Raw genomic sequence first — 144,179 nt, forward strand, 5'->3', positions numbered from 1 at the left:
CTCTACCAAGACAGGGTCACCTGGAGCAAGAGACACAGGAACATGTCCAGGTGAGTTTTGAATGTCTCTGGAGAGCGACACACCTTGACCTCCCTGGGCAGCCTGTGCCAATGCTCTGCTGCCCTCAATGTAGAGAAGGTTCTTCCTTTATGTTGAGATGAAACATCTTGTAGTTTAGTTGTGGCTAATATACAAAGCTAGGCAGCTGACTGGAATCCATGAGATGCGTTCTGTACTATCAATACACTCAAAATTACCCTAAAGTGCAATAGTAAAATATATCACATCTCACACCAATTTGTGTTTTGCTCCTAACTGAGGGAGCCTTATGTGATAGCTTGAGATCATTTTCTCCTACTATAAATGACAATACAGAGCCAACTTGTGGATTAATCCTGGTCAGCAGCTAAGGCCCACACAGCCTTCTGCTCAGTGGGATGGGAGAGAGAGAAAAGGAGCAAAACTTGTGGGCTGAGTTAAAGACAGTATAATATAAGTGAAGCAAAGCAGTATATGCAAGCAAACCAAAATAAGGAATACATCTACTGCTTCCCATCAACAGGCAGATCTTTAGCCATTTCCAGGAAAGCAGGGAACAGGCACTTGGGAAGACAAATTGTATAACTCAAATGTCCCTGCTTCTTCCTTCTCTCCCTGAGTTTTTACCACTGGACACAATGCCATATGGTATGGTTCCTTTGATCAGCTGGAATCAGTTGTCCTGGATGTGTCCCCTAACAGCTTCGGGCACATCCCCAGTGCTTTAACATCTTTGCATCAAGATTTTTTCCCAATATCTGTCATTGGTTGCAGCTTTTAGCAATTGTTCCTTGCCTGTTTGCTCTGCACTCCTCAGAAAACCTCTTCTTCTATCCTCCCATTGGCTAATTGAAGGCAGTAAGATTTTCCCTTAGTCTATTTTTCTTACAGAGAGGCTTTAAGAATTCAAGACTTACCACAGTGTACTTCCTGATAAACTTATTGAGCTTTCAAAGGCAGCTGATGATATTTAAATTATTATTTTTTATTCTTTTGAAGTGTTCTAGAACCTTTTTACATTTTCTACTTTGATAAGACAGCAGTGGAAGATAAACTATATTTGAAACAAAGCAACAATTTTTAAGGAAGTCCGTTTACTTGAGGACTAAAACTTAGTAATATTAAAACCTAAGGCTTGGTACAGCAAATAAGTGTGATTTAATCTTAAATCTTTTTCAAGTATAAAAATAAAAACTTGCAGTTTCTGGGGAAAAGGTGAAGAGAGAAGATACTTCTGTTTTTGATATATGTAGAAAAGTTCTCGTGGTTGGTTTTTTTGTTTGTTTGTTTGTTTGTTTTTTTGAGGTTTTTTTTTTTTTTTTTTTTTTTTTTTTTTTGTTAAATATTAGTAATTATCCAGTATGTTTATCATCAGTTCAAGAACAAACCTGGCAGCTGAAATTGCTCATCTGCAGAGATTAAATCTACTTCTGCCTTAGCTTGAATTTAATTGAAAGTTTACTCAATCTGCACAAATCTCTTAACAGAAGCTACAGAAACAACAGGCCTTAAAAAAAACTCTGAGAAGAGAAGGAAACCTGAAGACAGGCTTTTTATTTCTGAGAGGCAACAAGTAACACATGCAGCATTTCCCTTTGATAGTTTGAATGAAAAAGTAAAGAACAAGAGCTTTTTTCAATCTTGTACTAGTAAAGCCCCTTAAAATTAATTTTAAAAGTATTATTCTTTCTTCCAATGTAGAAAGGATATCCTCCTTCAGATTTACCTGTGCCGCTACTTCTTTGTTTTGTTTCTGGAGCAGAGAGGAAGAGAGGCAGAAACAAAATGATGAACTATCTTATAGTGAATTTGAATGCTAATATGCTTGGGGAAGAAAAACACTCAAGCAAAGAAGAAGCTTTACTTTAGAGAAGGCAGAACAGTTTACTTACCATTTCATATCAAGTTCAATGAAGATAAAGATTAGGTCAAATTTACTCAGTTACATGTTGAGTGAGGTGAGACTACAGCATATCAAGTAATACATTATGATCTTGGAAGTTTTGGTAAGTGGTAATACTTGAATCAATTTATGAGATATCTTCTGATGAAAAAAAGTTTATATGCTACTACATTTGAAAAAATAGCCATCTATATGGTAATCTACTTTTCAAACTTCTTATGTCAACATAATTCCTCTTCATGTAACACAATTGTGCTGGACACACTTCTAGTTTGACAGGAACTGTCAGAAATAGCTTCATATCTACAAGGGATATTCTCCAAAGAAACCATAATCCAATGGGGATTTGCATGTCAGTAAACAGAATTTTTTATGTTTCATTAACAGAAATGGGTAGGTTGGAGTTTAACAGAAACATTTAGGAGTATTATGTACATAACTGAGTAGAAAGAAGAGTTGTGCCAAAATTTATTTCACCATTCACCCTCATTGCAAACAAATAAAGTTTGTAAATCAAACAAAATTATCCTCTTAGGCTGAAAGGGAACTTCCTCCCATAAAGGAAGCAAATCAAATTAATCCATACCATTTCACATCTCCCCAACTAACCAGCCAAATCTACTCCTTCACAGCCACAAACCGCAGTTAGTTTACTGCTAGGCTTTCTTCTGCAGTGCTTTGTCTTCCTGTCTTCCAGTGACATGAACGTCATGCAATTCTGCGTCTTGATGCCGAGGCAAAGCCCTATAGCCAGAGTTCTTCCAACCTCAGTTCAGAGCTGGGCCAGCTGCAGTTTGGTGGCAAAGTGTATTCCCACTTCATTCCCGTATTGCCACAAGCATGGCCTGTAAAGCTGATATATTTCATAAAGCATTGTCCAGCACTGCAACAGACTGCCCAGCGAGGTGATGGAGTCATGTCCTGGAGGAGTTCAAGAAATGATGTGGCACTTAGCGGCATCTAGTTGACATAGTGGTGCTCAGTGAAAGGTCCGACTCGACGATCTCAGGGTTTTTTCCAACCTTGTGATTCTGTGATCCTAACGAACGACTGACAGCATTTCAAACTCTAAAAGCTACGACCAGGGAAGTTCTCACATTCTAGGCGGCAACGGGCTAAGAAGGGACAGAACTGAAAACAATTAAAGGAAGACCACGACTTTACAGGCGCTGGGAGAGCCGCAGGGCCCCCTCGGGGCTCCGACCGAGCGCCGCCCCCGCGGCCGCCTCAGGCGCGGCTCCCCCCGGGCGGCGCGCGCCGCTGGGGTGCGCCCGCCGTGCCCCGGGAGCGCCGCCAGGCGGCGCCGGCGCCGCGCCCCCCGCGCGCTGATTGGCTGGCGGCGCCGGCGCTCTGCGGCGCTGTGGCCGCCCCGGCTGCCGGGAGCGGGGGGGCCGAGCCGCCCCCGCCGCGGGGACCCCGCGCATCCCCGGCCGACCCGCCGCTGCCTCGGGCGCGCCGGGACCGGGCAGCGGGAGGAGGAGCGGGAAAAGCACAGGGGCCTCCTCATCCGCTTCCTTCTCGTCCGCGTGCGGCGGCGGCAGGCGCAGCATCCTGGAGAGCGGGAGGCCGGGAACAAAGGCTCCGAGCCAGCCCCGGCGGCTCCACCTGCCCTGCCCAGCGGAGATGGCGTCCCTCGGCTTAGGGGGGCTCAACGTCTCGGCCCGGAGGAAGAGCGTCCCGTCCCGCAACGCCGCGGTGGAGAGGCGGAACTTGATCACGGTGTGCAGGTGAGCCCCGGGCCGGGGCCCTGCCCTGCCCTGCCCGAGGGGACCGTCCCCCCTCGCTCCCGCCGCAGCCCGCGGGCCCGTCCCACCCCCGTTCCGCACAGGTGGGTCGGGGGCAGGAGCGCGGGTGTCGGCCCCGCCGCAGCCCTGTCCGGGGCAGGGAGGCCGGTGCCGGCCCCCGCGAGGGTAGAGCAGCCTCCTCCATCCATCCTGACTCAGCTCCTGGGAGCGTTCGCGGGAGGGTGTCCGGGCGGCAGAGGGGGGGCAGGGGCTCTCCGGGCAGTGCCGCTGCTGCGGGGCGTCGGATGGCCTCTTCTGAAGCGGGGGACTGACAGGTTTGTTCTCGGCACCATGCTTGCATTCTCGGGCGAAAGGCGGTGCGGGAGCCAGGCGGGGCAGGATGAGCGCCCAGCGGCGCTGGACTCGTGCGGGCACAGCTGCTGTAGCTGCCCTTGCATTGCCGCGGTCCTGCCGCGGGTCCGGTTCGGAGTTAGTGTGATGAGGTTTAGAGTGAATGGGATGGATCCGGGGGGAAGAGGTTCAGGCCGCTGACCGTGTGCTCCTCCTGCGAGCGCGCCAGTGCCGCAGGACCATCCCGAAGAGGCTGCGCTCCGGGATATTTTTATCTACGAAATCTAGATCAGGAAATCTGCAGTACTAAAGCTACTGTATTCAAATTTCTTTCTTTCTTTTCTTTCTTTTTTTAAGGATCTTATTGCTGAGCTTATGCAAGCTTAATAGCAGATCTATGACGTTCCATTTAAGCGTTTCCACTGCTGTCAGTGTGGAATTCATGCAGCATTTCCAGGTGTGCAGCAGTGACCTGTAACGTCATGGCAAACTTTTAAATACGTGGATATGCTGGTAGCAATGGCTCTATTCGGTCGTTTGTTTCAATTGCTCAATTTTGAAGTTATTAAAGTAATTTGAATATTATCTCAACAGATTCATGAGGGTTATGATATACTTTTAGTTCCCACAAATCTTACTAAAGTGCCAGGACAACTATTAGATAATTTTGTACCATCATCATTTAATGCTGCAGCAGGATTTTTAAAAACCCATACAATATCATATTTTGTACTTTTTTTTCTTTTATGGTATATTGTTAGCAGGTTTTACAAAGTATGACTCTATCATTCATATCATGAATTTGTTTCAGCATTTCTTCAAATCATAGTATTTGTGTTTGGGTAACATCAGTACTATTCTATCTTTTCCTGGGCTTGTATGCTTATCTCTGTTCCTACCTGTGAAGAAGATATACAACAAAAAAAAAATTAAACAAAGTTTTTTATCAAACCTGCTGAAGTAGCTTAAATAATAGAAATAGAAGTTTTCAGTTTCACTGTTGTTACAAAGATGCAGATATTGCCAATCCATGTGCTCTGGAAAACACTGGTTTTATCAAGTAATCACACAATTGTACAGGATGTAAACAGTTCTTTTTAAAGGAATATATTGTATTCTACAGAACTTGGGGGTCTTTTCCTGCCTACCACTTGAGAAGAACTCTTCTGTACTATGTGCTGTTACATTGGTTTTTTGGTTTATTTGATGTCCTTGTCCTGAAGTTGAAGTGATGGTGTAATATATTGAAAAATGCTTAGAAATCTGAGGGAATTCACTTAAACACATATAAAACAAAGTACTGCTGCAGAAACTGCTTGAGATTGGTGTATTTTTATTATTTTCAGTAAAGCAACTTAATTTTGCTTTTCTTCACAAAACCTAAAGTTCTCAGTTTGTGAATACACATTAAAATTTGGAAAGAATGTTGAGGAGGAAGGATTTACATTATTATGATGTACATTTATTTATATTTTTATTTTGCCAGTGTAAGAGTAAGCATTTAAAATATCTCTGTGCTTTACTGTAGTTAGTGCACATTTTCTATTATAAAAAAGTGTTACTTGTTAGGAATAGCCAAGTTAGTATTGAAAAGAGTAAAATAATAGTCCTTTCCAATCAGAATTCTATGAAAATAAGAAATTGTTCTGGTAAAAAAATTGCTCCAGTCAATTGATTCAATCAAATGTGGATGGTATGGGCTGTTCCTCAGTGAAGGGGAAAGATCACAAGAAAGATAATCATCCGAGTTACCATCTGTTAACAGTCTCTGATAATTTAATGAATTATTTTTGTCAAAGCTTCAATTTAGCATATTTTTACTTAATAGCTTTACCAGACTTTAAGGTTTTAATCTCTTCTTACAGTGATGATATCTAACTCTTCCTGCAGATGTGGGTAGTTTCTTATATTTACAGTTTAGGAAGGAACAGGTTTGTTTTTTTTTCCACTGAAGTGTTGAGTGTCACTGTAGCCATGGAAAGTGACATAGATAAGTGCCATAAACCAATTGCATGTGAAAATGCATGGCTGTGTTTTTGTAGCTGCACAGCCATGATTTAAATTGGAATAATTCTCAGGACTTTTTTGAGTATGTAATGCATGTTCTAAGCTTTGTCTCTCTCCTTACCTGTTTTCCCTTGAGTTTGATCTCTTTCATTTTTCAGTAAGTGGCACTGAGATTTTTTACTAGTTATAGATTGTTCAACTTGTTTTAATCTAGTCTTTGATAAAATGCATAGATTAAAGATCCATATAGATATAGAACAACTGAGACGGGCCTCAGAAGTGTCGTTCATAGCTGAAACTCAGAATTTCTGTTAACACAGACTTGAACAACTGTTAGGAAATATGCTTTTAAAACAGTGACTTTGCTAATACATGTAAGATCTGTTGCAGTGAAATTGACTCTTAGCTTAACTGTCTGGTTTCATGATTGCCATGTTTAGCATAAGGCATATTGTTTTATAATCTTAGGGATTATTCTGTAGTAATAGCTTGAATTTTTTAAAATAGTGTTTTAATGACACTTCCCAAATTGCAAGCCAAATAATCGTGACAAAATCCTTTCAGTCACTTGAAAACTTAAAAGGAGACGCAAAATTGGACAAGGAAAAGGAACAGATTCATACATCAGTCTGATTTCCCACTTTTTTGCTTTTTGGTTAGAGACTTGTTGCTGTTTTGGAAATAAGCCTATGGATGTGGGATGTATCCACAAAATGTTTGGCTTTGGTTTGGAGTTAATCAAGTAACTTGGGAGACTTCTTGAGCATCTTGCAAAACAGTGGAACAACCTACCCTAAAAAGATTGGTTTAAGTCTTTCTTATTCAAGAATGTCTCCATCTTACATAATTCATAAGGTCTTTTTAAGGTTGGGAGAATGCTACTGTTTCTACATCATCTTTTTGGCTCAAGCAAGAGTAGATTTGTGACAGAGAAAGATGTGTAATAATCCAAATCATCAGAGTATATTAAGGTAATTTAGAAACATTGATAGTGGAATCTCTCCAATGGCAGTTATTGTATTAAAAAAAAAACAAATAACAGAAGTCAGGGAGTAAAAGTTGTTGCAGTAACACAATGGGAAATGTTGGATAAATTTTTTTTTTTTGAAAAAAGTCTTGAAGCAACTGGTATTATAGCCACAGAAGCTACATTACTCATCTGCCCTTACAGTCCACTTAGAAGTTAACCTCTGATATGTAAGCAGACTGCTGCTCTGGAGTGCAGTGCTGCTGTGGCAGCCCAGTGGAGAAAAGATGGAGTGAGGTGGTGCTTGGGCTCTTTTCCCAGGTAGCAAGTGACAGGATGAGAGGAAAAAGCCTCACGTTGCAGGAGGGAGGTTTAGATTGGGTATTCAGTGAAATTTCTTTGCGGAAGGAGTGGTCAGCCATTGGAACAGAGTGCCCAGGGAAGTGGTAGGATCACCATTCCTGGAAGCATTTTCCAAAAAAGTGTGGATGTGGCACTTGGGGACATGGTTTAGCATAGACTTAGCACTATTAACGATTGGACTCCATGATCATAAAGGTATTTTCCAACCTTAGAGATTCTGTGAAGATGAGAGCAATACAGGGAGCCAAGGAAACAGCTCTAGCTATTTGGACCTTTTTTCTTCATAGCTCTTGTGTACTTTAGACCTGACCTTTTGTTTCTTGACTTTCAGTCTCCATGTGGCTCCACATAACTGTTCAAGAGCATGGAATTTCTGGTGTGGGGCCCCATACACTGGAAACAACTTCAACGACTGAGGAGAATTGCTTACTTAGTGCTTACAGTGTAACCTTTTTTCAAAGGCATAACTTCTATATACCCTTAATCCTTTTTCCAATATACATGGTAAACATGGTGAAGTGTGAATATCCAATACGCAAAACGCACTCATGACTTTTAACTTAACTTAAACTTAAATACATGTATTTAAACTTAAATACATGTTTGCCTCTTTGTAGTATTTGGAGAAAAAAAGATAACACACAAGTATTTGCCTAAGAGTATTTTTTTAAATATCAAAAAAATATTTCTAGTGAAACAAATTTTGCTTGGTAGTGCTGTTATCTTCCTGGTTTATAGAAGTAAGTACATACTTGCACTTCCTGTAAGTTCTCCTAAAAGCAAATCTAACCCAAGGTTTAGGTTTTTGGTGAAAGGGATGTATGAAAATTAACATTATGAAACTTATGAAAGTAGATGTATGAAAATTAACATTTCTGACGTTATGGCAGTAATATGAGCACTTAAAAAGAATGTTATTTTGATGATGAGCTCTTAGACTGTATTTTATAATCAGACCCTAGGTATATAAAAATTTTTTGTTTCCTTAAATACTAGATATTTTTTTCTTCAGTTGTGTTGCAGAATGCTTTAAAAATAAAAAGAAAATAAAGCTTATCTCTGATTTTTAAAAGTGCTATGAAATTCCTCTTAAGTGTTTCTTCTTGAATATGTCTCTATTTCTGAATAGGTACTCTATACAATATTAAGTAGTGAACTTTCAAGTATGACATTGAATACAGGAAAAATAGACATAGCTTTTTATTGTACTCTACTTGATTTTGCAGTTTATGGATGATCCTATCTCTGAGTTTTATGATGATATTCATGTACACAGGGCAGTACATCACACTGCTAACTCACTGTCTATCTTGTGTATGGATCTGTGAGTGATATGCTGCACTGTATCTTTTTCAGACCTGCATGGTGTGGGAGGACTCATCCCATTACAGTTAATATTACCTTAGTCATGGCATTGCTATAGGCATTTGTTTTTCAAAATGAAGGTTTTCTTTTTAATCAAAAATTTCTCAACTCTGATACAGCTTTGAGGAAGTGATAAGTTCTGCCATTAGAAGAGTCAATAGTAGTTAACTGGTGGGCATGCATGTCTCTCACTTACTCAAAATTGGTTAAAAATATGGAGGAGTTCAAAACTGAGTCATAATTTGGCGCTGCAGGAGAAGTTTCCTCCTCCACCCTAATTCACTCCTAATTCTTGTTCTGCAAAAAACACTACAACAATAGACGCCTGCAGGAAAGGTAAAATAGGGAGTCTTTATTCAGAAGTTTACTGAGTAAAACATAATTGAGTGGAAACTCTTGAGCTATGTGCCAGTTCAGTTTGAGCACATTAGTTTTGTGCATCAGAAAGCTGTGCTGACTCCACTAAGGAGGTAGTTACTTCTGTAGTACAGAGCATTTCAAAATAGTACCCAAGCTTCATTCCTGCCCATGCCTGTAATGCTGTGCTGCTTCTGCAGCTGTGCCATAGAAGTGCTTGTGTTGAGATGCTGTGAAGGATATTTTTTATGAATGTATCCATATTTAAGTCACTTCTCCCCTTCTTTCCAGTACTGAAAATCTAGAACCATAGTGAGCACCACAAAAAGTAGAACTGGCAAAACTGAGGAAGCCAGCGCTCGCTCAGGTATAGGATCTGGGAGGAGCAGGCAGAGTGAGAACATCCTGAGTTGGTACTGTTGACATTTGGGTGTTGTGAAAACTATCTCCTCAGGCTGCAGTATGGCTCTATTAATACAAATAAGATTATTGCAGAAAAACATAATATATCTGAAGCATTTACTACTTTCAAGTTTGAGAAATTTGTCTTGAAACTGGAAGAACAAATTGAAGAAAGGAAAATAATGGATAATGATAAAAATTATGAAGGTAGAAGAAAAATATTTTTTTGTCACATTTGTTGAGGTTTAAACTATCCTCTGAATAAGAATAAAAGTTTGTACAAATGTAGGAGTAACTAAATGCAGCAAGCTGGCCAGCTGACTAATTACATCTTGTCTGCATTTTAGTGACTTGATTCAGCCCTTCCAGTTTTAAGTGTTGGATCATTGAAATTGAAAGCTTTTCGAGCGTAATAATGAAGTAATATAGTGCTGAATAAGGATTACCCCCATTCACAGAGAAATCATCCTAAGTAAAAGCAGAGTTAACAATGCATAAAAATTCATTGTTTTATAATATGTCTAGATTAATTTTGCATTAGGATGAAATTAAAGTGTTCTCATAATAGGATAAAGATTATATTTCTGATTATTGGACATGGATTTTGTGAATAAAAGGAGCACTGACAAAATGTCAAGCAAAAAATGTTTACGTTTAGGATTGCAAAGAGAAACTGATGTTGGATGCTTTTGAGTGCTTGTTTTTCTCCAACTGCATTAAAATAGTTTAGAAAAGAGAAAAATAATTGACTCATTCCTGTGTGGAAAGGGTGGAGGTTTTTGTTTTCTTTCTGTTTTTAAGGCTTTATGCCTAAGACCAACAATGCCAATTGCACTTATATGCTATATCTGGACATTTTGTGTGTTCCTCTTGCTATGACTGAACTTGATATCATCAAGGTGGATTCTGGTTCCTTGCTCTTTTGGTTTATACAAACTACAGCCCTGCTATAGAGGACCACTAATTATTCATATAATTTATGACTGCTCCATATTTTTTGCTCTAGGTTTTCAGTCAAGACTCTGATTGACCGTTCCTGTTTTGAAACTATTGATGATACTTCCCCTGAATTTAATAATTTTGCAGCCATTCTGGAACAGATTCTAAGTCATCGACTGAAAGGTATGTTAATTAATTTCCTTATTGGTAATGATTTTGCCATGAGAATTTGTTTATACAAAACCAATATGCATTTGTACAAACTCCCTTTATGCTGAATGAAAGCAATGGCTTTCTCTGTGTGTCTGTCCTATTGCTGTTACCTTCCTTATTTTCTGCATTACTATGGAAAAGTGAAAGCAACTATTTCTGTGAAACATGTTTCCAATGATCTTGTTGGAAGCCTTCTGGGCTGGTAATTAAGCAAGTGAATGTTGCCATGGTGCTGAGCTCTGTCTGCTTTTCAGCTTTATGATAAGGCTGTGTCCTAAGAGTCTAAAAGACAATTATATTATCTGCTTCAGTAGGAGCTACAGAGCATATCTGGTGCTGCTCCCTTTTCTTCCTCCCTTCCTTGCTTTTGTTGCCTTCTTTTCCAGATACTGTTTTTAGGTCCTTTCATTCTGTTGCCCCACCCCTTTAGTGAAGCTGTTTTTTCTGCTGGAATGTCCTGAAACAGATTGCTTATGAGAAAGGTCAGTTGTTGATTTTCTTCTTGTATCAAGTCAGATGTTCTAGTTCCAGATAATGTCTGTTAGCATTTTCCAGTTGTTCTAGAGGAAGCTGCTTTGCTCAGAGAACAGAGTGTGCTTTAGCAGTAGCAGTCACTAGAAGAGGAGCTTGGAAGAGTCTTCTCTTTTCTCAGTTCTGTGTACAGTTTCTGAAATGATTTCAGGATTATGAAGAACATCATAATCATCTAAATATAGATGTGTAATATGACAATCTACTCATTTTCATACTTTTTAATTTTCATAACCAAGCGTTGTGAACAATACTGTGTGTAGGCTGACATTTGAATAGCACAATTACTACCTGCTGTGGTTCTGTCAGAGGAGGAAAAAAATGGTGCACAGTATGGTAGAAACATAGGGTTTGTCACATTGTGACAAAGATTTTTGGAGTGATTATGGGTACTTAGCAGCTTGAGTCTGCAGGGAAATTGCTCTCCTTTCTCCTTCTCCTCCTCCTCCAGCTTCAGCAATATTTGTGCAAAAGAAATAGTAATTTTTTTTTTTGTCAACATTCTTTTGCTTCACAGTGTTTTATTCAGGACAGGCAGTACAGAGAAGAAGCCTTGACAAGTTGGCAAATGGAATTTGCAAGTAAAAAATCATTTCAAGTAAGAAACTGAGAAATTCAAATAGCTAAGTTTTTGTTTCAGTCTTCCCCTTGTAATTACTAGTATAGTTTTCTAAGTTTGCAGAGTTAAAATTACAAAAAAAAGGTGGGAACTTGTGGATTGTGTTGCAAACGGAGAATGTTTTGGTAATAAGCTAGTTGACTGCTTGTCATTTTTAAAGATTTTAAAATAATAAAACAAAAATTGAAATAAGAAATGTACTATGGCACTTCAAATTTTAAGAAGGTATGTATTCTACAACTCAGGACTTGAAAGAAATTGTATTTTATTGATGGAATTGATGAATATATTCTGAATGTATACTTAATGTCAGTAGGAAGAGACTAAATGCAGACTGGTGATCGCAGTGAGTTGTATAAAGTGTTTTGAAACTGGCAGAACATACTTGATCTGTTTGTCCATGGTAAGATAAATAGCTTCATTGTACTGAAGTTGTCAGGATAATCTCATGGCAGAGTAGTTAAACAGATGATCCAGATTTGAGAGTTTAAGTATATTACTTTGAGGCCATGACAAACCACAGTTCTTAATCTTTAGTTTCCTTTGGACGTACTGGGTGGGGAAGGAAGAAAAAAAGAAAAAAAACACTTACTTTATGTTATAAAGTATGAAGTTTGCTTTTATTAGAAAACTTTTACTGGTAACTCTTCTGACATTAAATTTAATGGGTTTTTAAGAAGCAAGCATAGTCTTGATGGAATATAGTGACTATTTCTGTTTATTGGTTTCATACTTAATTAGGATCCAGACAAAAAAAAACCCAAACCCAAAATGGCAGGAAGAAGGATGGTTATTTTAAAAGGAAAAGAGTTCAGCTACAGGGATTAGAATTTTGCACTTTTTCTAAAACCATTGCAATTAAAAATTCTGTAATAGTACTTGTCCAAGCCTTATCATCTTAGGTGTTCTGGAAAAAATGGTTGTTGTAGAAACACCAGGACCATGTAAAATGGATTTTTGATAGGTACCCCATCTGATGCTCCCGGTAACAAAAGGGTAATGAAATAGCATTTTTTTATTTAACCACCATGAGTGGCTTTGTTGATTTGATTTTTTTATATTCACTCTCATTAAATAATTAAGTTTTGGAAAGTTTTTAGAATATCATCCAGTCCAATCTCTTGCTCAAAGTAGGGCTGTCACAAATTACTCATGACATGGTCCAGTTGTAGTGAAAATGTCCATGATGTTTCTTAAACTCAGTGCAGTTTGCTACAGATTTTTATTTTCCCCCTTACTGCCCAACTTTGACTTTGCACTTACCTTTCACGGCTGTGGTGTTCACGGGGTAGTGAGCCAGACCAAGAAGTCACACAGGCAGAAAACTGATGGCTTTCCCCATGGATGCGCTTTTTTAGCCCAGCTGCTCATGTTTTTAAGAATATTTTACATATGGGTATTTGCTTAGTAATAAAATGAGATTGGCAGAAGCAAACCAGCTCACACAACAGAGGTCTGTAAATGCTGCTTGAGTATATGTATCTGTTCATGTGATACAGAAGACTTGGCACATCTGCCACAAAATAGTTCCAAGAAAGGTAACATAATAAGCAATGGCACTACCTTACAGCTACATGTACTGCCAATAAGTATCAGTCAGGAATAGGCCACTGTTGACAGTAAAAACAATCTGAATTGCCCTAAGGACGGGAGTTTGAGCAAGCTGTATTAACTGTTTTTTAAGGGACTGCCTTGAGCTGTAGAAAGTGGAGAGCTATTTCCCTTTACTGTGTAACACTACATGTGCAGTGTACCTGGTACTTCCTACAAGTGTTGGATGTGTTGAGAATGTGGAGTCGACCAAAGATTGTAACAAGGAGGTTATAAGGCATGTGATCTTCTTGTCGTTGAAGTAAATTGTGCAGCATCCCTGCTGGCAAGATATGATACCACTGGACAGGGCAGTTGAAAATCTTGAACAGGAAGGAGAGAAGAAGTAACAGAAAAAAAGATGAGTGACTAATTGCTTTTTTATTTCTTCTTAGGAATAAGCTTTTGCATGATTTTACAATAGAGCAGAGATGAAGTGTTACTCTGGGGGGATACAGGGACGATGTATTTGCAGGTCCAAATAAGACCTATAGTCCTGAAAGGGATTTTACAAATTTGTGTATTTTACAAATGTATATGTTTGATAATCTTTAAAGCAAGGTGAATCATTTCAGGATTTTTTTTTTTTTTTTTTACACAGTTGTTTGGAATATTTTTTATTCTTGACCATTCTGTACTGTGGAGATGAAGCAGTATCTTGTAGTCATTTGTGTTGTTTCTTGTTTTCATTTCTGGTCACAGATTTTTCAGGCATATTTCCTGTAAGTGTCTTTTTTTTTCAGCTAAGTATATATGGGTAGTGCAGAAATAGTAGGACATCAAAAGTGTTCAGCAACAGTGCTTGGGATTTGGTCTCAGATCTATCCAAGCTGATTTAAAACTTGAAGTAATTTCAAAGTGATGTGTGTTTTGTCTTTACTATATAACTAAGTTGTATTACTTTCTGCCTTTTCTTATCACTTTAAGTTAGTGTTAAGTGAATTACTACTGAAAAACATAAATAACTGTTGTAGATTTCTATGGCCATAATCTCAAACATATCTCTGAAAACTATTCTCCTGGATGTATTTACTACCTTGCTATGTTTTCAGTAATATCCTTTGTGCAGCAAAAATGTTTGCTATCCAAACTGCTAGCCAGTATGTGTGTTTAGAAGTAGTGTCAGGTGTCAATGTGTAAATGTATCTAGTACATCTTGCTTGTGACTTGTGTAATTTTTGCACATCATGGTTACTGTGAGCACACTTGTCATCTGTACGCTTACTTGCATTTACCCCCATAAGGACACAAAAAGTATGCTGTACTGTGCTATTTTGTCACTTTCACAACTTTGTGTGCCTATTTTCCTGTAGGTTTAGGAGGCACTATAAACATGTCAAAAGCTTCTGCTACGATTGTCCCTGGAAGCTGATTTTATCTATCCAATCTATGTAACTCCTAAATTTCAGGAGTTCTTTGAGTCAGTAAAATGCAGCTTGTAATGCTCTTTGTTCTGAGAGAAACAAGTCTGCTGGATTAAATAATTAAGATAATGGTGATATAATGGCAGTGAAAAAGGTAGGTTAAGGATATAAGAACTAAAGGCACTACTATCATGAAAAAGACAAACATGCAGCTGTGGTAGCCCTTTATTTGGTGCAATAATGTTGTTAGCAGAATAGCTTTTATTACTAGATTTAGTATCTATACACACATACTGAGTTATTCTTTTCATCTAATAAGAGGCAGGAGAGATCTGGTGTAATTTGTGGTTTAGTTCATTCTTCTTGTACGGAGAAAAATGGTAAATGAATTTATAATTGTGTTGGAGGACTGAGTTTATGAACTGCTCTAAGTATTTAATGACCAATTATGTAGGCTCAAAATAAGGGTAGGTATCTCAGAAATTCTTCAAAGATCACGCTAGTTTGTTAGCAAGAAGTTGTACTGAAATTCAGTTTTTATTGGATAGAAAAAAATGCTGCTACCTAAATAACATAGGGAAATCTGGAGAAAACCTGTCTGTACCTTGGAACATCCTAGTCATTACTTCTTTGCAACTGTGGAACTTTGTAAATTAAATTTGGCTGTAATTGAATTGGGATCAGATTGTTTAATCTTATTTGTGAAGAATCTATTGGGCATGAAAAAGAACTGTGATAACTGTGGATATTTGTATCTAGTTGTCGGGACAGAAATGGGTTGATACAAGTAGGTGTGCAACAGTTTGCAAAGATGTGAAAAAAAAATCACTGTTTGTTTATATTTGCTTTGCAGTTCTGTAGACAGGAATGGAATTTATTTGAACAATGTTTAATATTACACATGCAGCTTCCATGTTTACCTAATAATTTTGTTTGGCTGACAAAACTAGCATCACTTCTGTTGGAATAGCTGTCAGCTTCTACATCTTCAGATGACATATGAACTTCACAGCAAAGACCACATACTCATTGTCCTGTGCACCTCCTGAGAAACTTTCTTTTTCCTTATGACGTACTTTGACAGAATGTAAGTTCTCTATTAAAACTAGCTTTCAATTTTATTAAGATCTTTAAAAATTTAGGTATGATTTTGAAATCATAGAACAGACCCAGGTTAGAAGGATCCTTGAAGAATCATCTGGCCCAATCATTTGGGGATGGGAGTCTCGATGAGAATATCTGGCACCCTGTCCAATCATGTCTTGAAAATGTCCAGTGATGGAAACTCTACCACATCACTGGGGATGTTGTCATAGTGAATTTTGGTTCTTACTGTAAAAAAATTTCTTTCTTGGGATGCAACTTCTCCCAGTACAACTTGTATATGTTGCCTTTTGTCTTCTGTGTGCCTCCTTGTGAAGAGGGAGCCTTTACCGTCTTTAAGTACTGGAAAACTGTGATGAGTTCCCCCATTGAGCCTTCTCTTCCCTGGAGAGAAAAAACCTAATACCTTCAGTATTTCCTCATGGGACAAGTTTAACAGCCCTTTGAACATCTTTGTGACCTTCCTTTGGACCCTCTCCAATCTGATCCTGCACTTGAATTGTAGAGACCAGAACTGGACACAGTACTGCAGGCAAAGCCTGACAGGTGCTGAGTAGTGGGAGATATTTCATTTCTCATTCTTGAGACTTCTCATGGCTGTGTGCATTGAGTGCTTTAAGGGCCAAATAAATTTCACATGCTGAAAGCTTTTAAAATTTTAGTAAATCTATGGTTTAAAGTCTTATTTGATATTTCTTAAAATACATTCTAACTATTCTCAGTCAGTCTTTTCCAGCATTTTTCTGTGTATAGATAGGTTGAGAAAGTTTTTTTTCAGATTATATTAATTATGGGAATATGGGCAAGGTTTAAACTTGTAGGAACAGAATAGTGAAATATAGGAGACCTTGGTTCACTTACAGCTGTGCTGGCTGTGAGTTTCGAGCAAAGGAAATTCCTGCTGAAGTCTGAAACCAGTTGCAACCTCTTACAGAGCTGGAATGAGATGGGAGCCCACTGTAATGTCAGAGTATGTTGAGTTATGGCCAGCTGGCTTTCTTGATCAGTGTAAGCCAAGTAAGTGCTGTATATGGATTTCTATTGTAAAGTTATCTCTTGTTTTAATGAACATGTCTTTTTCAGGTGTTCAGTTGTAAAAGGAATTGTCTTGCATTAGGAGCTTCAGAAAACTGGAGTGAAACTGTTTTTTGCTAAATATATTCTGCCCTTAAGATAGTTCAAAAAAACCCACAAAAGTTAATATATCACATGCTTGCCTTTATTAGTTGGAACTGGAATTGATGATATGAAGTCTTCTTTACACCTTAGCTGCATTTAATTTTGTAGGTACAATTCCTAGGGCAGAAATGTTTTTGATTTGGTGAAGAATATGAAAAATATCTGTAGCTTTTTGTGTTCTTAAAATGCTATTGAATTTTTGTTGCTGTCCACTAAACTTGGCATTTCAACAAAAATAGTAAGTTTTTTGTAAAAACACATACCTTGTGGAATTTCTTTTATTTTAGTCCTTAGAGCTGAGCAGATCTAAAACTATAGTAACTGTGCCAACTAACTGTGGAATTCTATTTTTTCTTTGTCATATTGGATATTATATATTAATTCTTCCTGCTTGTGCCTTTTTTGTATTTTTTAAAGTCTTTTATCATGCTTTGAATTTAACAAATTTATCTTTGGTGAAGGAAGCAGATGGACCACAAAATTGTGCACCCTCTAGGGAGAAGAACCTACCACTTGAATTTCTTCAGCTCATAGGGGACAGATCTTTGACACTACTTTGGCTATGCTTGAAGCTAAGTCTAGTCATGTCAGATAAAAATGTATATTTTGAATTTTATTTTCAGTATGTATGATTTGCAGTATCACTCTAATATAGTCTTTCTTGAAATCTGAGCTTTCTACAGAAAAAGAGTTAGAAGTCTTTCACATACATTAGTAAAGCTTCATAAGTGCAATTCAATACTTGAAATAAGATAAAATTAGCTTAAAAAGAGCTCATTTTGTGTGGGGACAAGGTTTTTTGCACACAGCAGTGCTGGCAGTCACCAGGGGCCAATATTAACCTTATTTGTTCCATACCTGTTTGCAGATACGTCCAAAGTGAGAACAGTGTGCTTGCTGCTCACTCTGAAAAATGGGTTAAGCTGTTGTGCTGCTGCTGAAGTTTATGTGGAGATGTTGCAAGTGCTATGTAGTTTTGCCTTTCATTTTCTAAGTGCAATATGTTGCAAACTGGAACAAATGTGAAGGATTTTGGTTGTAGTTCCAGAAGAGGTAAAGGTCTCTTCTATTATTTTCTCTCAGCTTCTGAGGGAATGTTCTGTGTATACTCAAAAGAAATTGTGATTGCAAAACTTGTTTGCTTATGCATCAGCTTCTCTTCAAATAAAAATACGTTTTGAAAAAATACAATCTGTTCCTAAAATAAAGATAACATTACCACAGCATTTTTATTTTTTATTATTTTTTTATTATTTTTATTTATATAATATTTTTAAGAATAAAAATCTCTCTACTTGACTGTATTAGTGAAATATATATGTTGCCTATAGAAATAGCATAAATACTTCTTGTCTCATATTTTTAAGTTACAAGTTTGTGTTCTGTTGTGATTGAAGAGTTCTGTGAAGGACTCTTGAGTATTATTTTAGCATAATAACAAGAAAAAGCCGAAGAAAGTACACATATATACACAAAACCTGCCCTAAACTTCTCTTTGTGCACCACTTTCAAACCAGGGAGAGCTGCATAATGCAACTTTTTTTACATCTGTGAGTCAGTTTTCAGTAGGAATTAATGGACTTGTTTGTATAAAATCCTTTCAGTAAAGGCAGCATATCGGGGAGTATTTAATTACATTTATCTCCAATAAGCAGAGAGGGAGGTTCATAAATCTTGATGTATCTTGTATTTTGATTTAAGGTCAGATCACCTGGTTCGGCTATGAAAGTCCTCGTAGTTTCTGGGACTACATTCGCGTAGCTTGCCGAAAAGTCTCTCACAATTGCATCTGCAGTATTGAGAACATGGAGAATGTCGGTTCTTCTAGAGCTAAGGTAGGGAAGAGAAAGGCTAAAGTGACTCTTTTATTACATTGCTGTGACATTTCTGTACCTGTGAAAAAACCATTGTACTTAGCTTGCTCTACACATTTTTTCATTGTTCAAAATATTTTTTTTTAATGTGCCTGGTAAATACTTGCTTTTAAAAGGCCCCACTTTTAAATTGGAATATGTTTCCTTTGAGATTCCTTACTCAGTATGAAAAACTCTCAATTCAGTGATTGTGTTATATTATGAAAGAATTGTCCTCAGATTTTTTACTTTACATAAGTTTTTGAAAACACAATTTTTAAGGGAAATTAAATTCTTGTGGACATGCCTGAGAAATATTAAAATTGTAGAAATGGGGTGATTTTTTTTCTTTCGCCTTCTAGCAATTTTACTTCAAGTTGAATTTATGCACTGATAGAATAGGTGTGATCAGCTCTTAAGATTTATTTTATAGGTCCTTCTGAAGTCTGAGATTTTAATAGATAAGAATATTTAAATCCAGTAGATAAGTTGATGCAAGTCTATTTTCTGAAATATTCTTATAAATAAATAAAAACTTCCTATCACTCTGTGGAATACTTCATGCCAGACCAGTAGACAGAGAACCTAATTTGTGCAGTGAGTGTGGAGAACAGTGTTCAGTTTTTTAGGGGAATATTTTGAATGTCTAGATATGAAAAGACAGTGAGCATGTTGATACAAATACCCATCATGTGGGTCCAAGTAAGTGTCCTCCTCAGCCTGGAATCTGTCAGCAAGGGTTTGCCAGTGCTAGTTGGCTCTGCTTTCACTGGAGGTGCATAGGCTTTAGTCCTTAGCTAAGCAGCATCATCAATTCCAAGGTTTCAGTCACATTCTAAATAAATGCAACATAAAGGCAGGTAAATGTCCTTTTAATTTCGGTGGGATTTAATTTAGTTTCTATGTTAAATGTTTTGCTATGCTGTTGGTATTTATGAAAGCAATTTTATTTAGCATTTCATAGAATTTTAGAATGGTTTGGGTTGGAAGAGATCTTGAAGACCATCTAGTTCCAATCCCACTGCGGTGGGCAGAGACATCTTCCTACTCTCTTTTAGCTTGAAGCTACTCCCCCTTGTCCTGTCACTACACACTCTTGTAAAAAGCCTCTTGGATTTGATTTCATGTCTGTATTTTATGTGCATGTCCTATAATTATGGTGTTACTGAAACAATATTGCGCAACTCATTTTTAGTGTAAATCCCTCAAAGATTTGAATGAACACAGAGAATCACTTTGAGGACAAGTTTCTGCCACTTTACTGGGGAAACAACTGGATGCTTCCAATACCATTGATTTTAAAATATAAAGCTTTCTGCTCTGATCTGCTGCCTCCTACATACGTAAGGTTTTCAAAAGGCTGGAGCATATAATTAAGGAAAAAAACCTCCACCCTCTCCTTAAAATTTTGGCTAACTTTACTTCACAATAAACTTTGTGTCCTTGTAAGAAGGCATTTTTTATTTTCATTATTGCTGTAATGAAGTACATCCTAGCAACTGTTTCTGTTTCATGGTAGTTTTGTTAATCAGTCATTTACTCAGGTAAACCAGTGGTATTAGTTTTCAGATTGTAAAACTGTTTCTTTCTGTAATGCCTAAATATTTGATACCTGTTTTGTCTTGCAGGGTCGAGCATGGATAAGAGTAGCACTTATGGAAAAACATTTGTCTGAATACATTTCCACAGCTCTGAGAGACTTCAAAACAACCAGGTCTACAAGAATTTCATTTTTGCAATATTTTAGTAAATATTGTTTTAAGTGAGGGACTTGAAAGTGAATGGTGCACTTGATTTGTATAGTAAAGGATGTCATTAATGAAAGACCTGTAACCTAGTGAAAGGCATCTAGAGCTGGCATGGATGTGGTTTTAGTATGGGTAAAACTGCAAAATTGAAAATCTTTTTGTGATTTAAAAAATGTGGAAATAAGCCTGGAATTCTTGAAAAGTCAGAAGCAAAGAAAACCTCTCTGAAGTAGGAACTAAATCTGAAATTGTGGTGTAGTAAGGATAGATGTACTATTCATTTCAAAATTGATAGAAAGCATAAGAACTCAATGAAAAATAATTTTTATAGAACTTCTGAAGAAAAAGAGAAGATAATTCCAGGAACCTCTTGAGAGCTGTAGAGTAGCAGAATTAGTAATCAGGCATAGCTGGGATTCTTGATATAATAAGAAAAATATATAACAGATTCTTGTTTTAACTTCTAATGATAAAATCAGGGATGAGAATATGCTTTGCGATAGCGGATACTCTGGCAGTTTGGGACTGGTTTTAGATAATGTGATTATTAGATGCTATTTTATCTCCTAATGAGTATGTCTTAGAGATTCTTTATGAAGTCATCTGAATGCAAGTGGATCTGTAACATGTATTTTGTGTTGAACTCTGAAAGTTCAGACATAATGAATGGACTATTAAAACAGAAAGAATTTTCTCTGTAAGGACTTCCGTTCATTTAGCATATTATTTGTTTGTCCAGAGATTTCCATATAGTTTGCCAGTATTAAGCCAATTTTGAAACACAACTAGTTAAACATCCCATTTCATTGCAGTTTCAAAACCTGTTGTCTTACCTAGATTTGCTTGCATTTACAGTAGACAAGAAGCACATAAACCAAAGAAAATTTGGAATAGATTTACTAATGTTGCTTCAAACTGAAAAGTCACATGGGTTTCTGAGGAGATGAGGAAAAGTAGTGTCACAAATTATGTAGTTAAGTAGTACATTCTTTGTCCCTGTTTTGATAGTGTAGTTTGTTAGTGGATAACAATGGTCTTATTTGATTAGCAATTTCAAATTCATTTTTTTGAACATGTTAATGTTTAATATATTTGAATGTTCTTTCAGTGGTATATCTTTTCGAAACAACTTCTCTTGCATTCCAAACATAGTAAGTGCAAAGTTTCTTTTGAAGTAATATTTTAAAATACATCTAATGGAAATAAAAATTACATTTTCAGGTTTTGGTTGTATGGATTTCAAAACCACTAGCAACGATGGACATATTTTCTTTTCCCATGTGGAATTTCAGATACCTAATAACTGACCTGATTTTTGGGTGATGCTTTGCATCATTTATTGAGCATTTTAAATAATATATTTTACTATATGCATATTTAATAATTATTAGTATAAACTATAAATTTCTTGTGTTACATGTGTGTGTAGAATACAAGATTATCTATCATGCCGATAACTCTTTTTAAACCTCACTGTTGTGCTTAGGGGCCTGAAGGTGGTACTTGAATGAAGTGGCACATTCTTAATGCTGGATGTGTATATTACATTTGGAAGAGGGGACATGGACACAGAATTATTTTTCTAACTAATTGGTCAGACTCTTAAATTATAGCAGACTGTTGTGTTGTGAGATGTCAAGTGTATAGCACTGAATGAAGATTTGTGGGTTTTCCAAGGGGACTGTTGGTTTGGCTGGCTTGCTGCAGCTGTCTTTAACCCTGGCACTGCCAGTCTAACTTCTGCATCTCACCATTGAAGGTGTGCCTTGTCCTTTTTGTGTGATTTCTCCCTAGGCACTATTTTAAAAGAACTCAGTGCAGATTGGTACCTGGCAGTGATTTTACAAATGCCAGTGAAATAGCTGGTAATCTGCATGCCCTGGGGGCACTGCTGTTTGTTCTCAAATAAGAGTCACTGTGCTGAATCAGACTGGAATCCCTCTAGCTCAGCCAGCTTAGCCTCCTAGTGCCCTTCCTGAAGTCAAAGAGTACAGAGCTGAGTTTGTACTTCCTAGCTTCACTATCAGGACTATAATGGCTGTCTTCTGAGAGGAAGTTTTACAGATTTCTTCCTTCTACTGAGAACATCTGAGGTCTTGGATGACTCATTTCTCTATAGTGAATGGATGTCTGTTAACAAAGCTGCAAAAGTGGGACTTCTCACAGCATGCATTATAACACAGTTCGATTTCTGCAGTTGGGCCTCAAAACATGTCTTTTCTGGATGTTCACCATGCAGCCAACTGGAGCTCTCTCTGAACTATCTAGAAGCTTTCATGCAATTCTTAAAACAGATGGAGTTTTGCTAGGGCAGTATTGCTGGTACTTGTCTGGTTGTAGTCAGTAATCTGGCACATTCTTGCACTAATCTGCTCCTAGGACATAAAGGTGAACCGTGCATCTCAGTTCTTACTAAGTGACATTTCAGCCTTGGCTTTGGTACTGAGCCCCTTGGTTTCCATCTTACCACATGTAATTCTCAGGTGAATTCTGATGACCTTCCAGCATGCATCTTCCCAGCATGCAATATTTTAAGAAAAGGTAAACTACCTGAAAAATAGATGATTTGTGAAAATATTTTTTAAGAAAAAATCAGCTACTAGGAATGAAAATTGAACGTTGAACTTTAAAAGAACCTGCAAATACAATTGTGAGAGAGAACTTCTCTTCATGTGATGGAATCATTATTTCTTTATGTACATAACACAAATTCTTCCTTTTAGAGGTAAAGAATAACATATCTTCTTTTTTTTTTTTTTTTTAATTTTAGCCATCCTGTTCTACTAGTTCATTGGACTAATACTGAAAATTCTTTGCTTACGTCTAAATTCTTCTGTGTTTTAAGATTGTGAGATTGTGGTGTTTTGTGCTATGTAGTCTATTAGTTTGCTTTATTTGAAATTAAATATGAATGCCTCTGGGGTTCATGAATTGTTTTAATTTAAACTGGATTTCTTCAGTTTTCTGCTAAATATGAAAAATAGCTGAATTAATTTCTTTTTTGTTGAAGGAGGTTTTATGAAGATGGAGCAATTGTTCTTGGTGAAGAAGCAAATATGCTTGCTGGTATGCTGTTGGGACTTAATGCAATTGATTTCAGGTACTGTATTTGTGTGCTTCATAACAAAATGCTCAGGAAGAGTACTTACAAATCAATGTATTATGGAAAACATTCTTAAATTCCCATGGTAGTTTGAGAGAAAAAACTTAGCTTGGGGCAAAGAAGAGGGCAAGAGAGAGATCTTGAATGCTTCTTCTAGATAAGAACCAAGTTATGCTTTTATGTAACTACATGATTATGGGGTAGTTCCTTCAGGTATCGAAATCCTAAAAGGAAAGAAGTATAATTGCAGAAGATATTTCAAACCTATTAAATGAAGCTTATAGACATGATAACTTTTAAAGTTATTTTTAAACTGTAAGGAAAGCTGTGTGCTTAAGTACTTGGTTATGTCCTGCTACTCGAGTACAGCATTGTAACTGCATATGTAGAAGGTAATCTTTAACTTTATCACTTCTAAATTTGAAAAATGTACCCTACAAATAACCATTTCGTAAAAGTTTGTGTTAAAATTACCTGCAGCTGAGCTGCTTACATTAATTGACCTTTGCAATTTCTAGCCAGGCTTTTGTGGGCTTTCCTATATGATTAATACTGTGGTTTTGAGGTAACAAAAGTGCAAGCACACCCTAGATAATAAAAAAACCAACACGGCACGTCTGTATATGTACATGTATTAAAAAACCCATCAGCAATATATAAAGATTACAGTGCCTGTAAAAAGATAGAACCTGGCTGGTGCAAGACCTTGATAATATGCCTGGCTGGGCCAATTTAGCCTTGGGCAGAGCCACTGGCAGAGAGTTTCATAATCCAGCATAAGAGAAAGGAGACTGATAATGCTGTTTTTCATTCTTCTGTCAGTTCCCTGTTAGTATTTACCTTGCAGTAGCATTAATGCTTGTCACAAACTAATATAGGAGGTAAACTGCCAGAAAACAGAATGGATGCGTTGTGTGATTGACCATTGCCGAAAGGCCCTTCACAGATTTACTGCTGTTTATGTACTTCCGTGCCGAGCTTGTTGGACCCTTCTATGAGCCAGCCAAATTGTTGAAAAATGAAAAAAACATCCCCAGTAATAGGACTAGATACTTCTTTTTTTGTTAGCTAGTTTGATTCACAGAAGCCTCCTATTGGTGGCAGAGATCATGGGAGAATAATGCTTAGAGAAGAAAAGGAACAAATAAGGAATGAGCAGTGTTTTCCCTTTCTGGTGGTAAAGAGTATTTAGTTCAGCTGGCTGTGGGACTGCAACTGGGTGGGGAAAGGAAAAAACATGGAAACAACCTAAAAATGCAGTCTTGATGGCTGCTGAACTATCATGGAGTCAGATAAGTGCCAATACCAGTGTAAGGAGGGGAATGTCATGCTTGCATTTAAAAAAAGGGGAAAAAATAGGGAAGGAGAGGGTGAAAACACAGGATAGCTTCTTTTTCCAGCATTGTGTCATTAGATTGGCTTAACTAGATCCTCAACATATGTTCTGGAAGAACAGAAGTGTGCTGCAGGATGATAAGAGTGCTAGCCTTGTCTACAGCAAAATTCAAATCTTACCAGATTTTATTAGTTTAAGCTTTACATAATCTGAAATTAAACTGCTTCTGTATTAGCCCTGTACTTGGAATGACTACAACTATACATGAATAAGCATTGCAAGATTAGGTCTGCATTATGTAAATCCTCTCATAAATAATCATCAATTGTGTTTGACTCTCAAAAGCCTTGGTGGTACATACTAGAGTATGATGGCTTACTTGCATGACTACTTGCTTTTTCTCTGTCCTCTGATTTCTAATATAAAGGAACCTGTTAATGATATTCAAACTGCTGATTGGCTCTTGAAGACATTTACATTTTGTCAATGCAACTTTTAAGAGTCTATGAATTTTCTGTGCAAAATGGGAGCTTAGTACTACAGGAGCGTTTTTATTGTGCCACATATCACAGAATGGTTTGGGTTGGGAGGGACCACAGTGGGTTGTCTGATCCAACCTCTCTGCTCAGGCAGGGCTATCCTAGAGCACATGGCACAGGATTGTGTCCAGATGGTTCTTGAATATCTCCAGTGAGGGACTCCACAACCTCTCTGGACAGTCTGTTCCAGTGTGTGGTCAGCTGCAAAGTAAAGAAGCTCTTCCTCATGTCAGTTTCTGCTCTTTGCCTCTTGTCCTATTGCTTGGAACCACTGAGCAGAGCCTTCATAGTATTGTGATTTGAATGGCTGAGAAGCTGTATCCATTCTTTGTATGTTATATATGAAATTTGTTTTCAGTTCAGTGTCTCTTATAAATGTTGACTAGCTTATCTATGTGGAACTGTAAGTAAGAGTTCGGGCTGGAGATGAGCGAGCTTGCATGAGAACATTATCTGATTTTTTTTTTTTTCTTCTTTGCAATGTGGAATTAGGTAATTGTGGTCTTGGGAGGGGGTGCTTTTTCACTTTCTTTGTTTTTCTTTTTATTTTGGGGAAAAAAAAACAGCAACCCTTTACATGTACTTCCCAAATAGCACATAAATTACTGCATTGTCAAAAATGGCACTTTGCAATTCAGTTAGCAATAGCTGTGACTTACTAGAGTCTGTTTATCAATAACAGAGATAGGAGGAGTGAGGAATATGAGCCTTGTGAAAGCATCATCCTTTTGTCACTTCTGTGATAATTAAACATAGTTGAAATGCAATAATTTATTTCCAGTAAAATACAGTGTAAATGAAAGCTTTATAAAGCTACAGCCATTTAAGAATATTTTCCAAAAGTTAGGTTCATTTATGTTCTTCAGCTTTGTGCACCTCAGCACCTGTAAGTGTCTGAAAGGAGAAAGAGCCTGAAATATTTTTGAGAAAATTACTTTTTAGTTAGTAGAATGGTTATATAAGCACTCTGCAAACCCTTTAAATGATGTTAAATGTGGAAAATTCCAAGCTTGTCCATAATTGTTCTGTTTCTGCTGCTTCAGTTAGCTTTCTTGTTATTCTCTTGCCATCTCCCTGTATTATTAAGAATAAAAGTGAATGTTTAAAAATTCGGGTTTATAGCACAAAAAAATTAGAAAAAATGAAGTTTCAGGTTGGTAATATTCAACTGTCACTGTAATTTAATTTTCTTGTAATAAACTTACTGTTGTTGCTCTGTTTTACCAGCTTTTGTCTGAAGGGTGAGGGATTGGATGGAAGCTACCCAGCTGTCATAGATTATACACCGTACTTGAAATTCACCCAAAGGTACTTTTTAGCTTTACTCTGCTTTTTAAAATTATATTTCATTATAAAACTTACTTTTTATTGGGCCTTTTAGTTTTCATTTTGTATGCAAAATTATATTTATCTCTAAGTACAAACCTGTACACTCAGCTACCTCACTCTTTCACATTGTTGGAATTGTTACATGATTCATGAAATGTGAGTCATGCTAATTTTGTTTCCTTGATTCACAATAGAAGTTCAGTGGAAAACAAATTCTGCATGATCACTTCGATGATCACCAGACTACCTGTCTTTTCTCTTAGGCCTTTTCTGCATAGCCAATAACTAGCAAAAAGTAGTTTTTTGTAAATAAAAATAATACATACCCTGATAAATATAAGAAATGACATAGGTAATATAATAACAGAAAGTCATGACCAGTGGCTATGTAAACTGACTTCTTAGCTGCATTCTGCTCCTCTGATCAGCCTTATGATTAATAATAAAAAGAATTCTCACTACCTAATAAATCAAGTAGTAATTTGACATCACCAAAAAGCATGGAAATTAATGTCATGTTTTCTGTTATTAGGTTTACCAAAAGGAGAGAAGCAGTTAGGAATAGTCTTGAGGATGTACTACTCTTACTAGCTTAAGAGACATGATGTTAGTGACAAATTGTGATTCAGTTTGTATCATGGCAGGATCATGGGGTTATGGAAATCACGACTTAAAAAAACCTAGCAAATTCTGTTAATGTAGGGGGAAATATAGTTGTAAGGAACAGTTTTCAAATGGGCACTGGGATAAATCAGAATCACAGAATTGTTAGTTTTGGAAGGCACCTTTGGAAATCACCCAGTCCAAGCCCCTGCCAAGACAGTGTCACCTGTAGCAGGTGACACCTGGAGCAGAGAGAGACACTCCACAACTTCCCTGGGCGGCCTGCGCCAGTGCTCTGCCACCCTCCACGTAAAGAAGTTCTGCTTCATGTTGAGGTGGAACTTCTTGTGTTTTAGTTTATTGCCGTTGCTCTTCCTCCTGTCACTGAGTACCCACTGAGTACCATTGAAAAGAGCTTGGCAGCATCCTCTTGACACCTGCCTTTGAGATATTTATATGCATTGATGACATCCCCTCTGTCTTCTCTAGAATAAATAAATTCTTGTCTTTGAGACAGATGTCTGCATTCTCTAGCATGCATTGATTCTGGAAGATATGAAGATATTTTAACAATGAGTCTACTTACTATGTAGGGAGATACATTCTGTGAAGTAACAGGCACAGGATCTTTGCTATAAACATAGATATACATTCTGATTTATCTTGATTTGACGTAATGACAACCACTTTTTTGGGTTTCTGCTTTTTTTTTTTTTTTTGAGAAACAAAATCTATATTGTAATGCATTTACCCTTTGTACTAAGGAAAGTAGCCCACATAGAGTTGTCTAACTTGGCAAAGACCACAAGCAAATTTCTGTCCATTTTTTAGGTGGCTATAGAAACAAAAGCTTGAAATACAAGTTGTGTTTAGTAATCCATCATATCCCAACATTTCAATTTTTTTTTTTGTTTGCAGAGCTTTTAAAGAATTACAATGTTTCGATTTCAACCAGAATTTGCATTTTTATAAGCACAGCTTTTGACTTGGCTAATAAATATGATTCTTCAGTTCTGACAGTATCAGCAGTGATGAAGAAGAGCTAAGAACGCTGGGCAGTAGTGGCAGTGAAGGCAGTACTCCAGAGAACATTGGTCCTCCTTTCATCACAGATGAAAACAGTTGGTACAACAAATGCAAAAGGGTAGAACAGAAGTACCGGCTTGCACTGGAACAGAAGGTAAAAGATTAGTTTTGTATGGGGACTATGGGACCAAAGCTCATCACCAGCCAAATGGTGATATATCCACCTAAGTAAAGGCAGGAAAATATATTAACTCCAGTCTTGGCATTACAGACACTGTATCTCTAATGCTGTTAGTTTGTGAGCTTGAAGTTCACATAGATTTTCTCTTCTTAGGAGTCACAGATTTTTATTGTAGGTAGACTGATAGTTGAAGGCTTTTATGATGACAGTGATGTTAAACTTTAACACTTAGTCTTAAACTAAACAAAAAGGATCAGTAAAGGAATCCATTTAGATGAAAGGTACACCTTCTCAGTGATACTGAGTTTTTAGAAAATAGGTAGTTTATCAGCTTGATTGAAGCAGAATGGGAAAAGAAAACATGAAAAGATGTGTTTGCATTGGATTTTAATTTAGGTAGCATATTGAATGTAACTACAGAAACCAAAGGTGGGTTTTCCATCTACCACCAAACATACCTTAAGTTAAAGGTGAAGTGAAATATATGTCCAAACCTTTTAGTAATTTAGCATTTTCAAAGCAAAGTACTTGTCAGTTTTTCATCACAGCATTATTACATCTACAGTAATTACAATGCATATTAGCTAGTAGAGAGAGGAGGGCAGACTGTTCATACACAGCAAAGAGCTAGTGGACAAAGAAAGAAGGAAGGGGTCAGGAAAAATTACAGGAAAAAAAAATACACCTGGTTAAATTTTTTAAAATAACTTCTAGTAGTATTTTTGGTGTTCTGTTTTCCTAGCATAAGAATTTGATTTTTTTGAAACTCTGTATAGAGTAAACCATATGAAGGGCTGGAACCACACAAGGGTGCTTGGAGGTGTAATTATTTCCCTGAATACGGAATAGGTAGAATCAAAATTGGTTTATTTTAATGCACTTGAAAGAACAGAGCTAGAGTTTTTCTAAGTAACAGTGAAAAAGTCAGATTTACTATGGGATAATAGATATTTAATATTTATTTATATATATATTTAAATTATGCATACAGTTATTTCTTTTGTGGTTTGGGGTCTCTTAGACTTTGTTTTTGAAATATGACCTGAAATGTTGCATCCAGATTTCTGGTCCAATCTTCTCAGCTGGTATGGTATCACTTTCCATAAGGAAAAAACTTTTGTTCCTGGGGTCCTCTCTGGTACAGAGGGCATTTTCCCTGCTTATATAAAGCAAAGCATGCTGGTCAAAAGGAATCTCTTCAAATACATAAAAGAAAACCTTCCTCTTGAACCTCCAGAAAGAATTCCCATTCTTGCCAGACAAAACCATAGGATCAGTTTGAATGCACACTTTTCCCCACGATGAGGAGAGTGTTGTCAGTCTGGAGAAGCATTGGAGAGAACAAAATAGGTGGATGTTTATTTTTCTTGGTATATCCAGTTAGTTCATTTCCAAAGATACTCCATCAAAGTTGTGACATACATGTGTAGAAAAAGTACTGAAACATGTAACCTACAGCCACAATCAGAATCACTGGGAACCTTTATTTCCATAAGCACAGGGGTTGTCAATGGCTGTGACAGCAAATGGTGATTTTGGTTTATTCATGCGTCCAAGATCTAGAACCATTCCCATTCCATGGAAGTTATTTCTGGTAACATTCTCTTAATGAATTGCTAACTTCTATAGGTAACTAATATAGGGGTGAATTTAATTCAGTTGTAGGATAACTCTTTGGAAATTTTGGTACATTTAAGCAATTTTCAAAATGGTGGCTACTCTGACAGCTGTTGACACTTTCCTAGTTGTCCTCCTTTGGAATGCCTATTTGCAATTGCAGCAGCAAAATAACTTATTTTTCCTACAGTCAGAATATTTTCTGTTCTCTAATTTTCATTTGGGATGTGCCTGTCAAGTTTTTATATGATTCACTTCAACTATACTGCATCTGTCCTATTACAGCTTGAACATTTATTACAGCTTGAACAAATGACCATTAACATGGACTGTGTAATAGAACTCCTTTCCCAAGTGTTTCTCTCCCTTCCCTTTTTTCATGCCAGTAAATTGGACCGACTGAGTTGCACTCAGTGCAGTACGTACCAGTTAATCAGAGACTTTTTAGTTGAACAAAAGGGCTTTCTGACATTTGTGTGTTGGAAAGCTGAGTGTTTGCAACAAGAAGACCAAGTTGAAAATAATGTCTTCAGTAGCTGATACAGTAGGTCGGATAGATCCTTCTTTTGCTCTATTGTAATTAATTTTGCCCAAACAGTGGTAAATTCATTTTGTGCCTCCCAAGTAAGTATGTGTGCTGCAGCCATTAGTAGCACCAGGTCACAATGTGACAGGCAATTGGATTGCAGCTAAGAAAAAGGTCTCTCTTCTGAGCCATTTGAGTGGTAGGATAGGGTCAGGTGTTACTTTAGCAAGCTAAATACTAGCATTGCTTTATTGGATCAGCTACACTCTGCTGGTTTAGATCAAGACTCCTTGGTTATGCTACTATCCCATCTTGGGTACTTGACCAAAGCATATGTGGAGGAAAGAATAAACACAAAGCACATGATTATGCACCACTTTTCTTCTAATGTAATATTAGCCAATGAGGGGCTGCCTGAAGCTAAAAGATTTGTCTGTGTAGTAACCTGTGATAGATATCTCTGCCAAATACTTGTCAAATAGCCCCTTGATTCCATGTAAAATTTCACCATCCAAACTTTTTTTTTGGCAAAGCATTCTGTGAATCTACCATCTGTTGTGTGAAAAACTATTCTGTCTTTTGAATCTGGCTCCTAAGAGCTTGATTTCATTGTGCCTAGCTCTTGTTTTTTAATAACTCAGGAACTGTCTCTTCCTTTCTGCCCTGCCCAGGCCACTCTGGAAATATAACGACTTTGTCTTTTCCGAGTTGTCTCTTGTCCAGATCAATGAGTCATACTTTACACATTTGTTTTTTATGTGGAAGTTATCCCTTCCCTGTTCTGTAATGGTTTAAACTGTTCACTTTTGAATAGTAAACTCCTGAATTATTTGTGTACTGTTTATACTGGAAGATTATATACCTGTACTGGTGGGATGTGCATCTCTGTGTCTTTATAGATGGAGGTATTTACTGTACATAGGATTATGTTTCTGATACTGGTGCTTCAGGTCTAAAATGTTTCTGTAAAATGGTTTGATTTTTTTTTGTTTTGTTTTGTTTTGGGATCTTTTATGTTTCTGAGAGGCTGGGAATTTGTTATGTTGTAACGCATCATTTCGTACTTTTGAAGTGCTACTTAACTCCAAGGAATATCTTAGAAGTCAAGATAACAGTAATACTTGATGAGGCAGAACTAGGCATACTGAAAAGCTCTCAAGATTCCTTGGAACTGGTACTGAAACTAAAAAGTTCCTGTCAAATATAAATATATTTAATGGACAGAATTATATTTAACTATAAGATAACAGAATAGTTGTGGTCATGTGGCACCTCTGGAGATTGTCTTGTCCATCTCCCCTGCTCAGAAAAAGGTAGACTAGGGCAGGTTTCTGAAGGCCTTTTCCAGTCAGGCTGTGAATATCTTGGAGATACACATTCTCCAGCCTGTTTGGACAACCCATCCCAGTGTTTATTTAATGGGGAAAAAAGGAAAGAGGAAAGAAAAGTTTTCCTGTATTGAAATAGTTTCCTATATGCATGTATTTCAGATTGTGCCCATTGCCTCTTTTCACTGACTGTCAGAAAGGAGTCTGATTCCATCATTCATACACCCTCCCATTAAACACTGATGCACATTGATATGATTCTTTTTCCTTACCCTCTTTCCTTCAGCCCTGACCTAAGCAGTCCCAGCTCCTTCTGTTTCTTCTCATACCGGAGATGCTTCAAACCCTTAACAGTCTTTGTGGTGATGAATTACACTTTGTTACCAGCTAATGCAAAACTGTTTTCTTAACTCAACAGGAGTTAAAAACAGATACACCCATTCTGTGTCTCTGAGAACTTCATTTTTTAATACCTCTTATAAAATGTGGGCACATATAAAATAGTTGCACATTTTTCCACAGGTTTGAAGGAATGTGCAGAATTTTATGTAGTGTAGACTTAGTGTATTTGGTTTTAATTGACAATTTCTAAGAAGTTACTAACATCTGACATGCTAGAACCTTCTTTGTCATTATAATGTGTGAGTCAAAAGTTCAAAGAAACTTTAAAATAACATTGGATATTTTATTCATAGTAATTCTGGATCCCTTTCATTAACTATAAAGGTCTACATAGATGTATTCTACTCTTGCCCTTGTGTATTGTCTAACATCCTGTACCTGTTCAGTTGTAGAATTCTGATTTTCTTTCTTGTACTTGTGACAGTTGTTTTTGAAAGATAAATTAGTCTTTCATGCTGGTGGCTTTCCTGTCTTGTTTTTTCATCCATTTTTTTACTGCTCTGGAAGAATATAAATAAATCTATTATTTTCCTGTTACCTATTAGGAAACCTCAAACTAATTTAAAGTCAATTTAAACTAGTCTGTTTAAAAATAAATAATTAAAAAAACCTACAACAAACCCAAAAGAAAATTGTGTACATCATAAACCAACAAATATGAACATGCATGATCAAAAGTGGTTTTGAAAGTGTGTTCTTTAAAGCTTTCTAATAACTTACATTTTCAGGGTTATCTTGAAGAATTGGTACGACTCAGAGAAAACCAGCTGTCTGAATCTGTCTCACAGAATAAACTGCTGTTACAAAGAATTGAAGATATGGATCTAGCCCATAAAATGGAGAAGGAGCAGCTGGAATATATCATTGTGGAACTGCAAGACCAGTTGTAAGTTAGCATAATGGAGAAGCAATGCTAGAGCAGCATTACTTAAATTATTTAAGTTATATAACTATACAATATGTTCCTAATCCTGTGGCAATGAGTCAACTTCTTAAAGAAATTGATGTATTTTAGCTTTTTTTTTTATCTGACAAGTCTTAGATTTGGGAATGGTTTCCTGGAAACTGTAGTAGTGTAAAACAGAATAATTCTGAGATTGAATATTTAAATTTTTTAAAATCTGAAATAAATTACATTTATTTGCTTAAATTTTTTACACATTTTAATAAAATGTTCTTTATATTTTATTACTTCCAGTTTTAAGGCTACCCCTAAAAGTATTGAAACCAGCTACCTTTTGAAGACCATTTTTTAAAAGTTAGGCAAGAGGGGTATAAAAATGTTTATTTTCTTTGACTAGATTTTAATTTATTTGTGATGGCTCAGAGACTGTAGAAGTTCATCTGGTAGTCCTAAAACTATTCAAACTGGCAAAACAGTTCACTATCACCCTTTCTTCAATGCAAGGCAAAATGCTAAAACAGTAGAATGCTTATTTTTTATTAATAGCATTTGTGATTTCTAGTGTGATAAATATTTGAGTGTCTTATGATCATGATACAGTTTATCCTCTCAGCCCTGTCTGTTGGGTGGGGAGATACTCTCCTTTTGCAGAGACATTCCCACGTTGGATGGGTCTCTGGGCAGCCTGGTGTAGTGGAAGGTGTCCCTGCCCATGGCAGGGTGTTGGATTGAGATGATCTGTAAGGTCCCTCCCAGCCCAAGCCATTCTGTAATTCTGTGTGTGAAGTACCAGGCAGATGGAAGACTCAGTGATAGGTTGCCATGAAGCTGCCATAGGGTGCACCTGCAGCAGTTGAATGTTCTGTTCATAACAAATACAAAACAAGTTATTTTGCCTTAAATCTGGATTAATTTGTAAATGTCTGAGCCCTGGAGTAAAATGGCAGCCATCTGAGATCTTTGAAACAATTCATGATAAAGAGAAGATATGAAGACACCATCCAAAAGGGTCTTTACTACAAAGTAAAATATTTCAAGCTCGTAAGCAAAGCTTTTTTCTTTCCTGCTGTTCTCTCTCTCATGATAGATAATTTTATTGCCAGTGCTTGAAATGGATTTTATGAAAATGTTCAGGAATACGGGATTGGCATTTTATTTCAGCCAAAAGCAGAGCTGAGTCAGAAAAAAAGATGTTTTTCCAAGCTTCTTTTTTTTCCCTCTGATTTACTGTAAGGTTTTGAGACATACCTGTTCTTGAATTCTTATCTGAATTTACTGATATGCTTAATGATTTGTGTTATACTGCTTTGGCATCCCTGGTTATTTGGGGGAGGTGGGGGAAGGTGTAAACTTATTTAAACCTCTACACTGATAGTGGAAATTTTGAATGTTCATACCTCCTGTTAAATTTTAACTGAGTTGTATGCAGTCAGACTGTTCTGAAGATCTCGGTCTTTCAGGTTTTTGTTTGATGGCTTTTTTGTGTAAAGGCTCAAATTGTGGAATAACCTCTGTTGTATCTTGACAGTGTTCTTGTATATCTGTTTGTGAGACACTGCAGTCAGGAGTCTGAACTACTCTACATATTTGGAGTGGCATAACTTTACATTTTTATTGCTGTGAGTGTAGTGTGCCTGTCAGGTGAGGGAGGGGAAGAAATATTCCTAGCAGGTTTCTAATGGTCAACATCAGTCATAATTAACTTATTTTAATCATATTTTGTATTTATGTTGGGTTTTTTATTACAACCAAAGGTGGCCTGTCAGAAGAATTTGTCTTATCAGTAATGTGTCTGTAATAAGGCATGAGTTTTGGCCAATTCTTTTCATGGTCCAGCCATTTTAGAATGATGTTAAAGTAATACCAAAACTTAGTGTTTTGCTCCCCTACCATTACTAGCATTTTGAAGCATTTAATGTATGCTGTAATCTGAGTTCTTCATCAGCAGATAAGAGCAAGTTTGGGATTGTAATTCTGCCCAAGGCGTACTGCATTGCTGTTTGTAAAACACTTTGAGATCTGGTTTAGGATTGTTTGCTGTGTAATTGAAACTATTATAAATAAACATTCTATACTTTCTTTTTGATAATGCTCTTCTATTCTGCTGGCTGTTCTTAAGGTAGCAAGGTCTATGACTTTAAACTTTTGCTGAGTAAAGTTTTGTTGAGGTTTCCAAAATGCTATTTCACAGGCATGCAAAGCAAAATGTTTTATGTATCTTGTCAGTGGACTTGACAGAATCTGAGTCTATATCTATTTCTGCCTTCCCCCACCAAAAAAAAAAAAACAGTAAGGCAAGGAATAGAGGTCTGACTTTGTTGATGGTATAGGCTGTTGCTGTTACTGAAACTTGGAAATCAGTTAATCCAGGATCAACAGATCAACAAGACCTTCAGGTTAAACATTAGATTTCCTACAGAGAAACTTTTCTTTATGTACGTTTACTAAGGGGGTTTGCTGCAAAGCATGAAATAAATATGGGGATAGGACTTCATAAAAATTTGGAAGGAATTTTATAGCCGCTATGCTTCATGTTCTACAATTTTCAGTATTCTTAACTTTGTCTCACAAAGTTAACTTTATCTCACTTGGATATTCAAACTACAATGAACAACATAGTTTCCAGTGTAGTTCAAAGCCATTTTACAGATCTCATGAATACCAGTATCTGGAAAATGGTGAAGCTGAAAATTTATCAATTAGTTATTCACAAAAGAGTAACTTTTTTTTTGTGTCTCTCAGCTTAATTGCATTTCTTAGCAATATGCCCACCCATCTGGGGATTGGACCTCTCACTTTGTTGGCAGGTGTCTGATGGCAAATCAAGTTGGAGAAGTGAATCTGCAATAGACAACCGGATTACCAGTTCAGCACATTTAAGCTAATACACATTCAGACTGGACATTGGGAAACATCTCTTTTCCCAGAGGGAGGTCAAACACTGGAACAAGCTTCCTGGAGAGGTGTTTGATGCCCCCAGTCCCTCAGTGTTCAGGAGGCATTTCAGTTGTGTGAACTGTAATAATGATGAGCCACTCAGGGCCTTCAGTTTTTTTCTTCAGATGTCATAGATGTCATCACTGTGATGTGTTTTTCCTAGGGCTTGAATTGAACACTACAGAACAGTGCTTTTAGCTCTACTCTTCTCTAAGAATAGTGTATTTTTACAGTGAGAGTGAGGCAGTTCTAAAGGCCTTAAAGTATGTAAAATTAACAGCTCTTAAGTGCTTCAAAATAACAGCTCACAGGAGGACAGCCAGAAGAAGCCGGTGATCTGTGGAATGTCTAGATGAGGAAAATAGTTTGAATTCTGTAACATTCAAATTACAGAATTTTAATTTGATGGGATAGGGATCCCAAATCATCAAGGAACTGCATCTTGGAGTATTCAAAATATACAGAGGCAGACATTCCTTCATCCTCTATGTTTCTGTAAAGAAATGTTGAATGTCTCTTGAAGCACAGAGACATTTGATTGCACACCCCATCAATAAAAAAAATTCTAAGAACCCCCACAATATGTGTATAATTATTTATAAATGACATAAATATAGTATTGTGCCAATGTATTATTTGCATTCTTAAACATACAAAAATAGAAATTGAAGAGTATAAGATAAAGATGAAATAAACAAAATGTTACATTTAAAAAAAATTATTAGCAGTACAAGAAGGGCTTTTTTCCAGTACTCCAAAGGATTATCTTCTGCATCTCACTTTGAGACTACTGCCTTGAAGGACTAGTTAGCTCAGTCAAAGATGTGACTGGGCAAAATCTGGAACATTGGCCCACAATATCCTTGCATTAAATCTCTTTAGTTCAGCTTAAACAGACTCTTTTCCCCCTCTTAGGGCAATTCTTAGTCTTTCTTTTGACTAACACACTTACCTGTGTTATGACAAACGCTGCTTTTATTATTTTAAGTTCAGATTCTGCATCTGAAATTGATATTTATATATGTTAAATATTGATGAGAGAGATTCCATCAATTTTGTGATTGGCTCATTTCCTGCATATTGATTCACTGATGTTATAAAAATTGATCTCACTGATGTTATAAAAGTTGATTACTTTAACATAGAACATCTTTTTAAACAAAGTAAAAGGAAAAAGGAAAGCATTGTATACAAAGCAGAAAAACTCTGAAAATGCTTTAAAAGCTTTTTTTTTTCTTTTGCTTTGATTTTTGGTGAAATGAAAACAGTGATTTGTGTAAGGTTTACCACCATAGGTTTCCTCCTAATGAATTTCTTCAGCTTTTCAGGTTGGTGTACCTGGAGTAAGATGGTACAGCCTCTTTGTCCCCACTAGTGTAATTTTTTTATCAATTTATCGATTTATCACATTTATGTGAATGTATTTTGTACATTCAATGACTATTCTATATTTTATACCACTCTGGTTTTTTATCTCCCTCTACTGTTTCTTCCTAGATCACCATTTTGATATGGTGTTCTGTGGAGGGAAGAAAAGTTAGGGGGGAAAAAAAGTCAGTCTTCCATGTTTGGAATTCTATTACTGGTTAATGCATAGATAAGCATCAAATTAAATTATAGAGACACTTACATATTATACTGAATTAAGCTTGACTGTGTAATTAAGATTTTTTTTTCATGTGTTGTCAAATCCTAAAGATAGGTTTAATTTGTCTGGCTGTTCCTTCAGAATTAGCCTTTCCAAGGTCTACACTATGCTTTTCCTCCATTCTTAATGTCTTAATATAGCTTAGCATTTTATTGTATTAATAATAATATTTTAATATCCAGCAATACTACATTTTCTGTCTGAATAATACAGCTGTATTTGTAAAGAGAGTAAATTTGGACGTGATTAACTCCAGGCAAAATTAGCTTCTCTGTTTCAAACACACCATGAGCTACCAGGTCTATTATGGACTGTGTAAAAGAAGACACACTATATTCTCTGTAGCAAAGATGATTTCTTTTCAATGAATGTCCATGCCCCATTTGGTTAAAAAACTTGCTTATGAAAATAGTATCTCTGCTTGTCCTCACTTTGTCAGGATGCTGTTTGCAAATGCTCTGGAGTCTGCAGCGTGCTGCCACAATGTGCAGGTAGGGGAGGGTCAGAGAGGAAGGCACAAGGCTGCAGAGGATGCAGGCTGTGGCTGGGCTGTCAGGGACAAAGCAGAGGAAAGCTTCTCCAAGGAAATGGAAGCAGGAGGGTCTGAGCAAAGGCTTTGAAATTTAGTTTGTGTTTTGTATCTCCTTGTGAGTAAAACTAATGTGGGTTGCCTGGCTTTCTAATCCTAGCTCAAAACCTAAATCATCTGGAGAAATAGGAAATCTGGATCGATTTTTTTAGCCCCCTTGCCTTCATTTTAGATAGTCCGTCCCTCTTTTAAGACTTTTTTTCAAAGAAACTGAATTCCTCAACTGCTTAAGTACAGTAAATCCAATTTGTTGCAGCTGCTTTATTTCCTCCCTGAAAGGAAGTGAAAGATTAAAATTTAATCTTTGATCTTGGCAAGTTTCTTTCCTAGAATGTGAAAACTGAGAATGATAATCCTTTCCTCTTAAAGCTTTAATGGGTCCTGCTATCAAACCTTAATTCACATTAGCCATGCTTTTTTTGTAATGCTTCCTGTCTATCCTCTGCTTCTCCCTCAAGTTTGAGCAGCAGTTTGAAATCCTTAGTATTGCAGTTTGGTTGATTTTCAGGTCCTTTTTTTTTTCAATTTGTCTGTGTATGGTTTTGTTGGAATTTTTTTGGGGTTTTTTTGGGTTTTTTTGGGTGTTTTTTTTTTTTTTTTTTTTTTTGTTGGTTTTTTGTTGTTGTTGTTTTTACAGCACAGAAAAAAATATTACATATTCTAAGAGATGTTAAAAACTTGTCTGTATGTGGTGGTTTTTTTTTTGTTTGTTTGTTTTTTTTACAGCATAGAAAAAAATTACATATTCTGAGACATGTTTAAACTTTTGTTTAGGCAGTGTTTTGAATTTTTTTTTGTGTAATTTTTTCTTTTCAACTTTGCTGCAATATTGTAATCGCATTCTGTTTTACAAGGGCGTGAGTTGACAGCAAGAAAGGAAGTTCTGTTTTTAGTGAGGTGGAAACCCAGGAAGACATGGGTGTTTCCTTTTTTGCAAATATAACTAGGAAAAGTTCAGTTGGGTGTAGGACATAGACAGAGAGACTCCTGCAATTCAGAGAGGAACATAGAGGGGAGGGGGCAGAACTATGTACAATTAAACAATTTGCAATCAAGCCTCCAACATGATTATTCTGTTCTTAGAATCCACCTGGGTTTCTTGTGCAAGTGGAAGCCAAAAGTTTCTGGGTTGATAGCAGCCTGAAGGAAAGGGCTTACTCTGCAAGATGCAGTAGATAGGGAGGCATTTATTTTTAACCCCTCATATTTTAATACCTTATTCCAAACTATTAAAAAGGGGAGTTAAAAGGTTTATTTTAAAATAAACCTTAACATTCTAAAAAAAGTTCAAAGCTTTTGAAGCTATTGGTGTCTTCGAGAATGTATTGGAATATTTAGAGGAAAATGTTTTCTGACTCCAGAATGAAAAGTACTTTTGTAAGGAGTCTGCCCTCTGTTCCCTTCTGCCCTGCACTTCCCTTGGTGGGTTAGAGACCCACATGGACTTTTCTTTCACCATTTTGCATACTTAATGACATTAGCATGGTGGTGTGTCCCCTTCTAGGAGTCTAATGGGTAATGCTAAAATCTGGTTTTATAGTGGGATCTTTTCTCTCTTCTCACATAGCTTCACTTCTATGGGTAAAGGCATTACATAGAACTACCAAACAAGAAAGCTTTAAGTCAGTTACTTGGACATTAGCACCTATGCATTCCAAATTCCAGAATATTTGTCCAATGTAGAATTAAAAGATTGGGAACAGGGAAAAATAAGGCCATTCAAAATAATAATAATGACAAGTATTGAGCGTCTGAAGGCCTCAGTACAATGCAGTTGCAAATGATGTGCACTCATGGTAGGAAAGCAGATTGTGTGGATTAGGAGTTTCTTCCTCTGTCACTATACCTGAGCTATACCTGAACTGTGGCAGAAGAAGAATACTTGCTTTGGCATAGCAATACAACAGACATCAGTGTCTTCCTCTTCTCATTTCACAAAGAGAATTTTCTCGTGTCTGGAACCTCAGGTGACCTTGAGGCTTTGTTGTCATAAAAGAGTTTGAATAACTTGATGCTGCAAATGGAGAGATTAGAAAGAAACAGGTAAAAATTATGGTAAGTTAATCATGGTGCATAATCATTAACTGCTGGATTGCAATCACAGAGCCTGAATTTGATTTCTTTGTGCTTTATCTGTTTAGATAAATAACCTTGCATTACCATTTGCTTCTGAGAGTCACAGGGTTTTGTTCTTCATTTCTTAATCTTCATACTCACCTACTGTACATATGCTTCTGTATTCCAGAAAATACTGGTGGGAAAAGCAAATATTTCGTATTGCTTATACATAAATGAGAAAAGTTGAGCAGAACTTAATTTTTTCTAATATTTTTAATGCAAGTTACATGAAGTTCAATACCAAACAAAATGGACTTGAAATGACAAATAGTGGAAAAAATAATTTTTTAAGGGTTGAAGAACAGTACCAAGTTAGAATGGGGAGGAGAGGCTAGGTCTGTATTTGCAGACATTACTTTATCATTGCTATACTGAAGGAGTATCTCAACAATTCATCAGACAAAATAAATTGATACTTAAATTATCCTAAACTTCGGATTTATTTTACTAGATTTTTTAGTTTAAATAAATCAGATCAGGAATTAAGTTTCATCCAGTAGGAAAAGATTAGCCAATTCTTTTTATACTTTCACAACAGAATTATAAGTTTCTCTAAAATACAAATAGTTTGCTCAAAACAAAAGGTGAATTACAGATCAGTGTGCATACAGGATTGCAAAAATGTTGGATATTTTTAAAATTATGGATGTTTGTAAATTTAGGTTACAACTTGATTTTCCAGTTCTCAGTTTGTGTCTTGTGTTTCTTCAGTATTTCGTTAAAATAAAGCACAGTCAAAATGAGTTCCGGAAAGGCTTTAAATAGATAAAGTGAAATGCCTGAAGTTATAACCAAGAAAATACAATCAGTGTGCTCCCTGATTCCTGGGCAAGAAGCTTGTATTAGCTGCTGTCTTGTTTTGGCTAGCAACTGGTTGAGATATAGATGGGTATTTTTTCTGTTGGCCATTGAGATGTTCTTATGCAGCCACTTAACATTGTAATTTTTCATTATGTTGTTATCCAAATTATAACTCAAATTACATTGGCAAAGATTCTGTTTCTGGTGTTAATCTTTGATTGTGGATTTTTGTTTGGGTTTTTTTTCACCCCTTTGCCCTTGGATCAGACTTTTGCCCTCCTCTTTTTTTATTCTGCAATTTCTAAGATTTTGCAGCTCTGCCTTACTGTTTGCATAGTTTGGCAGTTCTATTAATTCTCGTTCAACTGCCAAGAAGGACTTATATTACTCAAGGCTTGCTGCTAATAATTTAATTTCTTGTTTGTAATTAAAACTTTTACATTCTGAAAGAGCTTATATATCCTAGTTTTGGTAAATACTTGCCTATGTATGTAGAAGATTAATCTTCCAATTACCCCATTGGATATCTCTCATGAAACTCTTGCTGTCTGAATATGATAGTGGAATTTTAAAGACAAAGTGGTCATTCAGTCAACCCAGAGTTACTTAACCATTTTGCACTTGTTTCTCCTGTTTTTACTGAATTCAAAGGAAATCAAGTTAAAATGATAAAAGAATTCTTGAGAATACCAGTTTTCCTGATCTGTTAAGAAGAAAGATCTTTATTTATTTTTTTCCCACACCCTTGTAGAAATGTTTTTTTAAAAGGAATTCAGCTATAAACAGATATGTAGTATTTGCATCACTGACATAAGGGAAAAAGACTCCTTAAATGACAAACTGAGCTTGAGAGGATATTTACAGAAGGCAGATTAGACAATCTGTCAAAAAAAAGCTTCTTTGCTAAGAGTCCTTCCTTTCCCAGCAGAGATGATCTGATAGCTGAAGAACTGAAATTTGCTCTTTACTTTTTCAGTAGTTTGGTTGCTGATCAAATTCAGCATTCTTGTTTTCTGTCAAGACCTACTATCTGGGAAAACTGGCTGTGTTGTGCCTGTTATCCTCCTCCAGAGAGTCAGGCCTAGTTATTTGTCCATGGACATGAAGAGTGTCAGTCACATGCTGCAGTGTTATTTTAGTGAGCATATGCAAAGCTAATATATTATGGTATGTTTTGATCCATTCTGGGTGTCTGTGTTCAGAAACAAAGTCTCCACTGCAGTCAGACTAGAACTCAGGAGTCCAGCTGTTGGTATTTCTGACAGTATAAACTTCCTCAAGTTATCCAAAGGTCAAGAAAATCGAAGCCTGTATAAAATTGATAACTAATTTTGTTAGGATATAGTTCAAGATCTCTCTAAGAGACAATAAAGGAGGATTAAAAAATGCTGAAGAAGCTTCAAGGTTATCTGTTCTGTGGCACAAGTAGTGCCATGGCTGTGGCACTGTTGGTCAGTCAGAATAAGAAAATGTGTTGCAGTAGGACATTCCTGTTTTGTTTTTTTTTCACTGCAGCAACTGCCTTTAGAAAGTCTGCTGGCATCTAACTGCTCTGGCATCTAGTTTGGGGAATAGTGTGTCAGTGTACAGGGCACAAATCTGAGAGAGATGCTATATTGCAGCATCAAAATCTACTGGTAAGTAACTCGTTTTCATACCTGCTGATCTAATTTCTCAAAGTCCAATGACATACCAGTCCAGACAGCTCACTGCTGTGCTAGAATACTGACAGCTTGGAAGTTCCCTTTTTATTTGGAGTTGCTTTTACAGATTTTAGTTATATTCATGTATGCTATCAATTTGAGTTTGCATTCCATATTCCTTGTTCTAAATAAAAGTTTTTAAAGCTTGTTCTTATGCAAATGTTTTTATTTTTTTTAAGCTTTTATTTTCACTTTTACTTTTCACTACTCAGGTAGTTCTTGAACTGGAACACTCATCTGATGTAATTCCCTTTCTTAGGGAATTAGTCTGTTTGGTTTATTTCCTGTCTTCATCTGCTGGTAGGAGGGCAAATTGCCAACTGGACTGGCATTTTCTGGATTTGGAGAAATTAAACTTGCAGGTAAGAAATTACTGGTTTTTCATAGGTATAATTGGAAACAGAACTGACAAACAGAACTTTGTTTTGTTGAACAAAAAAAAAAAAAACCCTATGTAAATGGAACTTTTGGAATAGGCTTCCAATGAATCTGCATTTGATGCAAGGGAAATTGGAAATCTGGTGTAGCTGAAATGACACCAGAAATTCTATGTGGTTATGCAGGAAAGGCTTTTCTATATTAGCTTGGGCTAAATTTGGATTAAATTTTATTTACTTGTTTATTTTTAAATTCCCAGGGGTAATATAGTTACAATATAGTAAGTAACTAGCTATAATCACTTCTATAATTTCTGTTGTGCATGCAGGAGCCCAACATACAGGTTGTCTTTTGTCCCTCTGTCTCACTATTAATTCAGGTCACACTTTCAAGATACAGAAGTCTTAGATGTGTTAATTCAAAGCAGTAATTTCTTAATCTCTTGGGAGGCAGCTGAACTGCCAAAAACAGTGCTAGTGCAAACAGAAGTGTTTGTGGGTTTTAAAAATTAAATTTTAAAAACATAAACACAAACAAAACAAGAAAAAAAGCCGCTTAGTAAAAAAAATTAAAATAGCTATTTTTGATGCTTCATTTACACAGTGGCCCCTAACATGATTGTGCCAGAACTGAAAGGCAGCATGGGTGGAAATGGGCAGTAATCTGTCAGTTGCATTTTATTTTTCTGTGTGTACTGTACAAAAATATATCCTGCGTGTGCTTAATACTCTCAAAATATTAAATCATTATATAAATATCTCAAAATAATAAAAGCTGAGGAAATCTGCATGTAAATATTCTGGAGCGTACCTGACAAACATAGGGCAAGTGAACAGTGGAGGAGGAGGAGGATGTTTATTGGAAGACTTCACTAATCTCACATTTCCCAGCTTCTTAAATACACAAAGAACTGGAAGTCAAGAGCATGCAGAGATATTTCTGGGAATAGCTGTGTAAACCTGATGAATGCTTTGGCTGCTTCTGTTACTCTTGAATAAACGTAAGTAAACTTACAGGCCTGGAGAGAGCATGTGTCTGCAGACACTTATTTTCACCCTGGGAGTATGTTAGTATTGATTAGTCTCATCAGTGATCTTTTGTAATAGGCAGGAACTCTTTAGCAAGATGCTTTTACTGAACAGGTTTTTTTTTTTGTTTTTGAACAGGAGCCTAATTTTAATAGTAGTTCTTCGTATAGAGAAAAAAAATACAAATGTAAGGCAAATATTTGTTAGTTTTTAATCATATAATTTAGTATTAAGATGTTCTCATCTCATTTGCTGATTGTTTTGCCAAGGAAATTATTACTTGCAGTAGTATTTTCAATTTGTGTGGAGTTTTTTCTTTTTTTCAGATATTAAAAAAAAATCCCACAATTCAAGTGGCCTAAATGTTATCCTGGGACAACATGGCAAGACTTTGTATATTATACACATATATATATATATATAAATAAATAAATAAATATATATATATATATATATATATATATATATATATATATGCATTATGGAAAAATCTATGCTGTGAAGTAGTACAAAGGGTATTTGGTAATTTTAAAAGAAATACCCTGGTTTCAGCTGGGATAGAGTTAATTTTCTTCCTAGGAGCTGATACAGTGCTGTTTTTTGGATTCAGTTTGAGATTAATGTTGGTAGTAGACTGATGTTTTGGTTGTTGTTGAATGTTCTTTCTCTGCCTATCTCTTCGCTATTTCTTTATTTTATAATGTTTGTAGAACTTGAAACCCTATATAAAGTTATCTTACAAAAGTGTTTTTTGGGGTAAGGATTGCTAAGGGTACATTTATTAACTTTCTGCAGATTATGGAACAGCTACTGCTACTTTTTTGCCAACATGATTGTAAAAAGATGGAAATAATTGTAGACACAGAGGATACCATTTCGTTGGATGAGAGAGGGGAAGTTCACAGGCTCTCAGACAATCAAGAATTTTTTCATGCCTAGATTAGAGAATGTACCATAAATGGGTTTAACCCCCCTGCTCTCACAATAAGTTTTTACATAATCTTCCTGCACTGCACTAAACCTCTGCACTCTGCAGTTCCACTGTGTTAGTTCAGGATACCCTGTTCAGCCGTATCTCACACGCTGCTTGTCTTTCATCCAAAACACAGCCTTACAATCTCTTACTAAGATCCACTGTATTCTCCATGTACTAGCTGCCTTCCTGAGATTACTGCTTTTAGCCAGTTTTTATCTTCTTTTCCAGACTGAAGAAAAGGAGTTAACAGCTTGGTGTATATGCTTGTTTTCACTCAGGTTTAATTGTATTTCCTTGTTTTTTAACTTCCTCCTTTAGTAAATCCTACTGTCTCTCTTACTTACCTTCTTTTCTTTTTGGTGTGTCTTTACTTTTATTCCTATATTAAATGGCTTAACATACTGTCTACAAACCTTACCTTGCATCATTCTTAAATCCTCACAGCTACAAAACCAATAGAACCATATTTTATTGAAGTTTATTGAAAAATAGAACTGCATATTCGTTGCAGTCCTGGTGCGAGGAAAAGTCCTGCCTGAAACCCTGCAGCACCTCTGCACAAAGCTGGCCAGCCTGGTTACTGTGTTTGCATTCTGGAGAACAAGAGCACTACTGTAGAAATTCAATATGCCTTGGATAAAATAAGTTGTTGTCCTTGGAGAGCTCTTAACCTCTAGAAAGTGTTTTTCTTGTCTGAACAAGAGCAGGACAGCACTAGATAGTCTGGCACAGCTTTTTTTCATATTGAATTTTGAAATTTGTATTTGCTTTTTCCATTAGAACTTGACCATATTTTCTTCCTTTTTAACCTTTTCTGTAGTAAATGCTTTTGTATCCACCTCTTTTCCTGTTTCTGAATACTTGTAGCAGGATCATCTTTCCTCATGGTGATTAGGAGTGTGGGGATTCTGTATGCTGTTGACATGGCACTTAGGGACATGGTTTAGTGATGGACTTGGCAGTGGTGGGCTTATGGTTGGACTCAGTGATCTTAAAGGTCTTTTCCAACCTAAATGGTTCTATATTTCGGAGCAGTTTAATACTTTGACTCTTCAAATAAGTTTGGTTAAACAAAAGCAGTGCCAGTTTTTGCATATCAAGAGAATTTCTGCCTGCAGGCAATGCCTTTATAATGACTCTGCTGCAGTGGAAACTTAAGATACTTGAAAAATGTCTGCAAAAGAGCTAAGAGCTAAATTATCTACAAAGCTGATAAAATAGGTGGTAACTAATAGCATCAGGCATGAATATTTTGTCTAACTTTTATTGTCTATACTACTATTTTTTACTTTTTACTATTTTATTTACTGCTATATATTTGATACTGTGCTTGGACTGATTTTATCATTTCTAATCTATTTTTTACATATTTTTAAAGATTCAAAATAAAAGCTTTTAAGAGGAGAGTAAATATTTAGTTCTGTATCATACTTGATGCCTGGTTTTCTTCCTGAGCATGGTGGAGTGGTTTAAGAAGTGATTAACTGAAACTATCTTTAAATTTTATGTTAAAATTCCTCAAAAAGTTTGTGTTTGCTTCAGAATTTCTTTGTTCACACTGTAGGGTGTAAAGAGTTGTGGAATATAGAATATAGAAATATTAGATATATTCAATATAGAAATCTATGTCAAATGCAAAAATTCCACTATTAGCAGCTTGTCTGTAGATGTGTATCTGTGATAATGTGTCTATGATAGCTTACAGGGGTTGTCCAAATGGAAATTTGTGTGTACCTGTTACATGTGTGAATTTATATTTAGGCACTGTGGGCATAGTTGCTTATATAAACTGTGTCCTGTTTGGAAACTTCTGTGAAAACACTCAAGATGTCCTTCTGAATAAGGGGGTGATGTAATGTACCTGGAAAACCTCATAAAAGCTTGCTATCTTAGTGTTTCAGTTTGCTCAAATCAACAAACCTGTGACAGCTCTGTGTAATGCTTGATGTTCCAGGGGATTAGGGTTATTATATGGGGAAGTGAATGCCATGCAAGATATTTGAAATTATTGAGAGCTTTGGGTCAGCAAAGTGGTTATTCCTGTAGACCTCTTAGGGGGGGTGAGGGTGTGGATCCCTGGGTAGAAAAGTTGATTCTTTACCTGTATGAATGCTGACGGAATTCGTCATTTTGAGAGAAGTTTCTTGAAACTAGTTTTAATCACAGTTGTGCTTCATCCCCTTTTCATGCAATAAAACTCTGAATCTGTCTCCTCTGTGAAACTCAGCTGCTAAAAGTTTCTTACTGAGCTTACTGCTGTCTTACTTTGTTTTGTGGGAAATTTTGGCTCTTTGGGCACTGTTATTTGCCCTTACAGAAGTTCCTGTCTAAACAGCTCAAATACCACCAGAATAAAAACTGTATTGTAAAAATAGACCTGTTGACAACGTTACTGGAAAATTCAAGTAAATGTATGTGTGCTATGAATAGTAATTTAATTTGCTGTGCAGTTTGGTATTTTGGATAGCAACATGGCATTTGGCTTTGAACTTCTGAGTACATTTGGTATGGATATGAGTAAATTAGCATTTTGCTTCAGGCCAGAGATAGTCAAACTCCTTGTAGTATTTTGTGGATTGGAGGACTTAAAAATCCAATTACAAAGTGCTATTGCTTTTATTTCTAGTTATTCTACAGCAGTAGAAGGGCAGATCAAAGGTTGCCTTGTGCTATTGGAAAAAGGCTGGTCTTGTCTTGGAGCCCAAAAAACTATGTACTTTCCTTATTTCAGTATGACTTTTGGCAGGTGATTTCCAATACTGGCACATTAGCTTCTTCATTTCTAGAAGTTTAGAGAACTGGTTTACTTCATTGGGAATATGAGGCAAAACTAATTTGAGCATTTAAGGTATTCAGTTTACACTTCTTAATATCAGTTATAGACATAGTTACTAGAAATTGTAAGGTGATAGAAAACAGAATAACTGTGTGCTGTATTTTGCCTGAAAGCATACAGTGGAATTAACGTGACTGGTTTTTAGTTCATTCCGGAGAAGTTTTGAAGGGGGGATGCAAGGGTGTTCAAGCTGCAAAAAAAAAAAAAAAAAAAATGGTGTCAAGGGGAAGCACATCACATTCCCATAGTGGGCTAGCAAAATAGGTGGCCTGTTAATTACCATTATGCTGGCAGAAAGAACTTTCTAAATGCAGTTGCCTTTCTTTATTGCTTTTGTAGAAGCATTCAAATGTCAACTTTTTTTTTTTTTTCCTAAATACATCTCAGTATGTTTCTAAGTTGCTTCCCTTAGGAAAAGTTAACAGTTTTAGATGCTTTATGAAAATTGCAGTCTGTTGGTCACTTGAAATAGGACATCTGGATGGTCACTAGTTGTGTTCCCCTAGGCTTGGGTTTGGGGTCAGTCCTGTTTAACATCTTTATTGAGGATCTGATTGTGGAAATTGAGATCACCCGCAGTAAATTTGCAGATGATACTAAGTTGGGTGGGAGTGTTGATCTGCTCGAGGGTAGGAAGGCTCTGCAGAGAGATATGGACAGACTTGACCAAAGGGCTGAAGACGACTTCATGAGGTTCAGGAAGGTGAAGTGCTAGGTCCTGCTCTTAGGTCACAACAACCCCCTGCAGTGCTACAGGCTGGGGAAGGAGAGCCTTGAGGGCTGTTTGGCAGAAAGGGGCTTGACAGGTGGCTAAACATGAGCCAACAGTGTGCCCAGGTGGCCAATGGCATCTTGGCCTGTATGAAGAATAGTGTTGATTGCCCTGTACTCAGTGCTGGTGAAGCTGCAACTCAAGTACTGCATTCAATTTTGGGCCCCTCACTCCAAAAAGGACATTGAAATGTTGGAATGTGTACAGAGAAGGGCAGCAAGGCTTGTGAAGGGTCTAGAAACCACATCCTGTGAGGAACATCTGGAGGAGCTGAGAGTGTTTAGTCTAGTGGAAGCTCAGCAGGGACCTCATCACTCTCTACAGGTTCCTGAAAAGAGTTTGTAGTGAGTGGGGGTCGGTCTCTTCTGCTGTGGCTGCAGTGACAGAACCCAAAGAAATGGCTTTAAAATGAGACTTAAGAGGGGAGATTCAGATTAGATATTAGAAAATTTTTTTCACTGTTCAGGTAGTCAGGCTGGAATAGGTTGCTCAGGGAGATGGTGGAGTCATCATTCCTGGAAGTGTTTAAGAGACATCTGGGTCTGGCACTGGGTTATATGGTTTAGGGGTTACAGTGGCAGTGCTGGGTGATGGATGGTTGGACTGGGTGATCTTTGAAGGTCTTTCCAACCACAATGATTCTATGATCATCTATGTCCTGGTTTTCCTTTATCTTAAGGAATTGCATTTAATAGACTCTTTTTTGGTTTTGGTTTTTTTTTTTTGTTGTTTTTTTTTTTTTTTTTTTTTTTGTTTTTTTTTTTGGTTTTTTTTTTGGGGTTTTTTTTTGTTTTTTTGTTTTTGTTTTTGTTTTTGTTTTTTTTTTTTTTTTTTTGTATTCACAGAACTGTGCTAAAGAATAATGACTTGAGATCAAGACAAGAATTAACTACTCACCTCACCAATCAGTGGCCTTCCCCAGGAGCTCTGGATGTCAATGCTGTTGCCTTGGACACTCTACTCTATAGAAAGCACAATCAACAATGGGATGAGTAAGTTTCATATTTATTTTGATTCCCCCTTAGAGGAATAGGGAAACTGAAAATTAGTATTTCCCTCAGCATACTTTGGAGCATATCCTATTGGAGTCACTTGTAGAGTGACTCCAGTAAAAGATCACTGGTAACTAAAATCAGTTTCTCTTGTTTTCCATAAAGATTTTCTTCCTTTGGATTAATTTTTTTTAAAAGGGCAGAAAAATAAATAATTGCTTTAAGAAAGAACTGGCTTTGGAAAGAAATAAAAATAGTGTTTAAGAGAAGAAAGATTAACTGCGTAGGGGTTTTTTTAGAAAACTTTTTAAGGAGAGTTGAAGATACCTAGTTAGATCTTTACAAGTGTTGCTATCAAATATTACTTGCTTTGCAGGAAAAGTTTTCAAAGTCTGGACCAACTTTCAGCAGAAGTTAGTCTTTCTCAATCCTCTCTGGATCCAGGTCACTCACAGGATGGGAAGCAAGATGGAATTAACTTGTTAAATGAAGGTACAGAGCCAGTCTAATATCTTCCTTTAATTTTGTTCTTCATATCTCTGAACGTCAGTCCCTGTGAGACAAACATATTTTTCATTGTTATATGAAGTGTTTCGGTTTCCATAAGGACTCTGCTTCAAATAAGTTTGGATATATGAAAATACCCACCCCTCTTCTCTGTATTTAAAGCTAAGCTTCAAATGCCTTGTACATCTCTTCCTTCTCCATCACAGAACCAGTTGGCTTCACTACAAGGAGGATCTGCTGACATCTTTCTGCTATAACAAATTCCTTATGTTTCCTCTTTTTAGTTTTAAAAGAATGATTAAATGCACTGGATTTGCAACTACCACTGTCATTCTTACATCTTGCATTTAACATTTATTTGGAGATGCAGTGTTTCCATTAAAATAGAGAGAGGAACATGATATGAACTGTCTATATAAGTGTAATATATGCACACACCCCTTTCAAACCTGGATGCTTATTAAAGCTTAGCTGCTCCATCTTGTGGGCAATTCTGAAAAAGCAGGAAAATGTTGGAAGAATTGTGAAATAATAGTATTTTGGGTATAGAATATAAATTGTTAGAAAAGAATCCTTTTTGTATCTCATCGATTCTAAGTTTTAAATAGACTTGCCAATACAAAACCTTAGTGTTATGTAACCACTAAACTTTCTTTTTTAATATATGTCAAGGATAAAAAAAATTATTTTTTTTTTAAATTGTAAGCAATATTAAAATCTAATTTAATTCAAGACTGATTTCAGCCCACCCTGTAAGGCATGGGTAGGGATCTCTGTACCACCTGGATAGGGAAGGTGTGGTGTAAGTTGTCTTCCCAATTGCATTTATGGAACATGCCTGTGCTGAAGCATACTATGGAATTCACAGGCAGTGTAGATTAAACAGCTTTTTCTGTTCTCTCATTTTTTATGGTCAACTACTCTTGTGCTGCAAAACTGATTAGCTTAATTCTTATTTTTCTTCACAGGAAAGGAAGACACTCCATCATTGCTTGGTCTTTGTGGCTCTCTTACATCAGTAGCAAGCTACAAGTCTCTCACAAGTCTGAAATCAAGTGAATACCTTGCAAGTCCCACAACAGAGATGACAAGTCCAGGTTTAACACCATCTTGAGATGCACACAAGAAGGAAGAGCTTTCTGTTGTATGCATTAGGTTTATGTTCCATAAGATGACTTGCAGTGAAGACTGCTAGTTCTGAGTTAAAAAATAAGCTGCTTTATTTTTTCTTGTCATGGATACCTTTATAATTCACAAATTTGGTCAGTTTTCATCTGCTTTTTCTTCCCCCCAGAGGACTTTTCAGATATTCTATTTTAGTCTGGAATTATTTAAATCTCTTGGTCAGGTAAAGAATGTATAATCTGTTCATGACTGGTTTTTAAAAAGAAACAGTTGGAAATGAGACCCATACTTAAATACCATCAGCTTTGTTTCACCTTGCACTAGCCTGAACCGGCTCTAGCCATTGTACTCTGCAGTGCTTGAAATATTTATCAACTCCTGCAGAAGAGACAGGGAATCCTGAACACCAGTCTTTGTAGGCAAATAAATACCTAAAAATACAGCTTTTCATCTGTGTATGTTGTGTAGAACCTCAAATAGCATATTTAACCTATCAACAGCTTCTCTCAAGTTGACTCAGTGTTAGGTTTTGCATTCCTGTTAATATCATGGCACTTAGGAGATGTCCCAGTCGCACTGAAACACAAACACTTGAAATTGCATGTGAATAACAAATGTAACTTGATCATATAAATCAAGCATACATAGAGATTTGTAAATGGTGAGCAAACTCACTAAATGCTTTTAAGTGGCCTGGGTTACAGATAATCTAATATTATGCAAAAAGTTTCTTGCTGAAAAGATGGATGATGAGGGTAAGCATCATGCAAAGTTTGGATTCTGTGTTTATTGGCAAGATCCCAAGGAGAGTGAAAAAGGGGAAACAATGTAATGACTGTATTTGTGTGTTAAAATACATTTCTCATCCCTGTAAGTAGTGCAGTAGGTATTTTTCTTGCTTAGGTAATACAGCAGAAATTCTTTAAGTCAGTTTTCTCAAATTATTTGCCATTGATTTAAATTACTGATAGGAAAAAAAAAAAAAAAGGAGACATTTTTTTAAATGTAACTAACTTTCCAGATTACCCTACAGTTTCAAAGTTTGCAAAATAATTTTTGAATTGCAAACTATATTCTTAATTCTTTGTAAGATACAATGGGTCCTTTATCTATGAATTTTGCTAATCAAGGTAATGCTTATCAGTATGATTAGTAACTTTTTAAACAGAAGTGAAATGCATGTAAGTATGTTGTATTTATAAGTGCTAGGGAAAATGCTTTTTTGTGCCAAAGAAGTTTCATAAATTGTTTACATGAGTAGCTGCAATACAAGACAGATTTTTAATTATTGCTTACTCCTAGGTGTTTATAGTATGTTACTACACTCTGTACAGGTTTAGTTGATTTGCCTCTTGTGATGATACCTTGGCACTACTGCTTTAAATTGCATCATAGGGTGGGCTTGAAAGAAAGATTCATTCTTACTTTAACTGAAATATTTAGTCTTGTTAAGTAGGAGGCTATGCATTTCTAGAACTCGAGGCAGTGTTGGATTTAGCTAGAGGATAAGAATCCATCTCCTCAGCTCTCTAGTCCATGCTGCTGGAGGACACTACATCTGTGGCAGGGTACACAACCACTGATGCTATTTTAATGCAGAATTTTAAAGCAGTTTAACAAAACCACCAGGTCTTTCAAGCCCTTGTGTACCCACACAGATAATTTTTCTGTAATAAACTCCAACCATTAAAGCCTCTCATACACCTTCAGAATGTCCATTACTTCATGAAACTTTTTTTGTTATCAGATTAAGCATATGTTCCTTGAGTAACATTACTAAATATAAATTTGTAAATTAGAGATGCATTTTTACTACAAATAAAATGAGGGAATCCAGATTCCACAGGTTAACATTCTGCATCAATGTACAGTGATTTAATCGGTCTTGTTTGCTGTTAAACACTTCTCATGTCCCATCAGTGTTTTGGAGGGGGCAGTAATCATGATCTTCAGTCATGTTCACTGATGGCTCTTTTCTTAGAGCTAAATGTGTTGTTTAGCTGAAGTCTTTTATGTAGTCTGACGTGTTTCTGGGCATCATTTTGTGCATGGGCAATCAGTTACATGCATCTTTCTCAGTTCTAAACATTAACCATTTTTTAAAAAAGAATTTTAAACTACCAAAACTGTATGTTTTGTTGCCTTGGTGTTCCATAAATGTTGCATGTAAATTAAAAATTTTGTATCATCACTAGTTACAAGTTGTTGTCTCTCTTTTAATCACACAGGATAAGACCATTCTGTAAATTACAGCATTACCGAGTTTATAGCAAATACTTTTCTTGCACAAGGGGAAGACTGGTTTTCTTGCTCTATATCATTCAGTGTCATCCAATATCTGCTGCTACTATGTCTTCTTGGGCCTTATTTTGAATGTAAATTTACATTCAAAAGTCACAGTGGAAGAACAGTGTTAAGCATCTCCTCTGGCAGCATCTCTTGCCTAATGTGGTACCTAATGTCTTTACAAGTAGAGCATTTTTCAGTGTGTGAGGAATTTTTACCATGGACTGAACTCCATTTCTTGGGTAAAGCACACCCAAATGTCAGTGTCTTAATGATCTGACTACTGAGTTGCTTCTGTATCAGCACCCCCTGCTCAGTAAAATACACAAAAAAAATAGAATTCAACAACTGCATTGAAAATGCATTAAAAGAGGGAAGTAGTGAAAGTAGTTAAAAAATTATTTAAATCATACAGAGGCAGCTCTGATTTATTAATTTGAGTGCCTACAGGTGAGTGCAGTGCTGCAGCTCTTCCTACCAGGAGTGCAGCACAGTGGGGCAGAGGGTGGCTGTGCCTATGGCAGCAACCTGAACACGCTCTTCCCTTCAGAGGGGCGCAGGGCTGAGTCAAGCTGGCATGAATCACCTCTCCTTATGCCAGCAACCTTGGCCTTCCAAGAGAGGTGACCCCACACCAAATGTGCATGGCCTGGCCCTGCCTTGGAGCAGTGTGACAGTGACAACTTCTACCTCCCAGAAACACATGAAGGAGTGTTCCTGCAGAGCACCCAAACAGGCCTTTGGCTTCAATGTATAGGTGTGCTTTAATTTCTTTGAGTATTACATTAAACAAAAAGCCCCTGCTGTCCCACCAGTGTATACACTCTCAGTGTCTAATGAACATATGTATTTTTCCAGTTTTACAGAATTTTTCATATAAAATAAACCCGAGAAGCTTTTATAATATGCACTTATACAAAATACAGAGCGGCAAATAACAAACCTACAGAATGAAACACATAACAAGCAGCAAGAATAAATATTTATTGAATTCACTCTGTATCAACCTCCTTGCTGAGAAATAAATATATCTTACGATTAGAAAGCCAAAACATTTTTAAACATAATTTTAAAACTCAGCTAAAATGTATAATCATGAATGTTTAAAATTTAACACAGGTGGAAGTCATTATTCTTCATTGCTATGTCCAGCCTCAATTTTTCTTCTCTTTCTCCTTTCTTGTTTTCTTTTGTTCTTCCTTCCTTTTTTTTTTTCTCTCCAGCTGCAAGAGAAATCATAACATCTTCAATGATAGTTTAAGAGTGATGTGCATTTTCTTATTCTTAATAAAAAGAGTGAATTAATCCTTTGTGAAAGTTAAAAATGAAGCTTTATTTAGTTACCAAATGTAACGGTAGAAATTCACTGGGAATTCTAAAACACATCTTGACAGATTTAACTTTGGCACAACTTCCATCATATACTTTGCCTTCATACAATTGGACGAATAAGAATTATGGATGTTGATTCTTTTTTTCATTTAAATGAGAAAAGAAAGACTTTCCATATTCGTACGTGCTGATCATTATGGCACAAGCAGGAGCAACTTTAAACAGCCGTGGAGTAATACCTGCCCAGAAGAGAAAGGGATGTATTCACTATTATTTGTTTTCAGACCCAAGTGCTGCAGTACAATGTGTTGATCACAATATATCGATACCACAGTATATCAGTTTAGAGCTGGGATTCTACCTGCTCACATGCCTCAAAATACTGAATTTACTGGTTGTAGGTATTACCACTGTAATAAGCTTATGCGCTCACCTCTGCTGTCTTGTGTGGTCTGCCTGCCTCAAGTCCATTGTGTCTCTGCCCCTTCTGATTCTATGCAACTGGAGCACCTGGACCTGCAGGGCTCCTGTGCTCCAGCACACAAGAGGTGGCCTCTACTAAAATGAAGAATCCTGGTCACATGAATAAATGATGGAATTTACGTGTTAAGTGTTTCCCATTATAGTCAACTGTGATCTTACCAGTGGAGGTTAGAGTGATTCAGTTTAGAGGAGGGGAAATAAGGCTGAATCCCCTTGTCCACACACAGCCAGTCCTCTAATTCCACTTGAAATGCAAAAACGTCTGCAGAGAGCCAGCACAGATGACACATGACCCATAGAGAATTTTGTGTGGCTTTGGAACAGCAGCAAGGAGCCAGGCAGACTAACCCCAGTCATCTCAGCTACATGTGGCCAACTGAAGTGAACTAGTGGCTCATCAAGAGTATCTCTAAACTCTGCTACCCATGTGTCAAGACTGAAGTGCAAGTGTTTTAATCTATTAACTGAATTCAATATCAATATTATTGATACTTTGTGCTGTCTTGCATTCTGTTAGCATCCAGTGCTCTGAAATATGCAAATCCTGTTACCCAGCTTTGCCATCACTGTACAGCGAGGAAAGCAGTTTAATCTCTTTCAGCAAACACAAGTCTTGCAAGGCTTAACCACCTGTGCAGCCATTCACACAAGGACCCCCAATGAGCCAGTGCAGTGTGGTGAAGTCTGGTAAGTATCCTGGATTTGCAATGTCTCTTGTTGATGGTCATTTTAGTATGAACTACAATAGGATTTTATCTCAATATTATTTTAATCTCAGTATCTTGTCATTTCCACCTCAGGCTGCCAGAGCCATGCAAGAGAGGGCCAGTGTTTTCCCTTGTCTTCCTCTGGTCACCAATATACCTATAGAAGCTTTTCTTGTTGCTCTTAACATGCCTAGCCAGATTCATTTCCTAACCCAATCTCTGTCTACTTGGACCATTTCTCTGTGACAGGTTACCTGTCCTGACTTCCTTACGGTGTCTGAGTTTGTCCAGGAGCTCCTTCTTCCTCCATACAAACAACCTGAAGTTTTCACCTGACTTTCTCTTTGCTGGGATAGATTGTTCCTGAGCCTGGAGGAGGTGATTCTTGAATATTAACCAGCTTTCTTGGCCCTCTCTTCCCTCCAGGACTTTATCCCATGGTAGTCTACCAAGAAGATCCCAGGAGAGGCCAATGGCTGCATATCTGTTGCTTTATATATATGCAAACTATTGCATAACTAACAGTGTTCACAGAAATGGTAATATATAAATTTATGCATGTTAACATCTATAATTAAGGACTCTCCAGTCTGAATTTTTTTTAGAGATAAGAAAAAATTTACCGGCAAATAATCCAGTAATCCCATTTCCGGCAGCAATTTTCCTCATAACTGCCCAGGTTGATTTACTGTCCCTCTGTGGAACTCAATATAGTACAAGACAACAGTGAATTAGGCAATCCATGCAATGCCACAGAATGATATTTTTAGAAATCAGAGACAGTCACAGATGTAATTGTTAGGTTTAACTTCATTTTCTGTTAATTTTATCCATCTTATTTATACAGTATGTTGAATTAATACAGTATGCAAATACACAAGTTGAAACAGCAAGACATGGAAAAGACCTGTAGTAAAACCTAGAGTAAGATAAATTAACAGCTTCTATAGTCTTTACTGGATTGCTGATACAGGTGAAAAAAGCCAAAAAATATTTTTGCAGTCACAGAGAGACAAAATTTAGATGCATCATCAGTGTCCAACTCTAACAGTAACTGGATCTGGAAAGAATTAAACTGGCACAAATTAAAGATTACCATAATGGAATTTTAAAAATATAAATTAATCTGGTTAATATTAACCTAATAAATATATGGCAGATACATGTTTCAAAGTGATGTTAGGAAGGAATTCTTTCATTTATCAGCACTGGAAAAGAATTAAAAACAGTAACTATTTATATTTAAAACTTTTCTTAATACTAGTTCTGCAATCAAAGGATAATAAATTTTTTCAATAATTACTCTAGGAAAAAAAAAATTACCTGAGAGAATGAAACCTCATGCCAAAAAGTGAGCACTTATTTTCTATTTTCTTATTTTCTAAGCAGAAACTCTAGCAGAAACTATTTGGATACTCAGCCTTTTTAATGGTCTGTAATCTTAAAACTATGATATAATATTTATTTAGGTTAATGTAAGTTCTTCACTGGTCCACATCCCAAGCAATGGAAAAAAAGGTATTATATACCACTTCAATTTGGATAAAATAAAGCAGTGCTCTACTGACAAGAGCAAAACAGAAACTTCCTCTTTTATCCTTTAAAGATGTTGGGACATTCATTAATATGTCCTCAAAAATATTTTTTTTATATCGCATGAAAAGAAGGGGAAAAATACACAACCTAAGCACAATACTTTCTAGTCTAATATTTATCACAAGAATATTGCTATGTAGGAGTAAGTGGTAGTGAATGTTGTTTTGAAGACTTCTTCAATTAATCACTGTTCACCTGAATGTTTGCTGTGAAGTTACTTTTTTGCCTATTTAAATATAATTTACTTCAATCATAGAATAGTTTGGGTTCAAAAGAACCAAAGAACCTTTACTGGTCATCTAGTCCAACATCCCTGCAACAAACAGGGACATCTCAAATTTGAAATTTGTCTGCCTAAATGTAATAGCTTTGGAGTCCTTTGTTTCAATTTTTAACCATCTTATTAAGCTATATTGTATTGAACTCACACCTTTTCCCTCTTCCATGCCATTAATGAAATATGGTATTCTCCTAGGAGATAAATTTTAATCTTTTCTAGATACTACTATTTGGGGAAGAAAAAATGCCTGAGTGATAAAATGTTTACATATATTTTAGAAGTGGCAAATATTTAAAATTCCTACCACAAGCCATACCCAAATACTAGGTTTTATTTTTTAAACACTATAGGGTTTTTTTAGTCTTACCAGCAACTTACTTTTTAAGGTCTCATTCTCCCAAAGTTGAATCTGCCTATGTGTCTTCACTACATCAAATGGCTGAGTTACAACAGCTGCAATCTATCAGGAAATCAGTTTTAATGTTACTGCACAAAAAATTAAAATGTAACCTTACATTTTTAAAGTGCACACACAATTTAAAACTAGATTTGATATTCCAAGCACATTATATTTTTAAGTCTTGTGTGTCAGAACATTGCAATTTATTCAGATTTATTTAATCAGGCTAAATGCCACACCACATGTGTTTGAAGTACAAGTACCCCAAAATATACAACATTTCTGAGAGAATAATCTAAAAATCATACCTTTTTAAAACAGTTTATTAGTACTAATAATAAAGAATAGTACTAAAAATGAAATTATATACTTACAGAGCCAGATGCTGCTCCTGAAGTAAAAGAAACAAAAAATGTATGTTCATTTGCACCAACTTCCTTGCACATCATCTTCTTGAAACGTTCATAATTATACCAATACATTGCTATGATTACAAAAAAAATAAACCTGCATTACAACAGAGTTGTATAACAAGTACAAAAATTCTTATACCAAGTCCAGATGTAAGAATTCTACTGTGGCAAAAGAAGCAAACAGAAACAAGAGCTGAAAGCACAGTAAGTGTCCTACGTGATAACCCATGGACAGATTGCTGTGTTCCCCTTGTTCTCCATATACCAAATTTCTTCATGATACAAATTAGCCTAGTCATTTTGTCTCTCCCTTAGGTAACCTCTACCTTCATACAATCTAAACCCAGCACTATAAAACTCACATTCAATTTAAAATAAATCAAGATGTAGGCTTCTAATTACTTGCTATGTTTTCAGGCATATTTCATGTTTCATACGTCTCAGGAATTCTATAAAAATGAACTTCTATACAAAATGAAATTTGCTCAGGACTGCCTCATACTTTTCTGAGGTGCAGTATAAAATTTAATTCTGAGAGAACAAAAAAATATGACTTTGCTCCTTGGAATTACTAATAGGGAAATGCCTCTGTGGGGACTGTCAAAAGTCCAGCAAACAACTTTTAGGAATAACATCTGTTTCTGTGACCATCTGCTGAGCTAAACTGCACTTTTTCTGCTTTCTAACTAAAACTTCAAACAATATACTACTGGGCTGAATTAGAAAGTAATTCCTCATGGCAGTTGGTCAACTAAATACTGTAAATACTAAATACTGCTCCACATCCTGAAAGGTAACAATGCCTCGTTCAGCACCGAGTTCTGGAGGCTGTGCCAGCAGAAAAATTTCACAGCATTTTCTTGCCATTAGGACTACCAGCACACGTGCCTGGCTTCCAACATTATGCAAAAGTAAAAGTAGGCAATATCTCAGAAGGCATTCTGAGGATTTGAGGAGAACCTACTATTGAAATGTACAAAACCTTAATTTAATATAAATCACCTAAATCCAGCATTTTCTAAAGCACCTTCAGGACACATCTCCCTGAACACCATTTACATTTATATATTGTCTGTGACACTGCTTGAAGAAGGACTCAAATACTATTATTAACCCAGTTTTTGTGTATATAAGCATTCATAACTTTTGTTCAGCCTAGCTAGCATCCCAAGGAACATGCTTGAAACACATAATGAACACTTGGGCTAGGAATAGAGAGGAATTCTAATTATCCTATGCTTCTTGAGTCATGCTGTGCTGTTTGACTGTTTTCAATAGGACCTGCTTTCTCTACTCCATGTTACACTGATTTTAACTCTTGAGATAGCTGACTTGAACTCCTGGCAGCAAAGGTGCAAACTGAGAACCCCAGAGATTCAGCTGCTGTTAGGGCATCATTCAAACTGAAGAGCTCAGACTGAAGGTACAAAGGGAGCACATCATAGCAGATAGAGAGCAGTTATAAGGAAAAAACTATCAGGATATACAGTTGGAAAAGGCATTAAGTAGTACTAAACATCCTTAGCTTTACATAAGCAGAATTTTGTGGTATTTGTGGTTTTTTTAAATACATTTTCCTTTACTCATGCTTCTACCTGCCTGCTCGCTATTAGTTGAGTAGTTCTCAACATGCAGCTACTGCCTTGTAGGTTAACTTGTGTTTCTACCATCATGCTCACAAAGTACTGGGCACAGATGAGCAAGTGGCCACTGGCTGTCCAGGGAATGCCAGAGCAGTGTGGAAACTGACTAAAAATCAACGAGTCTGGCTTGGAGCAGTGGAGGAACAGCAGGCGTGGACACAAGAATCTGAAAAGGGCTGAGAAGAATGCACATCACCTTAGTGCCCTCTTCTTTGTGCACTCCCTCTGATCTGCCCACTCTGTTAAAAGCAACAAGGGGAAGGAAGCTCACTAGCTCCAGCCACACTGCTACAGACAAAAATCAATAGAAGAATGAGAGTTTCTACTTGAAGTCAGACAGCATGAACCAGATGAAGAATTTGAGAGTTCCTTTACAAACCTTAGAGAACAGCTTATGAGAAAATTGCATTTGGCAGAGAAGAAAATAAAGTAAATTAAGAATAAATATTGAACAGGAAACACTTCAGACAAAAGATTCAGATGAATTCTGGCAGTTGTCTTTAGCCTTAGTGAAACCGTGTTTTCATAGGTTCATAAGCCTTCCCTATCACAGAAGACTAAATTAAGTCCCATCAAGCAACTGGATCTTTAAGCGGGAAATACATTCCAATCACAATTTTCAAGCAGTAGCTAAGTGAAAGAGAACGGAGCATTATAAATTCTGGAAAGAAGACAGCAGAAATAACTTAGTTCAGTTTACTCAACTACCAACTGCAGTTTGAAAGTAAATATCCTCACCACACCTCACTTACATCTCAGTTTGGTTCATGGCCAATTTAAAATTTACTCTGGGTACGCATATCCTGTAACAACCCAAACCAATGATTAGCCCACCAGATTGTTTGGAAACACAAATTAAATTAAAAGCAAAGTAAGACAACAGAGATAGCAGGTCAAATACTTCAAAGGTTCTCTGACTCCAAAACCAGGTTTGAATAAGAATCTTTCAAAAAATGGGTTTGAATAATTTTTCTGGGCCAACATAAAGTGTTTAAAGATTGCTGGTACTACCCCAATGACAGAAACTGCTTCAATGACAACTGATGTCTGATGATCCAAAAGTACTCTGACAAAAACAGGCCTTAAAGGGACAGGGGCTTGCTGGTGCTTTAGCAGTGTCCCCTGTAGCATCTGTCCCAGTTACCTTGAGGAAGGGCCCTAGGACTAGTTATGCTTTGAATCAGACTTTTCTTCTTCTAGGCTTTCAGCTTTCAAGTCTTGCTAAAGAGTTTTTTGGAGCAGTTATACAAAAAAATTCATCTTGACTTAAAAAAAAAAATCTTGAAGATACTACTCTGTCACTCTCTGTACATGTTTCCAAAATGTAACAGAACACTTAGATACAGCATGGTTATCAGAAAATAGCCACTATTTCTATCACAGAGAAAATTTCCAGCTGAAACTCCTCAAAAGCAGTCATTGTGTAAGCTAAAGATGAGAAGAAAGAGTCTAAGTACAGAGAAAGGGAATGTAACAATGAATCCTATCTGGTATCCACAAACAAAATGGGGGGGAAAAATCACATCTTCAGAGAATTTATAAATAAAACCACTCAAAATAGGAAAAGTAAATCTCAGTCATTCTTAAAACCAACTATTAAAACTACCTAAAAGCACAGAAAAATAATATAAAAACATAAAAACCTGCATGGAGAATAAACCTTACCTGAGAAAGGGACATCTCTCAGAACAGTAGAAGTCCAGCCCTGCCACAGGGAGAACCACCCATCTGCAGCCACTTTGGTGCTGATACGCAGGTACAGCTGCTTGTAGGACGACCTGCGATACTGCATTTGAGTTCTGATCAGCTCCAGGGGACTCACCACAGTGGAAGAACCAACTGCAAAGGAAATATGGCTTTATTAGAAAAATCAATATTTAATAGTACAATTTCCTGAACATTCAAGTCATGTCTCACCTTACTTTATGTATTGGATTCTTTTCAACTCTCCCATTTTCCTTGAACTAATTCCCAAAATAAGTTTCCTTTCCAGCTAAGAAAAACGTGCCTATTCACAGTACCTAGGTTTCCAGTTTAGGTTTTTTTTTTTTTCAATGCTAGCATGCTGTAAACAATGTAACATGTTGACAGTTCTCATTTTTCAGATTTAACACATAAATAGGCTGAAAATTTCAAGTACTTACACTCAATTATTTTCATTAGTTGCCATTTTAAACTGTAACTTGAAGAAAGTGATCTTGATGTTTAAGGCTTCTTTTTGTGTTAAGGACAGAATTGTGGTTAGATTTAAGCTTTTATTGATTTCTAAGCATATTTGCCAATCTTATTTTAAACTATCAAGAACAATTATCTGATAAAGTAACTCTTGCATCTTGCACAATGGTCAGTGAGTCATCATTCAGTAACAAGCTACCATCACACATCTAACAGACATTAAAAATTTTACTAGATAAAAGAATTTTCCTTCTGTTGCTGGAATAAGGTTTTACACATGAATTTAAAATCTGGAACAGCCCTAATAAGAGCAATGTGCTACACCACCACAAAATAGCAATTCTTTTTCTGCTAGTCTGCCAGTGCCCCCATGGTTGCACAGGTAGAACATGGAACTGCATCATCAGACCCTTCCAAGAAAGCCGTAAAATAAATTAGCTGAGTTAATTCTACAAAAATATATGAAGAAAAGGATAAACAAAAGTAAGAAAATATATAAATTCCATCCACATCATACAGCAGTAAAAGCAGTACAAGTCCAATTTTCATCTTTGTTAGAAGTACCTATGTACCTTCCATTATAGCAAATGATGATGTTTATTATTAGATTGATGGCAGAACAGACTTAAATTAAACTGTCCTTGGTAGAAATCTAGAAATATAAAATTTTGAACAAATTACAAATGTAGTGAAAGTGTTTCAGCAAAACCAAGTCTCATTATTCCAGGTGAGAGGGTTCTGTTACCCAAGAAATACTGAGTAATGACAGTATTCCTTCCTATTCCTCACTTAAACCCACAGCATATTTACTTTTAAATAAAAGTCAAGCAAACAGCATAGAGGTATTATGTTCCAGTTTTCTCTTTAAACAGAGGACAACTTACATCTGCTTAAGGAACCTGCAATAACTGGAATGTGCTCATCATGCTTTCCTGGTCTGTTTTTCAAAGCTTCACACAGCTGATCGTAGCAGGTAAAATAGATTGCTGTGGTAGGAACTGCCATTATTCTAAAATATAAGAGAGGAAATATAAATTAATACCAGGAAATCAGGAGAATAAAATCAACTGTCTTGTATTGATATTTTACTTCTATTTTAAATAAAGTTAAATCTCCAGCTGTCTGTAATGGATTAATAAAAAAAAACATTAATCCCATAGCTTTGATTCACTGCTTGTAGTTCAGAGTTTCAAACCCACACATTTCCCAAGTTTTCATTTCATTAGAGAAAACCATAAGTAAAATGATGGTAGATTATCTCAGTCAAAATCTATTCTGTACCAGCTACAGAACTATTTTGATAAAGAATGGGAAGTGAAAGATCTGAAAATTAAGAACTCAAACAAAATGTTACACAAATACTATTAACCTTAACTTTTATTTATGTAACAATTGGATATTATGCTCTTGATCAACAGCCATGCTACTCACTACTTAAGAGACAATGTAGTATGCACAAATATAAGCTCTTTCCACACCAGCATAGTACAGACTGTAGTAGCAACAGGTAGATTCAATAATCATTCAGTGTAGGGGAAAAGCACCACATCTTACTATAATCTGGCAATTACACTTCTGTGTTATGTCTGTGCCAATACAGCATGTACCACCATTACCAAAAACCACCAAGGACCGTCATGCTTGGAAAACGAACATGGCTTAGTTTATATCTTCTCTTCTACTTGTGTGACTTTCTCCAGTAAAGAAATTAGTTCTCTGGAGAACAGAACATGTGCTTTGTAAAAAACTGTACTGACTGGAACAGTTCAGTCAGGTCCTAAGGTTTATATTTTGAAGTTGCCACATACTGGAGGGTAAACCAGACTGAACTCCACCACGCTTTGCTTTTTTGTGTCTATACATGGAGCACTGTCTGCAAATCAAAATTGTACCAGTGCTTCCCACTGGGCACTTCCCACTTTGTGCCTTACAAGATACAAGTTTAATACACATCTTAGATTCGAAAACTTTCTTGGTTTATGAAGGAGAACATAATTATAGAGGTCTTAATTTCTACCTGTACTAGGTTAATACGAATAAAAAGATAAAACAGTTTGGGGCTGTTAAGCCTAAAGAGAAGAGCAGGAGGAGATCTGATTGCAGTGTTTAAACATGCAAATTGCTCTTGTAGAAAGAAAATTAATTATCTGTTTATCCAGATAGAATAAAACCCCAAAGTTCTTTGAAATAAAGAAGATGATTACAAAAATTAAGTGAAGGTAATGAGGTGCAACACCAGAGTGTCTGGAAACAGCTGTGCTGTTGATAGCAAGTCATTAAGTAACAAGATACAACAAGAATGTGTCGAAGACTGACGCTCTCAAGTAATCAGGTCTCATCCTGTGATTTGATGATGCTATCAAAGGAATAGTTATAGTAGGAAAAAAAAAAAAAAAGCATGAGAAGTCTATTGATCCTGCTTAACTACGGAGAATGTATCAGGAAATTCTAAAATCTGACAAAAAATCATACTGTCCATAGACATTTCTGATCGAACTGATTAGTCTGTAACTTCAGAAACAACACATTTTTTAAATAACTTAGAAATAAGCATAATAATTTGTCAAAAATAATTAAGTAATTTTTTAACAATAACTTACAGCATGTTACTAAAAACACCCCATTCAACTTACAGTGTTGGGGGAAGCCCACTCCACAGTGACTTAATTCCCTCTATTCGAATAATTTTCACAAATGCATCCTAAAAATATAACCAGGCAAAGAGCAATAATTAGCTACAAATTTTTGTAGTTAGTAATACATTTTAGCTGGCAAAACACAAAACTAATGTCTTTTAAAAGTATGTTTCTAAAATGGCTTATCATTGTAAGATCCCAATTTTATAACTGCTTACACAAGCTATCACACTTAATCATGCAAACAGTTCCACTGAGCTGAACAGAACAATTTATGTGACTGAAATTAAGAATTTCCTTCCATCTTTAAAAAGCCAAAGTTCTTATCAGTGACTTATAGCCCCGTGAATAACTATTTTCAGTACTAATATAGCATTGCAGCAATTAGTGGAAACTTCCCAAAAAATCCACTAAAATATTTTTTCAATATGTAGCAGAGTTTCTAGGCATGACATAGCAACTAATTCTCAAAGATTCTTCAATACTTCCTCTGACAACATGACCCCATACAGGCAATGTGTATACACTATACCATATACAAGCTTCCAATTATTATTACAGCTGTCCTGTATATTCCCAGGAGACTGACAGCAGAACAACACTAAACCTTGAAGATAATTCAGCTGAAATCACAAGCAAAATCACAAACTTTGTAATGTCAGGATACTAATTTTGTTAAAACACCTGGGGAAAGAGGTTGGGATTCAATGGATTAGAATATGCCTAAGACCAGACATTATTACAGAGCCTCAAAAGATAGAGAGTCTGGCAGACCACAGAAAGAGGAAGGAAAAAGTAAATAGCTTTAGAGGAGACAGCCTTGATGTACTAATCCTGTGAGGTAAAAAGTTGAATGGAAAAAACAAAGAAATGGTTTATTACAACAAACCTGACTAGCTTTGAAAGGAAGCCAAGAATCCCTAGAGGTCCTAACATGGTTTAACAAATAAAGACACTTTTATACTAGCTGGTTAGTATCTTTATAACCCAGCAAACTTCAACAAGTTTACAAAACAGGAAGGTATAGATAAAAGACTCATTTAAAAAAAAAAAAAGAAGATGAAGTTATATGATAGTCATTCTTCTTTAAGAATCACCTTGTTATGGCAAAACCAGGCATAAATTCATGTCAAATAGAAAACTAAGTAACTTTCTAAAATTATATAGAAAAGATAATTGAAAAAAATCACACTTGTAAAGTTATTAATTAAAAAAAACCTTCTTAAACTTCTGAAGACACCTTTTGCATTAACATCCCATTCTCAAGATTTTAATTTTGAAAAATCCTTGATCTTAGGTTTAATTTCATGGCAGAGTCAAAAAAAAACAATAATGAACCAGCATGACAGTATCTGCCAGCAAGTCTGTTTCAAGTGTTTAGGAAAATGCTAGTCCTACAAGTCTAGATACTTGACAGGCTAGAGACTTCTCTGGATAGAGAACTTGACACACGAACTTAACTTTAAACTGCACCATTAGCTCAGCTCAGGAGCCCACTGGGAGATGTGTGGGCACAAGGGCTGTAAGCAGGAAAGAGAAAATTATTACCTGCAATCAGCAACTACTGCCAATATATCTGAAGTGGGGAAAATCAAATCATAAAGCCAGAAACCTGTGAGGAGAGCTGTGCAGCTGCCTCCTTGTTAATTTTAAGGAAGGAATATGTATTTTTTTGCAGACAGTAGAAGGTATGATCAATCAGCAGTGTAACCACAAGAAGACCCTCTCAAATGATAACAGATTCCAGTAGAACCTGAAAAAAACTGAAAACTTCAGAGTATACTACTTAATGCAGTTTTATATACATGTAAAATGTTCTTACCAATGTTCCTTTGAAACGCCCAGGTTTTTTATAATAGGCTTTGCTGTCCGCATTTTCACAAACATATACATGATCCATAAGGCCATTGGAGTATACAAAACACTTTCCTAATAAAATGATGTATAAGAATATAGTTAACACTTGTAAGATTGTTTTTATGCAGCAGCAATTTCAAATTGGATATAATGGCAACACAGATTTATCTCTGGTTAGTTACAGAGGGGCAAAATAATTTGGTAAGTCTATAATGACAAATTAGGTCAAAGGAAAGAGGGTACAAATGTACCACTCAGGCTGCTTAACTAAATGGAACCGCCTTCACAAGGCTCCAGGAGACATGTTTAGGTAATATTACCATTGCTGAAAGGTAAGACTAACGGAAGACCTGAATGTCACTATTGTATGTAACTGTGAACATCTTTCAGACTTTTAAATCTTTTATTAAGTAGCCTCAGCATCCACTTCAAGTGGAGGTATTGTATCTTATTGTTATTATTATGTCTTATCTTGGTCTGTATTTATACTAGATCATCCCCTCCATTTATTTTTCATTTCTCCTACATTATGTACTTTCAACCTGTTTGATAAAATATTATTGCCATTACAAAAACATACTTTAAGCTTCACATTTGCAGATTTCTGAAGGCTTTAGAATTTACTCAAAAACAGGATAGAAGGCACAAGTATTTTTCCTAATTTTATTTGCAAGTGTGACTGCAAATACTCCCCTCCACATTCAACATGAAAAACCAGTCATCTTCTTTCCTTTTAAATCTCATTTACTAAGTACAAGTAAATAGTAGGAACCATTAGCACATCTTTGAGAGCACAATATCCTCATCTATTTAGAACCCGACTGGCAAGAGACTAGTTAAGACTTCTCCATTTCAAAAATCTCTGGATTCTGGAGATGAACTTTGATATAACATCCTGATCACTTAAGCCCTCTGGTGAAATAGTTATTCATTTAGTAACAGTATTTTATTATTTGACTCAACTCAGTATTAGCTTTTTATTATTTGACTCAACTCAGTATTAGCTGTACGTTCTGCCATAATGAAAATATCAAGACAGGGAAAAAAGCCTGTTTCAAAATGGTATAGATGTATGGGATTTTTTTTCCACTGTGTCTGTTTAGTACATATTTGTGTGTTGCTTTCCACCCCCCCCCCCAGTTATATTAGAGAAACAAACTCAAACATTCTACACCTCAGCACAGCATTATGACAACTACTAGCTAAATACAAGAGCAAAAGCAAACTGTGTCCCCCATTACACTACATATTTGTTTGTTTACCTTCATGAAATGGATTCCTTTGGGCTTGCAGTCGAGTTTTGATAACATCAAGAGGAGTTACTAAAATAAAACAGAAGTCATTTAGAAACACTCTGGATGCCCTGAAAATGTAGAAGTTTACAGATGCCTTATCATGAACTTCTACAACCTTTTTTTTGTTTCCAGAGGGAGGAAAAAAAAACCCCACCTAACAGATTTTACAATGTTATCAAGCAGAGAGAAAAGGGATGTTAGCAGACAGAGACAATGCTATCAGAGACAAAGGAGAACTACATACCCTTTATGATTTCCAAGATATCAAATCTATCTTTTCTAATTTACTAACAGTTGCATAGACATGAAATATTAATGATACACAAAGCTCATTCAAAAACCACTGTGTCATGTTTGAAATTGCTTTTATAAGTTGCATACCACAAGGCAAACAAAATCAAATTTTGGCCTCTGGCATATAAAGTAGCACAGCACTCTTCATGTGTTTGTTCTTTTCCAATAAACTGACCATAATATAACTTCCAAGAAAAAAAAAGTTAAGTTCATTATGTACTTTTCTTTTTTTGCTGCATGTAGCCAATATGTAAAACATTGGGGTTCTTGAAAAGTAAAGGTTTAGTGAACATTTCACTGCTTCCACTGCAGCCCTTACAACTATCACAGGGTGAGACACGCTGTACGCTGCAGTGGCTGGGCAGCTGGACCATCTTCCTCTGATTATTTCAGCTGAGGGCTCGATTCCACATATTAGTGGAAACACATAAGCAGACATCATGCTGAGTCAAACTGAAGAGTAATCACTTTGTAAGATTCTCTCTGTGGCCAGCTTCATAGTTTGCCTTACCAAATAATGATGTAATTATAGCTCCACAACAAGAGGCTATTGCTTGCTGAACAACGGTTAGTTTTTGTACATTGATATCACTCATTTCAGCCATGGCTTTATCCCCAGAGTAAAAAAAACCTGTTAAGGAACAGAAAAACATATTGTAAGACTACGCTCAGAAAAAAAGTCAAGGGATAAATATTTTCAGTTTTCACTACTAAGATATGTAGAACCAGCAATATTACTTTTCTACCTATATAGAAGCATCTCAGTAATTTTTGAGATTGAGCCATATTTTGCAAGTAAGTTTTCTAAAGACAATAAAACTTCAAAATCCTTCTTAAATGAATTACAACATTTACATGTTCTTGCAAACCACATTAAATGTTTAACACGTATTGCCTTTAATTGCAACAAAGTGTTTACAAACAAGCAAATACTCCTTACAAAGATAAACTTTCAGCCTGCAGCCCATAAACTGAAGCACTGCAGAATAATTGACTCAGCCCTTCTCTTGCTCCCATCTCTTCTGAGAGAACCCAGAAAGGTCTCCTGGCTGCCCCAACAGCCACAGCCTGCTAGTGATGACTGTGTGCCCTGGCTTCCTCCTCGGGTAATAATAAGCAGGGACTAACTACTAACAATGTTACCATCAAATGCTAATTCCTCGAACGAATCCTGCTCTACAGCTGCACAGGCATGGTCACAGCAATTTAGGAATGCATTCAGAATATCTGCAACTAGCCAGGACAGGCGAAGATAATAAAAATACTTCAGAAAATAAAATCCCTAAATAGAGGCGTGTCTTTCAAAACGCACCACTGTGCTTAAATGCAGCCCTAACTTTATTAGAAACATTGATCTAAGCTTTTCATTGACTTCACAAGAATGTTTTGTTATTTTCACTATGCTTCAAGTTAGATAGAAAAGATTAAGTGCGCAAACCAACTCTGCCCTCTCGGGTGCTAACAACTGCAACAGCAGGTGGGGATACTGTTTATTTTTCACGTATCTTTAACTCGGAAGGGGACCGCTGCCCAGAATTGCGTACATACCCGTTTATCGGCGGCGCCCGCCGGGGGCAAAGGTCTCCGCGACTCAGGCACGGTCCGGGCTGTGGGGAGGAGGGAAGGACGCCGCCACTCCAACCGCTCCTCCCGAGCCAAGGCCGCCCAGCTGCGTCCCCACAGCCTCCTTCGCCTCCTTCCCCTCCTTCCGCCCGCCCCTCGGCGGGAGGGGCCCGGCCCGCGCGGGCGGTTGGTGAGGGCGCAGCAGCCGCTGCGGTGGAGGCGGGAAGGCGGCGTGGAGCGGCTGTGCCGATCGGGGGTGCCGGCGGGGCACGATGTGACTCCGCGGGAAGATGAAGCCGAGCGCTGCCGAGGCCGCCGACAAAGGAGCGCGTCCCCGTAAGCGGCGGGGGGCTGTGGGCAGTGGGCAGTGCGGGGAGCTGCCGCCGTTCGGGCCTTGCTCAGCCGGTGCCGCCATCCCGGCTGGGGCTGTGAGGCGCCGCAGCCCGCCTCGTGCTGGGCTTGCGCCCGAGCCCTCGGGCAGGCGCTGCGAGCGGGACAGCTGGAAAGGCCCTTGTGTGCCTTGGGGAGTTACACGTAAAAGCGTGTTCCTAGTGTGTGGGAAATGGCCGGGCCGCTGCTGGGCGAGCTGCTCTCCCCGGGCAGGGCTTCGCTGGTAGTTGTATGAAGGGCTCCTTAGGCCCACGGTGTGAGATCGCACCCCCTTTGCGAGAGAGACTCTTCATTGCTGTTGTAGTCTTTCTAATGCGCTTCAAACTTCTGATTATCCCTGAGACGTTTAATCTGCATGCTCCAATATTAATTCCAGTGTTTAGAGTGTTAATTTTTAAACGGCCCTGGCATGCGTGTGGTGACTATAACACTATATTTGATCCGTGATCATCTACAGAATTGTCCTTGCACACTTGCTTATCACCCATCTTTTCTATTCAGATTCTGGATCAGTTACACCAAACTATGTGTCCTAATTTCCTTACTTTTCTAGGTTTTTTTGTCTTCCAGATCCTACAAAACTGACTGCTGTTCCTGTGTTTTTTAGTGTGCTCATAAACCTTAGAGGATTTTGCAGCATGAGTAGTGGTTCTGCTCCCTTTCCTACCTAGGACTGTTTCAGGGAAGGAAGGAATACTTAACAGAGGGACTGTTTTGCATGTTGCCTTTTTGTCTCCAGAAGAGGCCTGCTCACTTCCTGTGGCAGCACTCATTGTCTTGAGCTTCTCCAGAAGAAGCACCTAGGAGTAAGTCAGTGAGGAAGAAAAACCAATGTAAAACCAGTATGTGGAATTGTGCTTTGAGCAACATGGTCTAGTGAAAGGTGTCCCTGCTTATGGCAGGGAGGTTGAAACTGGATGATCTATAATGTCCATTCCAGCCCAAGCCTTTCTATGGAAGCTTGCTCCATCTATTTCCTTAATTTAGGAATTTTCCCTTTCAAAAATAAAGCCAACATCCAATTCTGTTTAAATTGCCTGGTTTTTTTTTTTTTTTTCTTCTTTCCCCAGCAGATGGAATACAAGCAAAAACAGAAAAGATAAGATCTTCCCTGAAGAATGTGAAAAAAGACACAGAAAAACCAGAGAAACTCAAATTTAAGCCGCTCACTGGGAAGGTGTTTTACCTCGATATCCCATCAAATGTGATCTCTGAAAAGTTAGGAAAGGACCTCAAAGAGCTGGGAGGGGTAAGTTAATAATAGAGTCTTGTATGATCCTAGAAGGAAATGTGCACATGTGTAATGCCTTTTTTGTGTTCTTTGTAACTGCATTTTAATGTTATTTGTAGTTATCTGAGATGGGGTCTTATTTTTCTATGTTTGTCTTAAACTTTAGTCCAAAAAATGATCTTATCAACAAATTATTCTCTGGGTTTTCAAGAGAAGCTGCTTTCCTGCTTGGAACAAAAGTTCTTATTGGGAAGTTTTATTTTCAGTTGATTATTCACCTGGCTTAAAATTTTATCCAAATTTATTAGGTTTCATTGTTTGAAGTGATGATATTGTCATGTTTACATGTTGCTAACTGTTGCATCTAACAGCGTTCAGCTGAACCCGAAAGAGATTAAAGGAAGAGTTTTGTGTCTGTTTTCTGTAAGTCAACAACTTCACTAACAACATTTTTCACAAAGAGTATCTTAGTGAGTGTTTTTGAATGCTCTTCCTTAAACAATAAGTTTGAGTAATAACAATAAGTATCTTACTAATTTTTTTCCTAATTCTCCTTTCTGTATGGAAGGAACTCTTTGATGCAAGTAAGTACAGGATGCTTGTGTGGAGGGCATTTAGCAGTGCCTCTCTCTGTATATCCTGGTTCTGTAAAAGATGCATAGAGCAGAATTGAAAGGCACAGTTTCAAGCTGTGTGATTTGTGCTTCCCACACTGATTAGTGGAAAAGAGGAAAATACCTCAAGCTATACAATCTGACCTGAAATAACAAGGCAGATAGCAAAACTGTAGTTGGCAATGAAAGAGACTGAAGGAGCAAAATTGAAGAGTAAACTCAGAATGATGGCATTTTTATATTGCTGAGTATGAGAATATGAATCTACTTAAGACTTTACTTTTTGGTGAAATGTTATGAAAACTGTAGGTGTGAATCATGGTAGCTATCCTGAATTTTTTTTTTTTTCTGCTGATTCTAAACTCAGTAAATTTATAGCTTCTTGCAGACTGTAAATTACATTTGCAAATACCTTCCTGTAAGTTTAGGTGAACACTTCTGTGTAATTCCTTTTACCTAAAATTGGAGTTATTTCCTTGAATTAATATGTTATTCCTTAACGCAGTGTTTGCATTCTTGTAATTGGAAAGTATTACAGGTAGGTAGTAAAAAATTGTAATAATCGTAACAAAGCAAAGTTCTTTTAATAATGATTACAAAATTAAGAAATTGAAATTAGAAATTGTGACTGGTAAGATGCTAGTACAACTTAATTGTCATTGTCATCCAGATATTTAGAAAATATTTTCTTGTTAACGCAGTGTTTTTGAACTTAATTGTTTTAGACGTTCTATCGCTTTCCTTTAAAATATTCCATGTAAAATTGAGTTACTAATCTACTGTCCTGAAATAATTACTTGGTTTATGTCTTTATATTTAGAGAGTGGAGAGTTTTCTTAGTAAAGATATCAACTATCTGGTGACTAATAAAAAGGAGGCAAAATTTGCACAAAGTCTTGGCCAGATTTCTCCTGTTCCTAGTCCAGAATCTGCATCTAATGGAGGAAATGGTTCACCTCATCCTAGCAACCGAAAAGATCGACATGATGGAAGTTCATTTAAGATAGTAGATACAGTAAGTTTCTTAGTAATAATGCTGCAAATCAGGTGCAATCCATGGGATATGCTCTTACAATTTTTCTATTTTGTTTCCTAAAGGGGGCAGCAGTTCCTTGGGTGAATAAGGGTTTTTCTTTCAAACATTCTTTTAAATTTATTCAGGCTAACTTGTTAAACTTAACTAACTCAAACTAATTCAGCAAATTTTTCGAAACTTACTTTAAAAAGGATCCGTTCTTGCAAATAAAGAGTACACTAAAATATGTTCTAATTTACTCTGTCTGACTTAAAACATTGATGTCATGTTTGACAGCTGGATCAGGCACATGATGACATCCAGTGATTCCTGTCTCTTTAGCAACACAACCTATTAAAATCTGGCTGATTTGATGTTGTTAATGCCGATATCTGCACAGAGAAACACTCTCTGATAGTAGTAGGAGATAATTAAAATTGAGCATTATGAATATTAAATTTTTCTGACCTCTTTCTTAGGGATCACATTAATTGCAACAGTTAGTATCTGAATTTATGCAGGTTTATGTGAAGTTTCTTACATGGGCAAGTCTTGTGTCCTTTCAAAATACAGTTGAAAATCATTAGCTGTACTATATATATAATGCTTATTTAGAAACATGACCAGACTGCAGGCTGGACTTTTTATTGCATGGGTGAGGTCACCTCATTTTGCAAACAACTTGGGTAGGTAAAGGCAGCTCATTATGAATAAACAGCAAAAAGTAGAAGGAAATGCAGTGGTGATTGAAAAGCAGGGGATAAGACAGAGGCTGTGATTATATTCATGACTATAATGTTCACAAGCCTAGCTGACGTAACCTCATCTTTTGGTGTCTGTGTCATTGAAGCTTATTCCCACCATCTGCTTTGTTCCAGCACTATCATTGCAGTGGCCTTCTTTGGCTGAAAATGATTACTTGTTGGGGTTTTTTTGGTTTTGGGGTTTTTTCCTTTTGACTTTATCAACCATAACCCCGTGAGAAAGATGCATATTATTGAAAAATTAGCAGTAGAATGAACAAAAGGAGATCCTCGTAGCTTACATGTGTATTTGCTAAGAGCAGTGTAAATTCTCTCTCTTCGCTACAAATGTATTTCTGTTTTAATGTAGGTACGTATGAGCAGAGGAAAGTCCTTGGTTGAAAAAGCAATCAAAGAACAGGTAAGCCAAATAATCAACAAACTTGTGCTTCAGAACCTTGGTCGTTTGTTTTTCTAGAAAACAAGCAGTAGCATAAGTGGTCTTAGTGGTCCTAGAGAGAAGTCAGTCACAGAATACTCAGGCAGAAGTTAAGGGATTGTCCTAAGTGAAGAGTTGGTTATGTTTTCTGAAGAACTGAAAGTCTAGGAGTCTGGAGTCTTAGGACAAGTAGTAACATTTTTTAGGACTGCTAATATAACTAGCACTTGAGAGGTGCTCATGAAGTTAATGTATCTATTCAGTCTTCAGATCTTACTATAAAATGTGACCATAAAGAACAGTTTTGGTTTCTGAAGGTTAAATGTATTCTTTTGATGGTGAGGTGCTGTAATAGAGAGAGAGAGACAGGAGTCTAGGAGAGTGGTATTCTTTTGGCTAGAAGCAAAGCATCTGCATTTTAATCTCAGCTTTCATATTACATGTTATATTTTTAATTATTTTAAGTAATTACTATGTATTATTTAAGATTATTAATGTAATTTATTGCTTGCAGGACTTAATCCCCTCTGGTAGTATACTATCCAATGCTTTGAGTTGGGGAGTGAAGATACTTCATATTGATGGTAAATATTTTTGTTAGATGAAGCCTGACTTCAACGTGTAACATTCGTTTAACAGTTCTTTTGTTGAATTTGAAATATTATAAGTTATATCAAGCATACAAAATAGAGTAAACTGAGTATAATTCTCCCACTTTTTGCCAGATGTTAAGAATTGCATTGACCAAAAGAAAAGGGAGCTCTATCTAATCAAAAGAGCAGGCAGTTCTTCTAAAGATGTGGTAAGTGCCTCTCTGCCATTTATAAAAATGCCATTTGTTTCGTTAGCTGAGAAAACACTAAGTACTAAAGTACTGAAGACTGCCTACTGTGAAGCTTGTAGATTTTATTTTAATAAGACATTGCTCATTTTCAGTTTTTCACAGACTAGTATGTCTTGTGAATTGATCTAAAAACTGTCTTTGATAATACTGTATATGCTGTATATTTCAACATTATTTAAAAATAACTTTAATAGTAGTGTTGATTCCATAGTCTGTAGAGGTGTACTCTTGCAAAGGATATCTATGAGTCAGATGTGCAGAATTGTCTGAAATTTCCATTCTGCCTGCCTCAAAAGTAATTAATAAAATGTATTGTTGTTTTAGTATGATGGCAGCTAAGTTGTCTTATATATTTTTCCCTGGGACACAGTGATTAGAAATTGTTTCATTTTGATGGGCTATTTAAAAAATCATAATTATGTTTCCTGGAGAAGCTGTCTCTATAAGGAATCTGCAACTCTTCCTTCACAGAGAATGAGCATAAAGTATCTTGAAGCTAATTTGCCAAGGATGTGGAGTTGGCGAGTGAAAAATTCCCTTTTCTCAGGTTTTTAGTCTATGATGTAGTGAGACATTAAAGCTTGTAGCTCTTGTGTGCTCCATCTGCAGTGGCTCTGTAATTTGCACAATTGTCTAGTTTAGCCATGGGGCCTGATAAATAAATGGAACCAAACTACCCAGTGTGTGTTATGTTATTTTGCAATCATATTGGCCAGTTCTTGAGGCCGCATAAAATCCTCTGCCAAATCATCACTGTGTTCATGGATATCGGGTGGGGTTTTTTTGCAAATAGTATAAAATGAGTTTGTACTTTTACCAGAATCAATTACATGTGTACACCCATTCAAATGAAAAGAATTGTTTTAATTGGAGATACTTGCTGTTCTACGTGTTTTGGTGACATTTTGCTGCTTGCAAAAATGTTGTAAAATGTTATCTGTATTAAAGACTGGACTTTTGACCATGGCAAGGTAATTTCAGGGTGGAGAGAGTAAGTGTATAAGTTTATGTATCTGGGTTTCTTTGCATTTTTTTAGAAAAAGTAAATTGAGGCATCTGAAGGAGAGTGCTTCTTCTGAAGGAGAGTGTAGAAAGAAATATTTCTTTGGGAAACATGTTACCTTGTTTCAAAGTACTAATGAGCTTAGTTTCCTGAAAAAGTCATCATGAGTGTATGAAGTCATGATTAACACAGGGAGACGCTCATAACTTAAATTATCTACAACTAAATCTTCAAGTACAGTGCAGAATAATACTCACAGGGATTTTATACCATCTCTCTTTTTTCAATAGGGAAAACATGTTACTGCTCAAAAGTCAAAAAGTAAGTACTTCAATAATTGTAGATGTTTCTGGCTTGATTTATTTTCTGAATGCTTAAAAATATGCTACAGTTCTACTGTGGTCAAATGTAGTGCCATACTCCAATTTGTATGTCCAAGAGAAGCATGTAGAGAAACTTTGTGGAAATCAAGAGTTTGTCAAAACCTGTACATAATGAGTTCTAAAATAAAGCCTGCTTATTTATTAAGCTACTGGAGCAACTTAATAAATGATGAAAAGTATTTTTCTATTGATTTCCTTTTCTCCCCCTTTGAGCAGGTAGACTGAAAAGTCCATTTATCAGGGTGGAAGATAGGAGTCGGTAAGTGTTCTATCCATGCATTTAGTAATGTGGTTCTCAAACTGAGTAAATCAGAATTACTTGAGGAAGTGTGTCCTTAAGTATCAATTCCTTTCAGCTTCCTGACTTCAGATGTCAAGTGTACTGCCCTCTTAAAATGACATACAAATCTCTTTAGCCACCAAATGAAATTGAACAAGTAGTAGTACAGTAGGGAATATTTGCAGTAGGTGAAGGAAGTGGCAAGTTAACAGGTAACTCCAGTTTGTAGATTATGAGAGTGGTTCTTTGGGTTACTTCCTACCAAGGAATGAAAAGGAATCATGAACCTTTACATCTTTCCTTAGATTCAAATCTTGTAGTCCAAAACTTTGCATACTGAATTCCACTCCTGTAGTTCCAACTCAGTTACATTCATCTCCTGCTGAGACTCTTTAGATGTAAGGAAAGTGAAGTTGTTAGTTAAAATAATTAATTGAAACTAGGTTTAATTTCCTGTTCAATCATTTATTTTTAAAAGAAAAAATTACAAGCTATTAATCTGATTTCAGAATCCACAGTAGCATGAGATTTGATACTTTCAGCCTTGAAAAGTATCTTTCAAGGTCCTGTAATCAGTCAATCTTTGTTGTATAAGAAAATGCCAGTTAGCCTGAAGTTGAGAGAACAATTGTAAAAAAAGTTTGGTTCTGCACAGCATAATTTGCACCTTTAAATTCCTAACTAACTTCTGAGTTATGGTGTTGTTTATAAGCACTAAATTCTTTGACCTGATTTCTCTGACACTTTTCCTGATTTTAAACAAGAGATCTAAGCCTAGTTGTACACTGTGAGTTGGTGCAATGGGTATGAGGGACATGGGGATCGTGGGGAGAACTGGACCAACAGAGTTGTAAGGATAAGAAGTTCCTCTATAAATATGTGTGAATTTCACAATGTAGTGAAAACACTTGAAACACTTCTAAATATTTATGTAACATAATGTTTTTTAGTGTTTGTGCAACAAAGGTAACAGTTCAGAAGCAGAAGGTGATGCTTCACTGTTGTATTATATTTTCCAGACTCGCTCTTGTAGTTTTGCTTGGGTAGCTTATAATAGTCATTTGGGAAAAAATCAGACTGAACTCTGCCATCAGCATTTCAGTAGTCAACTGATTATTCAGTATGTGAACTTTTGACATATCCTGTTTTGGAAGTTCTTAATCTATTCAGAGCACTGGTATGGTTGCTAGTTCTGCTATCTCTGAAAGTCCAGTGGTGTACAGGAATATTGTTTTTCTGAAAAATTAAAAAGTTTTTGTATTTTGAGTAGTGAGTATTTTTTTTAAAGAAAATGATAAAATAAATTTTAAAAAAAGCATTGGATGTTGGAAACTACTGTAGCTATTTCTCAGGAGCACAAATGCACTGTTGTCCAAATTGTTCTTGGGTTTATTGGTTACCCAACTCACAACAACTAATAGGCACACAAGTCATATCCCAAGGAATGTGTAAGACAGCTATGGGAACTGAAGGAAAGTATCAAGGAAGAAATGGATGATTTATTTTAGGATATTTATCTGTTTAGCATTCTGTGTATGTCATATATAAAAGAGAAACACTTTTTCAAGATTTTGGACCTGGAGTAATGTATGCAATTAAGCCCTTTTTCGATTTTTGATGGTTCTCATGCACTTGTTTTGTGTTAATACAGCCAGTACCGACCGTTTTATCTGCAGTTACTGAGTTTTCCATTTCTGAACTATTGTGTTCCAAAGCCGTATAGTCCATTTGAGGTGGATAAGAAGTATCCTGGTCAAAAGCAAACTCAGTCTAAGGAAAGGTTTGTTGAAAATTTTATTTTATTGAGGTGTGGGTAGAGGAGAGAGTTGTTCTTTGAATTATTCCATGACTAATTGTATTCTAAAATAATTTCTCAACTTTGAATTTTCTGTGCTATTTAATACTATACCCATGTCTCATCTATGTATCTACTGCACTGTTGGTGTCTTTCTATCTGTACCCTCTTTATCCTGTCTTTAGTCCTTTTTTTGGGCACACAGATGCATACATCCAAAAATGTGGCCTTCTCCTTTCACTGTGGGTCAGCATAAGATATTTTTTTCCTTTCTGCCACTGATTTCTTCTTTGTCCTCATCTTGGATGCTGTTAAGTAAGTATTTCACAGGAAGTGGGTTTTTTAAGACTTCTTTTGTATTGGTCCGTGTAGTGCTGAAATAAGTAGTTGAACTTTTTAAAGCAGTGATATTCAATTACAGTGCCTAACCATTGTTGATAAAGAGTGTATATTGTTAATAATTTATAGAAATTAGATAAACTGCTAGTACTGCTTCAACTCTTCAAAGATGAAAAGTGGATGCCCGCTGCCTAGTGGAATTGCAGCTGGCTTTACAGCAAGTGTTTATGTAATATATTTTGGCATTCAGGCTCGATTTGAGCACTACAGATGCAGTTAGAACTTCAGCAAATCAATTTCATGATTTGAAACTATTTAAGAGTCTTAATTAAATGTTTTTTGTGAATCAGTAGGGTTTTAAAATTTTTTCTACCTAGCTTTTTTCACTGATTTCTAAAATTGATTCATATGAGAGACTAAATATATTTAGGTGGAGGGTAGCTTTGCTATATGTGGAACTTACTGTATTTAGTAAGTTTCTACTTTCCTGTCTTAGGGGCTGAAGACTTACTTAGCTCTGATACCTGTTTTCTTTATGAAGTGTCTTCTCCACAGTTCTGTCCAGTCTTGACCATAATACAGTAATACAGTACTGGAGGTTTCAGCTGATACTGCCATGATGTTATTTTTTTTTCTTTTTTTTAAATTGCAAGGAAGGCAGCAGTATGAAAAGGTAAAAAACATATTGCAGGGGTTACTGCTGTATTAATAAGGCAGTTTATGATTGTGTCTCTTCAGAGGATGTAGGAAAGGCCCATTCTTTTTAAAGCGTTAAAAAACCAAAAAGGCAATTTTTGTTTAGATGGTTTAAGGAATATGATATATTAAAAATTTCAGGATTTATGTTTGAATACATATTCCTAATTAATATTCCACATGGGCACATATCAAAGAGATGTTTAGGTAGGAAAATGTTTCATACTCAGCAAGTGAATGTGACCAATGTCAGTTTTGGGGGAGAGAGAGAGGGGAATGTTCACTTGTTTTGTTCTTTACCTGGGAGAAAAACTTGTTGAAGCAAAGTTGTTAGTTATACTTGCTTCTGCATTGAGCAAGGCCTGCAGACTTTTTCAGTCTTCAGATGATCCATTCTGTTGCTTCTGTCCTGCTTTAGTGGTTCTCTGTGAGGTTTACTGTTTTCCAGAGGGAAGGTGTGAAGGCTGGTCTAACAGTTAAAGCACACATTAGAGTGCCCTGTCCTGGGGAACCCAAGAAATGCTGGGGCAGAATGTTAACAATACATTGCTATTGCTTTGTAAGCTAGTGATTTTTCAAGACAGATTTTTAGATGTAAAGTCCTGAGCTTACATCTATGGAGATACTTGGTAAAATCTGTCAGTGATTTTTGGTTAAATGAAGAGATGGAACTATTCCTTCAAAGTCAAAAGGAAGTAGAGATTGATGACTTTGATTTACTGCTGGCATGTCAACCGTAGGTGGTTTAATAGTGGATTGCAGCAAGCAGTTGCTCTTCCCAGATGAGGATTCTGAAGATCATGGAGCAGCTGTTGAAAACCTCTTTAAATTTTAATGTCCAGGAAGAACTTTAGGTTCATTTTTTTTTGTATTCCCACTTAGCCTTTACCTAGAAAAACAGGATAAAATGGCATTTGGTCAGCATATTCAAAATTATGTACAACCAACAGTGGGTGTTAAAATCTTAATTTTTTTTTTTTTTTCTATTTCTAGTTTGGGTTTTATCAGCTGTGCACAGACACTTCTAAATGTCCTTTGATTTTTATTTGTTTAGCAATTTTGTGTTGTTTATTCTTAGTCAATGATAGTAGTACATCTATACTAACCTGGATGTTCTATGCTTACTTATAATTCCACTGGGTCTGCCTGTCTTCTTGCAGTAAATGTTTCTGGGTTTTGTTGTTTGATTTTAAATCTATGCTATCTTCAGGTGTTTTTGAGCATTGACTAAAATAATGTAAATAGTTTGAGGGGAAATAAAGGTTTGTTTTGGGGGCGTTTTTTTAAGTGAGTAAGAATGAACATACTGTGAGGAGCAAGTTGAGCACTCAGTTCGATGTTTAAGACTCATTAATAATCTCTTAACAGGAACAAAATAAACTGTGACAAGGATTGTGGAATGCCTGCTCAGTTTCCTCAGAAGGACAAAAAAAAGCGAGGATATTGTGAATGTTGTGGGAAGAAATACGAAGATCTGCAAACAGTATGTGAAATGTCAAGTATATGCTTTGATACCATCATATCTCTTTAATGTGGTATCACCAGAGGTTTCTCTGTAATTTTTTTGTTTTAAAATATTTTTCCGAATAACCAGCAAATTAGTATTTTTTCCTATGTTAGAAGCAGCAATTAAGAATTAAAACCTATCTCTGATAGCTGAAGGCACTCGTAATTCATGTCTTAGAGATGCTGGTAGTAAATTAATGGTACTTACTTGGCTCCTTGTTGTGCTGTTGACTTGTGTATTCATATCTGTAATATTAGATTTATTTAATGTTTTTTCTTTATTACAGCATCTTGAAAGTGAGCGGCACCAAAATTTTGCACAAAGCACACAGTATAAAGTTGTTGATGATATAATCTCAAAGTTAGTTTATGAGTTTATTGCATACAAAGATGATGATACAGGAAAAATAAAAAGGTGAGTTACATGTTGTAAATTCTAAAGACTCTATGAGTCAGGACACTGAGCATAAAGATAGTTTTGAAATTCTTGATCTGAATAGAAAAGGATTAATTCATGTTTTTAAGGCTGAAATAAATCATGGACAATTTCTGTGAGGTTGTATGTGGCAAATCAGTTCTGTAAAGCAGAACTTAGAAAAAAAACAGTCAAAATTGCAGATGACATCAGAGAAAGTTGAGACTGAAAGTTGCCAGAAGTTGTCCTACTTATCTTCAGCTCCCGTAACACAAAATCTACTGCACTGAAATATTTCTAACAGAAAAACAGCAATGACTGGACATCTTGTTTTCTGTCATACTTAGTAGTCTAAGCACAGCAAGTTAGTCAGTCTGGTCTCATTACCTGTGGAAAAACTTCCTACCTGTACTCTAAACCTCTTTGCTTCTGTGCTGCCTGTGCAGGACAGAGGAAGCAAATGTTCCTTTCTTTGTGCTCAAGAGCTTGAAAGGCAAGAAAGGCTTGTTTGGTGTCTCGGACTGTAGGCACCAGGGTCTTTGTTATGTAAAGCAGTAACACTATTCAAGGTTGCTCTGATTTTTTGGAAATGAGTCAGGAGATAAAGAATAACTTCCTTGTTTATTTCTTCATTACTTGCCTTTTTTTTATAAATAAAGATATTCTTAATGAAATCAAAGGAAATGGAAATAGAATCAAACAACTGATAGACTAATGAAAGCAAGCCTTTATTTCTTTTGTGATTTCAAAATACTCAGAGTTGTTAGGCTTGAAATCCTGTCAAGAAGATCATGTTAATTTTGTGTGTAAATATCATAGACTATTTGTAAGTATTTATAGTCATTGCATTGTATTAATTAATTTCTTTTGTTCCTAATGCCACTGTAAATTGAGATTTTCTGAAGTACTAGACCGCTTAGTGTGGTTTTACAATGTCAAGAGCTGTAGAAATCAGTAAGAAAGCATCAAAACTATAAGGCACTCTGCTCCTGTAGAAATAGTGTGTTGCTACTCTAAATATATCTTCCCTTGAGGAGTCAAAACAAAAGCTCCTTTGTCAGTTCAGTTGCTTCTCTAGACTCAGTTGCATATGAAGTTACATTCCATGGGGCTTTTTATGTTTGTTAATATTTTTAAACAATTTCCTTGTAGGACAAAATGTAGCACAGGATATTTTTCTCCTATTATTGGAAAGATAACCAGACCAGATGAGCTGAAAGAGCGACTGAAAAAGCAACGCATTGCATTGAAAACTTACTCCTGGAAGGATACTGCAATGCAGGCCCTCAAACTGGATCGCCAGCCTGCAGAAGTACAACCAAATTCTGTGTCAATACCTACCCCTGTTTCTGCATCTGTCTGTTCAGTTCTTTATTGTCACCCATCACAACCTTCAGAACTAAAAAGTAAGTTCAGAATTAATAATGCAAATATTAAGACTGATTGCTCCTGTGCTGTGAAGTTACAAGAGACTGTTGTATCATCAAATTCCTTACAACCACCCCTTCAGAAAACTGACAAAGTGTACACAGAGGACTTGTCTCGAGCTTCTGAGCTGTTCAGCAAGGAAATACTGGAACCAGATGTAAGTAAAAAGAATGTACAGTGTTTTCAAGAAGGAATGGATGCTTTATATTCTCATACCCAAGTTACAGATTTTAGTGAAAAAGACAGAAACTTACTGCAGCAAAAAAGAAAATTAAATAATTCAGTAGTTCTACCAGCAAAGTGTTTGAAAAAAGCAGATGCCAATCCTACATTTGTCAAGAAACATCACAATTTATGTGATAAACATCAACAAACGCAGCACAATGTCGTTCTGGAGGCTGAGGTAACTGATACTGCTGTAAACAAAGAACTTAATGCATCAGCTGCCAGCACTGCCCACAGTTCACCGTCTGGAAAGCTGCACAGAAAAGTGAAGCTTAATTTGAGAAAGAATAAAAGAGAAACCCGGACACAGGATATGGAGTTATGTGTAAGGAATTCAGATGGGCTGTCTGTTCCTGAAGAGAAGAGAAGCACATGTAGCTCATCACTGCAGACCCTATTGGAGTTATTTCAGACAAGTGAAAGAAACTCAGAATTTGGAGGTTTTTCAAGTTACACTGAGAACAAATGTTCAGTAAGAATAAATGATACATGTGAAGGGCAGAATGCAAATGTTATGTGGTCATTATTTTCCTCTTCATCCTCATCCCCATTTTTTGGATTTTAATACTGGTTTATTTAATACAATGATTTTTAAATTGACTTGAAAATTTAAGATTCTATTCATGGAGACTTAAATTGCTGTATTATATGTACAGATTATTTGGTTTTCAAGTTTTTTAATGCAAAAGCTTCTGTATATGTAAATATAAAAAAATAAAACCTAAGTTTGACTTTGGTCATATGTTTTGGGGTTTTTTTAAATGTGCTTCTTTATTGTGTCTGGTGTGGCTCTGACCCCACTTTTGGATTAAATGAATTGCTAGGTAAAGCATGATGCTGCTGCATTTAGATAGAATAATTTCCTAAAATCATTGACTATGATACATTCCAAGTAACCACATTAAAAATAACTGGATGTTCCACTGTAAGTAGTCTATTACTCATGGATTGCTGATGTTTTGCCGGCATTTGGTTGCTTCCCTTTTCTGTTTCTTCTGCTGCTTTAATAGAGAACACAGTAACAAAGATGTATAACATTCTTTGACTACTCTGATATATTATTATTAAGTTAAAACTACCTCTGTTGTCTATTTCAGCTAATAAGAAAGCAGTTAGATGTATGTATTTTCATTGGGGGAAAACAAACAAACAAGAAACCAACAGGACAGGTAGGTTTCTGATCGACTTGGGTCATTTGTTTGATTTTTCTTTCAGAGTAGCCAGCCTGTCAGATTGGCTTTATTCAGAACCTGAGTGAAAGACACAAGTGAGAGTTGGAAAGACTTTTTAATAATGCAGATCTTTACCAGAGCTGATTTCTTTCAGAATTTCTCTATCTGTAAATCACGAGAGGGCACAAGTATGAAATTACAAGTGGCACAGCTTTATTAATAAATGTAGAATGCTTTAAGGTCATATAAGAGATCTCAACCACAGAAATTACTTTCGTTCATTTTTGTATAAATTGTTTGCATTTTCAATTCTTGCCCATTTAATATTCTCAAATTTGGTGCTCTTACAATTAAAGTGCTTTAATGTTGCAGGCTATTGTCTGTCCTTTATAGGCTGTTTTCTGTGAGGGGTAGGTAAAGCTGCTTGGAATGCAGGAATGGGTGAGGAAAATGATAAAAAGTTGCTTTCCTTTACAGGGGTATGAGTTAGAAGCTTAATTATGAAAGTAGCTGCTTAGGGTGTTACTGTCACCTTTAAAGGTGACATTCCTTATTCCTCTGTTAATGTAATTGCATGTACAGTCTGGGGCAGACTGCTTTTGCTTTCTCCATCTTACTGGTCACTTCTGGCTTGATTTATAGTTAATTCTGATCTGGATTCACCTCCAGAAAATATAAAAGGCCATTACAGAAATTAGCAAAATGAACATTTTAAAGAGTTGATCTTGAATGTGCATATATGTATTTATTTTTTTGCCTGCAAATTACCAGTATATAGTACTCTAGGGCTGGGACATTAAAGTAGAAGATTGAAGCAATTACTTTGGTCTTCATTTTGAATGACACTTTAGTGATTGCTTTCTGGTTCAGTGAGCTCAATATATTTTAGGAACAAGTGTTTTGACTGTTTTTCTTCTATTGAGATAATTTTGTTGGGTTGGAGGTTTTTTTGTTGTGTTTTTTTTATTTGTTTGTTTGTTGGTAGTTTTTTGTTTGGTTTTTTGGTTTTTTTTTTTTTTTTTGTTAGGTTTTTTTGGGTTTTTGTTTTTTTTTTTTTTTTTGTCAGTTGGAGATTCTCTGGGTGTGGGTTTTTTCTAGCTTTTGGTTCAGTCTTGAAAGTAAAATTTAAAAAAAAATTGCATTTCCCCCTTAAAGCATTGCAAAAATCTGCCAGTAAGTATCTTTTGTTTCTGCCTGCTTCCATCCCTGGGGCACACATTCCTTAGCTGCTCTGGTGGCCTCCACCTGGGATGCAAGTGCATGGCTATTGATAGACATAAGGATTGCTGCAATGATAAGGCTGAACAGTGGAAGAAGTCACTGTTAGTAAATCTATTCATCAGATAAACACTGTGTGTGTTTTGCATATGATTAAATGCAGTCCTAGAACACGTAAGCTCAACAGGCACTGCTAAGTTTTGAACACATTGGAATCTGGCTTTAGAATCTCAAAGAGGAAAAAAAGAATCCGAGGTTTGTCATTAAAATATGAAGACTATTCATTGTAACCCAGAACAAGATTAGGAAAGTCACTGCTACTGGTTGCAAAAAGCAGTTCTAGTTGTGATGCAGATTTTGTTTACTGGTCACTTTAGTGTGTGTTAAAGCATCCCCTTTGTCAGGGATGTGTTCCGTTGGTGTTACAAGCCACAGTAAGCCTATTAACTATTTCCAAAACAGATTTACTCAGCATATTTAATTATTTTAATGTATTTATTATCTTTTAAGCTTGTTAAAAAAAAAACCCAAAACACAATTTTTAAAAAAGCTTGAATGTATTTATGCTACAATTTGAAAAAATAAATGCGGATGCGTAGTTAATAGAACATCTGTCTCTCTCTGATTTCCTCATAGAGAAGAGAATTGAGTACTTTCAATTCATGTGGTAATGATTGTGAGAAATGTCAAACAGTTCAGACAAAGATTACCCCTTTGGTCACTAAAACTGCACTTCTAATGGCAAACCTTTATTTATCTGCATGTATTTGCGATAATTAGATATTATATAAATACAGTTTGAACTCTTTCTTCATAAGGATTTCTTCTAATGCACTTCATTTTTGAATTGTCTTGCTTTCTGTGACTTGGAGGGCCAGAAATGTTGTGTCTGTTCAGGTAAATTATAGTGTGGCTATAAGGAGAGGAAACAGTTCCCAAACCATGTATGTGTGCACAGGGGAGTACGTACACACACTCCTGTGGGGATTAGCAATGCCAACACCACTCACACGTTGGGAGGTTCTGCAGGAACTTCTGAGATTGATGCACTCAGGTAAGCCTGTGCTCTGCAGCAGCATTCCTATGGGCAGCTCTTGCACGATGTCCAGCTGCAGAACACTTGACACAATGCAAGAGGTAACTATAGGGCTGGCTTTCCCGTTAGCATTGCAGGAAGTTAGTTACAACCTGAGGTTTTGGCTCCTTAGATATACCCGTGAGGGTGTGTGCACCTTCATCCCACATCTGAAGAGGCTCGGCTCTGATGCACTCAGCTAATGTAGCTGGTGATGGTGTCTGTGAAGCTCTTGTGGCAGCCTCTGAGTGAAGGAATGTTGAAAAAATGGTAGCTGCTCTAACTAGTGTAATTACAAGACAAAAATTATGAATCCCTCCGTGTTCCCCAGCTGGAGAATCTTTGTCCATGTGGCCTCTGGGCCATTAGCTGATAATAAGCACCAGGGGCTGATAAAGACTGATCATGCTGGGCTTTTTGATCATGTTGACATTTGCTACCACAGAAGCATCAAATCACAGTCTAACTTGGTTTTACACTGAGTACTCAAAGGTAGAAAGCACTTCCTTGCCCTAGTTTCATTCTCTAGATGCTTAGAATCTGAGAACTTTAAGACATGCAATTAGATTGTGTAAGGAATTATGGGAAATTCCTGAAATAGTGAAGTGTAAGATAAAACTACAATTAAATGTGATCAAGCATTCATATCCTTCTTGTGTGACTAGTTTGGATGTTACTTGCATCATAGCAGGAAATGGTCTCCCCTTTATTCCTCTAATTTTTTCCATTATGTTTCATCTCATGTAAATATTCTTCTGGAAAATAAGCTATTTTCTTTCAAGTGCTTACTGCCACTCAGATTTAGCTGTAACCTCTATATGCATCTAATCACCACTCTTGAAGACAAACGAGGGGAAATTTTAGCAACCATTTGATCCAGAGCAATTGTACAACTTACACAGAATATATGTAGGTGGACTAGAAAATGAATACCAAAATTTATTTCTTAGCATAGCTAGTCCTCTGGACCCTGTAAAGAGATTATTGATGCTTGCTCTTAATAGCAAAAACAAAAGTAAATCCTGTTGGTAATACTACAGAGTCACCGCTGATAATCTGAAGCAGGTGAAGATAAATGTGAGTAAAGTCCATTAACCAGTTTACCATCTCTGAACATGAGATTAATAATTTGAGATTAATTAATGAGATTAATAATTTGAGATTTTTTGCCATGAATTCTGCAAATGTTGCTTTTTGGTTCTTTGCTTAGATAGTGCAGCTATCCAAAATAAATGCTGAGCACCCCAGATATAGCACTATAAAAAGATTTGGGATGGAAAACAGGTCTTTGGGTGTAGTCCAATTTAATTTGGGATAAAGAAGTTGTAGATTCAGGTGGCTGTCTATAATATTTTTGTTTGTTTGGGGTTTTTTTGGTGGGGGTTTTTGTTTGGTTTTATGTTTTGTGTTGTGGGGTTTTTTTTGGTTTTTTTGGTTGTATTTTGGTGTGGTTTTTTTGGTTTTTTTGGTTTGGTTTTTTTTTTTTTTTTTTTTTTTTTTTTTTTTTTTTTTTTTTTGTTGAGCGGAGATCTCACTTCAAGATTCAGTGTTAATTATTTGTTGAGTATGTGGATAGTTGGCCACAAACCCCAGACTATCACTGTGACCTTCAGTAGTACAGGCAGTGGAGCAGGAGGTGGTGATCTCCTCTCTCTGGGAACTAGAGATAGGACACAAGGAAGTGGGAGGAGGAAGCTGGTAATGTTCAGATTGGACATCAGGACAAGGTTCTTCACTGAGTGGGTGGTCGGTCACCAGAACATGCTCCTCAGGGAAGCAATCCCCATGTCAAAAGTTAAAGGATTGGATGACACCATTATATGGTGTATTTTTAGGTAGTTCCATGAAGAGAAGGGAGTTGGACTTTGAGTCTCACAGATCTCTTCCAACATGAGATATTCCATTACTTGCTAAAGAAGAAAAAATCTGTCCCCTGAAGTGAAGGAGTTCATCGCTCAGAGGTGGATAGTCTGTGACAGTCCTCAGCAATGTTGAGGAACTCCCAGGAAAGTAAAACTAGGAGGTGAATCTTGATATTTGCTGCCTGATTTCCCAAATGAATGTGAAATCACCATCAATGAAATTTAAATATGTCTCTGAAGAATTAAGCCTGTCAAATCATTCATTTCTAATCAATGTGTACAATTAGAAGGGACTTCAGAGATACAGATCAGGATTTACTTCCTTGTGATTTAGATCCTTCAACATAATAGAGAAATTTTCTGCAATTTATTTTTTTCTTTAGAATTAATCTTTAGTGTTTACCACAGAAGTGATAAATAAATAAGTCAAAGAGTAGAACATATAAATGAGAGAGGTTTGCAAGAAGAGGAATGTAAAACCTTTTTCAGCTGTGTTTTGGCTAATTGCTTCTAGCACACACACTTTTAAAATGCCTTTATCTTTGTATTAATTGGCCATTTTCCTAAAAAAAAAAGTTATAAATATTATTCTTAAAATTAGTGAAGGGTTTGACCAATATAGAGCTGGCATACTAAAAAAAAGGACTGCATTTACGAAACATATGTATCATACCTCACCATATCCACTGAGGACACAGACTGGATAAAACTCTGCATTCGTAGCTAGATTAAAGCAGCCAAGCTTTGGCTGGCACTGGGTTGGTGAACCTTCCATGTGTAACACCTACACTAAATCTGAACACTGGTGAGCAAGAGAAAAAAGAATTCTGTGATGTACTGGTCCAAGAAATGAGTGTATAAACTGTACAGTGTATCTGCTGTGTAATGTATACCCAGTGTCATGAATTCTCACAGAAAGACTGACAGAAGCAGCTGTGAAATAGTGGGGAAAGTTTGGTCTAACTGCAATAACTGTAGAGGTTGGCTGCAGCCTGAAATGTAAGGATTTATGACTTTTGTAAGATTGAAGCATCATATTACAATACTGATTTTTTTCCTTTGCTATAAATAGCACTTTCTCAGTTTCTTTACCCAACTCACCCGTGGTCTTTTTGACATCCCACACAAGAGTTTTATAAGCTAATTTTGCACTGTTTCAGCAGCTGCTTCAGGATTTAATGGATATTTTGAGGTAGTATTGCATCTTGCCTGTAGTACCTGACAGCAGTATAAGCAGGACAGCACAAAACTTACTAGGCACTTTTTCCTCAAAATTACTATATATTTCCACATGCAATATTCTGCTGTTATCTTCAGCTTGCTGGACTGTCACTTTGTCTATTTTCATATCACAGAAACAAACGCTGAGAAACTGAATTTCCTCCATTTATCCTCTAATCGGTTCCTTTAATAAGATTATATATGTAAGTAAGATGAGCCCTACAGAGAAATCGGGCCGGGAGCGCCGGCATTCCCTGTCGGGCGGCTCCGGGGAGCCCGGCAGCCACTGCCGAGCCGCTGTGCCCGGAGCACGGTCCTTCCCGTGGGGAAGCCCGGCGGGTGGAAACGCTCCTAAGAGCAGAAATGGAGGTGCCAGGTGTCCTGGCTGTTGTCGGTGCAAGCAGCGCAATTAAAATTGATCTGCATCATGGTTTTAAGATATTTTGTTTGTTTGTTTGTTCTTTTGATCTTTGAGACTACAGTGAGCAGCAACTTTCAGTGGCATTATCTGTGATGCCACCTCCTCCTTTATTATGTGTTTACAACTGGTACAAGCCTTGCAGTGGGTAGTTAGACTTCGTATTCTATTGCCTGGATCGGTAGCGAGCTGCATCTGCCGCTGCCCTGACGTCCCTCCTCCTCTCTCCTCTCACCTCAGCTGCGTGCCATGGCCGTCCTTGCTATCGACCCTTCCGAAAACGGCGAGGAAAGAGGTGCCTCAGGCGACCGCCACTCTTTTCCCATTTTCATAAAGAAATGTAGTTAGGGAAGGTGAGATACGCCGTGCTGAGAGGCAGCACCGCTGCTCTCGGCTTCCCGGTAGGTGGGAGTGTAGAATTGGGTTGCAGATGCAGCCAATCCCTCCGCTGAGGGAGAATTATTCTCGCGTTTCAGGGAATGGACATCGTGGGGACTCCTTGACACCACGGCCTCTTGCTTAGTCCGGGAGAGCATGTTGTAACGTGAAAGGAATGATTCTGCCTTGTAATCCTTTCCTACTCACGTTGATAAAAGAGCGAGGAGAGAGTAGAAATTTAAGAAGGGAACAAAAAAATATCATAGAGAAGGAAATGAAGGTTTGCTCAGAAAATGAGCACGTAAAGGAGGAGAGAGGGGCTGACGGCGGTATGGGCAGGGAGGGAGGGAAAACGCCCCGGCTGCCTCCCCAGAGAGCCCCCGCCCTCACCCGCAGCTGTCAGTGAAGGCAAGTTTTGCGGCGGGGGTTCTCTCAGCCCCGGAGCGGTGCGGTACCGGGGCGGCCCCTACGGGGCGGGGGCGACTGCAGAATCCCTGCGGCGCTGCCCGGGCTCCGGGGCTTCTCCTCCGGTCTCGCCCCGCTCCCTCACGCCCTGGCAAACGACTACATTTCCCAGCACTTCCCTCTTCCGAGCGGGCTCTGCGGGGAGCCTCGCCGGCTCTCGCCATCTCCTCCGCTGGCAGGGGGCTCGGCGCGGCGGCGGGGCGGAGCTCGGCAGCCCCGGCCCCGCGGCAGCCGCGGCCCCGCAGCCCCCCCGCCCGTGCAGGCGCGGAGCCGGCGGCGCTCGGCGGCGAGCGGGGCGGCGGGCAGCGCCATGCGGGCTGCCGCCTGCCTCCTCTGCCTGGCGCTCGGCGCCCTGACAGCGGCCGCAGGTGAGTCGCGGTGGCGGGGCAGCGCCGCCGCGCTTGGGGCGGGGGCGGCGGGGAGAGGGGGACGCTGCGCCGAGGCTGCTGCGGAACCCCATGGAAACGGAGCTCCCGCTCCAGCCTGAGCGCCGGGGGCGAGGGCGCAGCCGGGTGACAGTGCCTCTCCCCTGCGCAGGAGGCGCCGGGCCGGCGACAGCGGCAGCGGGGCGGCGGGGCGAGAGCCCCTTCGCGGAGCGAGAGAGCATCAGGCCCCTGCGGCTGGTCTCCGGCGAGGGCGGCGGCGGGGCGCGGTGGCCGGCGCTGAGCACGCGGGTGCGGAGCGAGGCGGCGCGGGCACAGGTAAGCGCCGGGCGGGGGGAGAGGGACCCCGCGCAGCAGGGCCCGCGGCGCGGAGCCTCCCCGCACCCTCCGCCAAGGGTGTTTGCACCGCCGGAGGATAACGCTCGGTGCAGAGCGATGCTCGGCCCGACGCACGGCTCGCTTTCCCGCAGGAGCGCGGGGGGTGCCAGTCCTGTGCAGGGGCGCTGGAATTAGTTAAGATGGTCCCCGTGCGTGTTAATGCCCACCCGCGGCCGGCAGCGGGGCCCGGGCGGGCACAGCCCGCTGCCTGCGGCGGCCGGGGCACCCAAAATGAAAGTTGCGGTGCCTTTGCGGCAGCGGGGCTTGAAACGCTGCGGCTTAATTTCGGCTTCTGGCTGCAGCGTGGGCAGGGTGGGTTTGTGTTCTGTGGACTCGGATGTGGTTTTGAAAATAGAAATTGTATATCGGAAGGTAATTGCTTGAAATGTAACATGTGAGCTAAACTCAGTACATATTGCCTGCTACCCAACCCGGGGTATATTTTCAAATTCCATAGAATCGTAGATTCATTAATGTTGGGAGAGACCTCTAAGATCATTGAGTCCGACCATTAATCTGGCTCTGTTTGTGTTAAAAAAACATGTTTTGGTTGTAAGAAGCCCAATCCCTATAACTTTTAACACCATAATTTTGTATTATAATACAGTGATTTTCATCTTGACCCCTTTTGTTTGAGGTGGCACGTGGCTGTTACATCTGAAGAAACATTGAGTCCATATTGTTATAGATGTAGAACATAAAATCTGAACATTTGAGGTAACTGCTGACATACAAGATGATTTGCAGGCCTCTGTTTCCTCCTTTTCTAATTGACTACTGTGTGTTTAAGAAACAAAATAGGTGAAAAATTGTCTCATATTTCTTTTTTTATAATCCATGAAATTTAAGAACTGGCAACTTGCATTCTCTTTGTTTCATTAAATAATAAACATGCTCTTCCTAGTATATATATTTCCCTCTGAATGTAACTTACTCTATGTAAAGATTTTTCAGATATGAAGACCATATTTAAGGTATGATAAAATGCTATTCTCAAAGTTCATAATACTTTGTTCAAAGAAGAAAAAAAAAACTCCTTTCGGAGTTTCAGGATTTCAGGATTCTTTGAAGACCCCCAAAAAGTCACAAGTTCAAACACTTTGTGACATGTCTGTTTTAAACTTAGTAATGGTTGCATTTAGCTTTAATATTAGGCTTAAAATACTGGTCTTACAGAAAAAACTGCTAATTAATGGGTTTTGTTTTTCTGAATGTCTCAGCTTTTATTCACCAAATCTTATGCTCATAAAATTTTAATGTCATCCTGATCTACTTAAGTTAATAGTAACATGGATGATTTGAAAAGGGTTAAATATGTTTATTTCACGACTTCCACAGTAAACTAATGTTAATATGTAAAAGCTCTGATATAAATGTGAAAGCTACTACAACTTTTCTCCCTGATCAAGAAGTTTCCCCGCTGCTGCTTAAAATATTCCCAACCCCTTCCATGGTATCTGATGGTTGTAACTCATGGAAGGATACAGTAGCTGACAGTGCTTTGGACAAAAAAAATTGCCAAGCAGGCTGAACCGAGTGGAGCAGTGGAGACTTTATGTGATTCTGGCACAGAGCATGGTTACATCCTAATTGCAGGATATTGCATCCCTTGCCCAGGGATTTGAGTCAGCTCACCGGTAATGGACCAGCAGTGTGGCTGACTTTGCTTAGCTGAAGTTGTGTAGGAGCTGCATTTAGGAAGATGCTTATCAAAGTTATGGACTAACTTCACACAGTGAACTTTTATGGTACTTTTGGATGTCTGGTGAATGGCACATGAGGTATAAAGATGCTGGGTTCTGCTCGTACATGAAGACACACCCATGCCTGCCCTGAAGAGTTAACAGTCAGTGGCATATAAAGAGTAGGGGAACAGGAGTGTCCTCTACATCAATAACATTTCCATATGTATTTGATTGTTTTATGATTAAATACACTCTTACTGTCTTCATGTTCTATCCATTGCTAATAATCTTTGAATAGCTGTATTTGAGAGTTTAAAAAGCTGGTCTTGAATAGAGATTTCAAACCAAAGCTAACGGCCTTCTGGATTACTTAAGGGAGCATGCTTCTTTGAGGAGGTCAAAGCATTCAAAAAGAATCCCTGGTGAGTGAAGGACTAGCAACCATGAGACAAAGAAAGACAAAGATACCTGAATGGGAAGGTGCATTCAGAGGACTAGCCAACAAGGCTGTAGTTGAATTAATGTAAAACAATGTAGTTGTATTTTGAATCGGATAAAGATAAAAGAGGAGGGGGAGAGAGAGATAAGCTGGAGAGAAGGAAGTCACATTAAATAGGATTGGATTCCTTTAATTCCTGGATGAAAGCTTTAGCTGCAGGAAGGGCAGAAATTGAACAAGAAGGATGCAAGCCTGAGTTCAGAACTGCACAAAGGCAAATGAAGATGATCATGCAGAGGAATGCAGAAGAAAAGTGTGGCCTTTGCAGATCAGGAGTTTTAGAACAGGCTCATGATGGAGTTGAGCCAGAGGATAATACGAGTAAAGGGGGTGATAATTGAAGGCAGAAGTGACTGGGATGTGATGGATGGCAGATTTTTAAAAAGTAATGGCTTGTTTTCAGCATTTGTTGAGATTTTTCTCTAGCAACTTCCTTAGTTTTGTTTGTTTTAGGGTTTTTGGGCCATTGCCATCAGAGTTGAGTGACTTCTATACCTGCATGCTTTACTATTAAATAGTAAAGGAAATAGTCTCTATACTCATCCTAGAAACCCAGAATGTAATTGCTTAAAAAACATAATTAATATGCTCAGAACTGTAGTTGTCCAAGATTGCTGAACTTCAGAACACAGCACAGGGCAAATATTGTAGGCTTTTACATCTTCGTGTCATTAATGTTTTAATGCACAACGTATAGTGGACATTGGAGAATTCACGTGACTTTGGGTTTTTGCTTTTAATTCCGTTGCAGCATGCAGTCATTGCTGGTATCTGTGACACTCCTGTATTTCAATTTCTCTGTTCCTCAAAGGGTGCCTGTTAGTAGCTGCACAGCACTCAGTGTATAGAATAATCAAGAGAAGATACAGCTAAAAATACACTAATATTGTATTATCATTAATGCAATCCAGGATCTTAGCAATGGACACCTAATTTCCTGTTGCATAAATAAGTGTATTAGAAGATGAGAGTCCTCTATGTCAGGGACATTCAGTGAAGACTAATCTACTATTTTTTGTGTTTAAAAGAAGGAAAGTTCTCACCTTGGACATTTTTAAGAAATGTTTTAACTCCATGCCTTAAGTCATATTTTGGTATTGTAAGAAGCACATGGGAAACCACAAGTCTTGTGATATTTTCCTTTAGTCAATATTGTGCAGGCATGTTCTTTGTTAGAATGTGGGAATGTGTAAGCATGCCTCCCCACTGCCTGTATTATCATAATTATGATAATAATTATTATGATAATAATAATATGATTATTATTATCATATTTTTGATACATCTAAGTGTTACATGGAAATTTGTGAGATTTGCTGTGATTTTCAGTGGGAGCAAGGTTCTGACCTGCTATGGACAGAGACTCGCTCATCTCTGCTGGTTGTGCAGGACATCCATGATATAGCAATTTCTGTTTCTCAAGCTGTTTTTCACTTGCTCATTGCCTGTTGTAATGAAAATACACTGGATTCCTTCAAAGAGAGTAAAAGGGGTGACCTGGTTGTAGGGAGCCTGGCCTGAAGGGGCTCCAGGACTGAGCTGCATCTGGAGACAGAAGTGCATGTTGTTTGTAGTCCAGAGTGAGTCAGTAGTTTTCAGTAGAGAACTTAGTTGTCTTCCGCAGCCTGCATTTTTTGTGACCAAATGATACGATTGTGTACACCTCCTTGGATTCATGGCTTGCAGATTTCTTAAACGATTTCTTATTGCTAATAATGAGTTTCAGAGAAGCTTTGCTCTGTCATGCTGAGTTTGCATAGCTCTGCTTGCTTTTGGATTTTAAATTTTCATAAGTTATTCGAGTGTTGCCTAGTCTTTGCTATTGGATTCTCTGATTTCTTGTCATCTCACTCTAGTCTTCAAGCAGGATATCCCACTTCCTTGCAGGTGCTTCTGAAATTGCTGACTCTTGCTTTCTGTTCTGATGCTGTCAATTTCTGTTGGTATTGTAAGTTACTGTGTTGAGTAGCTCCAACGAATAGTATTTTTTTTTTCTTTTAAAAAAGAGCTCTGACTGTTGAGGCACTTATAAAATATCTCTAGAGTTTGGGACTGATGGATGGTGACTGTTGGAAGAGAGAAGTGTCATGAGAAATTGCTTGATTAAAAAAATTCTTTTCTGCCCACTTAATCAAATGACTTCTGTCTCTTGAAGAAACAGGCACACTTTTTGATCATCCTAACACAAAACCAAAGGGAAGGAGGCTAAACTGGGAAAGGGGCTATAGTGAGTAATAACATGCATTTGGTTTATTGCTGAATTTGATTTTCTTCCTGCCTTGTTGCCTCTTAAGGTTTGTAAGGCATTAGGCAAAATGTGTGTGATATTTTACTGTATATATTTCATACTCTTGAAGGTCTTGCCTTCCTGAAGAGGAAAAAACTGCTGAAAGCTAAACTTTGCTATAGGCTGTGTGTTGAATGATGTACAGGCATTGATGCTGTCCTTTGATTTCTGATGTAGGAGGCATTTTCAGGTACACCTTTTTATAAAGCACTCAAAGTGAGTTTGGGTATTTTATAGGCAAAGAATATTTCAAATTCCTAATTTATCCTTCTTTGCAAGCTCATCTCAGGAAAAGTCTTTCCCTGCTTGATAATGAGATTTGTTATGACAGTAAATGTATAAGTCCAACAAAAAAAAAAAAAAATCTCTGGTAGCTGCTGCTTCAGAGTTCATGTTGTTTTGTGTCATCTCCTCATGCTTGTATCACAGCAGACTGGAAATGAGAGATATTCCTAAAGCTGTGGCTTAGCCTCATAAAACAGGCTTATATACAGCCAAAAAGGATCATAAAGGCTCAGATGTAACAATTTGTATAGAAAGTATTTTCCCAACATTTGCTTGTTGCCATGATTAGTGTAGTGACTGCAAAGTCTGACAGAGGAGTGCTTTCCAGCTCTGGTGATGAATGTATCTGTATTCACTCCTGGTCTGTGTTGGTGCCCCTGAGTGCAGGATCACACTGAGTATTCTTTCTGCCACAGTTTTGCTGTGTCCCTGTTTTGTGACTCCTACAGTGGCTAATCAGCTATAACACATGCATAGTGTAGAAGTGTGTTGTGTCCTGAGTAGTGGCATGATAAAGCTGATGAGATTTATCCATATTCTGGAGGAACTACATGTGAAGTTAAGATTCACTCTGAAATGTTTGCCACAAGAGCATTATGGACTTATATGTTAAAAGATCATGGTAGATATATTACCCTTCTGGTAGTCCAGGTCCCTTTTGTAGTTTTCTCAATAATCATACCAGTCTTTAAGTGACTCAAAATGAAGAACTTTTTTAGGGCTCTGCTTGTGAAAACATTATCACAGTTATCCTGTCAAACACTGCTTAAAGGTCAATCAAACTGTATAAAACCTTCAAAAGCATGATAAGGTTAATGTCTGTAAATTGTGGGTCCTTCTAGCTAGCATTGGCTCAGTGCTTTTCCCTCTCCAATTAGCTCTGCTGAGGTTTGTGGTCCTTCCACTTTTTGCTGCCTTCCGCCAGGTTTCTCCCCTGGAGAGGATGGGAGACAAGGATCCTTGTCTTCCACTCCCATGGGTTTGAGCCAAGGCTGCCTCTCCCAATCAGACTGCTCTTCTGCTTCATGGGAAGAGCAGACTGCTCTTCTCTTCTTCTACATGGGAAGTAGCTCATGTGTCAGATGATTTAGTTTCCAGCCCAGGCCCATGTGTATTCTCTCAGTCTGGATATCTGTGGATGTAGAGGGTGAAATCCAATACTGTCAGAGGATCAAGACTGGACACAGGATTTTGGTGTCTTCCTATGCAATCTATCTTTCTCTTCATCTACTGATATAGTTCAGTTTTCATCGCTAGATAATATTTTTCATTATTGTTTTTTCTAGAAATAGAGTAATTGTTTCTTGTGTGTTAACCAAAACCGCTGTATTCAGTGTCTCCAAAAATTACCGTGGCTCCCATCCTGTCTTCCTTTTCTCTGGTTTTGACTTATGTAATTAATTTTAAACAATGCCAAATTTACTATAATTGTCTGTGGAAAACTTTCAGACAAGAAATCCTTCAATGCCCCTCTAGTTACTTTCTTTCCTTTGGCTTGTCAGTGTTCTCCTGGATAGTGTGTGGATACGCTGTTCTGTGGAGATGTCTTTTGGAGCGCATACAGGATCGCAGAGATCTGTCGCATGAAATTTAGCTCTTCGTAGCTGCAGATGCTCCCTGATGGTGCTCTTCTGGAGCCACTGCAATAGTTGCATTAATCTGCAGAGGAGAAATCATTGCTGCAGGGGTGAACTGTGCAGCGGCAGCTGTGCTGAGCCACAGCCAAGCGTGGATGTGGAACAACATCACTCTCATCAGATGGAAGCATATTCTGTGCAGATGAGCGCTTTGGACACTAAAGATTCCATCTGTGCAAGCCTTTAATACTTTAGTGGGAGGACTGTGTGAAGGAAGGATTATGTTTTTTTCCCAGAAACTTTATTGTTAAGCTGAACAGAAAGGTGGCTGACACATGTGGCAGGCACACATGGTCAGGCTGTGTTCTGCCAGGCTGTGGCATGCACTGCCATCATGGGGCTTGGCTGGTTGGATAAGTTCAAGTGGAAAGTCAATGTCACCTGAAATTGAAGAATTATGAAGAAATCACAGAAAGTGACAAATGACGTAGAGCTGTTTTAACTGTTGAGTCACTAGAAGTCCACCTTGAAAACTGGATTTTTATCCAGTTTTTGACAGAAATTAACTTACAGTTAAAGTAAGTTAAAAGCATGACATTGTTGTTGTGCATTTGCCCCCAGACAATGAAATTTGGTGATTCATCCGGTAATTTGACCAGCTCAGGTTTGTCTACCTATGCTAAATTCACTCTTAAGTCTCTCTTTCTTCCTTGTTTTTAAGTGAAATGGGTGTTACCAGACCAGAGAACTGTAGCAAGGGACATGCTTTAGAAAAAGCATACTCCAGAATGTGGTATTAATATAAAGTTTAGAAAAATTTGTGTGGGTAAATGCCTTCTAATGCAAGTGTGATGTGGAGGAATGTGGAGGCTAGAGCCCTGACTTACAGCTCAAAAATTGCCCAGAAGAATAGCAGTATGTAGGAATACACTGTGTTCCAGAAATGTCTCCTTAGAGTATTTCAACTCCTGCAATTCTGTGGGAATGAAAAAAAAAAACATCCATCAGTTGTTTCAGAAAATATATACAGTGAGAATGTTGATTCATTTTGGTCTCCTAGGCTGTATCAAGGGGAAAAGGAGTTTTGAAATTTGCTTTTCTTGCACTTTTCAACTTGAAGCAGGACTTTGATACTTGAATGTAGAGGGTGAGTCATATTTAAAAAGTATTATCTGTGGAATTGATTGAGCAATGTATTGGCGTGCCTAAGAGTCTGCAAGTTTTTTCAAACTTTTGTTAGCCTCTAATACTGACAGGACGTTGGTAGACTTTCTGTTGGTGCCCAGAGTCCATTCCTGTGAGAAGTTAGCCATGTTGGTAGGCTTTAGGTGTCCAAGACTGCTTGTTACTTCCAATGGGCAGAGCTAATCTTTTGGTGGTAAGCTTTCATTTGTATGTAAACTAAATGTAAAACCAATTGAAAATGTTTGGAATATGTCACTGTGTTGCTGAAAAAAGGTTTGGTATAAAGGAGCAAATTTAGTGGGGACTCTTTTTACTGCATTTGAATGCTTTATTTTTCATGTAAAGGCAGCTTAATGGAGGGTTTTTGTGGATTTCTCTCATAGTGGAGCTCTGTTCCTTCATTTCTGAAGACTACAAGAGATGCTGAAAAGGAGGCCTTTAAATGTTATTGATTCCTTTCAGAGCTTGGAAAACATGTAGCTAAAAATGACATCAAGGCACCATGTGTTTCAGCAAAGGAAATGCCTTCACTCCTCCTGACTGTTGGATCCATTGAGATTCCCTTCTTGCCTAAATGGTGTTCTTGGACAATAGTCCTTTCTCCAGAGAGATGACACAGAGATGCAGATGGGTTCATGCTCCAGGGCTGCCCAGGGCGCGTGTGTTGCTGCCCTTGTTTTGTCCTGTGTGCCTGGGTTGTTTGCCTCTCTTGCTGCAGCTGTGCACGAGCAAAGTCTTGTTTGGGTTCTGCCCACTTGAAACTGCCAGGGAGAGGGGTATTTTACTGAGGATAGGTTGTCCTTGTTGGAGTCCTTTCCCTGATCTCATATTTCTTCACAAAGTAGTTCTCCCCTCTGATTGCAGCCAGGTCGTGGGCTGCTGAGTGATACAGATGGAACACGTTGCACTACTGCTGCTGTAGTATTTTTTCTGACTCCTAGGCATGCCAGTACATTGCTTTTCCTGTTAGATCTGGCTTTCTGAAAACTACAGTCACTGTGGGGAGCAATGGAAACTGGTGTTTCTGGGTCACAGGGTGAGTCTTTGTTTGCTCTGCTCCCTGTCTTAGTTTAAGAAGTGTGATCTTCAATGGTCATCAGAGTTTTGTATGAATTATGGCAGGAAGAGATTCTGATTCTGGACTTTTCAAATTTTCATTCATGACTTTTCTTTGTTTTCTGTATGTAACCCTGTACTTGATTAATCACACTTATAACAACCTATTTAATAATATTTCCCCTGGCCATTAGCATTTGATGAAGAACCTTTTTGAGTGCATTTTAAAAACATGAGATTGAGCAGTCGCCAGTTTTTTGGTTTTGCCGCAGTAATGATACATTTAAGACCTCTGGCACTGTAGCTGGATGTAACCTTTTATACATTAATTCTTGCTGCTTCCCTTTCAGAAAAAAGGAAAAAAAAAAAAGACTTAGCAGAAGTTCTTGCAGTTCTTCCTTTCACAGTGATTTAAAGACTTGTAGTAATTAGTCTCAGAGGAAATCAAAACTTATAAACAAAATTTCAGAATGAAATTAACATTATCCTCTACATTTAAAAGCACAATGAGTGTGAGATCTGGTGCCACAGGGCTTTACTGGTGCTGGAAACAAGTGTTAGATTGCCTCTTGGGAAGCAGCATCTTGCCCATTCAGTTGCTCAAATTTGTCCTATTAGATATGTGAGATCAAACGGTAGCTCGTGCTAAATTTGATGGCAGTGACAGCCCAATAGTTCTCCTGTGTTCATCTTAACATTTAACCTTGGGTGAATTTTTAAGAAAGATGAAGTGGAGGTGCGGAAGGAGAGCAGGAAGAGAAGCTTTCAGGGGTCCTCAGAAGGATCCATGCTGCTACCCAGGCACTGACTCTGCAGCAGTGACACCTGTGTAACATCTTGCATCGGTTTGTGCTCGGGGCTTTTTTCCCTTGTGCTCTTCCCCCATATATATTGAGTCAATTCAAACAGTGTATGTGTTCAAATACACTAATAAACAAAATAGGGGGGTTTGTTATGATTTTTTTTTTCCTACTGGGAAGACTAATTACTGACTAGAGGTACAAGTGGTTCATGCTTCTGAGTTTGAGTTCATTGATACAATGACTAAAAAGCTATTTTAGGTCTTGTTTATGACCACAAGGACTGGGCACTACACTCTAGCTGATGGTGTTTAGCTCTCCCTGTTCTCCACCCTCACTTGGCATGGAGAACAGATGTGTGATCCAGGACTTAAAAATGAACATGCATCTATTAAAATATATTCTTATTTCTAGCTTTTCCTCAGAATAAATAACTGATTTACTAAATATGCCCCAAAGAGGTAGTAGTAAAAATGTTTTCATCAAACCACGATCCTATTCTGCAGTTTCTTCGTTAAATAAACTCCACCCCACCAAATGCCCCAGAGATACTTAGATTTATGCACTGGATAAAAAGAGAGAGCTTGCATGAAGAATGTCAAATATTGATGAGTAATACAGTAAATGAGTGCCTATAAATATTATGAAAATGGTAGGGAAAATAAAAAAAGAGATTTTGCAGTTGTTTAATATGCTATGATATGTGAATCCAGTTCAGTGATCCTGAACTTTTGATTAAAGTTAGATATTTTCAAATGGCAATAGAGAAGACCTGAGGAAATAATGTTGCAGTTATATTTTATTGTATATTTTTGAAAGAAGATTCTTTGACTTGGGAAACATATTTTAAATATTAGACCTAGGCTTATTTGTGATTTTTGTCTCTTAACAAAGTTTTAATTTTTTTTTCTTCCCAGTACACATGAAAAAATAATTTTTGGAAGAGATTTCTTATTTTACATAAAGCAACAATCTACTGCATAGCTCTGGATTTATTACAACAAAACTGAGGCTGAAAATTGTCTTTTTAGAGTGTGTACATTTTATGTGTCCTATTATAGAGTGCTAATTGACACTGTATTTCTCTACTCTAGCATAAATTTATTTGCTATGATTATTTTCAAAACAGCAAATGTAGGTAAATCTACATAATTTTTAGTGTATTTTTCATTTAATTGCATAAATATATTTATTTTGATTTCCCATTGGCTTGTCTGTATTCTTACTGAACTTAAGATAACTTATGTTATTTCATACACACTTAAGCCTGTTGACTGTCAAGAAGCTGAAGTTTCTATTCTATTAAATGAGGGGGAAATTAAATTAATATCTAAGCAATCTATTATTTTGTAAATGTGACTGACTCATGAAATGTCTGCTATAAAATCTCATTGTTCTTACAAGCTCTGAAGCACACTTTAAAGTTTTTTCTTCATGTAACATCCTGTATTATTTTATCTCTTGATTCTCTTGATGCCTTTCTTTCAAGTCTACAAAATTGATAAGAATCTTTTAATTAGAAACTACAATGTTATATATAGTAGTAAATAGAATTTTTTTACATCAAAGGGCAAACATATAAATAGGAATTTCTCCTCAATTTTTTTAAATGAGACTTTGTTCCTTTTTGACAGAAATTTTTGTAATCTCTTCCAGCAAAACTTATTAAAAAGCATCTAAGTGCTTTATTAAGGCTACTTCTCAGGGAAGAAACATGTTATGAGGAATTGCACATTGCATCACAACATGTTTTTAATTATTTTTCCTTATTTTTTGAGGAAAAATATTAGTCATCATGTTACTGTGCTGCTTTCAATATACAATGTGAGGAAAACATCTACATTTTTCCATTTCAAATTCTTGTTAGTTTGATTATTCAAGAAAGTGCATAGCTTGTAAATGTTTCACTGGTGGCTAAGATATTTGCCCTGTTTGAAATTAAAATAATTGAAATATACTTAGGGTTACCTCCAGAGCAGTGCACTGATGTTGATCTGCAGAAATGTGTTGTAGTTGATGTACAATTGTTCCCTTCACAGATGCTCATTCTTTGGGGCCAGCTTCTGGAGAAAGCTGATCCCCAGCAGGAGTCCCAGAGGGACATAATTATTCTGTTGTTTCTTTATAGTAATAAATAGCCATATTTGGTACTGATTGTCCATCTCCTCTATTGCTGCAGTGATCCCTGAGGCATGGAGCAGGTGATTTAAAATAATTGGAATCACATTGCTCTTGGTTTGGCAGGAAGGTTTGCATACCACTTTTGTTTTTGTAGAATTCAAGCTTTTAATCTTTGCTTTAGATAAAATACCTTTGTGCTTAGTGATTTGAAATAATCTTTTCCACTCCATTTACTCTTGATTCCTTTCAGACATTCACTGATATGCTTAAACTTCACAGTCTTTAACAGAAGTTAGCTCTGCATAGTTGCATTAGGTGCATGGGGTGCTGAGTATTTTCTGTAGTGGGCCTTGCAGGTCAGTGCAATTTATGCACCACTAAGTACTAAGTGCTGCATCTGAAGCAGCTAATTTCAGACCTGTTATTGGTATTTTTCTTCTTCAGTTGCATGACAAAAATTTCAGAAGCTTTTGATTGTGTCGGAGGCATTGTATTGCGCTCTTCCATTATGTTGTTCAATTCTCCTTTCCTGGCTCTTCTTCATGTTCTGCACTGAGTGCATCTTCTGGTCTCCAGGAACTCCCCTTTCATGACTCAGTTGTCAGCCACTGATGTGTCAACCTGATGGTTGTTGCAAAAGCCTCACATTTTCTGAGAGAGTTCCTGGGTTTGAGAACTGAATGACGTAATTTATTGTCTTGCTTCGGTGGTTTAAAGAAGGCTTTGTGCATGTTTTTCTTGTTACTTCTGCTTGACTGAGGTGGTGTAGATGGAAAAGGATTTATTTCCTCTCTTTGGGTTCTTTCATTGATGTATGTCCATGAACATAAGCTCCTTTGCAGCTGGCCATTTTACCTATTCACTGAGCAGGCAGGTAGATGTGCTTAAAGATAATGTAGACCCAAGACTTTTTAAAATCTGTTTCTTTATTTTGTGGTTCTTAACCAGATATTTAGAAGAACTGTTAACCTAAAAAGTGCATTGTCTGGAATTCTTAAGGTGCAGTTTTTTGCTACGGTAGATGAGATTTTCAGCTGAACGGGGGAGTCTGTCTTCCTCTTCATTCTCTCTTGAGTGTCCCCTTCGACTTGTTACTATTGCATCTATCTCGTGGTTTATTTAGATCAGTTTATTTGTCTGACGAAAACCAGACCCACTCCAAGTGGTGATTAATTTCTGCTGCTGATCTGACTTGCTGGCTAGCCACATGTGCTGACAAGGGAGAGTTGGTGAGAACACATTGCCAGGATGGGGCAGAACTGTTCGTTTTCAGCAGCAGCCCACAGTGTGTAGTGTGACAGTGCTTTAGAAACATGTATCAGGAAGGGATGCAAATTCTGGAAAGGGATGAGTTTGTCAGGCTATCTAGAATGTCTTGGTATCTTGATAGGCCTGAAATATCTTTGAAATACATTTGATTGCACTTGAGCTTAAACTTAATGGTAAGTTTCTGTGTTTGCATCATGTGTCTTGGGGAGTGGTTACATCTGTGTAATGTTTTTCATATTAATTTATTCATATGTATTTTCTCCCTTAAATCCACATTAACACTTTCTGTCAGGAAACAACTGTGGTCCAGGGTCACCTTAGAAATACATTAGCTTGTAGTTGTTTATCTTAGAGCTGTGTTCAAGAGAGGAAATCTCCTAGACCAAATCAATATGGTGCAATGTACCTAGCAGTTAAAAGCCAAACCAAACTGAAACAATAGAGTAATTTTTGCTCTGATAGTCTCTGAAGTGGATATATTTTAATGACAAATGTTACATTTAATACATGTGCCTTCAGAAATCCAAGCTAGGCTTTTTATATTCTTTCTTACTCACTAATTCTTTTCTGGTACCAACATATGGTCATATAGAAGACTTGGTTATACTCTGTATAGAGATCTAAATGATGGCATATGTAGCTATGTTGTTAACAAGCAGGAATAATAAAATGCTGTAGAATGTTCTTTGCATTTAGTAATGTAATGATGAGAATAAAAAAAAAATGGGCTTTCATTTCTCCTTTGATCAGAAAGCAGTTGTTGCAGTGCAGGTGGATGAATGAAGGTTAGCTAAGGTCAGCAAATGGGCTGCAGTGGAACAAGGGATTGACAGAGCTGCCATTGGAACCTTGTACCTTACTTGATTCTTGGCCTGTCACATCCTGTGAACAGCAGCCTGAAAATTCACATCTAGCAAGAGAAGATGAAATTTTAAAATCATTCAAAGCAGGCTCTGCTGCCTGAGAGGTGGAAAAGAAACAACAATGATAATGTGATAATTTGTTGATGGTTGTTTTTTCTGTATTTATGGTTGCAGTAGCTACTGCAGGCCAAAACCAGCTAAATGATGGTCCTGGATGTGGGTGCCATATGTGCTGTGGGTGTCTGTACATTCTGTGGGTGTCATTGCAGATGCCAGCTGGATGTGTATTTTTTGTTTGTTTATTTGCTTTTTAATTTCTTCTTTATGCCTTTTTTTTTTTTTTTTTGATAGAAAGTAGGTTTTTAATATTGATGGTAATTAACCACCTATTATTTACCCAGATAAGGTAAACTATATGTAATATATATATATATATTTGGTCAAAAATAGCATTTTTATAGAGGGCCCTCAGCCTGAGCATCCTCTAGTAAGAGAAACTGTTCCAACTTCTGGGTTTTTTAAAGGATTCATCTGTTTGTGTATAAGTATTCATGGTTGTTGTCTTTTTTATTTATTAATACTCATGCTTATATATGTAGACATAACAAGAAAGTTTTGCTGTAGAGCAACTAAAAGATGTAAAAACCAAAAATGTCATGATTTCCTCATCTCTCCTTTTCATTGCTGCTGTTCTTTTCCAAGGAAGCTGGTATTCTCAGCTCTTCTGGATTCAATACCTATTGAAAGCCTGCCAGTAGTTTTAGAAAGAGTTAATTTGATTATCCACATTATCCCATCCTGTTCCGTGTTTCCCAGAGTTTTCAAGAAATAATTTGTTACAGTTGTACTATCCTCTATTATATTTATTTGGAGAAGTACAGTTTAGAGTAGTAAGTGGTTCTTCAGCGTTTCCTCTTAGGTCCTCTGTCTACATGCTTCAAATCTTAATGTGCACATTTCAATGGAAACAAAATAGGAACAAAGTTGATACTGTTCCAAAATGTCTTCAAGTAGCTTGTCTTGTTAATTAGTTAAATAACATGGCTGTTCCGTTTCTTGGGTGTTTTCAGGTCTAGAAACAAGTGTTGCATTTCTATTGGATAGCTGAGTATTTTCTTCCACTACTACTAGAAAAAAAAATTGTTTCTGGCAGTTGGGAGTTATGAAGTGTTCCCATGTTTGCCTGCTATAGGACTGAATTAAAGGAGCTAGTTTAGGGAGAATATATGGTAAAGAAAAGAAGAAAAGCAAGCAAGCAAGCAAGCTGTTTCTCTACCACCCATTTTTCTTTGGTTTTCGTAGCTGCTCAAGAGTTTGGAGTTTTGGGAACCTTTTAGAGGGCTGTGAGTCAGAGCTTTACAGAAAATGCAGCTAATTATATTTTAGCTCATTGCTATCCCCTGTATGAGAGTCTGTGTGAATGAACAGTTTCTTTCAAGCAGTGTTGGTGAGATTCGTGAGAGTACAGTTGTCTGACCCAGCCAATAATGTCTCAGCTGTTCTCTCTGGTCTGTGTCCAGAGTCAGCGTAAGGAACATGCGAGCCAGGGGAGGTTTCACTTCCCTCTGCTGGGTTTTGCCCAGGATGGGAATTTGAAGAGCCGTTTCCTACGACATAGATGGGTTAAGATGGGGGGCTGCTCTGAGTCACAGATTATGTTGTTGGGAATTCTTGAATAAGTCTCACAGATTCAGAAAATTGATCTTTTATTCATTATCATAGACTGCTTTGTCTGTTTCAATGCAATTTTATTTGGTTAATGACATATTTTTACTTACTGTATATATTTTGTTTCTGCATTCTCAAACCAGTACAAAAGGTTTTGCCATGACTTAATAATAATTCCAGTCTTTTCCGTATTGCAGTCTACCCACATTGCTCGAGCCAGCTTCCAGGTTGATGCTTTTGGATCATCTTTCATCTTAGATGTGACACTAAACCAGTAAGTACTGACTGTATCTTACACTACATTTATCCAAGACCTGGTGCCTGTGAAATGGAGTTTTCCAGTGGAGTTTTTGGAGGATGTATTATAGTAAAAATATGATTTTAGGTATTGAGTTAATTTGTAGTGGTTTGTTTTAGGTTCTTCTGTTACTTTCTTGAGTAGCATTATAGGCTTTGATATTGCTATTGTTACTACTTGGTACCTATTCCAGTATAATTAATATTTTAGTAGCATAATTTCACAGAATCACAGAATGGTTCAGGTTAAAAGGGACTACTGTGGGTCATCTCATCCAACCACCCTACCAGTGCAGGGTTATCCTAGAGCACATGGCACAGGATTGTGTCCAGATGGTTCTTGAATATCTCCAGTGAGGGACTCCACAACCTCTCTGGACAGTCTGTTCCAGTGCGTGGTCAGCTGCACAGTAAAGAAGTTTTTCCTCATGTTCAGGTGGAACTTCCTGTGCATCAGTTTCTGCCCTTTGCCTCTTGTCCTATTGCTTAGAACCAGTGAGAAGAGCCTGGATTCATCCTCTGGGCACCCTCCCTTCAGATACTCATAAACACTGGTGAGGTCCCCTCTCAGTTGTCTCTTCTCAAGGCTGAACTGGCCCAGCTCTCTCAGCTTTTCCTCTAAAGAGAAATGCCCCTGTCCTTTAATCATCTTTGTTGCCTTCTGCTGGACTTGTTTCAGGAGCTCCATGTCTCTCTTGTTCTCAGGAGCCTAGAACTGGACACAGCACTCCAGGTATGGCCTTGCTTCTGCCAGTTTACTGTAAAGGCAAATTACAAGCTTTACACAGAGCATCCCTGGATATTAAAAGGTGAATTTTCCAATAACTGGTAGCTCTGAGCATTTTAAAAACTAAGCAGAAAGTACTGAAGATACATCAATTGCACAACAGCTAATCCTTAAAAAACAATGAGTACTTGGGAATGAAGTTTCTCCAGATGTGTTTGCAGCCTTTTGGAACAGAGAAGCATCGTAAGGCAGTAGCACTGTGAACTTCAGTCCACGAGGAAAGATTGAATAATAGTAAACTTACAGTGTGTGGCTTTCACTAATGAGTTTTTGAAGTAGACTTTTAGCACAGCTGTTTTAACATAGGAGTTGCTTTGCTTTTCTGTCCTGAAGTGAAAAGAGAATAAATAATAGAGTAAATAGAAGTGTTTTGTTAAGTAATAATTGAACATAATGTTTTGTGGTTTGATGTAAGAGTTTGCATGCAATTGCTGCAAGTTTTTCTGCTGTAAAGATGAATCATTCAGGTTGCAATGACACCCACTAAAATTTCAGGTTTGTTTTTTCACTTGTAAATAAACTTGAAACAGTGGCAATTTCTTTACATGCACTGACATTAGTTAAAAAGCACACGTGAATCTCTGGTGGTTACAGACAGTGGAGACACTGTGCTGCTGGAAGAAGGCAAGAGGCTGCTTTAGAAGTATGATTTTATAACAATTGTATTTTTAAACAGTTATAGAGGAAGAATTTCCTGCTGAAAAACACCAAATCCACAACACTGAAATGTTCCTTGGAAGAAATTTTGTATACATATTTATACCTTACTGAAGGTAGGCTGCACAAACCTGTTTTAATTTGGCAGGTTAATGGTGTGGTCACAGTTAGTTTCTAAAACATTCATATTGTCCTTAGAGTATAAATTTCAGGTCATCTTAAAAAAAAAGTAAACACATTTACTATGAAAAGAGAAGTTAAGGCTTTGATTTTATGAGCTGCAGCTTTCTATGTGTAAGGAAACTTGTAAGTAGAATTTTTGTTTATGCACATATGCACATAGACACACAAACATATGTTTAACATTTTATCTGTTTTGAGCTGAGTGCCATTTTTATGTCGTTCCTTTATTGTCTTGGATGATATTGCACAAGTATGTGCATGGTGAGACTGTCAAAATGCTTTCTTATTGTTCTTAAGAGTGCCAGAATCCAACTTTAATATTAACTTTTCTTGAAGAGCTTCACCTTTTATAATATGAAAGATGTTCTATCACAAATTATGCAAAATGAAAGGAAGAAGGCTGCAAGGAAATCAAGATATTTGGCTGCTATCATGACGTCTAAATCAACTTTTAAACTACCTCTGCAATATCATTTGCAGATCATCAAATAAAAAGAGGGCCAGGTATACCAGAGCAACATTTAAAATGTATTTTTAATTATCATTCCTGTGAAAAAATCTTTCATTCAGAAGGTCGTAAATATTTTTTTCTTTTGCAGTTCTTACTCTCCATATTATATTCTGTGTGTATATTTAGACCATAGTAGCTCTATAATTGAAAAGTAGTTAAATTCTTGTAAGCAGCAAGGTTCAAGATTTTAGTTATCCTCTGGAAAAAATATCAGTTTAGTATTCATAACTGAACGTCTGCTGATGTCTAAAGCATGCTGAAACAGGCCCCTGTGGTAAAATTAGCTCTTATGTGTAATATACATTTGAGAAATGTTAAAGGAGGTATGGGGGCCACGGGGACAGAAATAATTTAGAATACATAGGTTATCAGAAAGGAGGGCCATCCTTGCCTATGTCAGCCTCTTTTCTTTCACTCTTCATGTTATTTACAGCTTAGTGTACCTGAATATAGATGAGCATCATCTCTAGTTATAATATCAGTGAAAGGTCAGTCACAGTGAAAGTGTTCATTCTCCCATACATTCCCCAATTTATGGAGGGAAAAAAGTTCAAAATTAAAATGAGAGTAGCAAATGGGGAGCTTAAAAAAATCAGAAATTAAAATATGCTCCTGACTCCAGATGTTTTTTCACAAATATTTTTCTTCTTTTGCTGCTTTCCATGTGGGTATTATTTTCTCTATTCTTTTCAAATCCATATTTTTATCTGTCAGATTCTCTGTTCCCTCTGCTGCATTTGTCTGTGCTGTTTTATACATACTCCTGTTGTGTACCCTATTTTATTTTAGATTCTGTTGTGTTTGTGTATTTTCCTTTTCTGTTCTTATTCAGTTCTCTAGAGTCACACATTTCTTTGTCATCTTTTTCCATCAGGAATAGTTGCCCATTTAGCCACCACCATAGGTACTGCACAAATTTCTTATTTTTCTTTTACTGTTTCCTTGTCAACTTTCTGTACACTCGCAGTTGAGCTTGCAGAAATGTTCAGGGTGTCCTACTTTTCTCTCTTCCTCCATTGCCTGATTTTACCTCTTCACTTCCCTTGCTGCTATTGATTTGGGGTGTTAGGTGAAGCAACTTTCCCTTCTTCTGCCACCTCCCAGGACAGTGGCCTGCAACCAAAGGCTCACCGATTTCTGCACTGAAACAAGCAGTGAAGATACAGGAGCTGGGCAGGAAAATAAAGAAATGGACCTTACATCAACATTTCACACATCAGGAAAACTGAGGCCCAGGACAGGAGCATTCTGCAAGTCCTGAATGCAAGTGAGAGGAAAAAAAACCGAAAAAATTTGCAAGTGGCATTAAAGTGTGGCAGTTTAACACTGAAATCAGTGTGCTTTCTTCTTGCTTGTTTTGGATCTCAACCAGTTGTGAATACACATTTGTTCACATTAAATGCAGATGTAAAATATCCTGAAGTATAACCTGCAATGATAATAGAAAGTAATAATAAGCTGTTAAAATTATATTGTAGTTTCCCTTTTTTAGTTTTCCTTAGTGATGGTGGTATTTTCTCCATATACATCGCCATTCTTTCTCCCTCCTTTTTCCCCTGAGTTGCCATAGTGTTTCTACAATGAGCTTTTTTCTAAGACACAGTGTTTCTTTTTAACTTTTCTTTCCTGTTCAACTGGCTGTAGCATTTTAAAGGAGCTTTCAGATCAAATCAGCTGTATTTTTAAGCGGTTCAATGCCTTAGGCAGAGGTTAGGGATGCATTAGTGGCTGTGGTGTGTTTATGAGTCTGTTGCCTCGGTATCTGTATGTGTTCCGGGCTGCATCTAATGGAGCTGTTTTCTCTGGCTATCCTGATTAGTGCTGCCTCCATCAATGGCAGAGCCAGGGCTGGCCAACAGCACAGGCAGGTGCTGCTCCAGCCTTCCCACCCTCCACAGATGTCCAGCTCCAGCCACTGACCCAGACCTATGCAGGAGTCCCACAGGAATGAAGTGTGCTTCCTCATTTCCTTATTTTAATTCCTTCCTCTTGAAGTTTTTAATGCTGTGGTGGCATCTGTGGCTCAGCAAATGGCTGTTTCTTTTTTCACGCAGAATATTTCTTAAATGTAGTCACACAACCATTTACACTCTCATCTTGTGTTGTAACCATGTGATTAAACAGCAGAGCTCATCGGGACAAAAGCCTCCTTGAATCCCTTTGGCTCACATGTATCTGTCTTGGAGCACCTGAGCCAGGGCATGTTTGCTCATGAGTGAAGCAGCTGAGACCTGATGTCACGATGGCCCAAAGCAAGCTGTGGTTGTGGGCTGGGTTTGGAAGGAGGGTGCTGCTGGATGGGTAGTTGGAAAAACTGTAGTTTTTGTGCTTGTCTGGAGGCTGGATGGGCTCTGACATGGGGGGATCACCCCAGGTTCACTTAGTGGAAACCACGATAGGCAAGAAAGATGATGCTGCAGCATCACCCTTCGTATAAAGGCTGTGGTGTCTCCATCATGGAGACAAGCAGAGAGTGTTTCTTGAGTGTGAGTTTGAAATGTGGTCACTTCTGAGGTGCAGTGTGGGCACTGAGGAGTTCCTTGGCCTTCAGAAAGCTCCCTGAAGCATCTGACAACCTGTGTGTGAGTTAGCTTCTCATGTTATAACAAGAAGAGCCCTCCCTGATCATGTCCTTTTCTTTGTGAGAGTGAACACATTGGTAGCCTGGGATCTTCAGGTTTATGGTGGTGGGGAAGTGCTCTGAAGGATCACAGGCATAAATAAGGATTTCAAGCTTATATTCAGTGCTTCAGCACTGTGCTGTCCTTCCTGGTGACAGTCAGTCACTAGGATGGAGCAAAACCATCAGATGCTTTCTCTTCCTGCAACACAAATTTAATTCCTTTGGTCCATGTTTTAGTGGAAGTTAATCTATACAGAAGTAGTAGGCTGGGTGAGATGGGATCAAAACTCTGCCACTTCAGGAAGCTCATACATCATCTGTTCCAACTGAGCACCTGGCCATGTCCTGAAGGAGGACCAGCAGACTGTATAAATTGATGGTTGTCATGATCAACTACTTTCAGAAGGCTGAAAGGTTACATATGAGACAATTTTTAAAAACTTTCAGAAAATATTAATAGATTTTTTGTATATGTAAATATTAATTTAAATTATTTCTGGTTAGTGATATTGCAATGTTCCTGGCATCCTGGAAATTGAATTGTTTTGCTTTACCACTGAATGTGTTTTGCAGCTACTGCTGAGAAGGATACAGACATTCCTCATGCCTTGTGGGGAGCGTTTATTAGGAATGTCTTTTAACTAGGGTTTTGCAAACCTTACAGGATCAGATTGTAAACTTCATCAAAAAATTCTGAAAAGAGAAGCAAAATAAAAGGCATCTTGACAGACAAGTGTCAGCTTTTTCATGAGAGAAACTGCTGAAACTTTGCCTGTAATTTCTCTTGGCAAATGGTCTCCAACACTAATATCAATGTGTCATGTAAGCTGTAAATGAAAAACATATTCCTAAATTTGCTCTAAATTGTAAACATTTGGTTCTGTGGAATTCAAATGGATTAATTTCCCCAAGTGGTTTAAAAAATGCGGTTGCACTGTTTGTAACTACTGTAGTTTTTGGTGAGTCGTTCTCCTGTGCTGCCCCTGTGAGTCTCGCGTGTCTCCTGGTCACCTGCAGGAGGGGAAGTGAGAGAACCCATCTGCTTTGCTCCTCTAAAAGTGCTCTGTGCTTTCTGGGCTCTGTCACTGTTGTAGAGATGCCTGGTAACTATCTGGGTAACTGTGTGTGGTAAATGATGATCAGATCAAACCTGTGGAGGAACAGCTCTTCTTCTGGGCCTTTTTGGGTCTCCCTACAGTCCAACTCGATCCCTTACTAGTTACTTTAGTGAATGTCTTGGTTGCACACAGTCCCAATTTTTCTCATTAGTGGCTGCAATTTACTGGGGTCAGAGGAATTCAAGCTCTGTTCACTTTCCTTGTTCACGCTGTGTTCAGGCTGTGGAGCCCCACTTGGATATGATCACATTTTAGTAATTAATTCTTAAAATCTGGCCTTTTCACCATATGAGAGTGCTCTGAAACTTTGTTTTATTTATTATCAATTTATGTGTAGTACGATATAGACTGGGCTCAGGTCTTCTGAATGAGGTACTGAATCGTCTTCTGCACTATCTTTGAATTATTTGTTAAGTAATGTTTATCATGTGCTCTGTGATCAGGACCCCAGCTGACCCAACAGGACTGTTCTTTCTCAGCCCTCTTCTGAAGTCATTCCCCATCCCACTCTGTGATGAAAAAGCTACTATGGTCATAAGTGCAAAGTTATGCAGACTTGAGAAACACTTTCTTGCTGATACTGTTGCTTAATTTCAAATGTTGATTTTGTTGTCTGGGAGGCAATTATTCTGTTTGTTGTTAACACATATTTTGTACAAACTGTTGTGAATTATTTACTTTTTTAATGCTTAACGAAAAATGTTGATTCTGCAGAGATTTATGACAACTGATTCTGTTTGGGCTGAAAGACAAAGAAGGGTAAGGAAAAAATTCAGGGTTTTACTAGTGTATCTCTAAACATCCTGAGACTGGGGAAGTTGCCTGGGGTTATGCAGTTAGACCTGTTTGTAGCGTCATCACTCAGGGCTCCTGCCTTTTGTTTGCTCATTTGTTTTCTTTTTCATTTTCGTGTTTAAGAAGTGTGAGACTAAAGAATTTGTCAAAATATAAGTTGTTTTGATTGCTAATTAACCTAACTGATAAGCATTTGAACCATAGTTTCAGTCTGAAAAAACTGTGTAGCATGGTGTTCTCCTCCCACCTTGGTATGTATAGCATATCAGTTCTTTTTGTTATATTCAAAATTTGACCTCCTGGATCTCTGACAAAATGGCACTTTTTAGGACCTTTAATAATTTCTTTGCCTTTTAAAATGACCTGCTGAGGGTATCAGTATCCTTTGCTGAATTGTATATTCACTACTGCCTTTTGTCTGTGTCATGTATAAAGGTAGCATCGCTTTTGCATTTTGTATTGAAATCTTTCTATTGTTCCCAAAATTTGCCCAGGACTTAAATTTTATATTTTTTCAACTTTCTTTTTCTCACTGTAGAGTTTACTATTTGGTAAATAGGAATAATGTTCTTTAGAACAATGTTCTTTAGTCTTATTGTATAATCACTATCACTTTTGAATTTGTAATCCCATGCAAAAAAAAAAAAAAAAAAAAAAAAAAAAAAAAAAAAAAATCCCTGGCTAATTTGGACAAGAAGAATTTTCAATAAGCGTATGTCAATTATCTGTAAGTTATTACCTTCCTTCAGTTTGTTTTGTACACAGTTCTATTATGCTTAAAACATCTCTTGAAAGGGTAAATTGCTTTTGATAACTCAATTACTTTTCTTATATTATAATTTAGTTTTAGGTTAAAAAAATTCTGCTACCTATTATTTCTGTATTATTGACAGTAGATTTGTTGATTTGGTACAAACTACTGGTAAACACCGTTGAAATCAGCACAGGTTTGCTGCTGACTTCAGTTGGATATGAAAAGCTTAAGTGATGTCTGTGAAATTCCAGTGAGTGCTTTATTGACATCCTGGTTAAAGTGAGAACAAAAGGTAATTTGTTTAATTTACCTGTTATTTCCAAGAATATCACTGTGCATCCCCCCATAAAATACTTCCCTGACCCATTAAAATTTTTTCTGAAAGGCTGTTTCTTTGTTTTCCCCTCAATGGATGTGATAAAGAGTATTTTACTGTCTTTAGAAAATTGCATTTGCTGGAAGCAATGTTTGTTGGTTTAGAGTGATTAAAACATATGGAATTATCAGCACTAAGTAAATTGCTTTTCCATAGTCTGAATTTTTCTGACACAAAAATAATTGTAGAGAATGTATTAGTGTATATTTGTGAGTGTGTGTTTGTGTAGGGAAAAAACAAATTAATTGTCCTGAAGAGATATTATCATTCTATTAGCATAATGTTTTTCTTTCATGATGATATACCTTAGATTACCAGGTCATTTAGGAGAAATATATTTTCACACACACATATACAGAGATACCCCATACCTACATATCAGTCATGTACCAGTGCAATATTTAGTCTGTTTTAAGTAAAATGGCTCAAACTAGGGAAAAAATTAAATAATGTTTCAACACCTATGAATTTATCTTCTATCTGTCAAGTATCTCCACGTGACTGTAACTTTAACAGTCAAATAATCTTTAGCCATTGTGAGAGATTTTACGAGGAAAACTGTAGTTTTGATTTAGCCTGTAAAAGGGGCTGTGATAGTCAAAGTGTAATTTCCAGATTTACTGTTCATCTGAAATGGAATGATGTCTTTATATGCTAATATCAGTTTAAGCACCAGAGTTTTTACTTGAATGTTTGATTTGTATTTAGATTACTGCCACATCCATAAATAATACAAAACAAACCCTTGACCTTTCCAACTATTTCTTTATTTGGTTATTATTTAACAGCTAGAATACAATTCATGTTTACAAAAGCAAGTGGTATCCATACAAGTTGGTCTAATAGGAGCAATTATTTTTTTCTTACTTGCTTTCTGCCACTTAGATTCTCAGGCCACCATGGCTACACCACTACTATAGTCCTGTGAATTGGTACTTTTAAATAGCAGGCAGAGTAAAACACAGGAGGAGGCTAGTAAAGAGGAAAATGAATGAAGTAGAATGTGAATAGCAGGTTATTTTCTCTACTATCATTTATAGGGCATCTCTTCCCTGAGTCAGCAGCCTTCCTGCTGATAGAATTTCATTCATAGGCCTCTTCTGGTGCTGTCCAGCCACTCTGCCCTGTTTTTTACTTTCTACTTGAGAACTCCTTTGGCATCATGACCTTCTGTAAAAATAGCACCTACAGAGGCAGAGGAAGTGCTGAAGGACTTTTAGCTTGGGGCTTAAATACTTTCCTCAGCTAAGCAGTGAAATGAATTGAAATTTACTTTTCTAGACAAGGAGTCAAGGGATGAATGGAGCTAGGAATGAAGATATGAAGAATGAAAACAGTAAAAATGATTGCACTTTCTGCTGGGGAATTGGAGGACCTAATGTATGTCTGGAAAAATCATCAGCATACAAACTCTTGGTCTTTAATTCTGTAAGATTATATAAGGAATAGGTTATTCAGCCCTTTTCTATTCAGGATAGTGGTTCTTCTTTTAATCCAGAAACTGAATCAACAGGTGGTATTAAAACAGTGTGTTGTTAACATATGGAACATCTTAGTCCATCAGCTTGCACGCACAAACTCTGCTGTACCTAAGCATGGGGCTTGTTTGCTTTTTTTGCAGTATCTATTACAGACGTGGCATCTTTGAAACCCACAGCTATTTTTTTCTGTGGTTGTGTGAATTTTATATAGCATTTTTTAATGTGTTTTGCTAGTAAGATGCAAGATGGGTGTGCCCACATTTCCTCACTCAGTGGCTGGAACAGGCCACACCTTCTGTATGGCGTGGTCTTTAATGTAATTGCTTGCATTTGGCTGGGACCTGCTAGTGGGTAAAACTGCATTTGCAGACAATTGTGTCACCTTAGTGCAGAAAGAGTTTCCTTGAAGAAAACCACAAGCAAATCAAATTCTACACTTTGGTTTGAAAGGCTGTGCACACAGGGCTGCAATTTTCTCCCTGGCTGTATTAGCATGAGAAGCAGCAGGTAATAACCCCAGCATAATAACCCCTCTATGTGGGTAGACTTCTTTCCTCTTCCAAAACATGCACAAAAATGAGGTTTTCAAACCCCCAAAGCACCAATTATCAAATGCAAATCTGGCAGGAAATACTGATCCTGCTCATTGCTCTGTTTCCCAGGGATGCTGTGGCTGAGGAAGCCAGAAGCTCCCCTCATCCAGTGGGGCTGGGTCCTGTCCCACTGGTACCACTGCTCCCAGCAGCTCCCTGGGCTGAGTCAGGGGCATGGTCTTTTGTCACAGGGGTTTCACCCTGGAGGATGCATTGGAATTGTAGACTGGCTTGTGGTAGATGAATATTCTACTGGTAAACCTCTTATTTCTTCAGTATAACCAAAAGTTACTCTGTTTACATACTGTAGATGAGAGTTTGCTTGATAACCTGATACTCTCACCATTCAGACCCCTGGAGTCTTGATACTTTGCAGGCCTTTGTACTTCACAGTTTGTGATTCATTGTTATTGTGATTCTTCTGTAAGGGCCCATCTATTTCTCTGTTTTTTTCAATTATATTAAAGTCAAATTTCCCTCTTAAATAATTTTCTGATTTGAACAGAATTCACTATGTCTCTAAAATTCTTCAAGTATCTAATTGCTTCCTATTTGATTTTAGTTCTTTATTGCCCTAGTTGTATGATGAAATAGTAGTAGATGAATAAAGCAGTGAGAGATACCTTACTGGTACACCTTATCAAAAGAGCTCTGTTTTAGCTTTTCTGTTTCTTTTCAGGTGTATTAATGAAGGATTATGGAATTTGCTTGTATTACTATGAAATAAAAATAAATTAATGTAAGCCAAAACAAATCCCTTTATCAATTGACTGAAGTACTGGTTGATAATAGCTATGATAATAGCTCTATTTCTTCAAAAAATAAATGACAAAACGATGTTAAAAGAGTATTTATCTTTGTCCTTCTTCTGTTCCATTTACTTTATTCCTAGCATCCCAAAGGAAATAAAATGCTGTCATCTAGTGTGATATACAGTGAGATGGTGAAGAAGAATCATCTTGTATTTTTATTAAAGATGACCTACAAAGACATATTTCTTCTAAATTGGGCTTCTGCCCTTTTTTGAGATGTAAAAGGTCATTTGAAAAGAAAAATAATTTTTTGCTCCTGATCTTCTTCACTTCTTTCTCCAGGGAAACAGACCCACGTAAAATGTAGCTTTTATAATAGCTGAATTTATTTTTACCCAGTGTTGTTTACCTCATATCAAATCTCCTTGTTCTTGCTGAAGAATCTGTTGGGGAGGGTATAAACATACAGGAAGAATTGCAAGCTTGTGGGCTGTACCCATCTCTCAAAGTAAAAACCCCTCCTGATGACATATTAAAGGTTGGCCTAAATATCAAAGATATGAAATTTGCTTCAAAAGAACAACATTAAAGCATTCATGTCCAAAGGGCATGACAGATTTTTGGCTCTTGGTTGCGTGTTATCAGATAAACCATAGTGAGGGTTCTGAGACTAAATCATGGTAGAGATAACTAAGTACCTCATCTTAAAGATTTTCTCTCTACAAAGCAGTTCAGTTAGAGAAAACTGTGCTCTTTCTGACTTTAAAAGTGGTAATTCCCTGTGGCAGCCATTCAGCCTTCCTTTCACAGGGACAGCCCTGGTGGCTGGTGAAAGTGAAGTTACAATTGCCTCACTGCTTATTATTGCTCTTGTAATGAATCACGCTTTCCATTTGGCCTGTCAAATTTAGATAGCATTCAATGGAGTTTTGATGAGGGAAAGGAGAAAAAATGGGCTTGATGTAAGATTTCTATAATAGAATTATGCATGTTTTCAGAGCAAAGAAATAAGGAAAATCTGATGTAGCTGTGCTTCCTAAAGGAACAGCTATTTCCACATATCATTGAAGGGACAAAAAGCTTTTTGTTTTGTAGCCATGTGTTTTAGCATCACCTCTGTTTTTGCTTAACTATAAAAGCAAGGGAATTCTCCCAGTGACTTGAGAGACGGTAATCCATCCAAAGGCATCAGATTATCAATGCATTTCTGCCTATGTCAGGTAGCCAATTTGATTACAAAGGAAATTTCCTAGAAATTAAGCAAAGAATAAATTTAGTATATTGTACTTCACTCCAGAAAGCTGCTCATCAGTAAGTGGCAATAACGAAATGTGAAGCTGTAGAGAAATAGCAAGATCAAGCTGAATATGATACTGTAATGAAGCTGCCAAGTCCAGCTAAAGAGATTAATATAAATACATTTCCAGTGTTAATGAAAAATGATGGCTGGAACTTTTAATTTACATGTGCATAGCCTTTGCTTTGGTACAAAGTGAGATGGTTTCTTTTGTCTTTTTCTTTTTGGAAGAGTAGTTAAATCTTGCATTACAATGTATTTTCTGAGCTTGCTTGCTGATCTTTAGCCTCTACTTATCCATAATCATTCTTTGATCTTCGTTTCTTTTTTGCTATAAGAGGATGTATTTCTCTTTGGGGGTTTGCCAGAACATCACTGCTAATGGATTTCTGGTATGCTAGAATTTTTGCAATAGCCAGATAGAATTATATTCCAATGGCCTGTAAATATGTAATGTACTGCCTCTTGAATTAAGCAGCTATGCTGTAATCATCATTTGCTTTCCCCTTTGCCTGTCTCTTAGCTAGACTGTGGGAATTCAAGAGATGCAAATCATCACTTCTTATGGGATGTGTTTGTTTTCCACATTTGGTGGTATGAGTGATACAATTTTGCAGCTGTGAATCTCAAAGACTAGGAGCTGATACTTCTGAATTTCTGCCTTTTCCTTGAGGAGCAGGTTCTTGGGTGTGTTTTTAGGGCTTTTCAGCTGTGAAGCTCATCTGAGTTCACCTTAATCCTCATCCTGCTCTGTCTGGATGGCAGAAACACAGCATTTTAGGCCCAAGCATATAGGTCTCCTGTCTGATGCCACTTCTGCCCTTTAAATCCAGATTTCACTGACATCCTGTTGCATTTCTTCCCAAATGGCCTGGTAGATTAATTTTTTTTTTTTTTGCAAACTTTTGCAAACTTTTTTCTTACTCTTATTTCTGGGTGAACTCATTGTTGAAATATAGCAATAAGTGTTTGACAGTAAACGTTTGCAATGTTTATTTTCTTTTCCTCCTTCCTTAAAATCTCATAAATATCCACTAAAACATGGTTTCCATGTAAGTACAAACAAGGGAGAAAACTTCACTTAATGTCCCCTCAAGCTGCCCTCTAAGTTAAATTTCAGGGATACAGAACACTTGCTGCTTCTGCTGATTTTTTTGACTTTGTACAGAAAATTATCTTCAATCAAAGAGAAAAAGCAAAATTTAGATAGTGTATATATATATATATATATATATACATACATACATATACTGGAATTGTTGTGATAGCCTTCATGTTGGTGCATGGTGTAATGCCCATGGATTACAGGATTACACCAGTACAGTTCCACTATTACCTAATGGTATAATTCAATTGGAATGGGTAGAAGCTGTCAGAAAGTCCAAAGAAGCATCTATTATTTGACAGTTCTTCACAAAGAGCATGGTGAATTGTATCAGTATCTGTAGTAACTTCCTCTGTGCTTTGTTTTAGTAAATCTGTGCACACACACACATACAGGTACATATACACACACACATAATCACAGAGGGGTATTTCTGCCCTCCCTCCCTCTCTCCACAGGTAGGAATGCATTGAAGGCTTTAAGTAATTCATGTGTGGCTTCTGTTCCTAATAGCAGCATAGAAAGGCTGATACTTACAATAGAATTGTCTAGACATTGTCTGAGTGTGCAGACAGTAGAGCAAGGTAGGTAATGCAAATTCTGGACTTGGCTTCTCATATGGGAGATGAACTTGAACACTTACCTCCTAGCAGGATTCTTTCAAATTTTCTGCTTTCCATTTCTGTCCCACTCCCCACCAGATTGAACAAGAGGCACTTTGGCACTTTGGAGGAGTAAGATCTTTACAACTTTTGTTGCTTTTGCAGATAAATTCTAAAGGGAGTTTTTAAAATTAAATTCTGTGCTTTTATTTTGGTTTCAGTTTTTGCACCTTGATAATCATGCAGACAATTCCTGAGAGCAACTCTCCTTTTTCACTAAATGAACACGAGAAAAACATGTTCATGAGAAAAACAGAAGGCTATTATGGCTTGGTCCTTGCAAAGCCTATCATAAGAAAGGGTTTGCCCTTGCCTTTAAGTACAATAATTTAGCACAATATGATTGATAATTATTTTTAATTCTCTCTGCACCTCTTTCTGTTATGGAGAAATGAAAGCAGCAACATGCTGATGCTTTACTGTGCCAGAAAGAATAAGAAAAGTATTCAAGCTGACATTCAGCAAGGAAACTATGTGGACATTTTCAACATTTTTGTTTTATGGGAAGCAGCTTTAAACTGTTTTCAGAATTGTTTGCAGGTAAATCACTGAGGACATAATCCTTTCACCCCATGTTGCTGATAGTCATTTGGTATGTTGTTTTTTTTTTTTTTTTTAGAGAGAGACAATACATACATACATACATACTCTCTTGGTATCACACTGAGCCTGGCTGTTTTTTGTTAACCCAGGCGCTGTTTTCTGCTTGCCAACAGTCAACACTTTGCGACACTTTGAGCTGTACACCTGGAAAAGCATTATTTTTCAGTGTCTCACAGGTGCATTCTTTGTGATAAATTTTTCTTCTACTCCACGATACTGAATGTGAAGGGTCTGTGGAGTTAGACACTTTCCAGCTGTCATGAGAATACTTGATGCAGGAAAGTATACCCTTTATCAAGTGCCCCTTTGTACTCTTCCAGTGTGAGTGCTGCAGTTACTTGGCTTGACATCAAGAGCAGCATGACATTGCTCTTGCAGTCCCACAAGTGACTTTTTTTCAGCAATCTCTTTCCTCTTCCTTCCCTTGGGACTTTGCCTGACTTCTTAGCTTGCGTGCTGGATTGTCTCTTCTCACATATAGTTATTTTTGCTAAGGACATCAGGTCCAGGACATTTGTGTCCCTTAACTTTATTCCACACTAATTTCAAATTGCGTTTTTACTTGGAAAGAATGAACTGTCTCCATGCTGGAGGCATAAGGATCTAAGTTATCAAAGGAGTTTTTTATATTGCCCTCAATATTTGCTTTAAGTTTTAATGTGATTCTCTTAATTTTTAAATTTTCAGGTACCGTTTGTTATCTGCTAAACTATGGGGCTACTGTGCTCTGTATGGGTCTTAGTCCTGTGCCAATTCTGCCAAAATACTGCAGAGCATATTTCTGGGTTCAAACTGGGGAGATTTCAAGGTGACAATACAGGCATATTTATACACAAACATTGTTTTCTCTGTTCTGTTTTGTCCTTAGCCGCTGTTATGTTTAGAAGCCTCATGGCGTTTTCACTGCATGCTCAGTACTTCTGCTATCCCTCATAATTTGTGGGGTTGCCTCTATAACAAGGGGTGACTTATAAAATAAATCATCTATTACTTCAAGGCAAGTCTCCATGCTTGCAAACTTGTGTAAGGAAAGGACTCTCTAAGACTCTCCTCAGTGAGTATCAAGTAATTTTCTTAGCAGCAGCCCCAGTGCTTTAATCCTCACCACCTCTCTGGAATTGTCCCAAGATATGTGTCAGGAGCTTGATGGTGATGGTAGGGTTTTTTTCCTCAAAAGTCTTTGGTTAATTTGGGGTTATTTTTGTATGGTTTTAAATTGTTAGAACACTCTTGTTATCCACAGGCTTTTTTATACAGTGATAGCTTTGTTTTCTTGTACCTTTGTCATGTAGGTCATTGCCCATACATGTTTCCAACTATTATACTTAACAGTAGGCGTATCTATCACACAATGAAATTTGAGGTATGTGAACAACCCGCTATGTTTTAAATATCCTGCCTGCCTCTCTCTTTCCTTTTCTCCTTTTTCTTCTTTATTTGGAAGTAAACATTCACAAACATCATTTAATGTAGTGTATAAGATCACTATGCAGCTAAACTCCAGAGAAATGTTTTGGACTAAAATCAATGTGTATATGTTTCTCTTGCAGTGTGGAACAGTCTTCTAGTTCTGATGTGTACATAGTTTTTATGAGGATTGCTCTTATTGTGGAGCTCAGTGCTGCTACTTTTATAAACAGAAGATTATTAAGTACTTCCAGACCTGTATTATTCTGGATTTCAATTTACAAATTAAATAGAGAGTCAGGATCATTGTTGATTTTAGATTGGTCTCAGATACTTCTAATTGCTTCCTGATGCCCCAGAAGCTTCATATTCTCATCCTACTTATGTTTTTTGTCTCAAGTGTCTGAGGAAGGATTGGTGCTTTCCCAGGCAGCTGTTTGCATAGTGTACAGTTAGAGTGTGCAAGAGCTTCTGTGTTTGAGCTGCCTTGGAAGCCCCCCCATCCTGTGTGTCTAGTGTTTGTTTGCAGTTGCAGTGAGAGCAAGGGTGATCCAGTAGCCAGAAACACCCCTGGGGGTGGGCAGTCACCAGATCTACCATTGCTTCACCCACAGTCTTGGGAAATCACTTCATGCAACTTGGTCCCTGTCTGTCCAGCAGGGTAGTAGACAATCTGTAACTTTAGAGGGTCTTGTGGGTTTTAATATGTTAAAGAGCGTAAGCTGCTCACCTAATAGGTGGACTCAAAACATGGGGGTTGAATGCAGAGCTTCCAAACATGAAGGCTTTAACTGAAATGATCTATCTATCTATCTATCTATCTATCTATCTATCTAATCTATCTATCTCTATGTTTATATCTATCTATCTATCTATCTATCTATCTATCTATCTCTATAACTGTATATCTATCTATACGTATATATCTCTATATATCTCTCTATGTATTCCAGGACCTAGTGTGGTAGTAATTTGCTGTCTGAGTGGTGTACAGAGACTTGTAATATGCACCCTCAGGAATGAGCTATCCTCTGATACTTATATGGTGAAAATGGGTGGGCATATGTCAAAAGCAGCCACTAAATTGAAATTAAAATGGGAGAAAACTGTGATGTCTTGCATGCTGAAACAATCAGCAAGAGAAACACAGTGGCTTTCAGCTCACTGCTTTTTCCATTTTCCCTTGGTGGGTTAGAGCTATTTTTAAACTCAGTATCTTTTAAATAATGCATAAGTTAACAATAGAGACTTATGGTACTGGAAAAAAAACCACACAAGTGAGCTTAAAAAACCCCAGAAAATCCTACCCAGACTGCTTCCCAGAAGGGTCTCTGGGAGGAACAGAGCACACTTGTCTCTTCAATTTCCAGACTTCTTTTGCAAAATTCCTTTTTTAGAGCAAATCTCCTGTCTTTGAACTGAGATTTTTCATTTGCAAAGTGCCTTCCCAGTCAAAACAACTGAATAAACCCTCTGCTGAGAGAGGTACATCACTTTGTGGGCCTTATATTTTGGCATAGCACAGCCCAGTCTGACTGTGAAAGTTCCTTGGCACCCTTGTATGTCAGGGGTAGTGCAGCGAAAAACCTTTTCCTCTGGGAATAGCATGGATGGTTCAGCTGAGCTATGCAACTGCAGCTACTCTTGTTTTTCCCAAGCCACACCAGATCTGTGGTGCATGTGCTCCATGGCTATGCCATGCACAGGCAGCCAAACCAGCACAGCTCATATATCCGTGAACCTGAAGCACTAAATGGCTGCCTGTGGAAAAGGAAAGCCTAGGAAATGTGGCCAGCAGGGTGGTTACATCCACATGGCTTTTGCAGTGGTCACACTTTCCAGTGGTCACATTTTGGTTTCTGTAGCTGGCAAGCATCCATGGAGAAAGATCAAGGGTGGCTGGGAACATTGTCACTACCAGACCAATTCATCTGGCCCTGATGGCTCTGAGAAAAAAGGGGTTGCAGGGCCTGAGCTGCCGGGCAGATTAATTATCCTGGCAGCTCAGAGATTTGTGACCCCTGCGGTCAGGAGCACAGCGGAAGCCGCAGAGCCTGTGAGAGCCCTGCCAGCAGGCAGAGACTGCACTGCTGGTTCTGGTCGCTCCTGCCTGCCTGCAACCTCCAAGAGTTGCTGGGGCTGAGCTGGAGGGTTGCAGCTGCTCTACTCTGCCCAGCAGGGGCTCAAGCAGTGAAGTTAGAGATGGAGCTGGACTGTGAAATTAAGAGCGATCCCAGGGGATTTGGGTCTGCTGCATTTTTCATGTCATCCAGATCTAGTTTTGCTAATGTGACCTCTAACTGAAGGAAAGGGATAATGTCAGTGCCCAGTAATCCTTGTTTGTCTTTTTTTCCTAAAAAGTGAACTCTAATGATCTTAAAGGGAAAAGAGGGAGAAGTAGAGTATTTAGGGATCCAGTATCAATCATGTAATTTTATTCCCCTTCACTTTTGTCAAATGCTTTTATATTATCTTGTAGACAGTAATAAATATTCATGTGGGTGGAAAGATAGCACTTCTTTTTTTTCCCCCTAGTACATTTGGAAATAATTTGCACTCTGGTTGTCTGAAAAATTACAGTTCTGTGCTGGTTTTCAAATACATGATTTTAATGCTTTGTGAGATATTTTGGGTGAAATGGTTAGTGATTTGGAAGTCTTTCATTGCAAGAATTCTTTTTTTATCTCTTTCCTTAATTTTTAAGACTCTGTATATAGAAGATTTTACTATTGATTGTGTTCGGTAGAGAAGGCTTACTAATAAATGTCTGTTTTTAAGACACTAATGAATTAATATTAAAGAAATAAAAGTAGTACCAGTATGTTAGTTATAGTCCAGTAATTGATGTAGAAGATAAAAATAATCATCAACCTTATACCAGCACAGCAAATTCTTTTAAGAATATTTGTAATTCCCTTTTGTGTCACTGACAGGAGTGACAATTTGTGATATCTGTTTAATTTAGAAAAATTACATGTACTACACCCACCAGCATAAAGTGGTGGGTGTAGTACATGTAGAATTTCAGGCTATTGCTCATGGTTTAGTGTCAAGGGGAGAACTCTTAAGTGTTTCAGGATGAATCTCAGTGGAGAGTTGGAGAACCATTCTTTCATTTATGTAGTAACAGTAAGGAATGAGGGCTCTAGTTAAAAATCCATGTGTACAAATGTACAAAATGTACAAATGTACAAAACATTTTGTACAGGTTGTAAATAAGGGATCAATTTGACTCTGTCTTGCAAAATACGTTGTAGTGTTTTTGTAGCTTTGCATGTATGAATTCCTTTGAGTATTTACCCAGATATACAACTGGGAGCTTCAAACAGTTGGCATAGGTGGGTTTTGCCTTTCAGTCTCACAGAGACTTTCCTTGTCTTTCCTCACACTGAAGGCCTAAGACACAGAAGCTGGTGAGTGTTCCCCATCCAGCTTTGGCTGTATTTTAGGATGCCCAGCTGGTCTGCAGCTGTTCCCAGAACCTCTACTTTTCCTCCCCCTTTTCCTGGCCCTTTTTGTCTCACCTTGGATTCTTTCAGAGACTTGCACTGTTGTTTCCTCTCTCTTCAAGCTTGTTGCTACAGGTGAAGTGACACACAACAGTCTTGTGGCCTCTGTCCTGTGGCCTGTATAAAGAATTGACGCTCCACTTTGTCTTTTCTAGATTGCCTGGCTTCTAGTGGAGCACTAAAAATTGTTCAGGTGAACTATGTCTCCAGATTGTATCTTATTTGTAATATTTTAATAATTTTCAGACCTAGAAAGATGCTTTAGACCAAAGTCCCAGTTTACATTGAGGAGAAATCCTTGTCCTCAGTCTCTCATCCTGGGACTATCCACAAATGCTACAAGAACATGAATGCCTTCATGCTTGGAGACGTCTTTGTCTCTGAAGATGTTTCCAAAAAAGAAAACTATCTGCAGCATCTTTGGGAAGGCTATCTTCACTCTGTTCTCACTTCCAAGGCTTTAAAACTTTGCAGCCTCCTGGCAGCAGAGTCTGTTTTTGAGAAGCTTCTCTCTCAGGGCATGATACATGGAACACCACCACAGGTAACACAGTGGATGATCCTGTGCCTGTGCCTGAGCCCGTGCTCCAGCTCTAGTTATTCTCCTAGGAGAGGCTTTGTGCGACACCTCGCACCTTGTGCTTCTGGCATTTTCAGTGCTGCTGCCCTGCAATGACTCTGGGAGCTGGGGGGATTTCTCTCACACACTCTTTCTATACAAACATAGATAGTCACACATATTGCCATGTCTTTTATATGACAGATGGATTGAAAAGTTTATTATTACTATTTAGACTAAAATAAAACTACTGTTAAATGGAAAGCCTTCTGGTCCTTGAAGATCTGAGAGGTACAAATCCACCTGCCAGTTCTGGCCAGCTCTGAACTTGTCATGGTAGAAATGTTCCATCTGTAAGACAAATGTTTAAAAGTCTCAGCAATTTCTTTTGAGATTATGTCCAATTAGTTTTTGGAGTTGTGTGAACTCTGTTGTGAAATTCTACAGTAGGCTTGCCAGTGATAACCTGTTTTCTTATCAAAACTTTAATAAATAATTGCTGTAAAGAGAAGATGATTTTCTATTAGAAAAACAATGTGCACGTTTGCCCATATACAATGCAATTTATCAGTTTTTTCAACAAATCCAATAACAATTATGGAACTTGGGTTTTTTTGGGGCAATAGTTTATTTTTCTTCTTGATGGGCGAGAAACAGCAACAGTAGGAGGAAAGGCAAACAAAAACATTCTTTAAAAATATTGCAAAAGCTTTTCAAGTCTTGACTTACATAAAAAAATATACAATATTTTAGCACTTTCACCAACTTTGACTTAACAAACTAGTTTACTGTTGCGCTTATTATTCTTTTGGTTGTATTCTATTTCTGCAAACTTTCTTTTTTTCTCCCTGGAAGAAGTAATGCATTCTGTGTTTCATTCGCTGATCAGTATGTTGTTGTTACCCAGTCATTGCCTTCTCTTCAGTTGTAGTGTAGGGTTCTATGCTGTACAACTCTGAAAAAGTTGAGTTTAAGACAAGAGTGTTATTGTGCTTTGGAAATGATATTGTGCAAGTCTGGGATAGTAACTCATGATAGTAACTAATTTTTTTCCATGTCCTTTTATAAACCCATATAAATGGTACTACTAAAATATGCATTTGTATCCTGAATAAATTACTGGGGCTCAAGTGGCCAAGTAGCAAAGAATAATTGCTTATTTTGAATTGTTTTCCAATTCATTACAACAAGTTGCTCATTTAGAAAAGATGAATAAGATTCTATTTTGGTGTTTTTCTCTTATTTAAGTATCTTTGAAGATTGAAAAAGGAATTGCTTGTGGTGGGGGGAAACTGATTTGGAAAAAAATGTTCATAAGCTCTTTCTCATTAGACAAAGGAGTCTGCTATTTGTATGTTGAATTACCACTAGAGAACGGAAACTCCTGATTAAACTGATAAAAGTGTAAAGCTTGTGTGCCATTTATGGTCCATTTAGGGCATGGCAAAGATGGTAACAAAGTAGAGCTTTCTGAACTTTTACTGTATGCTACTTTCTGTGTTTTAAGATACACTGGAAAATGAAATGAAAGGATTTTGGATACAAAATTATGCTACTGCACAGAACTATATCAACATACTGTGGGGAAAGGCCTTTAAATACTTGAGCTGTGTTTAGATAGCAGGGAGAGAGAATGCTAGTCACATAGCTTAGGGGGCTTCCTTAGGCTTCAGGAATGGGGTCACCCCTGGGACACTGAAGGAGTTTGTTCTCTGCTCCTGTCTTTTGCATTTTAGTTTATTTGCAGTTCTACACGTCTCGTCACCTTTCTGAGGTGATGGTGTGCTAGTATAAATAATACTACTTTATTATAGTACAACTGGGGTATTAATAATATAATAATGAATATATAAACATGAATAAATATACAGAATAGCTGTACAGTATAAATAATCATTCTTTCACTGTCATTTCTGCTGAGTATGAGGCTGGGGTTCTGCTTTGCTGGAAGGAGCAAATCTCGTGCTCTACTGCACACCAGTGCTTTTGAGGAGCAAGTCTAATTCTACATTTTCTGAATAAGTGTCATATTCTATTTCATTTTAGTGAATGAAGCTAAAGTTTCATTTAGTGAATGAAGCTAAAGCACATACATGGGTTCAGGCAGCCATACCCAATCATACTTGGCATGGAGCGAATCACTGTGATCTAAAGTTAAGATGGCATGAGTGTTTCCTCATCTCAGAGGGCTTAGGTCTTTCAGGCCTGAGTGCCCTTGACTCCCACTCATTTAAGTGGGAATTGGGCAGCTTCACCTTGTGCATGCTCAGATTAAATGGTCTGGAATATGAACTTCATGTGTCAGAACAATATCATCATCTTGTGTATTCAGAAAATTTCTCAAACAGCATACAATACCTTGAATAGCACTACTTCATCTCCTGCTTCTCAGTTACCTCTTTCTAAGATGAAAATGTTTTCTCTTCACTTTGTCCTTAATGTGTGCTTCCTGCTGATATTATATATTAATTCTGCAAATGCATTATTGAACTTCAGAGAGCATTTTAGGCTGCACATGGTTAAAAAGTGAAATGGATGTTTGAGTTAAGGGAGAACACATCTACTTTTCTTTTAATTTGTTTAAATAATATTAATTTCATACTATTTGTATATATGGCTTAAGACTTATTAGATAATATATCATTGCATTTCAGAAGTTTGCTCATGTTTCTGGTGATAAATTGAGTTTTATTTGAGGAGATTTTAAACTCAAGTTCAATACAAAAAACAAACCCATATATATTTGGATGGATTCTGTGTTATTTTTCATGTCTTCCACAATGAAAAACTGTAGGGTTTATTGTACCAAAATAAAACAAGCTGTGGAAATGGTGGAATTAATTCTCCCTGAGAAATTTGTCTATACCCCAGAGACTGTGAAACTCAGTGGAGAGAAAGCCTGTTGTATTTAGAAAAGGGTTCTGCTCTGTTAAGATTTCTCTCCCTTTAAAAATATTACATAAGAAAGTGTAGTATCAGTAGATTTCAGTGATGACAGGCACTTCTTGTAATGCAGAAGGTGTAGCAGGTCTTTGCTCTGCACTCTAACCAAAATAGAAACTGTTGTGTAAAGTCTGTAATCTCAGTAAGGTGATGATACAGATGTTGGAAGAGCTGGAATCTGCCTGTTCTGCAGTGCATCACCCATCTGCCACTGGTGTAACCATGTTTTCCCACAAAATAACTTTCTTTTAAACTTGGGTTTAAAACTTGGCTATCTTTAGGGCTCCCCTACACATCCATATTCTCCTTTTAAGTGTTTCAACACTTAAATATTCTTGGCCAAAAATATTAATCTGAAATGCATAATGCTTCTTCTGGATAATAAACTGATTTTCAAAGGTGCCGTTTTCAAAAGTGCTTTGTTAATGGATATAATGAATGCTTAGCAGCTCAAAATATCTCATGTGTGAGTTCTTGAGAGAAAATGTCAATTTGGGAATGAAGAGGGAAGAGAACTGACAGTAAGTCCAGGAGACTTAAAGCAAAGCCTGTTGTATCTCAGACATGCCAACATTTTCCAGTTAGTCTTGTTTTTGCTTCCTGTGGTCCAGTGAATCACTTGCATGGCACAGAGTAGAAATGATGGAGTTGATTACAATCCAAGTGTAGTCTGAAAAGCAATTACTAGGTTACACATCTTTTTAGAGATACTCCAGTTATACTCCTTGATCTGAATCAAGCAAATCAGGGCTTTGAATGTGAGTGTACAGAGTTGGTTCTATGGCTATATGGAGGTACTTTCTGGGGGAAAAAAAAATTACTGTAACTGTTACATTTTGGATTCACACTGGAAAAGTTGGAAGAACTTTTTTGGTGTAAAACCATTTGTTGGCTTTTTAAAAGATATGTTTTCAGAGCATCTGAGGTGTCTCAGACATCTTGCTATCTGTCCTTACACTCTAATTCTCTACCTGCTGTACAGCATAGTTGATTCCACCTTCACACATTGCTGGCTCATAAGGAAAACAAATGTAAAGGGTAAATGCATTTATTCCTGTGAAAGCATTGCTTAAACATAGTCACTTTACTTCTGAATTCTCTTTTTTGTATGTTTCTGATTATGGTAATCAGTGTTTGAGATTACATCACCCCTCCTCAAACACTGATAGCTGTGTTCAGAGTCAATAAGCTTGGAAGAAAATATTCATCCGTGCATAATTCTTTGTGATTTAAGAAACAGCAATATTTATTTTTGTGAATTGCAGTTTAATGCTCATCTCCAAATTTTAAGATAGAGTGCTCAGATTTCAGTTGTACTAGCAGTGTTACTAGATGTACTGAAAATATTTCCATGAAAAAGCATACAGAAATAATTAATTGGTAGTAGAATTGTAAATATATCTGGCTCTGTTTTTTTTTAGGGGGGGGGGAAAAGAAGTCTGGATGTATAAAAATATGCATAACCCTGTATGTTTTCTAACTTAAAAACCATTAGAATTCGTGGAGGTTGGTTAGCTCTAATTTATATTTTGGCTCAGAATTAAATTCTACAGTATTATGTGGGGCTTTGGAAAGTTTTTTCTTGTTCTGCAAGCCACATTAGTGTCCCTGATGATTGCTTATCAAATTCATTGCACTCTAGAACTTGAGTCTTAAATCCAGCTTTTATTATAAGCAACACATGACATGTTAGGAGAATTATTTTTAGAAACATAAATAATTTAAAGTACTGAGCAAGATTCTATAAATATGTAGTAAGGATGATAATAAGGATATCCTTATACATTTTTGTATTGAAAAGGAGAGTACAGTCTTGAACATATGCTTGTCAGTGTGAGCTGTAGGTATAACCTGTGCCCTTTATCGAATTATTGTTGTCAAAACCATACATTATGTTCCCTAAGAACTGATGAGCACTGTTAGAGGCTCTTGAACTCTCCACTGAGGTGCTGGATTGTATTCCCCTGCCTGATTTTCAGAGGTGCCTAAATTAGGAAGTGACTCTCCCAGGTTATTTGTAGCCAGCAGGGAGAGCATGGGCTCCTGCAGAGGGTGGTCAGGGCAGGAGGCTGGTGGGAGGGTGATGTCTTGCCTTTGTGAACAACTTCTCTCTCTCTCTCTCTCTCTCTCTCTGCTGATTGTGGAGTAGGGCATCCCAGAGGGACCAACCTCCCAGCTGGTTGCCCTGTTCCCCCATGGCTCAGCCAAGTGAAGAAATGGGAGGATGGCTTCCTTGTCTTTTTAGAAAGGTCCTTCCATATTTTTGTTCTGCTGCAGAGGTTCCTTTAGGACATTGGGTTACCTCAGGATGAGGACAAGTGAGGAGCTGGAGCAGTTCTTTTGTTAGAACAATGTGAGCACATCACTGAGATTGCCAAGCAAAGATGACAGGAGATTTGAAAGTAGGTTTATTGTAAAAATGCTTGGTCAAATTCAGACTCATCATTCACTGAATTAAATTTTTAATTAGAGGCAGCTCTACGTTCAGAGGCAGATGACAGCTAGAGCCATCTGCACGTGACCATGTCCTGGCTGAGGGGATGGCTCTGCAGATGCTGGGTGCGCTCCCAGCCAGACCCCAGCAGCCAGCTGTGTTTCACATCCCACTTCTGGATTTGCCAGTGGACCCTTGGAGGAGCAAAAGGAACGGACTGCAAAGAGGAATGGTGGCTTTCAGAAGTGACACTGAGGTCTCTATCCCTGTCTCTTTGCTGCGGAGGCTGTTAGAGGCCTTGTGATGAGGTGCTGCATGGAAGGAGTCATTCAGGATTAGACTCAAGGGATCTGAGGGGGAATAAATTCTTCTGTGTTCTTCAGGGCTTTCTAACACACTGCTATGTAGCATAAAAGGGTCTGCAGCTGTTCTGCACATTTAGATTTCTTTTTTTACTGGACAAGCTGGCTATGCAGTTGCTTTGTAAAAAATTAACCCTTTCTAAAGAGACTTAAGTTTTCATCTTGATTTTATTCAGCTGTTTGGAAAGACATTAACTTGGAGCCCTTTGAAGGAAAAAAAGACATATGCCAGAATGGCAGTATATGTTCCTTCCTCACTTCTGCATCTGCTGGAATTGATTGCACACTTCATCTACTCCTTTAGGATGCACTTTACACCATCACTGTAGTGCTTTGCTGTGCCACCTTCAAAATGTAACTGTTTGATGCCAGATAGTTGCAAGATTGAAAAGAATGCCCAGGTCTGAAAAGTCAGATGCACAGCCTGAACTACAGAAAATATGACAGTCCTGGAACAGAAAAAGGAATACATAAGTAACCTCTAACTGAAGAAGTTATTTCTTTGAAAAGTAGTGATTGGAACTGGCACACTCAAGTATGAAGATCCCTTTTCATCCTGAAGAGAATACTTCATGATAAAAATAGATAAGATTAATAGATAATAATAAATAAGGTATTTCTTAGAACTCTTTTCTCATTATAAATGGGTGTATAATCTTTCTGTCTATAGTCATACCATAGCTGGATCATGAGAGGGTACAGGAAAAGACAAAATAGTCATAAGGATTTGCATTATCACAAAAAAGAAAATTTTGAGTCTCTGCTGGAATCATAAGCCTGCTTCATTGTGGCAAGCATTCTGGAGATGTAAGGAGGTGGTGATTCAGATTTAAAGCTCAGTAGGAAGTATTCAATATACTTGAATCTGCTCTGACCCTGCCAGTTTTTCCATCCTGGGATATGTATTCTGAAATTTAAACCATGACTTAGGTGGCAGCATGAGAAGTTAGAGGTGGTTTATTTTTAAGCGTGACTGAATAAATAATGTCAAATGCTGAAAATGCCTGTTAGCACATTAGACACAGTGGTAGGTATGCAGGATAAAACAATTTGGTTTGTGTTTGAGTCAGGAAAGAGAACATGTGGTTTACTGTTTTCTAATCATAAGAATTTTGAGCTAGAATTCTCCTAACTGACAGTTCTGCAGGACTATGGGCTGGTCCTGATTTAAGAGAAGATGACATGAAAGATGAGAATAAAGGGATAGGAAAAAGGTGTGATGAAGGAGCAAGAGAAAACAAATAAGCAGATTAGATGTCTCTTGCATAGTGTATTTTTGACAGATGCTTCCTAGGGATGTAAACTCCATTCTATATAAATTTATATGGATATATAATATATAGAGGAGCTCTGTGTATGTATGTATATAGGAGATATATATATATATATATATATATATATATATATATATATATATATATATATTCAAATGCATGTGTGTGTAGAAGAAATTGATGGTAGCAGCAGAGCATCAGTAAAATGAGAACTTCTACCAATGCTGTGTGACTGAACCAGCCACAAACTCTAGAATTTTATTTTTGTATTTAAAAGCAACCCTGTGCTAATAGGAAAAATAATTTACATCCTGTAAGCACAAATGTATTTTTCTCTCAGTTTCAGAAAATGACTTTGGATAGAAAAGTAAATTTAAAATACCAAATTACTGTGTTTATTTCACCCTAAGAAACAGTGTCAGTGATTAAACACAAAAGAAATAAAACTGCATCATACCAATGGTCCATCTGTCCTGGCACTGGAAATAGGAAATGCTGTGAAAGAGCACATGTGCTGGGCCACTTTCAGGTTCCATTCCACTCACCCCCATGACATCCATGACTGTTTGATTGGAGATGCCAGAAGGCACATCCCTGTGTGTGCCTTTTGTAAAGCACCTGTTTATGAACTCGTTGTCCACGACTTCAGTCCCTTTCAGAGATACCTTCTGACACTGTTAGCCTGTGCAGCCTCCAGTGGCAATGTGGTGAAGAGATTCACAACTTGTTGTGTGACATAGTGCTTTCTTTGATCTGTTTTAAATTGGTCTTCTAATTTCTTCAAGTGCTTCCCTATTTTACTAATGTGGAATTAGCAGAATAACAGCTTTGCATTAATTTATGGCTTACATGATATTGTAAACCTCCATCATATTCCCCCCATTCTCACCCCATCCTCTCTTCAAATTGAAGAGCCTTTTGAGTTTAGAGAGGATGATTTACTGGTAGGTAACAACCAGGCAGGCAAAGTAACCTGCTGGGTCATCAGCAATGCCAGAGCCATCTGGCAAGCCAGACAATGGAACAGAACTAGGAAATTGATTTTTTTGCTTCTCTGAAGTTAGCTGTATTCTTGTAGTTGTGTATCCTAAATGAAGATTGATGATTGTAAGTTTGAGGGAGCTGTGATAATTCCTTGGACTGGGGTTAAGTGATTAGTGCTGTCTCAGAATCTGGCTCCTGAGGATTCGGTGGTTAAGGGACTCTTGTCTTCCCACTCTTCACTCATTTTTAAGATGTGCCATGAATTTTCTTTCACAAGCTTTTGTGTCATTTGTCATGTGTGGATATTTTGAGATATTTTCCTAGTAATGCAGCCTGCTTTTTCAGGAGACTTCTTTCCTTGTCTCTCTTAACTCTGCGATTTAATTTTTTTGCTTAGTTTCAGACTAAAATCCTGGTTCACCCACAACTGAAGTGTAAGACCTTTGACTTCTGATCCATACAATGACCCATGCTATTAAAATTGACCTTCTTTATCAAAATAGAGACATTATAGTGCTACAGGAGGTAGTTTCAGCTTCTTGCTCTTTAAATTGCCGGTCACTGAAGATGTTTTTCATGTCATGACTCATTTTTTTTAGCCCCTCTACCAAGAAGAAGATTTTTCAATATCTTAGAATTTCAAGCCCATTTCTGTATTTTTGAAATTCTAACATATTTTATTCTTCAGAATAGTTTCTGGAAAATAATCTAGTTCCTAGATTTAACATTTCCAATGTTTTAAATGAAACTATTTTCAGGTGTACCCTTTTCTATAGTTAACATCTTTTGTGAGCAAACAGAAGTAGTGGTAACCTTTTTTTCTGGCCTTTTTTTTCACTGAACCATCTCAGGTATTTCAACAGTTGATGCAATCACTAGATTAACAAAAACCCCAAACTTCTCTATAATTTTTCCATCTATTTATGTGACTACTCCATATATAAAAACCACACTGTTTAAAGGAAATGATTCTTGGTGACTACTACATAAAAGATTATTGGGGCATGCAACCTTTCAAATATTCAGGACAAAATGCAAAGTTCAAGCAGCAGGTAACCATGAATGTTAGGGAGATGATTGTCCTTAGTGCTTATAAAAGAAATGATGGCACAGTGGGGGAAAGCTTTGCTGTCATTAAGGGTGCACATTTTAAGATAGGTATGTTCAATGTTAGTGCCAAACTGTATCTCTCTTGAAGAGATACTGACTCCTTTTCTGGTCTTTCTTGGCATCATGCAGATGTAGGAAGTAGTGGCATGGATGGGCTGGGGAGTAAAGGAGGTGTAGGAATGTGACCAGGGAGATGGAGGTAGGTATGGAAGAAGGTGATGAAAGAGAGAAGCTGAGGCAGAGCATAATTTGGCCCCTTTGTATTCCTATTTTCTGCATCTTAATTTTTAAAATTGTATTTCTGTAATTATGCACTGTTTGTTGTCAGTGTAAGTAGTCTGGGAGTGAAGCAAGGCTGTGCTGGCAATGAGGCAGTTTGCTGGACAGCCCTGCTCTGCCTGTTGCTGGGTTGTACATTGTGTATGTGCAAAGCAAGTGGTGATGCCTGGTCACTTTGACTGGGGTTTTCTGCATGGCTCTGGACAAACATCCCCCACATTGAAGGCTTCACCCTTTGTTGTGGTGACAGTTCCTTGTTCTTCAGGTACCGTGAGAAAGACACTTGGGATCAGCTCTGGAGACCTTCAAGAGCTCCAGAGTTATCCAGACTGCAACACAAAGCGGACACATCTGAAATGTGTTAAGATTAAAAAGATTTCTGCAATGTATGTGCTGTCAAGAGTCAGACTGGGCACCCAAACCAAACAGATACTTTACAGCATTTAGTAGTGAGGGAAGTGCTAACTCTCCTGAGGAGCTGTATGTGGAGGACTCAGTATTTGCCTTGTGCGAATACTTTGAGAGAGCATAATGGAAATGTTCATGAGTGCAGGAATAATTTGTAAATTTGCTCCAGGGCAAGACCATATATACAGTAACTAGAATGTGGGGGTAAATCTTGAAGTAAGCTACCAAATAAAAATATTTAATAAATTCCTTTCACTAAATGATAACAGGTGTCCTGTACAAAATGTGTGCACTTGTTTTTAATAGCATGAAGTCATGTTGGGGCCATGTATATTACATACACATTCAATTTTTCAGTTTTTCTCTTTCAAGATGGCATTCATGGACAATACACAGAGGGTTGGATTGAAATGTGGTTGAAATCACAAGTGAGTTTACTTGGGAAATGATTTTCCATGTAGTATAAAACAGCTTGACTATACGAAGAGGCATATTAAAAACCAGGATTAGACCTCACTAGTACCTTTGTGCAGGGAAATTTATAGCCTGTGCTTCTCATGTGCATTCCACTTCCCTTTCTTAATGATTTACCTTCCTTTCAAATACTACAATTAACTCTTTTCATCCTGACTTTTAAGTAACATGAGCATGAGCAGAAAGGCATTGAGGAAACTGCTTTGTAGTAAGGGTATGAACATGGTCTAAAAATACCTGCCCTTTTTAATAGGATTTCTGAAATTTCTGTAAGAAAAAAAGAAGTAATTGCTTGAAGAAATACTGGTGTAAATTATTCATCAACAAAAAAAAAAAAAGAGTGAGGTTTTATTGACACTTGCCATCATTACTGTCAGGAAAGCTCCTGGATAAGTAGCAAAATGAAACTTGCCCAGACTGCTTTCAACTCTGCCTGTGAAAACAGAAGTTTAGAGCTATAAAAATCCTGTTTCACCTTTCTGCCTGACAAGAATCTTGCAAACACCGGCTGTCTGCTCTTTCTGCTTGTTAATGTCTCTAGTTTAGCACTAGGGTATCTTGAGGAGCAATGTCTTCCCATGGATACTGGGAAGTCTGTGTGTGTGGTGTGTGTGTGCAGATTCCTTGTTAGTACACTAGATTAAATCTCTCTGCTGTCTGAAAGAGAAGACTAATCACCATCCCTCCATCACCAGTAGCATGAATTAACTGCCATGTTGAATTTTTGCCCTTTGCAGTGCTTGTACCACATAATATTTTATTATGCCTTATTTTAAAAAAACTCTGTTCATTATATATAATATCAGATGCTATTTGCCAATTTCTATATTCTAATATTAATGCAAGAAATAGAATTAAAATATTGTTAATACTTAAGTTTCCATAAAAAACAGAATTATGACTTCGGAGCTACTTTAGGTATGTTTTGCTCTTGGTTTGGTGTAGAAGGGAGCTTTATTCAGATTTCCTTAAAACATAGTGGTAAGAAACTTGTGGTGATATGAGTAAATGGTCAGTTTGTAAGTATGTCTCTTCCTAGCTGCAGAAATTAGATACAAGCTTTTAAGTTTTTTCCCCTTGAAAATGCAAGCAGTATCATTACATTCTCACAAAATTGCCTGTACAGTCAGATAGAGGAGTTCAAACTGAATTGCAAACATTGTAAAGGACAGGCCAAAACGTCCATGGTGTGGTAACAACAGATGGAGAATGGCACCATAGAATGGCACTGGATGTACTTCAGGTGCAGTTAACGTGCACGAGGCATGTCCAGCAGGATATGGTCATACCAGCCTGACCCTTCCAGCCACTGCTGTTGCTTCACAGGTTTTCCTTGCAGCTATTGTTGTGTACTCTCTCCTTTTTTATGGTAGTAATAGGAGCCATGTGTGCAATAGAAATCTGGTGAAACTAAGGAAGAATGTCTTCAACCTGCTTAAACCTCTTCCCATCATGAAACAAAGCCAGTTCAGAAATGAAACACATGCTGTTTGTAAGCCAGAACTGTGAGACTTCTTCTCTAAAGCCAGAGGTGGAGGCCTTGCTCAGGGCTGCAGAGCTGCTCTGCAGTTTGCTGTCTGTGCTAGGGTGCAGGGCAGTTACTCTCCTGTCCTACAGGCAAAGTAGCTATTAAGGGAAAAAGGACAAAGGGCATTTTCAAGTCAGATGGCATTAGGGATCTAAGTGAGAAGTCCTGAAGAGGAAAAAAAAGTGGGCAAATGTTAGTATTTGGAAGAAACATCAGCAGAGATTCAAGTTGTGTAATTTTGTGAAATGTGAAATTGAGCTCCTGGAAAGGACTTAGAGTGGGTACTATTCAGCAGTAACTTAAATAGTTAGTAGGAGTAGAAAAATGAAGTAATTTCTTACTTCATTCTCCCTTCCGGATAGAAAAGTACCATAAGAATATCTTAAAAAGGGGTGAAACTTCAATTTGTGTGTACAAGAACTGGCTGTTTTTCTCAGTTGTTTTTTCCTTCCTCTGAGTAGACACTCTGAAAACTGCTGCTGTATCTACGAGAAGCTGTCTAATTCTGATTGATTAGTCCATTTGGCTAACTTAACAGATACAGTCATTAATTAAATTAACCATCCACATAAAAAGAAATTCAGCAATTCTTTTGATGGGAAGGAAGAGATGAAAGTTTCAGAGCTGTGGCTATTAAAGCAGATTAGTTCATGGAGTATGGAGATCGCTAATCCCCCCTGAAGTGAAAAGAAAATCATGTGTGAGCAGAGAGGAGGTTTCTGGGCAGGCATGAGGATAGAGGAGAATTAAAGTGTCCCATGTAGTGAGATACAGAAATCTGCCAGCTAAGTGGCTTTTTTGAGTTTACCTTCCTGTATGTTTTAGTTAGCTCATGGCTGATACTGAAAATGTTCCAGGACTAGAGTGTAATACAATATAATACAAATTGTCCTTTGTACTCTTACTGACTGGCAGATAGAAACATTCATTCTGTTCCCCCTCATCCAGTTTTCCACTTTTTTGCTCTTTGTTTTATGACAATCAATCTGTCTTATCTTTCTTGGTGTACAAGATGGGCTGTACTAAAAATGTCCTCTGATAGCCACTCCTTCCATAGCTAATATTTCTGTTAATACTTGTTAGAGGATGTACACCGCTGGGGGAAAATATTTCATTTTATGGGAAGCTTCCTCATCTTCATGTGCCTGGTACCCTGACAGTGCCCATTCCTCTTACTGCAGCCCTCTCAAGCATGATGTTGCAGGAGGCTTCCTTCTCACATCTGGCTCTGCCCCAGGGGCTAGCATTAATTGTGCAGTTGATATGGCATCTATCTCTCATCAATGTCTCCATCATTTCCTTGAGCCTGTTCTTTTCTCTTGAAGGTCTCCATATGTCTGTTGATAATTTCCTGCTGGCATTCGACCCATCCAGACCTTTCTGCTGATTTCAACTAAAATCTTGTCTTCCTTTTCAGTAATGCATCTTCCCTCAGATCTCTCACTTGATGTTCTTTTCTGGCATCATATTTAATCTGAAATTTAAGGTGTACATAATGAAGAGTTGTGGAGATAAGTGAGGGTGAATAAATGATAAAGAATTTCTACAGTGTTCAAGGAGACACAGCAATAATATCAGATTATCGTGAAGCCAGTAATTTCTTCTATTTGTAACACTGATGCTGACAAAGATACATTATAGTACTATGTTTATGAACTCCCTTTATTTCTACCTTTATTAACTTTTTAAGTCTTCCTATGGCCTCTAAAGAGAACCCTATAATTTCTGCTCTTTTTGTTCTGTAACTTAGGCTCTTCAGTCTCTTAAATATGGAGAGTTAATTTTTGTTCAGAAGCTGGTGATAGGCATTTTCCTTCTCTGTTTGAAAGTTTGTATTAAATTTACAGGGATAATTCCCAGGTTTTTCTCCATTTCATATTCAAATGCAAACATCTCCCTTTTTAAAACATCTTTAATCACCATTTTTTTTTCTTGTTTTGACTTGAAGTGCTTTGTAATCTCTTGTTTTTTCTTTCTGTTTTTTTGAACACTTGACCTGTTCTGTCCTCTTTTGTCTTGCCACCACATTTTTTTAACCTATTTTCTTCCTAGAGCAGCCTCTTTCTACCGGGGAACCCATCTGCATCCAAAGCTAATCTGTTTTCATGGGTTCCCAATCCCAGCTTTGTTTTGGTAAAGTGTTGATTCAAGGTAGAATTTAAGTGCATGTATCTGCATCACCTTGGATCAGGATAATTTCCTCAGTTGGGGGCCTATTTTGTAATAAAGCTCACCCAGCTTGTGCCTCTTGTGTACTGTTGTGACTGGGAAGGTTGGAAGAGCAAAGAGGCGCTTGCTCATTTTTTTTTTTCCTGGCCCTTATGCTATTGAGTCTGTATGGAATAGGTTCATAGGGACTTCAGATAATGCTTAAAAAATGCTGCTGCTGTAAACAGAATGTCACAGCTTAATTTGTGTACACTGAAATAACAAACCTCTTCTGACAACAGAATTTCCATTAGCATAGCAGTGTTTTTCCTTGTAAAAGCAACAGATCACATGTGCTTTTTTTCCTGTGAAATATTTTCTTTCTAGGTGTTAACATATGCAGTTTTTTCCATGCCTTTTCAATAATTTTGTACTGATGCTTCAGCAAATATTTCTGAAAATCTCATTCTGCAATATTGTCGATTATAGTGTTGGTGTTTTTTCTCTGTAATTTTTCCATCCCTTGTGTTTCTAAGATTTTTTTTCACAATCTGCTTTTTTATTTTTATTTTTTAATGTGCCAGTTTTATTTTATAATTAATACTAAAACTACCAATTAAGCTGAGAAAGATAGTTTCTAGGATAGATTGACAGGCAAGCTAAATTGTTCCTGTTTCATTTCTACCATAGGAAAGTGTATATTTATTTATGTTGAAATGCATATTATTTTAATGCTTATTGTCTTATCTTGCTTAAATAATTTTAATCATGTTTCACAAGTATTTTAATCTAGATTTCTGTTTGTTGTAAAGGAAAGCCTTCTATTAAAATGATGCAGTTCTGTGCTTGTACTGCTGCAGACAAAACATGACTCCACCTAGGAAGTGATACCTTCTGGCCTGAGCTTATAAGATGGTGTATAATGGTTAGTTTGTAGCTTAGTTTTTAATAGCATTGGTTGCATTATTGGATCTACAAGAGTGTTGTGGTTTTTATGATATTTTCAGTGCTGTGAATCATAATAATAAAGCATAACATGGTTTCATTTATGGGTTTTTCTACTGATAAAATATTCTCAGACATATCCTGCCATGTTACTTAGGATAGACTTTAAAAATGTCTCTACATTTCAGATCTGTGGTCTGTTTGCAAGCTGTGGACTCAGTCCCCAGGAGCTGTGCAGGCAGGTGACCTTGTGGTGTTTGCCTTCCAGACTGGCTCATTTCGGGAATCAAGGCACTTGTGACAGACCTTGAGAGGGGTGGGAATGCCAGCAGCTCCCCAACTGTTTCCAGCCCTTTTGTCCTCAAAGTAAGGACTGACCAGGAGGAAAAAATGGATGGGCCTGTTTAGAAATTGTTCTTTTGGCCTACTTCGAAAGTAAATACAACTTGAACAGCCTGAGTATGTCCATCACTGGGGTGGTGGGTGGGAGGAGAGCAGCTGACTGACCATCAGCAACCCTGGAGCTGGATGCCACAGGACACTGTGTAACCCTGAGGAGAAGCAGGACCCTTCCAAGGTGCAGGCAGAGCAGCCCAGGCCAGGTCAGAGGGACGCTTGGCCAACTGCCCAGTCCCAGTGGCCCAGGGCCGATGGTGAGGGAAAAGTGGGAGAGCTGAGCAAGCATGTATGAGGCTTCTCCAGAGCTCTTTTCCAGGACTCCAACACTTTGAGTCAGGTACAGTGTCTGTGTGTTTGGCAGCTCCCAGTTATGTCCACTAACTTGTCCATTCCCAGCTTGAACCAGTACAAACCTCTAGCATTCATGCTTTCCTGCACTATGTTGAACACTGTAATCAGCAGCTGTGCCAGAAAAGGCTCTTTTTAATTAGTTTTGAACTTACTGACCTCTTTTGTTACCTTCTAATTCTTGTGTTGTACAAGGCAGAGAATGATCAATGTCTGTTTTCTCATGCCAGACACAATCTCCAGATTTTTGAGAACATAGCATATGATCTTCCAGAACATTAAAACATTAACAGCAGTGTCTTTTAAAAAGCAGTAATTTTATTAGACCCACATGAGAAGAACCTGTGTTTCTCCTTGTCATCCCTCCAAATACAACTCTAA

At 37.5% G+C, this 144,179-nt stretch overlaps 3 protein-coding genes across 11 annotated transcripts; 2 read left to right on the top strand and 1 right to left on the bottom strand.

Annotated features, from left to right (window-relative positions):
• Nucleotides 1-3,358: 3,358 nt before the first annotated feature.
• RUNDC3B (RUN domain containing 3B) lies at nucleotides 3,359-54,116 on the top strand. Its single transcript, XM_053974484.1, has 11 exons — nucleotides 3,359-3,669; nucleotides 10,485-10,600; nucleotides 18,719-18,852; nucleotides 20,499-20,584; nucleotides 23,629-23,718; nucleotides 26,824-26,904; nucleotides 28,540-28,708; nucleotides 33,337-33,494; nucleotides 50,144-50,290; nucleotides 50,667-50,782; nucleotides 51,766-54,116. Exons 1-11 carry the CDS (start codon nucleotides 3,566-3,568, stop codon nucleotides 51,909-51,911), a joined length of 1,347 nt encoding a protein of 448 aa, XP_053830459.1. The 5' UTR covers nucleotides 3,359-3,565; the 3' UTR covers nucleotides 51,912-54,116.
• Nucleotides 54,117-54,180: 64 nt separating this feature from the next.
• On the bottom strand, nucleotides 54,181-70,952 carry SLC25A40 (solute carrier family 25 member 40). Of its 7 annotated transcripts, none has more exons than XM_053974495.1 (12): nucleotides 70,868-70,952; nucleotides 69,831-69,950; nucleotides 68,993-69,052; nucleotides 67,696-67,802; nucleotides 65,871-65,938; nucleotides 64,122-64,246; nucleotides 62,728-62,901; nucleotides 59,381-59,490; nucleotides 58,985-59,066; nucleotides 57,354-57,434; nucleotides 55,553-55,779; nucleotides 54,181-55,431 (listed from the first exon to the last, which is right to left on the bottom strand). In XM_053974495.1, the coding sequence occupies exons 2-11, from the start codon at nucleotides 69,922-69,924 to the stop codon at nucleotides 55,664-55,666; spliced, it is 1,017 nt and encodes a 338-aa protein (XP_053830470.1). In that variant the 5' UTR covers nucleotides 69,925-69,950; nucleotides 70,868-70,952; the 3' UTR covers nucleotides 54,181-55,431; nucleotides 55,553-55,663. The 7 variants fall into 7 exon arrangements, with proteins under 7 accessions (XP_053830470.1, XP_053830502.1, XP_053830492.1 ...); XM_053974527.1 differs by lacking the exon at nucleotides 54,181-55,431 and adding an exon at nucleotides 56,985-57,175 and having other exon boundaries at nucleotides 55,694-55,779; XM_053974517.1 differs by lacking the exon at nucleotides 54,181-55,431 and adding an exon at nucleotides 55,974-56,095 and having other exon boundaries at nucleotides 55,704-55,779.
• Nucleotides 70,953-71,067: 115 nt separating this feature from the next.
• On the top strand, nucleotides 71,068-84,964 carry DBF4 (DBF4 zinc finger). 3 transcript variants are annotated; one of them, XM_053974457.1, is made up of 12 exons: nucleotides 71,068-71,218; nucleotides 72,343-72,521; nucleotides 73,938-74,132; nucleotides 75,246-75,296; nucleotides 75,829-75,898; nucleotides 76,040-76,116; nucleotides 77,452-77,482; nucleotides 77,758-77,803; nucleotides 79,476-79,604; nucleotides 82,023-82,137; nucleotides 82,448-82,575; nucleotides 83,728-84,964. In XM_053974457.1, exons 1-12 carry the CDS (start codon nucleotides 71,173-71,175, stop codon nucleotides 84,791-84,793), a joined length of 2,133 nt encoding a protein of 710 aa, XP_053830432.1. In that variant the 5' UTR covers nucleotides 71,068-71,172; the 3' UTR covers nucleotides 84,794-84,964. The 3 variants fall into 3 exon arrangements, with proteins under 3 accessions (XP_053830432.1, XP_053830440.1, XP_053830448.1); XM_053974465.1 differs by having other exon boundaries at nucleotides 77,761-77,803; XM_053974473.1 differs by having other exon boundaries at nucleotides 72,346-72,521.
• The last annotated feature ends 59,215 nt before the right edge of the window (nucleotides 84,965-144,179 follow it).

This window comes from Vidua macroura, chromosome 1 (genome assembly GCF_024509145.1).
Source record: "Vidua macroura isolate BioBank_ID:100142 chromosome 1, ASM2450914v1, whole genome shotgun sequence".
Classification (NCBI taxonomy): Eukaryota; Metazoa; Chordata; class Aves; order Passeriformes; family Viduidae; genus Vidua; species Vidua macroura.

Bases quoted from the DNA above. Each gene is read 5' to 3' on its own strand.
- SLC25A40 (XM_053974495.1), bottom strand. From the start codon at position 69,924: ATGGCTGAAATGAGTGATATCAATGTACAAAAACTAACCGTTGTTCAG. The intron at 65,939-67,695 runs GTAAGAACATTT...TTATATTTTTAG, and splicing joins GGCGTTTCAAAGGAACATTG to GATGCATTTGTGAAAATTAT. The intron at 62,902-64,121 runs GTAAGTTGTCCT...TTTCCTTTGCAG, and splicing joins TGCAGGTTCCTTAAGCAGAT to TTGGTTCTTCCACTGTGGTG.
- DBF4 (XM_053974457.1), top strand. From the start codon at position 71,173: ATGAAGCCGAGCGCTGCCGAGGCCGCCGACAAAGGAGCGCGTCCCC. The intron at 71,219-72,342 runs GTAAGCGGCGGG...TTCTTTCCCCAG, and splicing joins CGACAAAGGAGCGCGTCCCC to CAGATGGAATACAAGCAAAA. The intron at 77,483-77,757 runs GTAAGTACTTCA...TCCCCCTTTGAG, and splicing joins TACTGCTCAAAAGTCAAAAA to CAGGTAGACTGAAAAGTCCA.
- RUNDC3B (XM_053974484.1), top strand. From the start codon at position 3,566: ATGGCGTCCCTCGGCTTAGGGGGGCTCAACGTCTCGGCCCGGAGGAAG. The intron at 18,853-20,498 runs GTAGGGAAGAGA...TTTGTCTTGCAG, and splicing joins TCGGTTCTTCTAGAGCTAAG to GGTCGAGCATGGATAAGAGT. The intron at 50,291-50,666 runs GTAAGTTTCATA...CTTGCTTTGCAG, and splicing joins CACAATCAACAATGGGATGA to GAAAAGTTTTCAAAGTCTGG.